General features: G+C 44.1%; 1 protein-coding gene and 1 long non-coding RNA gene across 2 annotated transcripts; one reads left to right on the forward strand and one right to left on the reverse strand.

Annotated features, from left to right (window-relative positions):
* Positions 1-4,174: 4,174 nt before the first annotated feature.
* LOC122931938 lies at positions 4,175-25,921 on the reverse strand. Its single transcript, XR_006388254.1, has 3 exons — positions 25,778-25,921; positions 7,359-7,398; positions 4,175-4,470 (listed from the first exon to the last, which is right to left on the reverse strand). It is a non-coding gene; the product is annotated as an uncharacterized LOC122931938 (long non-coding RNA).
* Positions 25,922-25,925: 4 nt separating this feature from the next.
* DHH (desert hedgehog signaling molecule) lies at positions 25,926-86,867 on the forward strand. The gene is made up of 3 exons (XM_044286028.1): positions 25,926-26,234; positions 77,573-77,834; positions 83,253-86,867. Exons 1-3 carry the CDS (start codon positions 25,935-25,937, stop codon positions 83,879-83,881), a joined length of 1,191 nt encoding a protein of 396 aa, XP_044141963.1. The 5' UTR covers positions 25,926-25,934; the 3' UTR covers positions 83,882-86,867.
* The last annotated feature ends 57,312 nt before the right edge of the window (positions 86,868-144,179 follow it).

Here is a 144,179-nt window from a genome sequence, read left to right on the forward strand (position 1 = left end):
AGGGCATCCGCCTTCACATTCTTAACCCCAGGGCGGAACGTGACAGCAAAATTAAACCTGGAAAAGAACAAAGACCATCTGGCCTGTCTCGGGTTCAGACGCTTGGCTGACTCCAAGTAGGCCAGATTCTTATGGTCAGTAAACACGGTAATAGGGTGTCTGACTCCCTCTAGCCAATGGCGCCATTCCTCAAAAGCCAATTTGATGGCCAACAACTCCCTATCTCCCACATCGTAATTTCTCTCTGCGGAGGAGAGTTTCTTCGAGAAAAAGGCACACGGTCGCCATTTGGCAGGAGAGGGACCCTGAGACAAGACCGCACCCACACCCACACCCACCTCAGAAGCATCAACCTCAACTATGAAGGGTAGAGAAATATCAGGTTGTACCAAGATGGGAGCGGAAGCAAAACTCTCCTTGATATTAGAAAAGGCCTTACGCGCCTCTACCCACCAGGAGGAAAAATCTACCCCCTTTCTAGTCATATCAGTGAGTGGTTTAACAACAATAATTCAAAATAAACTTCCTGTAATAATTGGCAAAGCCCAAAAAACGCATCAGCGCCTTCTGATTCTCAGGAAGCTCCCACTCAAGCACAGCGCGGACCTTCTCGGGGTCCATGCGAAAACCAGAAGCGGAGAGAAGAAACCCCAGAAATTGAATTTCTGGAACCGCAAACACACATTTCTCCAGTTTAGCGTACAATTTATTCTCCCGCAGGATGAGCAAGACCTGACGTAAGTGTTCCCTATGAGTTTTGAAGTCAGGAGAAAAAATCAAAATGTCATCCAGATACACTAATACAAATTTCCCCATTAAATGATAAAAAATGCTGTTCACAAAATGCTGAAAGACGGCTGGAGCATTCATCAAACCAAAAGGCATAACCAAATTCTCAAAATGGCCCTCAGGCGTATTGAAGGCCGTCTTCCATTCGTCTCCTTCTCTGACCCTGACCAGGTTGTATGCCCCTCTTAGATCCAACTTGGAAAAAACTTTAGCCCCAACAATCTGGTTAAACAGGTCCAGGATCAAAGGAAGCGGATAAGGGTCACGAATTGTGATACTGTTCAGCTCCCTGAAATCCAGACATGGTCTTAAAGAACCATCTTTTTTCTTAACAAAGAAAAAACCAGCGGCGACAGGTGACTTCGAGGGTCGTATGTGTCCCTTTCTCAGACTCTCAGAGATATAAGCACGTATAGCGACCCTTTCAGGTTGGGAGAGATTGTATAAACGAGATTTAGGCAGCTTGGCGCCTGGGATGAGATTAATAGGGCAATCGTACTCCCTGTGCGGGGGCAAGTCCTGAACACCACTCTCAGAGAAGACATCCGAAAATTCAAAGTGAAAAGATGGTACAGTCTTAGTAGAAACCTCAGAAACAGATATCGTGAGGCAATTCTCTCTGCAAAAGTCACTCCAACCATTTATTTGCCTCGCTTGCCAATCAATGGTGGGGTTATGTTTAGTGAGCCAGGGTAGCCCCAACACTAGAGGAGTAGGCAACCCGCTAAAGACGAAACATGACACATCCTCAACATGAGCATCACTCACAATCAAATGTATATTGTGAACTATGCCCTTTAATGATTTCTGAGAAAGTGGAGCGGAATCAATAGCAAAAACAGGTATATCCTTTCCCAAAGTGCATACCTGGAAACCATGAGTTATAGCAAATTGATTATCAATGAGATTGACAGCTGCTCCACTATCTACAAAAATCTCACAAAAAATGTTCTTGCTCTCTAGCGCCACCCTGGCAGGTAGGACAAAACGGGAACTACAAGCAAACGGAAAACCTTCAATTTCCGCATCAACCTTGCCAATGGTAACAGATGGAACGTTTTTAAAAGATTTTTTCCTTTTTGTTTCTTTATTACTGTCAAAAAACTGCCTGAATCTCCTAGAGGGACAAACATTTGCCAAATGATTTATACCTCCACAACAGAAACAAACCTTCCCATGAGGGCTGAATCTTCTATTGTTAGAGGCAATCAAACCCAGCTGCATGGGCTCCTGCTCAGAAGGGGTTGACAGCGACTGAGACCCCTGTGCACAGAATGAGACCGCCGCACTGTCCTGGGATTGAGTATGACAGGAAGGAGTGATCTCTCCTCTCTCTCTAAGACGCCTGTCAATACGAACGGCCCGAGACATGGCAGAGTCCAAGGAGGTAGGCCTCTCATGAAAGGCAAATGAATCTTTCAATCCCTCTGAAAGACCATTGCAAAATTGACTTCGGAGTGCAGCATCATTCCAACCAGTATCAGCTGCCCATCTCCGAAATTCTGAACAGTATATCTCTGCGGATTGTTTACCCTGACATAAAAGACGTAGTCTAGACTCAGCCAGAGCAACACGATCCGGATCATCATATAACTGACCCAGGGCTAAAAAGAATTCATCCACTGAACGGAGAGGCCGTGCCCCCACCGGCAGCTAAAAGGCCCAGGACTGAGCGTTATCCCTGAGCAGCGATATGATGATCCCCACCCTCCGTTCCTCATCACCAGAGGAATGGGGAAGTAGGCGAAAATGGAGTTTGCAAGCCTCTCTAAAACACACAAAATTCTCACTACCCCCGGAGAACGTATCCGGGAGCGAGATCTTAGGTTCAGAACAAGCTCCATGAACGCAAGCTGAACCGGTCACTTGAAACTGAGAAAGAGTCTTACGGAGATCTGCTACCTCCAATGAAAGACCCTGCATGCGTTCAGTCAAAAGTGAAACCGGATCCATGCTTGAGACGGTTTTGGCGGTTTATAATGTCACGGAAGGTGTGCAGGAAACTAGAAAACACAAAATGAATATACGACTGACTGGATCCAAAACTAAGGAACAAAAAGGGAGAGCCCTGCATCAGACCTGGCTCTCTCCCTGACTGCTCAGCCTATGCGAAAATCCCAATGGTAGATGATCGCATATCCTCGTACCTCGACTGTATAACACCTGAACACCCTATAGTAGTGAGGGGACACGACCACCGGCTCCCTACACCAGATACGGAGGGAGTCAGGGTCACCTGGGATCCAGCAAACAGAAAAACACAAATAAATGAACAAAACTTATCTTGTAGAAGACTCAGAAGTAGGAACAGCATGCACACACACTCCAGGAAGTAGTATAAACCGCAAAGTGATGCACTATGGGAAAAGGATTTAAAGGGATGCAATCAGTGGAACTACATGACAGCTGAGAGAGGCTAACGACATGAGAAAATGAAAGCAAAACAAAGGAACCTCAAGGAGGAGGTTCTAGACGTCTGTCAGAGATTCTCAGATGTCTGGTGGTGACAACGTGATGGTGTAAGTGACGATCGTGTGACACAATATGCCACAGCGATGGCTATTCGCAACACAATGTGTTATGTGATGTCTACTAACAGAATATTACACCATTTTTATACAACCTTGGAGCTGGTATACTTTTAGTCAGCCAGATGCGACTCAACATGGCTTAGATTAGGACAAGATAAAGAGCCCAAAAAGTTTCAGAAAAAAATGACTCCCAAGAAAGCAGTGTAGCATGGAGCACTTGATAACCCTATTAGGTGCAGCACATTAATATATGCCGCGCAAGGGATGTGCGCCAGAATAATTGCTGCAATGGGTGACTGATTCTAGGCACAAGCACTATCATATATCTGCCCCCTGCATGTGAAACCACCCTACAGCAGCCATACACTTAAAGGGGTTGTCCAGTATTTTATTTTGCAATTCTCCCCCTCTCTGTAGTACCTGTGAAGAGAACTATTCTTTCTTCCTGCCATTCTGTTCCAGCTCTAAGGCTCCCCTGCTGTCTTCATGTAAGCCGTGTACCGGGGTGGGTTCCCCAGGATACTGCGAAGTCACGAACGAGGAAAGCAACTCCCACACCAGCTTTTGCTAAAACAGAATTTTACTAACACGTAGTAATAAACACAACCACAAATGCTGAAAATATAAAATAAATTTACATACACCCAGTCTGAAGCCTGAGACCCCTGTGTTGCACAGCACGGCCCCCTCTAATGGATGCCGGAGGAAATTTTGAGGTAATTTACCTACTGGCGGGCACAACTAAAACTGCCTCGCCGTACCTATTATTACCCTGAAGCATAATAAAAATCACAGCAGTGAGAGGTATTCTTTGATTGCAATTTATTTTTTGCAGGTAATATGCGACATTCATGTGAACGCGTTTTCGGCTATATTAGCCTTCATCAGACACTATGGAACAGAGAATAATAGTGTCATATATATACACATACATATACAAGGCATATACATAAACTTATGTAGTACACCATTGGCGACAATAAATCAAAAGGAACATAAAAGGTGAAAAAGAAGGAAAAAAGTAAAATAAAGAAAGAAATGGCAAGCAGATAATTGATGAGAAATCATCCTGATATAGAGTTACAATTCAGTAGCTACATAATATTATGTTGGCATATAACATAGGATACGCATGGCGATGCGATGGTTCCTGAAAGATCAAATTAAGGAAAAGCCAAATCTAAACAGAATCCTCTAATTGAAGTATGATGTCCATTCTAATAGGTTACAGACTAAAATTAATAGCCACAGGTATGGTGATAAGGACAACATATCAGACAGATAAATAACCCCAAGTATAATAGTGAAAACATCATATAAATCAGATAAATAGATAGCCTAATCCCCACTCGGGAGGACCTACCATTGCCGCTGGAGATGGAAGGAGAATGTGGAGGTCACATAGTTGTAGATCAGGTGCTGTCAGCACCAGGGCCGGCCTTAGGTGTTCAGGCGCCCTGTGCGAGCTAACCTTGTGGCGCCCCCCCCCCCCCCCCCAAAAAATAAAAATAAAAATGCTTGTTGCTGGCATCATGGCATAGGCTGGCTGACTATCCAACCAAGTAGTTACCAGCCCTCACACCCCAAAGGCCGGTGTAATGTTATACTTCCCTAGTTCGTGAGATTTCCCTACCCTCGTCACTTCCGGTCGCACCGGACATGACGTGAGGAGGTGTGCAGCATCGCGCAGGCGCACAACGACAGGTATGGGAAATTTCACAGCAGCGCATGCGCCAGGAGCCTCGCCGGCGGTTAGGGTAGGGAAAAACTATGGGCCAATGCGCAGTGATCGGATGGATGTTTTCAGCTGAACACCGGCCGACACTGCGCATGCACCGGGAGCCTCACCAGCGGTTAGGGAAGGGAAAAATTTACGTACGGGCCAGTGCTTTTTCCCTACCCTAACCGCTGGTGAGGCCCCCAGCGCATGTCGGCCGGTGTCCAGCTGAGAAAATTAGTTTCCAATGTAGTATTAATAACTAAACAATTAAATAATAAACATATTGCATTGTCTACTTACCACCAGGACAATAAGATGATCTGGACTCTGGCTGCAGTCTGGCTCTGGGGACTCCATTGTCACTCTCATTATTTCCCCCCCCCCCCCCCCCCGCCATCACTCTCATTATTCTCCCCCCCCCATCACTCTCATTATTCTCCCCCCCATCACTCTCATTATTCTCCCCCCCATCACTCTCATTATTCTCCCCCCCATCACTCTCATTATTCTCCCCCCCCCATCACTCTCATTATTCTCCCCCCCATCACTCTCATTATTCTCCCCCCATCACTCTCATTATTCTCCCCCCCATCACTCTCATTATTCTCCCCCCCCATCACTCTCATTATTCTCCCCCCCCATCACTCTCATATTCTCCCCCCATCACTCTCATTATTTCCCCCCCACCATCACTCTCATTATTTCCCCCATCACTCTCATTATTCTCCCCCCCATCACTCTCATTATTCTCTCTCCCCCATCACTCTCATTATTCTCTCCCCCCCATCACTCTCATTATTCTCTCCCCCATCACTCTCATTATTCTCTCCCCCCATCACTCTCATTATTCTCTCCCCCCCATCACTCTCATTATTCTCTCCCCCCATCACTCTCATTATTCTCTCCCCCCATCACTCTCATTATTCTCTCCCCCCCATCACTCTCATTATTCTCTCCCCCCATCACTCTCATTATTCTCTCCCCCCATCACTCTCATTATTCTCCCCCCCCCTCACTCTCATTATTCTCCCCCCCCTCACTCTCATTATTCCCCCCCCCATCACTCTCATTATTTCTCCCCCCCCATCACTCTCATTATTTCTCCCCCCCCATCACTCTCATTATTTCTCCCCCCCCATCACTCTCATTATTTCTCCCCCCCCCCATCACTCTCATTATTTCTTCCCCCCCCATCACACTCATTATTTCTCCCCCCCCCATCACTCTCATTATTTCTCCCCCCCCCCATCACTCTCATTATTTCTCCCCCCCCCCCCCATCACTCTCATTATTTCTCTCCCCCCCCCCATCACTCTCATTATTTCCTCCCCCCTCCCACTCTCTTTTCCACCTCTAGTGTAGCGTGGCCGAGCTCTGTTCGATCCGCAGTACAGGAGCATTTGTCTCCTGTACCCGGCCGGACTGACAGGAAGTGCACACTAAGTGAGCACTTCCTGTCAGTCCGGCCGGGTACAGGAAACAAAAGCTCCTGTACCGCGGATCGAACAGAGCTCGGCCACGCTACACTAACAGCACACAGCAGGCGCAGGCAGGCGCTCAGCCTCAGCCACTCAGGCGGCGCAACGTGCGCCCCCTGCTGAATACAGGGGAGGGGGAGATGGAGGGGGCGGGGGCCCGTCCGCCCCGTGGGAAAACATAAGTGCCGCCTCGCCTGCCCATATTACATTGCGGGCTGTCGGCCGCCCGGCGCCCCTGTTGCTATGGCGCCCTGTGCGGCCGCACAGCCCGCACACCCCAAAGGCCGGCCCTGGTCAGCACCAGTGGTTTGAGGTGTGTGCCCATAGCAGTGTGATCCACTGCTTTAAATGAGTGCCAGGGAGCGCGCCAAGTGAGGGGGGCGGACCTGGGTGATGGAGCACGTGTGACGCCGTGCGTTCCATTGGCTGGAAGTAGATCGGCAAATGGAACGCATCGGGTCACGTGACTGCGTTCCAACGACCGGAAGTGAGTCGGTCTGTTGGATGTAGTCATCTGAAACAACACTGGGGACTTGAGAAAGAAACCAAAGGATAAAGGATTGTGTAGAATAGTATCATAGAAGGGAAAAGAAGATATGGACATGGCTTTATGTAGTTGTATGTGAAAGGATACTGTTAATGGATGAGTGTACATGGCCAAATGTGTTAGTATATACTGGTAATATGGTACAGTGTGTATACAGAACTAAAGTGATGTGATTACAGTGTAATATACAATAGGATGGTATAAATGGTATATGTGAACGGCACTGATGTGTGATATGTATCTATGTGATATAGTATTAGTGTAAACTAATAGAAAATACAGATAAAGGATACAGTAGACGGCACGTGGTCCAAGAGGTGGGGATCAGGAAGCCTGTCAGAAAAAAGGAGAAATAAGAGTTAATATGATAATTGGACATTCATACATAACTACATTATAATAAACATTGGATCTCATATTCTTTGTTCATTCCTTTTGGATGGAGCGTCTGCAGTGTGTGAATCCAATAAGCCTCTCTGAATTTGAGATTTTTGATCCTATTACCCCCTCTGCGGGGTGGAGGTACCTGCTCTATTATTTGGTATTTTAATTGGGATATAGAGTGTTTATGTTTATCGAAATGCGCCGGGACTGGTAGCAGTAGATTTTTCCTCCGAATTGTTGATTTGTGTTGACAAATCCTGTCACGTGCTTTTTGAGTAGTTTCTCCTACATAAGCCATTCCGCAAGGGCATTTTATGAGGTAGATGACAAAGTCTGTGTCGCAGGTGAAAAAGCCATTTATATTAAACGTTTTGCCAGTTTGGGGGTGTGTAAATTGGGAACCTTTCTGTACGTTAGAACACTGGGAACATGTGAGGCATGGGAATGTACCTTTCCTTTGGGTCTGTAAAAAGATCTGTCTAGGTAAACGTGTCTCGGAGCCCAGGTCCGCCCTTACCAAGTTGTCTCGTAGATTGCGGGGACGACGATTGCATGAAAGTACTGGGTTGTGAAATTCCTCTATTTTAGGATATGCCTTCTTGAGAATTGGCCAGTGGTTGCGGATGATATGCAAAACTTTGTTGGTGCTAGGATGAAAGGTGTGGACAAATGGGATTCTTTTCTTATTATTTCTTGGACTCCTATTTCTGATGTTAGTCTTGAGGGTATGTTCTGGCGGACCTGGGCTCCGAGACACGTTTACCTAGACAGATCTTTTTACAGACCCAAAGGAAAGGTACATTCCCATGCCTCACATGTTCCCAGTGTTCTAACGTACAGAAAGGTTCCCAATTTACACACCCCCAAACTGGCAAAACGTTTAATATAAATGGCTTTTTCACCTGCAACACAGACTTTGTCATCTACCTCATAAAATGCCCTTGCGGAATGGCTTATGTAGGAGAAACTACTCAAAAAGCACGTGACAGGATTTGTCAACACAAATCAACAATTCGGAGGAAAAATCTACTGCTACCAGTCCCGGCGCATTTCGATAAACATAAACACTCTATATCCCAATTAAAATACCAAATAAGGAATGGTTGGAGGGGACTAACCTACCCACACTTTCTGATCTTGATAGAGACTCGCTTAACGCGACTATATCCGTAGAGGAAGTCACCAACGCCATCAAAAACGTATCTCTGGGTAAGGCCCCTGGCCCAGATGGATACTCTGGGGAATTCTTTAGGATTCTATCATCGGATATTGCCCCGATTTTAGCCCAGATATATACGGGATACTTACAGGGAGCAGCCATACCTCTGCACACTAACACAGCTCACATAAAAGTACTACCGAAGCCAGGAAAGGATCCTCTGTCAGCGGCCTCATACCGACCGATATCACTAATCAATGTAGACTTGAAAATCGTCTCTAAAATCTTGGCTGATCGCTTGGCGCGTATTATGCCCTCGTTGGTTGCTCCAGCCCAGGTGGGGTTTGTAAAGGGGAGAGCGGCAGTGACTAATCTACGTAAGGTTTTGGTGGTGCTGGATGAAGTAAAAATGCACCCCCTAGCCCACCCCTCTGCGGCTATTGTGTCAGTAGACGCTGAAAAGGCTTTTGACAACGTGAGCTGGGGGTGGCTGGGGGCTGTATTAGATCATATGGGGTTTAGTGGTCCATTCCGTAATTATATCTCGGCATTGTATACTGACCCACAGGCTAGGATATGCACGCCGGGCTTTTTATCGGCACCGTTTAAATTGTATAAAGGGACTAGGCAGGGCTGTCCGCTCTCTCCTTTACTGTTTAATCTTGCTATTGAACCCCTTTCGCGCAGAATCAGTTCTAGTCAGGATATAGAGGGTATTAAGATTGGTGAGGCATCCATTAGACATTCGCTTTTCGCCGACGATTTATTGGTCTTCCTGGAAAACCCAGAAAGGGACTTAGTCAGGGTATTTAAGTTATTGGAAGATTTCGGTTCGGTATCTGGTTACAAAGTGAATGCCACTAAGTCTGAAATCCTCTTTTTAGGAAACAAGCGCTGCAAAAGAAGTCCCCAGCAGCTGGGTGTCCCCATTCAAATAGCCCCGACGTCTATTAAATATTTAGGAATCCATATAGGTAAACAACCAGAGTCCCTTTATCACTTAAATTATCCTCCACTCTTTAAAAGGATTCTTTCAGACATAGAGAGATGGATGAGTTTTCCCCTGTCCCTGGGAGGGAGGTGCCAACTATTGAAAATGATTACCATCCCAAAACTTCTTTACCCCATGCAGACAGTCCCAATCCTGCTTAAGCATAAGGACGTCAAACTATTGGAGCGAGCTTTTAATAGCTTTCTGTGGGCAAGGAAGAGACCCAGAATAGCATTATCAAAATTGCAGTTGCCCAAGATTAAGGGAGGTATGGCGTTCCCTAATTTACGGTTGTATAATCTGGCGAGTCTCATGCGACATTGCATTGACTGGTTGTTTGACACCAATTTTTACACTAATAGATCGCTGGAATCCCAACTTGTAAAACCTTGGTGCCTGAAGGCCCTTTTGCATACAAAATACTCAGACCAACCCCCTTTGATAAAAACAAGCCTAATAATAAAGGATACCATTGCAACTTGGAAGGAAGTTCGTAAAATCTTCAAACTGCCCTTCTCCCTATCTAAATATATGCCTCTGTGGGGTCATCCAGAATTCCCAGCGGGTGTACAACTTAAACACTTTAACGCCTGGAAAGCTGCTGGCATCAGAAAGGCATTGGATCTGTGGCATGTGCAGGAACAGCGGTTCTATACTTACTCAGACTTAAAAGAGAAGTTCCTTTTAGGGCAGCCGCAACATGTTTTTGCTTTTCTTCAAGTCAAAAGCTTTTTATACACTAGGATCCATGACCCTAGACCACTGTTCTCTGCGAGTGGTTTTGACAACTTACTAGGACAGGGAAGGAATAAGAAATCATTATCGGAACTGTATCAGGGAATCAGTGAAACCAGACATAAACCCACTGCGGAGACTCTCTTTTCATCCTGGAAGAGGGACTTCCCGGAAAGCGACATACAAAGGGTAATACTGACAGGTTGGGAGAAGATCAGAAAGACAGTTATTAATGAGGGATGGAGGGAAACGCAGTTTCGCCTAATTCATAAGGCAATATATGGCTTTCGCTTCTCCCCTCTATCGCTAAAACAGGATAGATTGACGTGCTGCCCTAAATGTCTCCTACAAGGGTCGAACATGCTACACGGGATTTGGTCGTGCCCGGCCTCGTCTACATTCTGGAGTCTAGTGAGACAGCAAATTAAGAGACATCTTGGGGTCGCCATCCCCGGTACTCCCGAATGTATTTTGTTTCATACATTCCCAGAGAATAGGCAAGTACGACCAATCGTTCACATTATCATTCTGGCGGCCAAAAGATGTCTACTAAACAGCTGGCTTAAACCGCAAGTACCTTCAATGAACGAAATACTAGAGCATGTTAAAAAATGCTTTGATATGGAAAGGGTTGAAGCGAACTCGGTTAGAGGAGCGCGCATCGGCCATTTTTTCAAAAGATGGGAGGACTTTATGTCAATAGTGTACTCAGACCTGGAATTGAAGAGCTTAATGACGCCATTCTTATCTTCAGAGTGGTATTTGAAACGAAAAGTGGCGGGGACTTTAGGGAGGCTGCTGTCCGATTAAGGTAGAAATTTGGCTGGAACCCGGTATACTGAAGGAGAAAAGTTTGGGGGGGGGGGGGAAGGTGGGGAGGGTTCGGGGGTTATCTTCGAGGGGGAGCTAGCCGACTGGTTTCAAAGGTCAGAATTTTGATTGTGAGGTCATTATATATCAGGCTATGCTAGAGGCGAACTTGATTTATATGAAGAATCTTGCGACATGAGATAACTTTATTGTATCTTTCTGCCTAACTTTGTCCATTCTTCATGATTCTGTACCTTGCTTTTGCTTGTGATATGAAAATTGATAAAAGTTAATAAAGATTATATTTAAAAAATAAAATAAAATACCAAATAATAGAGCAGGTACCTCCACCCCGCAGAGGGGGTAATAGGATCAAAAATCTCAAATTCAGAGAGGCTTATTGGATTCACACACTGCAGACGCTCCATCCAAAAGGAATGAACAAAGAATATGAGATCCAATGTTTATTATAATGTAGTTATGTATGAATGTCCAATTATCATATTAACTCTTATTTCTCATTTTTTCTGACAGGCTTCCTGATCCCCACCTCTTGGACCACGTGCCGTCTACTGTATCCTTTATCTGTATTTTCTATTAGTTTACACTAATACTATATCACATAGATACATATCACACATCAGTGCCGTTCACATATACCATTTATACCATCCTATCGTATATTACACTGTAATCACATCACTTTAGTTCTGTATACACACTGTACCATATTACCAGTATATACTAACACATTTGGCCATGTACACTCATCCATTAACAGTATCCTTTCACATACAACTACATAAAGCCATGTCCATATCTTCTTTTCCCTTCTATGATACTATTCTACACAATCCTTTATCCTTTGGTTTCTTTCTCAAGTCCCCAGTGTTGTTTCAGATGACTACATCCAACAGACCGACTCACTTCCGGTCGTTGGAACGCAGTCACGTGACCCGATGCGTTCCATTTGCCGATCTACTTCTGGCCAATGGAACGCACGGCGTCACACGTGCTCCATCACCCAGGTCTACCCCCCTCACTTGGCGCGCTCCCTGGCACTCATTTAAAGCAGTGGATCACACTGCTATGGGCACACACCTCAAACCACTGGTGCTGACAGCACCTGATCTACAACTGTGTGACCTCCACATTCTCCTTCCATCTCCAGCGGCAATGGTAGGTCCTCCCGAGTGGGGATTAGGCTATCTATTTATCTGATTTATATGATGTTTTCACTATTATACTTGGGGTTATTCATCTGTCTGATATGTTGTCCTTATCACCATACCTGTGGCTATTAATTTTAGTCTGTAACCTATTAGAATGGACATCATACTTCAATTAGAGGATTCTGTTTAGATTTGGCTTTTCCTTAATTTGATCCTTCAGGAACCATCGCATCGCCATGCGTATCCTATGTTATATGCCAACATAATATTATGTAGCTACTGAATTGTAACTCTATATCAGGATGATTTCTCATCAATTATCTGCTTGCCATTTTTTTCTTTATTTTACTTTTTTCCTTCTTTTTCACCTTTTATGTTCCTTTTGATTTATTGTCGCCAATGGTGTACTACATAAGTTTATGTATATGCCTTGTATATGTATGTGTATATATATGACACTATTATTCTCTGTTCCATAGTGTCTGATGAAGGCTAATATAGCCGAAAACGCGTTCACATGAATGTCGCATATTACCTGCAAAAAATAAATTGCAATCAAAGAATACCTCTCACTGCTGTGATTTTTATTATACTACATTCTGGGGTGGGAACCCTATACACAGCGGAGATAACCCGGTGTGAACAAATTTGTTCTACATATTACCCTGAAGCAAACACGAACAATTGTTTGGGTGCTTATTACGGGCTAGCCTGCGGTGCAACACAACAGTTTACAAATTAAGGAAGAGTAAATTCGATAGTATGGACAACAGTTTACAATCTCACTGTGCTCTATAGTATTCCTCCTCCCATAACTAGTCCGGTAGCACGTGCCTGAGTATTACTCCTGAGCAAAACACTGAACTGGATTGAGTTAGTGAGGGTGTTTATCAGCTCTTAAATGTACAATGTCCCTTTTAGTAATGGAGTCCTTGTAGTAACAGTAGCAACACTTTAGGCCTGACACAAACCAGAGACCCTAACTAGCTAACTACAGGCCTGGTCTCAGTCTCTAGGCGTCAACACTGCAGTGAAGTGTGTGCACGATCTTACCGACCCAGGTCTGCTCCTTATCCACTGATAACCCTGAACCGAACAACCAGTCTCTCCAGCAAACATGAGGTCCTGTAGGGTATGCAGCTTTGTTCCTCAGCTCTTATCAGCCTTCCTGGAAACAATCCTCCTTTCCCTGGACAGGATCTGGGTCTTTGACAATGATCAACTTCACTTAGCTGCAGCTGTGATCACTGAGGAGTCCTCTCACTCCTGAATCCATCAGTTTCTCTGCTCACACACAGCTCCTCAGTCTCAGCTAGTTTCTAAGATGGCTGCTGCTTCTTATAGACAGTTTTCAAACCCTACCTCCTTTGAATATTCAAATATCTGCAGTCTATTAGCTGTGTTTAAGAAGCAGCGGCATCTTGTGGCCAAGCAGCAGGATATCAGTCCTGAACATTTTACTTAATCCACACACAAACAGTGTTCAAACAATGAGAGCTGTTTCTCAATCTCACATTCACATGGACTGGGTCAAGTGTTGCAGTGCACTAATGACTGGCCTCAGCGTTGACATGAGCCCTAGCAGCACATCACTGCTCAGACCAGCCATGTGATTGGAGCATATGATCTGACGTCACCACAGGTCCTTTAGCCGACAGCTCATCATTAAAGAAGTAAAGAAGAGACCGGGAACTACGCGATCAAGAGGAGAAGGTGAGTTAATTTTTATTTATTTTTTTAACCCTCAATTAGCCACCTACTAAGCATTCTGTATTCAGAATGCTATTATTTTCCCTTATAACCATGTTATAAGGGAAAATAATAACATCTACACAACACCTAACCCAAACCTGTGTCGGTTTTTTATCACGCTCGTGCAAAACACATTGCACCCGCGCAATAAAAACTGAACATCGGAACGCAATCGCAGTCAAAACTGACTGCAATTGCGTACCTAATCGTGCGGGTTTGCCGCAATACACCGGGACGCATCCGGACCTAATCCGGACATGCCCGTGTGAACCTAGCCTTAAGGGAGCCTTCACACAAGGCAGATTTTGTGGCAGAAAATTCTGCAACTGAAAATCAGTTCCATTCATCTGAATTGGGCAGAAAGCACATGGATTTCTGCAAGCTCCATTAAGGTAAATGGAACTAATTTTCAGTCGCAGAATTTTCTGCCATGTGCGGTCCGCAATCCACGGGCACCGGCTGTGGGGCAGCCGCATGTGGATCGAAGACCCATTCACTTGAATGGGGTCCACGATCCGCATCCGACGGACCACACCACAAAAAAGTAGTGCATGCACTACTGTTTTGCGGTGCGTAGGCACAGACAGAAGACCCACCGAAGCACATCGTAGTGCTTCCGTGGGCTTCCGATCCGTGCCTCCGTTCTGCACCGCATTTCCCGGATTGCGGAACCATTCAAGTGAATGGGTCCGCATCCGTTGTGTGGGGTGCACACGATGTGGGGTGCCCGTGTATGTGGGCCGCAATACGGCCACGGCCGGGCAATGCCATGTGCATGAGCCCTCAAGCTGTCCCTTCCATTCCATGCTAAGATGGCATGAGTGCTAAGATGACAGACTGTCAGACATCCTTGGAAACAATAGGATTAGGCCTCTTTCACACTTGCGTTGTCCGGATCCGGCGTGTACTCCATTTGCCGGAATTACACGCCGGATCCGGAAAAACGCAAGTGTACTGAAAGCATTTGAAGACGGATCCGTCTTCAAAATGCTTTCAGTGTTACTATGGCATCCAGGACGCTATAAAAGTCCTGGTTGCCATAGTAGGACCGGGGAGCGGTATACTTACAGTCCGCGCGGCTCCCGGGGCGCTCCAGAGTGACGTCAGAGCGCCCCATGCGCATGGATGACGTGCCATGCGATCACGTCATCCATGCGCGTGGGGCGCCCTGACCTCACTCTGTAGCACCCCGGGAGCCGCACGGACGGTAAGTATGCTGCTCCCCGCTCCCCACTACACTTTACCATGGCAGCCAGGACTTTAGCGTCTCGGCAGCCATGGTAACCATTCAGAAAAAGCTAAACGTCGGATCCGGCAATGTGCCGAAACGACGTTTAGCTTAAGGCCGGATCCGGATCAATGCCTTTCAATGGGCATTAATTCCGGATCCGGCCTTGCGGCAAGTCTTCAGGATTTTTGGCCGGAGCAAAGAGCGCAGCATGCTGCGGTATTTTCTCCGGCCAAAAAACGTTCCGTTCCGGAACTGAAGACATCCTGATGCATCCTGAACGGATTTCACTCCATTCAGAATGCATTAGGATAATCCTGATCAGGATTCTTCCGGCATAGAGCCCCGACGACGGAACTCTACGCCGGAAGAAAAGAACGCAAGTGTGAAAGAGCCCTTAGACTTATTAATCATGTGTAACGCCAAAAATCTTCCCCTCATGTCCAGCTCACAGGTCCAAGAAGAAAAGTTACCTGGAGTGTTTGGTGACATCTTCTAAGGTTCTTTTAGGTATTTTTTTTAGCCCGAAATGAATGCCGATTGACGATAAAACAAACCGATCGGCACTTGATAAAAGTGTAACTGCTGTTTCATTTATTTTTTTGCTAATGTTTAGGGACAGTGACAGGGAACATTTTTGTTATATACTTTATTTAGGGAAATCGTTTATTTGTGGAAGAAAACTGGGGCTGAAGCCTAGGGCTACACGACAACATGTGTCGCGCGACATTTTGTCGCACCCATGTTGCGCAACAATTTTTATAATGATAGGCTATGGTGTCGCACTGCAACATGCGACATGCTGCGACTGCGACACGAAATTAGCAAAAAATCCATCCAAAATTAATTTTTCTGCGACTGTCGCAGTCGCATGTTGCAGTGCGACGCCATAGACTATTATTATAAAATTGTCGTGCGACATTGGTGCGACATCAATGTCACACAACACATGTTGCAGTGTAGTTATGCCCTATGTGTCGCGTGACACATGTCGTCGTGTAGCCTTAGCCTAAATGTCCCTTAGCTGCTCTCTCTCCAATGAGGGACATCCGTCTGCTATCAGCATAGGAGAGACGGTCTGTGCTGGGAGCTGCTCCCTCACAGCCTGGTGGGCACAGGAGCCTTATGTGTTTAAAGTAACCATACATTCCCTCTTTTTTTTATAAATTATGATGAAAAGCAGCTCACTGACAGCGCTGGCCATGCTGGTCAGTGAGCATATACATAGTGTACAAGTTCATATTTTATTAAAAGAGGGAATGTATATTTACTTTAAACACATAATGCTCCTGTGCCCACAAGGCTGTGAGGGAGCAGGACAGGCAGAGGCCCGCAGCTCCCAGCACAGCCCGTCTCTCCTATGCTAATGGAAGACAGATGTCCCTTAGCAGCGTTGAGGTGGGGACTGGGAACTTATAGTGGCCCTGGAAAAAATACCAAAAGTGGCCCCGTTTTGTAGTGTCTAAACTGATAGAAGACAGGGCCAGCAATACTATATTGTGGGACATAATACCACCCCAACAGAGCCAAATACAATAGTCCAATACAAAATACTGCCAGCAGCACAAAATACATCCCCAAAAACATCCACTGGCCGGCCGTCACGGGGGCCCAGGTGGCCCCCTGGGAAATTTCCCTGTAAGGTCTATGGCCAATCCGCCCCTGGCAACGCTTATTTGAGAGAGTGCCGCTAAGGGACATTTCAGCCCACGTTTTCTACCCAAAATATACAATTTCCCTAAATAAAGTATATTACAAAAAATGTTTTCTGTCACTGTCCCTATACATCAGCCCAAAAAATTAAAATTAAAGGGGTTTTCCGACATTCCTCCATTTTCACCCCGGCAACCCCCCTGATTTTAGCATCGGAGCAGTTCATGCTCTGATGCACTCCTTTGCCCTGCGCTAAATCGCGCAGGGCAAAGGCATTTTTTGGAGATCCGGTGATGTACTGAGCTCTCCATGGGGCTGCCAGGAAGCCCGGTGACGTCACTGGCACTGATGGGCGGGATTTAGCGCTGCCCTAGCCAGTAAAACGGTGACGTCCCCGAACACACAGCATGAGATGCTCCGATGCTAGCCTCAGGGGGGCTGCCTGGGTAAAAAAAAGGGTTGTCCGGGTTCGGCTGTGAACCCGGACAACCCTTTTAAATGGCAGTTACACTTTAACTCTTTAAGGGCCCATGACGTACATGTACGTAATTTCTTTGCGGGACTTAAAGACCCGTGACGTACATGTACTTTATGGGGATCGGGCGGGTGCAGGAGCTGCGCCCGCCCGATCCGCGGCAGAGGTCCGGCAGTCACTGATAGCCAGATCCCTGCTGCATGCGCCGGCATCGGTGAAATCACTGATGCCGGTGCATTAACCCTTCATGTGCCGTGCTACTGTGACGGGGACCCGATGGCATGGAAGGCAGCCCGATACAGAAGTATTGGAATGCATTGTAAAGGGGATCAGACCCCCAAAAGTGGGACAAAAAATAAAGAGAAAAAAAATTGAAAAAATAAAGTTTCCCCCCAAAAATAAAAAGTTTCAAGTAAAAAAAAACTAAAACGTCATTTTGCCCAAATAAAGTTAAAAAAATGTTGTAAAAAATAAGGAAAAAAAGAAAAGTAGACATATTAGGTATCGCCGCATCTGTATCGACCGGCTCTATAAACATATCACATGACCTAACCTCTCAGATGAACACCTTAAAAATAATTGCCCAAAAAATAAAAAACTATGGCTCAGAATATGGAGACACTAAAACATCATTTTTTTTGGTTTTAAAAATGCTGTTACTGTGTAAAACTTAAGTAAAGAAAAAAAGTATACATATTAGGTATCCCTGCGTCCGTAAGAACCTGCTCTATAAAAATATCACATGACCTAACCCCTCAGATGAACACCGTAATTTTTTTTTAATAAAAACGGTGTAAAGCCATTTTTTGTCACCTTACATCACAAAAAGTATAATAGCAAGCAATCAAAAAGTCATACGCACCCCAAAATAGTGCTAATAAAACCGTCATCTCATCTCGCAAAAATGGTACCCTGCCTAAGATAATCGCCCAAAAACTGAAAAAACTATGGCTCTCAGAATATGGAGACACAAAAACATGATTTTTTTCTTGTTTCAAAAATGAAATCATTATGTAAAACTTAAATAAATAAAAAAAGTATATATATTAGGTATTGCCACGTCCGTAAGGACTGGCTCTATAAAAATACCACAGGTGAACACCGTAAATTTTTTAAAATAAAAACGGTGTAAAAAAAAGCTAATTTTTATCATCTTATATCACAAAAAGTGTAATATCAAGCGATCAAAAAGTGATATGCACCCCAAAATAGTGCCAATGAAACCGTCATCTCATCCCGCAAAAATCATACCCTACCTAAGATAATCGTCCAAAAACTGAAAAAATTATGGCTCTCAGACTATGGAGACACTAAAACATGATTTATTTTGCTTCAAAAATTATATTATTGTGTAAAACTTACATAAATCAAAAAAGTAGACATATTAGGTATCGCCACATCCGTAACGACCGGCTCTATAAAAATATCACATGACCTAACAACTTAAAAAAATTAAAATAAAAATGGTGTAAAAAAAAGCCCATTTTTATCATCTTACATCACAAAAAGTGTAATAGCAAGCGATCAAAAAGTGATATGCACCCCAAAATAGTGCCAATAAAACCGTCATCTCATCCCGCAAAAATCATACCCTACCTAAGATAATCGTCCAAAAACGGAAAAAATTATGGCTCTCAGACTATGGAGACACTAAAACATGATTTATTTTGTTTCAAAAATGATATTATTGTGTAAAACTTAAATAAATAAAAAAAGTATACATATCAGGTATTGCCACATCCGTAAGGACTGGCTCTATAAAAATACCACATGACCTAACCCCTCAGATGAACACCGTACAAATTTTTAAATAAAAACTGTGTAAAAAAGCGCAATTTTTTGTCACCTTACATCACAAAAAGTGTAATATCAAGTGATCAAAAAGTCATACGCACGCCAAAATAGTGCCAATCAAACCGTCATCTCACCCAGCAAAAATCATACCCTACCGAAGATAGTCGCCCAAAAACTGAAAAAAAACTATGGCTCTCAGACTATGGAGACACTAAGGCTACTTTCACACTTGCGTTCGGGGCTCCGCTTGTGAGTTCCGTTTGAAGGCTCTCACAAGCGGCCCCGAACGGATCCGTCCAGCCCTAATGCATTCTGAGTGGATGCGGATCCGCTCAGAATGCATCAGTCTGGCACCGTTTGTCCTCCGCTCCGCTCAGCAGGCGGACACCTGAACGCTGCTTGCAGTGTTCGGGTGTCCGCCTGGCCGTGCGGAGGCAAACGGATCCGTCCAGACTTACAATGTAAGTCAATGGGGACGGATCCGTTTGAAGTTGACACAGTATGGCTCAATTTTGAAACGGATCCGTCCCCCATTGACTTTCAATGTAAAGTCAAAACGGATCCGTTTGCACTATCATGAACAAAAAAAAAAAATAATATATATATTTTTTTTGTTCATGGTAATGCAAACGGATCCGTTCTAAACGGATCTAAGCGTTTGCATTATAGGTGCGGATCCGTCTGTGCAGACACCAGGCGGATCCGCTCTGAACGCAAGTGTGAAAGTAGCCTTAAACATGATTTTTTTTTGGTTTCAAAAATGAAATCATTGTGTAAAACTTAATAAATAAAAGAAAAGTAGACACATTAGGTATTGCCACGTCCGTAAGGACTGGTTCTATAAAAATATCACAATACCTAACCCCTCAGGTGAATACCGTAAAAAAATAAAAATAAAAACGGTGTAAAAAAAGCCATTTTTTGTCACCTTACATCACAAAAGTCAGATGCACCCTATAATAGTACCAATCAAACTGTCATTTCATCCTCCCAAAAATGAGCCCCTACACAAGACAGTTGCCCAAAATAATATAAAACTACGGCTTTCAGAATGTGGAGACACTAAAAAATCTTTTTTTTTTTTTTTAAATGCTTGTTATGTAATACTGAAACAACCAACCAAAAGAAGTAGTCATATTTGGTATTGTCGCGTCCGTGACAACCTGCTCTATAAAAATACCACTTGATCTAACCTGTCAGATGAATGTTGTAAATAACAAAAACTAAAAACGGTGCCAAAACAGCTATTTCTTGTTACCTTGCCTCACAAAAAGTGTAATGTAGAGCAACCAAAAATCATATGTACCCTAAAATAGTAGCAACATAACTGCCATCTTATCCCGTAGTTTCCAAAATGGGGTCACTTTTGGAGTTTCTATTATAGGGGTGCATCAGGGGGTCTTCAAATGGGACATGGCAGCTTAAAATTATCCCAGTAAAATCTGCTTTCCAAAAAACCATATGGCGTTCCTTTCCTTCTGCGCAATGCCGTGTGCCCATACAGCAGTTTACGACCACATATGGGGTGTTTCTGTAAACTACAGAATCAGGGCCATAAATATTGAGTTTTGTTTGGCTGTTTTTTTTTTCTTTATTTAAATGTATACGAAAAACAAAAAGTGCACCGGGAAAGTAGCCCAAGTACTTAGCATATTTCAAAAACATAACATTACAATGAGAGGTCAAGATCATACAATGAGCTTACAAAATAGAGGGGTAATTGCAGTATGCAGTGATATACGACCTTGAAATACAAAATATTTGTCTACACATTTAGGCCTCATGCACACGACCGTTGTGTGCATCCGTGGCCGTTGTGCCGTTTTCCGTTTTTTTTCGCTGACCCATTGACTTTCAATGGGTCCGTGGAAAAATCGGAAAATGCTCCGTTTTGCAGCCGAGACCGTGATCCGTGTATCCTGTCCGTCAAAAAAATATGACCTGTCCTATTTTTTTGACGGACAACGGTTCACGGACCCATTCAAGTCAATGGGTCCGTGAAAGAAAACGGATGCACACAAGATTGGCATCCGTGTCCGTGATCGTAGGTTACCTTCATACAGACGGATCCGAAGATCCGTCTGCATAAAAGCTTTTTCATAGCTGAGTTTTCACTTCGTGAAAACTCAGATCCGACAGTATATTCTAACACAGAGGCGTTCCCATGGTGATGGGGACGCTTCTAGTTAGAATATACAACGAACTGTGTACATGACTGCCCCCTGCTGCCTGGCAGCACCCGATCTCTTACAGGGGGTCGTGATCCGTACAATTAATCCCTCAGGTGCTGCACCTGAAGGGGTTAATTGTGCTATCATAGCCCCCTGTAAGAGATCCGGGGCTGCCAGGCAGCAGGGGGCAGACCCCCTCCCTCCCTCCCCAGTTTACATTTCATTGGTGGCCAGTGCGCCCCCCCTCCCTCCCTCTATTGTAATGATAACATTGGTGGCACAGTGTGCGCCCCCCCCCCGCCCCCTCCTCCCTCCCTCTATTGTAATAATAGCATTGGTGGCACAGTGTGCGGCCCCCCCTCCCTCCCTCTATTGCATTAACATTGGTAGCAGTGTGCGCCCCCCCCCTCCTCCCTCTATTGTTTTAATACATTGGTGGCAGTGTGCGCCCCCCCCCTCCCTCTATTGTTTTAATACATTGGTGGCAGTGTGCGCCCCCCCCCCCCTCCTCCCTCTATTGTTTTAATACATTGGTGGCAGTGTGCGCCCCCCCCCTCCCTTCCTCCCTCTATTCTTTTAATACATTGGTGGCAGTGTGCGGCCTCCCCCCCCCCCAGATCATTGGTGGCAGCGGAGTTCCGATCGGAGTCCCAGTTTAATCGCTGGGGCTCCGATCGGTAACCATGGCAACGAGGACGCTACTGCCGTCCTGGTTGCCATGGTTACTTAGCCTTAGCAATAGTAGAAGCATCATACTTACCTGCTGGCTGCTACGATGTCTGCGTCCGGCTGGGAGCTCCTCCTACTGGTAAGTGACAGCAATGCGCCGCACAGACCTGTCACTTACCAGTAGGAGGAGCTCCCGGCCGGACACAGAGATCGCAGCAGCCAGCAGCCAGGTAAGTATGATGCTTCTACTCCGCTGCCACCAATGATCGGGGGGGGAGAGGGGAGGCCTCACACTGCCACCAATGCTATTATTACAATAGAGGGAGGGAGGGGGGGGGGGGCGCACACTGCCACCAATGCTATTATTACAATAGAGGGAGGGAGGGGGGGGGCGCACATTGGAGAAAACTCCAATCCGATGGTATAAAAGAACTCCAGACTTTACATTGAAAGTCAATGGGGACGGATCCGTTTGAAATGGCACCATATTGTGTCAACATCAAACGGATCCGTCCCTATTGACTTGCATTGTAATTCAGGACGGATCCGTTTGGCTCCGCACGGCCAGGCGGACACCAAAACGACTTTTTTTTTCATGTCCGTGGATCCTCCAAAAATCAAGGAAGACCCACGGACGAAAAAACAGTCACGGATCACGGACCTACGGACCCCGTTTTTGCGGACCGTGAAAAAATACTGTCGTGTGCATGAGGCCTTATACTGCAAGAAAACCCTGAAACAAGGCATTCCTGGTGCCATTATCGAAAATGACCAAGAAGGACATATCTTCAATATATTGCTTATGACAATTGAAAACAAACAAACACATAAAACAGATCTCAACTTTTACACTAAGACACAGACAAAACATTGACTAACAAGTACCACAGGTGGGAGGGGAAGCATAAAAGAGTGCAGAGTGAGTCGTCTAATTTCTCACGTCAATAGACTCTAAAAATTCTGAGAGTCCTGGAAAGCAAACCAAGGGGCCCAAGCATCCAGAAAAGCTTTGTGTTTAGATCGCAGCTGCGAAGTAAGTTCCTCCATTCTCCGGATCTCCTCCACCTTTTAAATCCAGCAGCCAATTGTCGGAGACGAAGAGGATTTCCACCTTGCAGGGATGCACGACCTAGCCGCAATCACCAAAGAGCACTGACAAGACTTGAGAAGCTCGCTCATTGGCAGATCCGATATAAATAATAGGAAAAAACAGGTGTGTTCGGGATTGAAAACTGAAAAATTGAGGACAGTGCTTTATGGATCGACTGCCAGAAGAGTCTGGGGCAATCCCCAAAAATATGTAACATCGAACCCAGAGCTGAGTCACAGCGCCAGCAAGCTGGGGACGCGGATGGAAACATTTTCGGTTATCTGATCTGGACATATTGTTTGGCTGTTAACCCTTGCTTTGTAACTGGAAAAAATGGATTAAAATGGAAAATCTGCCCAAAAAGTGAAATTCAGAAATTTCATCTCTATTTTCCATTGATTCTTATGGAACACCTAAAGGGTTAACAAAGTTTGTAAAATCTGTTTTGTATACCTTGAGGGGTGAGTTTCTAAAATGGGGTAACTTTTTTGGAGTTTCTACTCTAGGGGTGCATCAGGGGGTCTTCAAATGGGACATGGTGTCAAAAACCCAGTCCAGCAAAATCTGCCTTCCAAAAACCATATGGGGTTCCTTCTGTGAAATGTCGTGTGCCCATACAGCAGTTTACGACCACATATGGGGTGTTTCTGTAAACTACAGAATCAGGGCCATAAATATTGAGTTTTGATTGGCTGTTAACCCTTGCTTTGTAACTGGAAAAAATGGATTCAAATGGAAAATCTGCCAAAAAGTGAAATTCGGAAATTTCATCTCAATTTTCTATTAATTCTTGTGGAACACCTAAAGGGTTAACAAAGTTTGTAAAATCAGTTTTGTATACCTTGAGGGGTGTAATTTGTAAAATGTGGTCATGTTTGGGTGGTTTCTTTTATGTAAGCCTCACAAAGTGACTTCAGACCTGAACTGGTCCTTAAAAAAGTGGGTTTTAGAATTTTTTTTAAAAAATTCAAGATTTGCTTCTAAACTTCTAAGCCTTCTAACGTCCCAAAAAAATAAAATGGCATTCACAAAATGATCCAAACATGAAGTAGACATATGGGGAATGTAAAGTAATAACTATTTTTTTGGGGTATTACTATCTATTATAAAAGTAGAGAAATTGAAATTTGTTAATTTTCCCAAATTTTGGGTAAATTTGGAATTTTTTATTATTTTTTTTACTCAATTTTACCACTGTCATGAAGTACAATATGTGATGAGAAAACAATCTCAGAATGGCCTGGATAAGTAAAAGCGTTTTAAAGTTATCACACATGTCAGATTTGCAAAAAATGGCCTGGTCCTTAAGGTGAAAAATGAAGGGGTTAAAGGATCTTTTAGACAGGCCAAATTCCGTCAGCATATTGCTGACCAGCGAGCACTTTTTCTGCTCTGATCGCCCGACAGACGAGCATTTGCTCTTTTGTCAGCTGAACGCTGCGGCCTACAAGAGCCAATGACCGCCCACAAGTGTTCAGTCCAGTGGCCGATCTTCGGCCCTTCTTTTAAAAAGTGGCAAGAAAAGTGGGCGTGGCTTAGAGGGAAACTGGCGTAGATAATAGCTCAGACCTATGTCGGCTCATGTTTGAAAATCGGGCACGCGGCCGCCTGAATATGCCGCACAATAGCAGGCCTGTGCCTCTTATTAATTTGGTGCGTTCTGCGCCCACGGACACTAAAGCAACCCCAGTCTTAGTATATCTCCCTGGGGGTTATTTTACGCCAGTGTTTGGCATTAAAAAAAAGTTGCAAGACCCCCTTGTGCGACGTTTTTAAATGTGTGCGACAATATTTTTTCACACAGGTGTTTTTTTACGCCATTCTTGCCATTTGGAAGTGGCGGGATTGGGATGGGGGCCGGGACATCTGCCCTGACAAATATACTAACAGGTGTAAATGTTGGCAAAAAAAAACGACCCCAGCCTTACGCCAGGGGCACGGACTTCCGGAGGTGCGCCTAATTTATGATGGAACGCGTCCTTCAGCAGCCAGTCTTTGTAAATGACCCCCATGGGGGTCACCTGTGTAAACAGCTGGCGATGAACATAGTGATAAGGGGTTCCCAATGCTGGTTCCAGGGAAACCATTGATAGGACGTGTTGGATTTCAGTATGCCCTATCCCATGGTGATTCTAGGGAAAACCCTTTAATGACCCCCATATTAGTTGTCACCTGCCATTCAGGTCTAGGAGAGCTGTATTACTGTGGTCACCCCTTCCCTGGACATAGCCTGTTAACCCCTTGATAACAGAGAAGACTGAAGGTGTGCAGTGATTTCAGCAGGCCTAGTGGGGCCCCAGTGACTGGCTCTGAGGAGCGCTGCAGTCTGCCACATGAGGAGGCGGGGGCGTGCCCAGGGGTGGGGGCAGCCAGGACTGCGCTGTCCTTCTCCCTATATCAGGCTGACGATGGCCGGGGAGAGGCATAGAGGTGGCTGCGGACTGTGCTGTGCTGAGGACTGGCCTGGCTGTGACAGGTGCCCCTGGACAGGGCAGGATTTGGTGACCTCACTGACACTGGCATTATATTCTTTGCAGGACATTACCTGGTTAGCCAAGCCATGGGACTGGAATGAGGGACCCTGCCATGAGGAAGCCAGGGGCTGCACACCTGCCCTAACCTCACTTACCTGGCACTGCCAGGCTCCCATGGTGAGGTCACTGCCTGATGTGGACACTTTACAGTCACCTTCACCTGGCACATGACAGACTAGTTTTCTGGAGGTCCCCGGTCCCGGAGAGCTGTGCCCTATCTGAGATGCCCGCCATGCAGTGGTAGAAGAGGACATGCCATCAGCCCGGGTTTTGGTCCTGGTTGCCTGCTTCTGGCTCCTCCTGGTCCCGGTGAGGTGCTGTGGTCCTGGCCGGGGTCCAGTGGGCCGGCGCCCGTACCGGCGGAAGCTCGTGCCCCTCCGCTACAAACAGTTCGTGCCCAACGTGCCGGAGAAGATGCTGGGGGCCAGCGGCAAGACGGAGGGCAAAATCCGGCGCGATTCGGAGCGGTTCCGGGAGCTGGTTCTGAACTACAACCCGGACATCATCTTCAAGGATGAGGAGAACACCAGTGCGGACCGAGTCATGACTGAGGTGTGTACCCAGCCCTGCCCTCACCTGCCAGTGTGCCCACCTCTGCCCTGCTCTCTTCTGTAGCTATTATTAGTGGTAATGCAATGTGTGGGTCTATGGGCAGCACCTCCTACCTAAACTAAACCTTCAAGGACAGGGAGCTACCATTGGTATCATATACTAATTAAAAACTATAACTCCCAGCATGCTCCATTCTATGGAGTTCTTAGAGCATAGTGTTCATCTTGGAAGTGGTAGTTTTGAGGTGGGTTAGCCATCACAGGGGTAGGTGATAATATTGTGTGGCAGCAGATATGTAGAGGTGAGGGACCTGCATGGCTTTGATGTTCAGACACTAGGACTTCCGTCTTCATGTCTATACTTCACTCATCGGCCCAGATTTACTAATGCGTCTGCACTAAAAATGTGTCTAAAAAGTGGTGCAAATTGGCGATCTAAGCTTTCTACACTTTCTTCCAACGTGCCGGGCTTTGAGGGAAATGGTATGAGGCTTAAAGGGGTTGTCTCATCATGGACAATGGGGGCATATTACTAGGATATGCCCCCCATTCTCTTATAGTTGTGGGTCCCACCTCTGGGACCCACACCTACAAGGAGAACGGAGCCGGGGAGAGTTGTGGCTGGAGGACCCGGGAAACCGGGGTCCATCCACCACCAGGCGCAGCTCCCCGCCTCTCCCATTGAAGTGAATGGGGGCCACCGCTCCTATTCATGTCTATAGGGCTGACAGAAATAGCTCGGCTATTTTCGGCGGCTCCGTAGAAATGAATGGAGGGCGGATGCGCAAGCACAGTGCACCTTCCTCAAATTTCTTCGCTCCGTTCTCCTTGTAGGAGTGGGTCCCAGAGGTGGGACCCGCACCCATAAGACAATGGGGGCATATCCTAGCGATTTACCCCATTGTCTGTGATGAGACAACCCCTTTAAGATTGGCCATTTTCCACCACAATTCTGGTCTCAAAGTAAGCCAACCAATAGTAGGTACAGAGTCAGAGGAAAGTGCCTGTCCCTGCACCGCATTTACCATCCAGCCTGAGCCCCTGTGATAAACCTGGTGCCGGTAGACACCTTGTCTAAGGCTTCTTTTATATGTGCGGCACCAATTCCGGCAGAGATCAGCCTGCTCGAGTCCTCTGGAGCCACCACTGCCGGATACAACCAGAATAGCCTCCTGCCCCATTAGTTGTAATTGGGTCCGGCGGAGATCTGGTTGTAATCCAGCAAAAATGCCAAAAATTGGCCAGACAGTAGCCACTGCACGCTGCAGTTTGTGTCCCGCCGATTCCCGGCCGTCTCTGGCGGAACAGGCAGCCGGATCACCCTGCCGCAAATGTGAAAGTAGTCAGAGGTTACACCATTTTTAGGATCCGTTAATCTGGACCAATATTTTGACAATCGGAAGCCAAAAGAGTCGGTGGCCACCACATTCCTCCTGTAAGGACTCCCATGGAAATAGATATTTGGACAACTGTCTTTTTCAGCCCTTGAAGCTCGTCAGTCTCATTTTCTGATGAAGGCCGTAGAAGGAGTCTCGTAGCCCTCCTTGAAAACAAATAGGTGCCACCAGCTCATTTTCTAGAACAGCCTGGTTGTTCCTTAGCAGGTAATCGCATAGAAATACCCAAACACTGGTAAGAAATGGTAGGATTTAGGACTAGTCGGTGTGCGTCCATTACAGTCTTCAAACACGTTGACGCTTCTTACCCCAGCGTAGGGAGATGAAGACTGGCGTATAGGAACACCCGCCTCGATAAATCTCCACCATTATGTTTTCATAGGGCTCTGTTTTGTGGAAATACTGTGGATTTATCATTCTCCAGGTGGACATTGGGTGTGACCCCGTCCACCGATGATTTCTTATATTACAGATATTTGAATGTGACACAAAGCCTGTCGAGCAGTGAGCTCTAGAAGTGCCAGTCACTGATTATAAAATGTCATCAAACATCATTTTCTGGTTCTCAGAAATGGGCATGTGCCACCGTTCTCCCCTAACGTCACACGGGAGGTCTCCGGATATGTGATAACAGCGCCATTTTATACTGGTTTTTAAGGAGACAAAGATGCCAAGGCTCACCTTTACACATCATTTCACATCTACATTCAAAGTAACTTTGTGCATCCAATCCTTTATTTATCATGTACTGAGTTACAGCCGGTCTGGTGGTCCAGGGTCCCAGTCACAATTCTGCTACTGCAACCAGCCAAGAGCTTGTCAACAGACTGCGTGCTGCACTACTATGCTCTGTGCTGCACTACTATGCTCTGTGCTGCACTACTGCAATGCTATGCTCTGTGCTGCACTACTATGCTCTGTGCTGCACTACTATGCTCTGTGCTGCACTACTATGCTCTGTGCTGTACTACTGGAATGCTATGCTCTGTGCTGCACTACTATGCTCTGTGCTGCACTACTATGATCTGTGCTGCACTACTGGAATGCTATGCTCTGTGCTGCACTACCGGAATGCTATGCTCTGTGCTGCACTACTGGAATGCTATGCCCTGTGCTGCACTCCTATGCTCTGTGCTGCATTCCTATGCTCTGTGCTGCACTCCTATGCTCTGTGCTGCACTACTGCAATGCTATGCTCTGTGCTGCACTACCGGAATGCTATGCTCTGTGCTGCACTACTGGAATGCTATGCTCTGTGCTGCACTACTGGAATGCTATGCTCTGTGCTGCACTACTATGCTCTGTGCTGCACTACCGGAATGCTATGCTCTGTGCTGCACTACTGCAATGCTATGCTCTGTGCTGCACTACCGGAATGCTATGCTCTGTGCTGCACTACTGGAATGCTATGCTCTGTGCTGCACTACTGGAATGCTATGCTCTGTGCTGCACTACTATGCTCTGTGCTGCACTCCTATGCTCTGTGCTGCACTACTGCAATGCTATGCTCTGTGCTGCACTACTATGCTTTGTGCTGCACTACCGGAATGCTATGCTCTGTGCTGCACTACTGGAATGCTATGCTCTGTGCTGCACTACTATGCTCTGTGCTGCACTACCGGAATGCTATGCTCTGTGCTGCACTACTGGAATGCTATGCTCTGTGCTGCACTACCGGAATGCTATGCTCTGTGCTGCACTACTGGAATGCTATGCTCTGTGCTGCACTACTGCACTACTATGCTCTGTGCTACACTACCGGAATGCTATGCTCTGTGCTGCACTACTGGAATGCTATGCTCTGTGCTGCACTCCTATGCTCTGTGCTGCACTACTATGCTCTGTGCTGCACTACTGGAATGCTATGCTCTGTGCTGCACTACTGGAATGCTCTGCTCTGTGCTGCACTACTATGCTCTGTGCTGCACTACTGCAATGCTATGCTCTGTGCTGCACTACTATGCTCTGTGCTGCACTACTATGCTATGTGCTGCACTACTGTGCTCTGTGCTGCACTACTGGAATGCTCTGCTCTGTGCTGCACTACTATGCTCTGTGCTGCACTACTGCAATGCTATGCTCTGTGCTGCACTACTATGCTCTGTGCTGCACTACTATGCTATGTGCTGCACTACTGTGCTCTGTGCTGCACTACTGGAATGCTCTGCTCTGTGCTGCACTACTATGCTCCGTGCTGCACTACTGCAATGCTATGCTCTGTGCTGCACTTCTATGCTATGTGCTGCACTACTGTGCTCTGTGCTGCACTACTGTGCTCTGTGCTGCACTACTGAAATGCTATGCTCTGTGCTGCACTACTATGCTCTGTGCTGCACTACTGCAATGCTATGCTCTGTACTACTATGCTCTGTGCTGCACTACTATGCTCTGTGCTGCACTACTGTGCTCTGTGCTGTACTACTGTGCTCTGTGCTGCACTACTGGAATGCTATGCTCTGTGCTGCACTACTGTAATGCTATTCTGTGTGCTGCACTACTGTAATGCTATGCTCCGTTCTGCTATACTCTGCACTACTGTAATGCTATGATTTGTGCTGCACTACTGTAATACTATGCTCTGTTCTGCACTACTGTAATGCTATGCTGTGTTCTGCACTACTGTAATGCTCTGCTCTGTTCTGCACTACTGGAATGCTATTCTCTGTGCTGCACTACTGTAATGATATGCTCTGTGCTGCACTACTGTAGTGCTATGCTGTGTTCTGCACTACTGTAATGCTCTGCTCTGTTCTGCACTACTGGAATGCTATGCTGTGTTCTGCACTACTGTAATGCTCTGCTCTGTTCTGCACTACTGGAATGCTATTCTCTGTGCTGCACTACTGTAATGATATGCTCTGTGCTGCACTACTGTAGTGCTATGCTGTGTTCTGCACTACTGTAATGCTCTGCTCAGTGCTGCACTGCGGATTGGATGCGGACCCATTCCCTTTAATGTGCTGTCTGCAGAGTTATAGAACATGTATTATTCTTGTCCGCATTAGGACATGTTCTATCTTTTTTGTGAGGCCACAGAGTGGACATACGGATGCGGACGGCGCACTGTGTGCTGTCTGCATCTTTTGTGGCCCCACTGAAATGAATGGGTCTGCATGCGTTCAAAATTGCAGAACGGATGCAGAATGAAATATACGGTCGTGTGAATGGGCCCTTGCCATGTGTTTGGAATTGGCTATTTACACCCGTGTCTGACCCAGGATTTTCCTCTTTGCACCATTTTGTGGACTGGATCAATGGACAGTGTGGTGAGCGGATCTCGAGTTTATCCTGTGCGGTGCTGCAATCTGGGAGAGTTTAAAGGGTTATTCCCATTGTAGACATGTATGGGATATACAGAGGATATCCAATAAATGTCTGATAGATGTATATCCCTCCACTGTCTCCAGAACTTGGATTTCCTGAACCCCGTCCCACCTGTCGCTATGCTGTAAATGTCTAAGGCTATGCTCACATTGCATTTTTGGTCTTTGTTTCAGGACTCATTCAGGCGACTGTATCCGTTTTTGGAATCCGCAAAACACGAATACCGGCCATACACCCTGCCCTATGATAGAATTGCCTATTCTTATCTGCAATTTCGGACCAAGAATAGGACATGCTCTATCTTTATTGCAGAGCCAATGAATGGGTCCGCATCTGTTCCGCAAAATTGTGTAACGAATGCGGACACAAACATACGGCTGTCTGAATGAGCCCCAACACACACACAGGGAAAGTTCCTGCTGCATATGTTTAAAGGATGCCTGAGACGGATGCGACCATGTTAAAAAAGCATACGTCTATTGTCAACTTTTTTTTTTTACTCCTACGCTATTCCATCCGCGTTTTTTTTTTGCAGTTCACTGACATATACTGGTCGCAGGGGCAGACACTCTTTGGACCTCAGATTACTGGACCCTTATGGAAAGTTTCCTGTAAAGGAGAAATGCAATGTGAACTAATGTCAGATTACTGTGACTTGTGCCTTTATATCCCTAGAGCCAGCAACGCTGGGAGGTGGGAGGTGTACGGGCTACAGCCACAGGCCACAGGAAAGGTTAGAAATCAGGTTCCGGAGACGTGGTTTCAATCTATTTACATAGTTACTCAACTATTTTATGTACAGTAGATGCTATCTGTGGGTAAAGTGTAAAATGTGTGCAAAGGTGAACATGTGCTTTAAGGTGCCCAAGCACAGTAGATGATAGCTTGATAATAATATCAAATGTACCACACAGACAACCCATGCAGGTGCTGTGGGACCCCTCGAGAGAGGGGAATGTGGGTGCAATGGGGCCCCTGGGGAGAGGGGAATGTGGGTGCAATGGGGCCCCTGGGGAGAGGGGAATGTGGGTGCAATGGGGCCCCTGGGGAGAGGGGATGTGAGTGAAATGGGACCCCTGAAGAGAGGGGAATGTTGGTGCAGTGGGACCCATGGAAAGAGGAGAATGTGGGTGCAATGGGGCCCCTGGAGAGAGGGGAATGTGGGGGCACTGAGACCTATGGAAAGAGGGGAATTTGGGGGCAATGAGACCCCGAGAGAGAGGGGAATGTGGGGGCAATGAGACCCCGGGAGAGAGGAGAATGTGGGTGCAATGAGACCCCGGGAGAGAGGGGAATGTGGGGGCAATGAGACCCCGGGAGAGAGGGGAATGTGGGTGCAATGAGACCCTAGAGAGAAGGGAATGTGGGTGCAGTGGGACCCATGTAAAGAGAAGAATGTGGGTGCAATGGGGCCCCTGGAGAGAGGGGAATGTGAGTGCAATGAGACCCTGGGAGAGAGGGGAATGTGGGGGCAATGAGACCCCGGGAGAGAGGGGAATGTGGGTGCAATGAGAGCCTGGAGAGAGGGGAATGTGGATGCAGTGGGACCCATGTAAAGAGAAGAATGTGGGTGCAATGGGGCCCCTGGAGAGAGGGGAATGTGAGTGCAATGGGACCCCTGGAAAGAGGGGAATGTGGGGACAATGAGACCCTGGAGAGAGGGGAATGTGGGCGCCATGGGACCCCTGGAGTGAGTGGGATGTGGGTGCAGTGGTACCCCTGGAGAGGGGACCTGTTCCAGGTTAGGCTGGGTTCACATCAGCCTTCAGCCTTTCCGTTATAGGAGCGGGAGAACGGAAAGGACGGATTCGGCACATAACTGAGCCGCTCAGAAGATGATTTTGGAGCGGAGACAAAAGTTGTACGCGCAGGACTTTTGTCTCCGCTCCAAAATCATCTTCTGAGCGGAAACCTAACGGGCCCCATTATAGTCTATGGCTCCGTTTGGCTCAGTTATGTGCCAAATCCGTCCTTTCCGTTCTCCTGCTCCTATAACGGAAAGGCTGAACGCTGATGTGAACCCAGCCTTAGTCTTGTCTCCATTGTAATGTGTGGTAAAATCTACATAGATATGACACGTCTTCAGGTGCTACAATGTTAGCAATTATAAAAATAGTAGTATGAGTTATAAAAACAGCAATGGGGGCTCTAGGACCTCCTGCCCCGAGTGACTAAAGGGAGACTGTAACCTCCAAAATAGTTTTCAAAATAGACATGTAGGGAAGGTGCCCCAAAATGTAACCATATGCTTCTTGTGAAAATGTGGTCCTATGATTCTGAGAAGTGATTACATACATTTTATGCGAATAAGGTTTTTGGTGCACAGTGGGCGGGACCACTCCATTTGGTGCATCTTTCCTCTGCCATAGTCACGCCCAACACCTCCCCATTTACTTGATTGACTGTCCCTGAGATTTCAGAGCAGGAGCGATGATACAGGGGAAGCCATGAGTATTGAATGGAGCCACCCTGCCCAAAAGGACTTATTTACAGGACCGGATTTTCACAAGAAAGGCATGGTTGTGTTTTGAGGCCTCTACCCTACATGGCAGTAGGCTTAGAGTCAAGCAGTAGATACACATGGGGCTTATTTTTTAAATTTACTATGAAATACCTCCTTCTCTATGGATATTCAGGATAATTCAGACTAAAATATACATTACTTGGGTAATATTGTCACCATGAGCAGTGGGAAACAAGATCCCACATGTTTGACCATTTAGCAGGTGTGACTGTTTATGGGGTTGTTAACCTTGTGAGAAATGCACATATTCCAGGTAAATAAAGTAGAGAATGGTGAAATAAAAGGGGCTTTGTGTAGAAAGGTGTGGATGGGCACCTACAGTGGATATATATATTGTCCACAGTGCTGATGTTGAGGTCAACTGTTCTGCCAGGTTTATGAATGAATGGTTGTACAATAGCGGTTAGATCTTACTAGCCTAATTATAAAAATGAGCATTGATAGGGGACTACTTGAATACGAATGAGCCGTTCCATAGAAGTGAATGGGACGGCTTGTAATTACACCTGCTTGCTGCTGCTATGTTGGAGGCGTAAGCAGCGCTTGCGCGGAGCCTGAGGATAGGTCATCAATATTAAAATCCCGGAAAACACCTTTAACTATTAATACATTTCTCCCATCTTACTCCAGAGAACATTTTGGACTACATTTTTAAGTGTAAAAGTGCCTATAAAAATTAGTTTGTTTTTGACGAAATGAGCTATCCTGAAGATATCCGTATCCTGAACAACCCCTTTAATGTGCATCTAGAATCATACTTTATTTGCACCAGAATTTGTGGAGCACGCTCGATGCACCAAATATACTAAATGCGTGCTTCAGAATTTGTACCCATTTGTGACATGATAGATACGTACCACGCCTGGAAGTACGTTTTTTCTCCAAAACACATGATTTGCATCATTCGCAATTTACAACACATTTAACAGACAAAGAACACACTAGTCATAAAGATGGCACATTATAAAATTGGTGGAGGCAAAATATTCTGGCGCAAAAGACAGCACTATTAATAAATCTCCCCCAATATGTTTGACCTAGCACTCAGTGCATCTGTGATGTATGTGTTATAATAAATTACACCTTTTAGACCACCCAAATCTGTTGGTAGGAATGTTGAAGTCAATGAAAATGGTTAATACCTGCAAGGAATCTGTGTAAGGGTCCATTCACACGTCCGTTGTTTCTTTCCTGATCTGTTCCGTTTTTTGCGGAACAGATCTGGACCAGATCTGTACCTATTCATTTTCAATTGGTCCTGAAAAAAATCGGACAGCACAGATCTGGACCAGATCTGTACCCATTCATTTTCAATGGGTCCTGAAAAAAATCGGACAGCACAATGTCAGATTTTTTTTCAGGACCCATAGAAAATGAATGGGTCCAGATCTGGTCCAGATCTGTTCCGCAAAAAATGGAACAGATCAGGAAAGAAACAATGGACGTGTGAATGGACCCTTAAATACACTATCCGAAAACGTAAAGAGAACACCTGGAAAATATAATGTAATTGAGCTCAGACTGACAAAGTATAAACTGCTAGTGGTGCTTGGTCAATGATCACACAACCATAGTGGTGCACCCTTTATTTTGGGTTCTGTAGCAGGGTAAATGTTGAGGCAGGGTCACATTAATACTGAGGGGCATCTCCCCTTGCTGTGATACCGGCTGTCACTTATGGTATTAGTCATACAAACACTGGATATCCTCCCGTGGTATGTCATTCCAAGCTTTTTCAACTTGCACTTGTAGTTCAGCCAAGGTGGTTGTTGTTGGCTACTGTGTATGGAAAATCCGGCGCCCCATCTAGTCCCAGACGATGATCAAGCTGAACAGGGAAGCTTGCTAGATATTCTAAAGAGCACATTGTGTAGTGCGGGCAGGCATTATTTTGTTGGAACATCATATCTCCTGACTGAGGAATGAGGGCAGTAGGACTTGTTCCAAGATGTCCTGAACATATCAAAGTTTGGTCAATGTTCCCTCCATGAATATCAGAAGAAAATTGGCAAAATAGCTAATGGGGTCTACACCATGACACCTGCTGTTGGTCCTTTGTGTCTCCACACTATTCATGATGGCAGTAGGCACCGTCTAGCCCTCCTGCAAACTCTGATGTAGCCATCATTAGGGCGGGTTCACATCAGCGTTATGGATTCCGTTTTTGTTTTCCGTTATACGGAAAATAACGGAATCCATAAGACGGAAGTCAAAACGGAAGCCTTTAAAAGGGATTCCGTTTTGCTTTCCGTCATAATAGAAGTCTTTGGGAATCATAACGGATCCGTCTGGTTTCCGTTATGCAGAACGGGAAAAAAAGTCCTGTCGACAGGATTTTGTTTTCCGTCTTGCATAACGGGAACCAGACTGATCAGTTATGATTCCCAAAGACTTCTATTATGACCGAAAGCAAAACGGAATCCCTTTTAAAGGCTTCCTTTTTAACTTCCATCTTATGGATTCCGTTATAACCATGTTATAACGGAAAACAAAAACGGAATCCATAACGCTGATGTGAACCCGCCCTTAGTACCGAGGTAGAACCTGCTTTCATCACTGAACACTATAATTGCTGTTCATGCCTTCAGTGGGCTCTCTCAGAATATCAGTACAGGTATCATTGAGTGCCCTCCGATGCACTACAGAAGCTTCTTGCCCATCTCTTTCCAAGACTTGATGGATGGACCATCCAACTTCTCGAAGTTCCACTATTTGGTCCTGTTCAAAGTCTGATAATTGCACAAATGGTGCACACCTTTGTGTAGAAGGCATAGTGAACACTTCCGAAACACCCGATCAAGAGAGAAGATGAAAAACAGCTCTGTAAGACAAAAAACAACAGTGACGCCAGACAAAAAAGGCGGTGAAGCATCTGTATGTAAAGTAAGGATACATGTAACACCCTTCAGCATTACAATATTGTAACAGGCTTTTTATCTTCACTCCTTCTAGGTGTTCTTTGTATTATCGTCCAATATCACAACATTTCCTTGATGTTGGAGTGTGTGGTGTGAGTTACATGGACACTCCTGTGCTGGGCAGTCATTATTTGCCACTGACCTTTATCATTTTTTAGACAGGTTTTCAAATATTGTAAGCCAGGTTGGAGGATTGTTGTATGTGTATTCGTCATTTATTGCAGAATTGTTTGTTTGGCTGCTGTGTTTACCCTGCCAGAACCCTCTGCAGATCTGAAAGAGGGAACAAGAAGTCTTGATATATTTTCCCACACGACACTGGAGATAGTCACCTGCTAGGTGGTTAAAATTTGCATACTTTAATACGTTATGTGTTCATGAGCCAACTATTACCACAACACTGCAGGATGCAGAGGAAGCCAAAAAAAGGGAGAATTGCCTGGCACGTTGCCCTTGGACGATGCTGCTTTTTCTCACCTTAAAGAGGATGTCCAAGATTAGAAAAAATTGGGTCACTGGCAGAATAAGTAGTACTTGTCTGTTGAATCTCCCACTGCTCCAGAGCTGACATTCCTGTACTCCCCGACTTTGTTTACAGGGCTTCAGTACTAACATCATGTCAACAACGCATGACCACTGCAGCCAATCACTGGCCTTATCTGTCAGCAAGATGAACCTAAGTAAACCAGACATACTGCCTGATAGGACTTCATGATGTTGATTGCAACGACCTCTGTCTTGTAGAAACCAATCTTTGGTTTTGGAGAAAATATTGCTTTTATTTGCATGCTAATAAGGGGCTCAGCGCATCAGGGGGTGGGCCTAGCCCCTCAGAACACTGCTTCAACCCTGCTTTTAGTCTTAGCCTTAGTCACTTTCTCTCTCCCACTGATGGACAGGACCAGGCATAATTATTGTCCCATTGCCTGGCCCTGAAATCTCGCTTCATTCGATGCATGCACAGTAGATCTGCTATCCCTGCTGCTGAGATCCGAAGTGACCTTGTGTATGTGTGAGATTTGAGAGCAAAGCATCAGAACACTGATGATGCCTGGCTCCGAAAACTTTCTCAAGTGCCTGCGGGAGTTCAGTCGGCACAATTCGGATCTCAGTGGGGACAGTTGAATGACATCTACTGCGAAAGTGCAAGATTTATTGGACAGGTATTGAAACAGCGATGATGCCTGGTCCTGCCAATCAGTGCAGGAGAGTGGCTCAGGCTGAAAGGCAGAAATGAGGCAGTGCTCCAAGGAGCTAGGCCTGCCCCTCAGTGCTCTGAGCACCTCATTAGCTTTAGTAGTACTCAGAACGGTCAACCCTAACAATACACTGTTGAAACTTGACGTCAACCCTGCCATCCTGTAATGAAAGACTGGCAGGGAGGACCTGAATAGTATGGTCCTGGTCTAAATCAATACGATCTGTGCCACATGGCCCTCGCATGCACAGTTAGTCTCAATTCACATCAGCTGCTTTAGTGCCCAATATTGCAATTGCTGGTCAACGTTCACTGTTGTATACTGTATATCAAATCCCTTGTCAGTGAGTGACTTAGTGTGATAGCAAAGTACATAGGTGTATATAGATGTAATCCAGCTGATATGTCCAACTCTTATGCATGCAGTGTAAGATTTAAGATTTAACTGAGGCTGTCTGGCGCACAGCGGCTCTCACCACCTCCGCTGCGTGACTTGTTCGCAGGTTCCCCACCAGATCTGAGGTGTTAGCGGTGCTTGCTGGTGGCTTTTTCTCAGCATCCTGGATATTCAATTTCACCTGTGTGACATGAATAAAACATATAACCGATGCAGTTCAGCCTGAATATCGCTTTGCACGGACTTGGCATTCTGTCGCTAATATCGTGATATTTCTGACTACAAAGCAAATATGATAACTAATAAATGATGATGACCTGTTGAACTTGATCATTTTTGACCAAAGATGATTGCAATCAACCTACGTTTACATTTTTCTTCTTCCTAACCCAATTTATACCTGGAAAGAATTAGCTTAAGGCATCATGCACACAAACGTATTTTGTTTCCATGTCTGTGCTAACCGCATCGATATGTCCGTTCCGTAGCTCCGCAAAAAAAATAGAACATGTCCTATTCTTGTCCGTCTTAGGCATTGTTACAATGGATCTGCAAAAAAAAATGGATGGCATACGGATGTCATCATTTTTTTTTTTTTGCAGATCCACATTTTGCGGACTGCAAAACACATACGGTCGTGTGCATGTAGCCTTACCCGAGTGATCTAGTACAGGGTAATTCTGATGCATGTTCCTCGAGCACAGGCACAAGATAACATTTCAAAAATGAAAGGACTGAAAAGACAGTTCCTTTAGAAAGGGGTCATTTTTTAAAATCTCAATAGTCATAGAAAACAATTATTTTAGAATTTTTGGCTATTTTGAACTTGAGAGTGTGTGCGCTGGACTTCTAGCTGCACCTCAGCTTTGGATTGGTGTGACATTTCAATTCTCCTACATTATGATGCTCTAGGTGAGTCATTCATCCTCCTCCCTTTCCCTGGCCGCAGTGATGGGCTGACTGAGAGAGCTAAAAGGGTATTCCTACCTGGACATTTAGAAGACCAGAAGACCATTCACCCATTTTTATATAAAAATTATTTGGAATATTCACATACAGACTGTTAATATGTAATACATTTTTTTGATGGAAGTGTCCCTTTAAACTCCTTTGTACCAGTTGGCAGGTATAGTTATTTGATATGGGTAGATTTCCAGCCTATAATGAGCACTGATCGCTGATACAGCATGCGGATTGCTCCGTTCAGCTCCATAGAACAAGCACTGTAATTGACTTCTTTCTGGAAGCACCATAGAGTTGAATAGAGTGGCAGAGCTCCATTCATTCTGGACACTCTGGCACCTCATTCTTGTCATAGATGAGGGTCTCATTGGTCTTAACCCCACCAATTAGATACTTACTCCCTATTCTGTAGATAGGGGATACGTTCTTATGGTGGGACAACCCTGTTAAGTAGCCAACTTCTTAGGTTATTTTCCACTGACATCTACAGAGTAATGTAATTGGCTTCTACTGCGTTTCATTCTTCCTGCTTCTATATCCACAGTGTACTTATATCTCCAGTTCTGAGAACTTCTAAATACAATTACATATTTTTGTGTGAATTATAGTAGTGCCTGTTTTTTATCATCTTTATGACTAGAAATTCATCCTCTTATGTTTAGTACTTCAAAACCAGTAGCATATTATGGAGAAATGAGCATGCTACTGCTCCATAGTGTGGAGTCACTTGTGTTATTACGGGCAAAATAATAAAAACAGCATTAAGCACGTCTAAGATCTTATTCCAGCTTCTGTTTAAGCCCAGTTACAGGCTTCTGTCTACAAGCCTTTATCTATATACCTCCACCTTATATATCATTAGGGCACCCTCCCCATCTTTATCAAAACACTTAACCCCCATACCCCTTCCCCACCACCTCCCCTCAAATGTACTTCCAAGCTTCTGGTTTAAATAGGATCAACGATGTCCATGATCCTTTCGGGAATGTGTGAGTCACGTCACTAGAGAGCGGTGCTGGGTGCCGTATGTAATCCTCAGCCCCTCCGTGACCAGGAAATCCGCTCAGGGTATGAGCCATCAGGATTTTATTCTCCCGGTATAAGGCAGTAACCTGCACCTATGTAAAACCTCTCTTGTGTTTAGAAGGAGAAGAAGAAGAAGGTGTCTTAGCCCAGCCTTCTGGAAAAATCTACTGCCCAACACAATGTATTTTTCCACTTCAATTTAGACAGTCACAGATAGATAATTTATGCACATATCAAATGTATAGCCATTTAGAACTTTTTGCCCATAAATCAGACTTCACCAGGAGCGAACAGGTCGTAGATCTTACAGGGAAATTTCCTGGTGGATCGATGCCCAGGAGGCTGCCCATGCCCTCGTCACTGCCGCTGGCCAGGTACATAATGGTCTGATGTTCTCATCATTAATTAATGCTAGGAGCATCAGGTACCCCACGGCCACAAGACAGGTGCCCACCTAAATTCAATTGTATTGCCATCCTCAGGACATTAATACGATTGAATACAGCTGCACAGCACGGAAGCCCATGGCTTTCTGCCCAGCTGTTCATCCTCATGGTGTCTCAAGCCACAGGCTACAAGAGCCCTAAGGCCTCCACCTCAGACGGTGGCTTGGAACAAGTGATTTTTTTTTTTCTTTGGTCACTTGGGGAGCTAACTACTGTAGATACCATAGAGGTTAATACAGGCAGTATGCTGGAGGAAGGTCTGGCTTGGTGCTGTGGCCCTCATCTCAACTCTTAAGTCCCATGCTCCATATATTAATTAGAGATAACTGGTGGAGGAGGACAGAACGTGGCAGTTATTGATGGCCACCACAGAAGAGAAGTATTTTGTGCTGCACTGTGATATTTGGTTCTGCTGAGGCAGTATTCTTTGCCGAACTGTGATATTTGGTTCTGCTGAGGCAGTATTTTTCACCGCACTGTGATATTTGGTTCTGCTGAGGCGGTATTTTGTGCTGCACTATGATATTTGGTTCTGCTGAGGCGGTATTTTGTGCTGCACTATGATATTTGGTTCTGCTGAGGCAGTATTTTTTTGCCGTACTGTCATATTTGGTTCTGCTGAGGCGGTATTTTGTGCTGCACTATGGTATTGCTGGCCCTGTCTACTTGTGTTGGCTGCATCTACTTGTGTTGCCTTGCTTTCTGTCTCTTTGGACCCATCTACAACATAGGGGCCACTTTTAGTTTTTTTTGTAGGGCCACTTTAAGTTCCCAGTGCGCCCCTGCACTATACTCTTAGAATTTTGGGATGATTGGCTACAGAAATAAAGAAATGTTACTTCCTATTCTTCCTAAATAAGTTAGAACCAAAGACTGGACTAGATAACAACAGCGGCATCTATTGTTGTGCGGTTCAATGCATTTGCCAGAACCTACAATTTAAAGCAAATTTAGGGTTACTTACATCACTCATCCTATGACAAAAGTGAATAAGGACTAGGACGGTTTCGATTCAGTTCAGTTGGAGATCACTTACAGGGGTTGCCCCATCTAGGACACGTATGGTATAGCAATAGGGTCCCATCTCATGTGCTGCGTCCTCACCATTCACTGCTATTGGACTTCCAAAATTAGCTAAGCCAGTGCTCTAGGCTATTTTCAGAAATCCCATGGCAATGGATGGAAAAGATGCCGCTTAGGAACGTTCACTTTTCCATTCACTGCAATGGGACTTCCAAAAATAAGCGAACCTATTTTTGGAAGTCTCAAAGCACTGAATGGAACAAAACATGCATGCGTAGCTTGCTCTCTATTCACGGTGGGGCTCTGTTTTTGAAACGTCCCAGATGTGGGATCTGCACCAATCAGACATATATGGCATATGCCATAAATGTCCACATGGAACAACCCCTTTAAAGAGGACCTGTCATCTCTTGTGACATGCCTGTTACAGTAAATAATTGTATTCCACATGAAATAACAATTCTGGAGCATTTATTCTTACTTTGTGCTGTCCAATTCCTCTATTATTCCTGCTAGAAGTTTATAAATAAAGATACAACTCAATGTTAGAAGTTGGGGGGGGGGGGGGGGGGGGGTGTCCCTGCACACTTTTTCTCTATCCAATCAGTGCTGCCCCCCAACTAGTAACATGTGTAAGATGTGCCTTTATTCATAAACGTCAAGAACAAATAATAGAGGAACAGTACAATATACAGTTTTAAGGAAAAATGCTCTAGTGTAGCTGGTAAACTTTGCTCGTGCTGTGGGTCAAGATCACAGTTTAGCCCCAGGCTAAATGCTGCTCAGAATAGCTTAGAATATAAAAATCTACAATAAAAAAAAATAAGATTAGAAAAAAAGAATATGCGTCGCTGTCTGGTTTTAATTGACAGAATAAAACGATAGGAGACACACTCCCTTTAAAGGGAACCTGTCATCAACTTTGTGCTGCCCATACTAACGGCAGTATAAAGTAGAGACGGGTGAGTTGATTTCAGCGGTCGGTCATTTATAAGTTAAAAGTAAGTGGCTGCCGAGAACCAACATCACAATCATTGCAGACTGGGCCTGGAAAAGAGTCCCGGCCACCTGAGAAGAGTCCTGGTTATTCATGGTTCCTGCTCTCCTGCCCACCTAGTGATGGCTGACAGTCTAATACCTAGTTTTCTCCCTTTCTCTGTAGGAGAGAACTGCCAATCATCAGCAGATGGACGGGGAGAGCAGGAGATTATGTATAACCAGGACTCTTCTCAGGTAGATCTGACTCTTCTCAAGGCCCAGGCTGCAATGATTATGATGCTGGTTCTCAGCAACCACTTACTATTAGCTCGTGAGTTACACACCGCTGACATCAGCATTTCTGTCACTATTTTATGCTGCCTTCAGTGAGGTCAGCGTAAAGGTGATGACAGGTTCCCTTTAAGATGCTCTAGAATTATTTCACGAAGACTACAAGTATTTACTAAAGCACACATCAGCAGAGCTGGCAGGTCCTATTTAACCTGAAGTGTAGGCACACGCTGGCCCATGTTTACCAATGCTGTATAATATTTAGACTGAAGTCATCACAGTGGTGCACGCTGTGTGATACATTTGGTGACTCTTTTCTGTAACTTATTTCGGCTCCTTATGGGCCCAGATTTAATAATGTGCCTGTAGCTTAAAAGTGGTGCAAATTGGTGCAATTCTGGCCCAGTTTTATGTAACTAGGGTTTGTAGACTTTTTTTTATGACTTGCTTGAAAGGGGTGGGAATGATCAGAAGGGTGGGGCTTTGTGGGAAATGGGTGTGGCCTTCAATGCACCAATTTGCTTCGAAATTGAGCCACAATTCTCATGTTAAATTCTGTGTTAAAGTAAGCCAACCAATAGTTGGAACAGAGTTAGACAAAAATGTCTGTCCCTGCACCACATGTATCATCCAGCCTGAGCCCTTGTGATAATTCTGACGCAGGTCTAGACTGCCATTCTAAATTTACACCATTTATAGGATTACTAAATCTGGGCGATAGTTGGCTTATTCAAGTCTTCTTTCACACTCGTGGCACAGTTCACAGCCTGCCGGATCTCTCTAGATCCAGCAATGATGGATGTTACCGCAATGCCCCACAATGGGGATGGCAGGCATTGCGGTAACATTCGATGCGGTAACATTCGGCAGTGCCGGATCCAAAGAGCTGTGCCACGAGTGTGAAACTAGCTTTAGACCATAATTTTGTGCCAAAAAACCCTGTGCACTCCAGTAATAAATTGACTTGCCGATCACACGTCCTTTTCTAGACACTCTTGAAATCTGTCTACCAAGCAGCAAACATCTGTTCTTATTAATTCGTCCAAAAGGAAGTCACCAGTGTTCTGGTGCAACAGCAATAGTAAATGCGCACCGTTATGTATATGTATGGAATAAGTAGTTTTCTAATAATTAAAGTGTCACTGAACGTTTAAAAAACTTTTGATATGTCATAGAGACATATCACAGATTTTGATCAGCGGCGTAAGATTCCTACCAATTGTCGGAAGGATGAGCAAGAAGAGCACGCATATCACACTCTCTCTCCTCACTGCAGGAGACAGTCTCATTAGAAAGTATATAGACCCATCTCGATTCAGTCTCCTGCACAGAGGAAAGAGAGTGCGATATGTGAAGGCTTCGCTTTCCTCGTTCTAGTGATCGTGGGGGTCTCCGCACACAGATCTCCACTGATAAAAACCTTTGATATGTCAATATAAGATATCAAAGTTTTTTTTTTAAGTTTAGTGACCCTTTAAGTAAAGTATATACACTACTCACAAAAAGTTGGGGATATTTGGCTTGGTGAAATTTCAGGATGAACCTCAAATGCACTCTAACCTTTACAGGTGAAATTAATGTGACCTTCTCTAAACTTTTGAATGCACATGTCCAACTGTCTTCTTTTTGCACAACTTGCTGTTCTCTAACAAGGAGCTTAACGGAAAAATTCACAATAGATGTTTGATCCATGAATCTCCCAATAAATTTACTGGTTCAGTTAGAATTGGTATTTAATCAGTCCTCCTCATCATGCTGTTCACATTTTGACATAATGAGACCACTAACAATTGATCAACAGTACTTCGCCATTGCGAGTCTTCAAGTGGGATGTTCTCAGACGGAAGTGGCCACTGAGGTTAGAGTATCACAGAGTGTCATCAGCAGGTTGCCACAGATATACTGAGAGACTGGAATAAGTCATAGAAAGGCATAGAAGTGGACATCCTTGGCCACATCCCACTCTGATGACCGCTTCATTGTGAACAATGCCCTGCAGGACCGGATGATGAATGCCACACAACTCCAGGCACATGTAAGTTAGGTGAGAGGCACCCACGTGTCACGTCAGACCATTTTAAACCGATTACATCAGCCTAATCTGCGTGCTAGACAACCTGCAAGGGTACTTGACCACACCACCAGGAACAGGCGGCATCGTCTTGCATTGGCCAGGGAGCATCTACGCTGGACGAGGAACCAGTGGGCCTCAGTGCTGTTCACTGATGAAAGTCGATTCACGCTGAGCAGAAATGATGGTCACCAACAATGTTGGAGATGTCAAGGAGAGCGCTATGCATCAGCCACTGTTTTCCTTTGGTGGTGGTGGTGTTACAATGTGAGCAGGTGTGTCTAGTCAATACAGAACTGCCCTAAACTTCGTGAATGGTACAGTGACAAACCCATGCTACTTCATATATATATAACATCATTAATCCAGTCATTGTGCCTCTGCATGAACAACACAGGCCTAATTTAATCTTCATGGACGACAATGCACCAGCTCTTCAAGGTCATATCATTAGAGAACGGCTGCTGGAGACTGGGGAACCGCAAATGGAGTCCTGCACTGGGACCTGAATCCCATAGAAATCCTATGGTATCAGCTGATTCACTGTGTAGAGGCTTGTAACTCTATACCCCAGAACCTCAATCACCTGAGGGCCACCCTTCAAGAAGAGTGGAATGCCATGCCTCAGCAGATGATAAGTCGCCTTGCGGACAGCATGAGACCTCGTTGTCAAGCTGTAATTGATGCTCAAGATGCTTCTACTTAAATGCCCTACATTCATGATATAATATCACCATTGCGTGAACGTTTTACGTTTTCCATAAATTTCACCCGAAAGCTAAACTTTTGTGGGTAGTGTATGAATGGAGCATAAGTTTACAACACATTTTATGTATGTAATTTATAGTGTCTATGTCTCCAAGAAAGGATCAACAGTGTCCTATCCCCAAAATGTGTCCCTCTCTCTGTCTGACACTCTTCCCAGCCCGCTGGAATGGCAGTAATTTCAAGGATTGTGAAGTGTTATTTATTTTTTTCTTTTTATGGGTGATAAACTTTTGCTGACCCTGCAGCACTCCTTGAACTCACAAAACACCACCCCCTTCAGACAACAGAGCACCCCCCCCCCCTTCTGATTTCTTTCTGCTACACACCTTGATCTCTCTCCACCTTACATTACCTGGAGCTGCTGAGGTGTAGCTGGGGGCAGGGACACTCTCTGTGTCTTAAGTTCATATGCATTTTAAGGGTATGTTCACTCGTCTGGGTACAGTGCCATATTTCTAAGGCAGAAATCTGAGACTTACGGTATCTCTACAACAAATTTTTTGCTATGCCCAAAACTGCATGGAAATGATCAGTTGCATGTGAACTGGGTTAGTCTAGTTGCACGCTAGCAGCGGCAATCCGGCAAGCTGTTCCACCACTCTGCGCACTCCGGCATTGCCAGAAGTTTGTAAAGCTTTACAAACTTTCGCCAATAACGGAATGCAAACTCCCAGCAATGCCAGAGAGCAGAGCAGCCTGCCGGATTGCTGCCACTAGTGTGCACCTAGCCTTACAGATTTGGCACTCTCCAAATTTGACTCATGTGAATGTTCCTTAATGGATGTTCAAGAGACTTTGTGGACTGCATTTTCTTCTCTATGTTAGGGTACGGCCATACAGGTATCTGCGTGCAGTTTTGGAAGCCAAAATCAGGAGTGAATTAAGAAAAAAAAGAGAAGTCCTATCTGACCTTTATTCTTTCCTTTTATGATCTACTCTTGATTTTGGCTTCCAAAACTGCATGCAGACAGCTGACCGTGTGGCCGTACCCTTACCCTCTCATAACTGCATCCTCATGCTTATAGATGAGCTCATTATGTGCATTATAGAGCGGGATAGTGGCTCCTCTGCCTCATGCTGGCCATAGACTGTTTCACTCCACCAATTGTGATGAGCTCCTCTGGAGTGCCAAGAGTGTTTTGTGACTATAGAAACACTTATTATTAGTGTGAATGCTTATTATTGGCTGTGAAGTTAAATTATCATAGCCTGCTCGGTGTGAGAAGAGAGAAGAATTTGTATTTTAATATAACCAGAATTATTTTCCTGCTGTAATGCACTGCAATGAGAAGCAATGAAAATGCATATCATTACAATTTGCATAGTAACCAAAAGTAGTTAATTCTACAATGGCACTTCCTGTAAAACTCACCTTCCCGGCATCTGAATTTTAAGTTTTGGAAATGAATCACAGCAAAGTTTTACTTTAATATCCTATAGCTAGAAAGGTGTGTATGATAAAGGATACACAAATACAGTGTCCCCCTGGTCCTCCGGAGTAGCAGAGGATCATCCAGTGGGGGAAAACACAGTTGGAGCTACCCTTGGAGCCAATTACTTGCCACTAAGGTCTGTCTTTTTTATTAAAGGGAATCTGTCACCTAGATAATTGTTATTAAACCAAAAGTATGTCCTTACAGAACTTCATACCTTCTTTCCATATGTTTTTCCATATGATACCTTCTTATCCATATGCTAATGAGGCATATGAAACTGCACAAATATGAATGTCAACCAAATCTGATGATTTTGTAGCTATCTAATGTTCATGGGGGTATACTGACTTTCCCCTACCTGCAAATGTTGAAGAAAAGGTAGGTTGGTCGTGCTGGATTTCAGCATGCCTGTTCCTAAGGTTTATGGCAGTAGCTTACTCCCCTCTACTTAATGAGAACACATGCATGAACTTCCAAGCTAATCGAGCATGTGATATGGGGTTTGGGGCAGAAGGGGGCAAATTCTGTAAACTCTAAGAGGACCTTGTCCTGTTGGTCTGTACAGGAGCTGTAGACAAAAAATGTTGGTTATTTTTAATCAATACTATTTACAAAGCTGCTCCATTTTTATTATATATTCTTCGGCACTAGGTCAGCCCCTGTTACAGGGGAAATCAGCAATACAAAAATTTAATGTTGAATGTCGCCCAAAAGGGAAAAAAAAAAAGGAATAAAAACGCCACCGTTTTTAGCACCGCCTCGGCTACCATAAACTCATAATCCATACGTCCCATATATCAAAATGACTTTACAGAAAGGGGACATAATTTAAATAAGTATATGAGTTGCACATTGTGCTAAAAAAAATTGAAGACTATTTTCCTTTTTTTTTTTACATTTTTACAGATATAAAAAATTAAAATGACATAACAATAAAGCACAATGTATCACGAAAAAAGACAGAATTTTTTTTCACATAGCCAAACAGAGAAAAAAACTTTATGGCTTTCAAAGATGTATGTCCTAAAAAAAAATTTAAAATGCGTTTGTTCAGAAAGGGGAGTAAATGGCCCGATCTTGAATTGGTTAATACTAACTGATCCAAATGACCATGATGCCACTTTGAGATCACGTGACCACCATAACATAAGACAACTTTATCTTGTGTCAAAAACTGTAAAATACATTTTAGGAAGCCTTGGAATGTTCGACATAATGTATCAGTGTCCATTTTAATAATCGATTGCATCTGAAATATTTTCATGGTTTTTTTTTACATGTCATCCACACTTGTTACTTTTGAAGTGTCATCAGGAAGCAGAGCCTTAGAGTGAATTTTCTGGAATAGAGGGTTATATATGTAAGTTATGTACTTCTATTCAAGCCTGTCCGGCTGCTGTAGGAAAACCTGAACTTGTCGTGCCACTCAGAGTACTGTGAAACTGTTGAGTGCCACTTTATAGCACTTTGTGTGACTACAGTGGAATTCGTACTATGGCAGGTGAATACCAGAGCGGCATTGGTTTTTCTTCTTTTTGCTTTACACTTCATGTTATTACATAAATTAGTATGACTGATTGGGATGTGCAGCAGTGGCTCTTAGTTGTCAAATGTGTAGACATACTGTAATAGGGAAAAAGCTCAGCTGTTTCTTTACAGGTGTAGTCAATGGTTCAACTACTATACCTGCTCAGTGCCCATGAGTCAATGATATATTGCATCCTTTTATGTAACCTGATGGAGGTGTTTATAAACCTTTTTTATCCCAGAAGCAGTAACCTAAATAATCCGTCCTGGCACACAATGTAAGTCAATGGGGACGGATCCGTTTTCTCTGACACAATAGAAAACTGATCCGTCCCCCATTGACTTTCAATAGTGTTCATGACGGATCCGTCATGGCTATAGAAGACATAATACAACCGGATCCATTCATGACGGATGCATGCGGTTGTATTATTGTAACGGAAGCGTTTTTGCAGATCCATGGTGGATCCGCAAAAAACGCTAGTGTGAAAGTAGCCTAACCCATACAAGCATTCACATGGATTCTGTACATGCTGTCTTCAAGAAGTCTTGGTATTTTCTATGTTTAGTTTGGCCTTCTGCAAGACAAACACAGAAGAACCTTGCCTGTGACACTTACACTTTGGAAATATAATAATCTACACCCATTTGAACTGTGAGCGGATAAAAATACAATAATAAAAACTAGATATGGTATATACCACAGTGAGGTATGAGCATTATCCAAGTGTCTATTATATAGGCAATATAGTAGACATGATGATTCTGCAGTTCACACTGTGAAGAAGTTCAGGTTGACATGAGGTGTCTACAAGGAGTCATTTGTGCCTGCTAGAGGGGAAGGACGCACACAGGGCACAGTGATCTCTCTTTAGTCCCACGTTGCCCTTTTCCCCGTTTGCCCCGCTTCCTGACAGCAGTGACGTCTCTGAAAAGCTCTTTTGTGGGCAGGCTGGGGAGCTAGCTGGTATGTTGCTTCTGAACTCTGCGCTGGCAAATTCTCACCCTGTTAAGTCATTTGGAGAATGGAAAATGGCTATTGTTTGGGCTTGGCAAGGAGTCCAAGTACCATTCCACATGCAGACCTTTCTTCCTAGGTCACGATGCTTAAAGGTGCCGACACACTTATTAATGTATGGATTCTTTAATTAACTCTTCATTGGCTAGAATACTGAAATCTGGATCACATCTTTCAGAATTTGCTTCTTCTTTTTTTTTACTTGAAGCCTTATTATTTCTAAGAATCTGTTCTATTTTTCTGTCTGTACAATGGGAAGCAGAAGGTCAGTGTCCTCATCTCTGCACCTCCTGTCTGTGGGAGGATAACAAGAGGATGTGTGAAAGGCAGTTTGGAACCCGAGGGACAAAAAAACCTGTGCCCAGCTCAGAAAGTCACACAGAACAAAGGCCATTGTTCCACCACAGAATAACTCTGAACTATCAAAAAATCAACATCCATCAACATTCCGCCTGTGCTGGCCGAGCGCGCTGGAAGGGACTGTGGAGAAAGATATTTGGTAGACGGACAGTGAACGGGCACAGTGTAGGAGGAGGTGATGCCAGTTTACAATAGGATAAGAAGACAACATAAGGCTTATTCAGTGGACTGCAGCTGCATCGTGTACAGTAACCCACTGAATCTCTACACCACCAAATATGTAGGCATATGCTATGTATACCCACATGAACAAATGACAGTGGCTTGCTTATTCTTCACGGTTTACAAACGGTTATGACAGTGCATCAGGGTATATCAAACTCTTTTCATTGCATCTCAAGGTGGTATACAGTATTTTTGGAATGGGGCTCCTACATTGTCAACTAGTTTAAAGGGGGTGTCTGGATTCAGGAGGAAACTGGACAGCTTGCAATCAGTGATGGTCAGTTCGCAGTGTTCGCCATCTTTAGTAAGGTAGACTCCCCCGTCCGGCGATGCACAGGTAAGCCCTTGCCTGTGTCGGGAGCCGGTCTGAAATCAAATGCAGTCACCGGGAGCAGACAGTTCTGAGAACAGCCCGATGAAGGCCCCCGGCAGCTGTTCTCGGAACTGCCTGCTCCCGGTGACTGCATTTGATTTCAGACCGGCTCCCGGCACAGGTAAGGGCTCGCTGGATGAGTCTACCTTACTAAAGATGGCAGCCCGCATGTGTTCGCTGGCGAACACTGCGAATTGACCATCACTGCCTGCAATAAACAAGTTATTATTACTTACCTGGAGGATCCTGCACAGCCAGGGGAGGACTGGCCATAGACCTGACAGGAAATTTTCCGGGTGGGCCGATGCCCATAGGGCCACCTGAGCCCTCCTAACTGCTGCTGGCTGGGTACATACTACACAGGAGGGCACTATAGGGGTCGTTATTAGAGGAAGTCCATGCAGAAAGCTGAAGGAGGGGCTGGCTTGGTGTTGTGGCCTACATTTCACCTCCTAAGCCCCTGATGCATAACCATATTAGAGACAATTGGAGAAAGAGGACTGTGGCAGTTATTGATGGCCACCACAGAGGGACAGTTTCTGGGGAGGTATTTTGTGCTGCACTGTGGTATTTGGTTCTGTGGGATGGTCCTGCCCTATGGTATTACTGACCCTGCCTACTTGTATTGGTCCCATCTAATTGCACTGCCTCACCTTTTCAGCTAACCCACCTACAATATTGGGGCCACTTTTAGGTTTTCTGTCTAGGGCCACTTTATATTTCCAGTCCGCCAATGCTTGTGGCCGCAACCATTCTCCCTGCCAGTCTCTATTTACCTGGCTGCAATGGTGGCGACATGTCACCGCTGCAGCCAATCACTGGCCTCAGCAGTACATCGAAGACATGACATCACTGCTGCAGCCAGGTAAACAGATCCCAGTCGGGAGAACCATAGTGGTGGCAAAGAATATGACAGGTAAGGATACTTTCACACTAGCGTTATTATTTTCCGGCATTGAGTTCCGTCCTAGGAACTATTGAATGTGTATTGACGGCTTTAATAATTGCTGATTAATGATACAGGTTTAAGAGTTTATTAGCTCGTCAGGTGATCAGCTATATGCTTACACGGGGCATTGATTAAGCATGAGCGTTGTTCATTCCCAGTGTCGACTGGGTTTACTTGGCTCTATAGAGGAAATTATTCTTGGTGCCCAAACTCCATATCATCATTAAAGTCTGATTACTGAATGCAGATGTGGATATATCCCACGGTTGAGTTATAGGAATTGTCCCAGGACAACGTATTCCCCTTTCCACAGGATAAGTGTCTTATTGTCAGTGACACCACAGATCCCATTTCTAGTGATTGACGGGGGTCCCAGAAGTTGCCAATCAGGCACTTATCCCCTATCCTGTGTATAGGGAATAAGTTATCATGGGACAACCCCCCCTTAAAAGCAGAATCGTAAGGGCAATTAACACAAACTAGACATCATTCAGCTACCTGATGTTTTCAAAAGCGGTTTTATATACAGTGAAACCTATCTGAGATGACCTCCTAAAATTGTAGTGAAATGGTCTGTTAGAGGGGTAATCCAATCAATGAGGATGATCAATATGCATAGAATCAGGGGTAGACATATGTGCACCCTGTGCAGATGTAGAGAAGCCCAGCAGTAAGGAGAACCTTCTGCCACCTTGAGAGCAATACACAACGTTCCACTGTCTATTAAACTGAATGTAAGGGACTGAGGTAATGGATTTCCTACTTTACAATTACTGGTAAATTGTTGGAGAGACATGGGGGGGGGGGGTCTATAATAAGAAGGATGCTCTTTGATTGGAGAGCAAAGGGGGCACGTACGCAGACCCTCAGCTGTCTATGTCTGCCCTTGCCCAGAATAAAAGGGAATTGACAATTCAAATCAGATAGGAGTAGTCTTCTAAAAGAGGTTGACTTCTGGAGAGATTGTGTGGAATTTACTTATATACATTTATACATATGCACATTGACTTTGTATAAGCTAACGTTTGCTAAAGATGATGAGAGGAAGGAAGACATAGTGAAGTAAAAGGAAACTCCTGTCATCCTTATGTTGTAGTTTGGAGAGAGTAGGAAGAAAGTTCTAGTCACCACCGCTTGAGTCCGTTCTGCCCCTCTTAAATAGATGGCAAGAGCGCCCAGAGCCTCTGCTTCCTTTGTTGTAGAGTGGTTATGAAAGCAGAAGACACAACAGCCAATCATACTGGAAAAACACTGGCACATGGGGCTTTGAAATGTATCAACAAAGGGGTTTTATGGAGACGGAAATGGAACGTTGGTGGTTCTCGCAGGATACACGATTGTGTGATCTCATTCTACTGAAGACCACAGCAGAACAGAAACTAATGTACAAAGAGCTATATTTAGTAATGACCATGTATGTGTCTAATGGCCTGATGTCAGACATGTTATACCAATCACTGGAAATCCAGGATGGTCCTAGTAGATACTGTATATGGTCTAGGCTAATAACTAACTATGGCTGACTACCTGCACGTTGTCTGCTTAGTAGCAACAGCGCAGGATATTGCAGCTTCATCCCATCGATCTGACCTATCCTGAGGATAGGTCATGAATATGCTGATCCCACACACATTTTTAAACCATGACAGATAACTCAGATTGCTTGCTCCGACCGCTGTTATTAAAGAACTGGTAGTTCAAAGAACAGGCAGCAGGAACTGTCACTTACCTCCCATACCCACGCTGCAGAATGATAGACTTCAGTAGAATAATAGACTAAACTTAAAGAGTACCTTTCAGCGGTCCCAGAGCTCACAGCCTGGGGGGGGAAACTTCCAGGCTGTGAGCTCTGCGCTGCAATTGGACAGCGCTATAGCCTGGGAGAAGGAACGCCCAGGGTGAAACAGGGCAGACTCCGCCTAGTAGAACCAATTAAGTGAAAGTACCGGAGGACATAGCGGGAGAACGGAGCGGCGCCCAGGGATAATAGTAAGTGCAGTGAGATCCCGGGGCGCTGCTCTATGTAGCCTGATAATTATCTTACAATGTTTGGACCGATGAAAGGTCCTCTGGGGTTGGCCACCTTCTGGCTACTTGTAGTGTAGGTAAGGGGCCGGGACAAGTTATTTTGGTGCCCTAGGCAGGAGGGGCTACAAAGATCAGGCCGCACTCTAGCCACCTGCGGCCCCATTTATTTCATTGCAGTGCGATGACTGTCTATACACATACCTCCCAACTTTTCAAAAACACAAAGACGGACAATGTGTCCACCGCCCGTAATTTTAGGATACATCTCTAACTCCACCCAAAACATAACTATACACACCAAGTCCGCTTAATGCCCCATATAGTAATTATTTCCCTTTTTTTCCAGCACACAGTAGTTATGCCCACATGTGCTACCTCATAGTAGTTATGCCCAGATATGCCTCCTTCACAGTAGCTATGCCCAGATGTGCCCCCTTCACAGTTGCTATGCCCAGATATGTGTCCCCTTACAGTAGTTATGGCCAGATATGTGCCCCTTCACAGAGGTTATGGCCAGATATGTGCCATCTTCACAGTAGTTATGCCCAGATATGTGTCCCATCACAGTAGTTATGGACAGATATGAGCCCACTTCACAGGAAGTAAAAAAAAAAAAAAGGAAATACTCACCTAGTTCCTCCAATGATCACAGCTCACCCCTGCGCTCCCCAGCAGCAGGGAGGATACACATTGTGCTTGCAGGGCTGTGTAGGAGGAGTCCACAGGCTGATTCCCGGCTCCTCATACTCAGCCCAGCAGAGGGATATGTGACAGATATTGTGCTGCTGCTGGTGAGCGCTGGCAGCTGAGCTGAATAGTGATGCGGGGAGTGGACAGCACCCTGCTTCGCCATTACAATCAGTTGTCTCTATGGATCCAGAGACAGCTGCCTGAGAGCCGGACATACCTCAGCTGTTCCGGGACCATGGGAAAACCACTGAAATCCAGGACTGTCTCGCTGGATCTGGGACAGTTGGGAGGAATTTGTACAGTCATACTGATGGAAGCGCTCATGTTCTGTTCAGTGATGCTTTAACTGACAGACCAATGAGAGCTTACATCAGTATGAGAGGAAAGCGTTCATTACCTGCAGGCAGCACGCAATGAACTTTGCTGGTTAGCTTTTCCCCTGTGCGGTGATCCCTCCCACAGCTCCCGATCTCATTTAGGCCGAGTGCCTTACACTAGTACGCCGCCCGCCTGGCCCTAGGACCTGACAGTGAGCTGAGTTTTTTGTCCCTTGCCAGCACAGCAGCCAGCCACCACTTCTTCCTGCGCTGCGCTTGCCCGCCGCCTCTACCGAAGTTAAGTCAAGAGACTGCACGCAAGGGAAGAAGGCAGGCCAGCAGGCAGCCAGAAGACGCTGTACGCCCTACCAATTCTACAATCAAGCCAGAGAATATTGTAGCACTGGTAGGACGCACAGGGACAGGGGGAGGCTGGTCTGGCAGTGTGGAACATTATAACAAGCAGGGGACAAGGAAATGCTGTTTGTCATAGAGAAGTTGAGGGTGAAGAGAGGTGCTGGGCGTGCACTCGCATGCACTACATTAAGAGTATTTTTGCACCCCTCCACCCCACCCCCCAGCTTGTATGAGCTGGCGCCTACCCTAGTTGGGTGCTTACCCCCCGCCTACCCCTTCATACCAGTGCTGTGTAGGTAAGATGACTGTATGGCATTTACTAATATAGGCTATGTTGATATTCTGTGACAGTTTGCTATATTTCATAAGCCATGTCCCCTTATTATGCAAATCTGTGCTGTCAACATAGAGGCCTCTTATGGAGGGTCATGTAACCAGGCAAATCACCTCCATGTGAGGTCTCCTCCATTCACACAGACTGTACCTGCACTAAACTCCCAACTGTGCAAGTGCAGATGGCAGAGGAAGTGTATTAGAATGGAGGAGACTTCACATGGAGGTGACTTGCCTGGTCACATGACCCTCCATCAGCAGCCATTTTATGGACAACACCTCTGTGCGGACATCACTAAAGAATTAACCAACAAGGGGGCATACCTTCAGAAATATAGAAAACGGTGCAGAATTTCAACAAAGATTATATTAGTAAGAGCCATGTAGTCATCATACAAACACACTAAACAGAAAGTGGGTAACCCCGTTAATGGTCGTGTATTTTATCAATCATGTCAAATAATACTACTTTGTTAAAGGGATTGTCTTCCTTCGGCAAATGGCATTTATCATGTAGAGAATACAAGTTAATACAAGTCACGGTGGTCATAACCCCTGGGAAGAAGAAGTAAATAATGTGATGGAAAAATTAATCCAGCCAGCAAAGGAGGCAATATGGACAATTCCAGTACTTTAATTAGCTTAAGTGCTTTTGTCTACATGATAAATGCCATTTTCTGAAGTGAGATAAGCCCTTAAATAATATCAGAATGGTGGTTTTAATAAGACCAATTTACAAAACATATGGCCAGATTTATTTTTAAAAGTTTCATTTATTTCAGGTTGACATAATAAAGGTGTACATACAGTGCGGTATGATAAGTAGTACTTTGAAGAATTTCTTTAAGTGACATAGCCTCAGTAAAAGTCCCAAGAAAGACAATCAAGATGATATATTGGAGCTGCTACGTCACCCTTCTGACACTAGTCGGTTTTTTAATACAAGTAAAGAAAGGGAGTAAGGGGGAAAGGTTATGGGGGGTTGTTAACACAGCTTAATTTAGAAACCATAACTTAACACCCCACAAACTGCAGGGTGGGTAGAACACAACAATAGCCCAACATGATCACCTCTCCCCCACAGTTGGTAGAGTCAGAATCTGAGCAGGCACACGGCATGCGGGCACCCCCAGTGAGCCATCAGACAGATTCATGTCCCTGAGATTGGCAGATCGCCTAATAAAACACGCGTCTGATACCAGGAGGTGAGCTGAAAACATTCCTCATTAGACCTTTTGATCTGGAGGGGCAGTATATTTATAAAGCTTTGTCAGCAAGTAAATAACTGCTTCACATGGGTCTCCTTCCTAGAAGATGCCTCCACCCAGTCCATCTTCATTAAGAAGGAGACTTTCTCGAGAAATAGCTTAAACGGTGGGGGTGTGGGGTCAATCCAGGTATGGAGGATGGTTTTGATTCCTGCCGCTGCTATCAGACATAATAATTTCCGACTACTAGGGGTGCACCATGTGATAGTTGGGTCAGTGTATCCAAATATAACCCATATAGGATCTAGGGGTGCTGCAGACAGCAGATGGGTAGTAGTGTGTGAACTTTATGCCACAAAGATTGTATCATTGGGCATAGCCACAAGCAGTGGAAAATGTCTGCTCCTGCCTCATTACACCAGAAGCAGTTATCAGATTCAAAGACGCCTGTATGGTGACCCCAAACTGGAGAGATGTATGCCTGGTGGAAAATCTGTAGGGTCATTTCCATAAAACGTATAATTTGGGTCACCCAATCCCAATTTAATAAGAGAAATAGATAAAGAAAGATAGGCACTACTCCTTCTGTAATGTATTTAGGACAAGAAAATTTATTATGATAACCCAAACCAACTAAATATTCCCTGTATCATGTATTCATTTCCCTGTAATGACTAGATGAAAAATAGTGGAGGTTACGTTCCAGAGCCTGATATAGAGTGGACATCGTTAACTGCGGAATGTCTTTGAGCCATTTAGCTATTGCCCATTCGCCATGCATATGCCCAGATTTATATGGCAGTAGCTAGCTGATTCATGGGGTTTTCCTTACATATAGTTTAGTATATTTGTTTTAATATCAATACATGATTTATTTGCCTCATAGTACAAAGGGCACACACCTTCTCAGGCATTCTTTTTTAGCCATTTTCTTTAGAATAGCTTGAACAGTTTGTGAACGGAGCAAAGTATATTAAATACCATATTCTAGATGAATGAGTTATAAATAACCCTTATTCACGTAATGAACTTTCAAAACACTTTGTAGGGCTGGAATTCCTTAGAACTGCCCTTTGTTCTCCTACAAGGCTAGATAAACCTGATGTCAATAAACAGTTAACCAACACCCATTCCACCTCCCTCTTTAGCGCCCCCCCCCCCCCCTCATTCCAAAATAAGAAATCGTTAATTTTCTAAGAGAGTGAGACAAATGTTAATTGTGTGTTAGTATTTGCCGAAGGAATGTAATGCCATTGTTCCTAAATGTTTGCATTTACAAAGCCACATTATTATTAACATTGTATATGCTGAAGGCACATTTCTCAGAATTAATTTATTTAAGGATTCACATAATCAGCCAATATCCAGTCCCCAGAAATGTAGTGTTTGCAGAATGATATTTGTTTTCTAAGAAAATCTGCAATATTAATTTATCTGAGCTTTGATTTTGGGGTCTCTGGGATCAAGAAATGTTAAAGGGGAGAGTTTAAAAAACCGTCCTGAACATGTTAAAAAATACAAAGAAGCCTTACCTCCTAATCGCCTGCCACTGACATTCTAATACTGCTACGTGCTCTGCACTTCCTATCCTGGCTTTCAGGAAGTGCTCAGTGCTAGGAAATCCCTGATGAGCCAGTCACTGGCTGGGGCAGGTCACTGCTAAGACTAATGATTGGCTGAGCAGATAGGAAGTGCAGAGCAGCAGGGACCAGAGCATCTTTGGATCGGAAGCAGTGGGGATTGATGGAGGTAAAGTTTCATTGCAATTTTTAACATTTTCTGGCACATTTCAGTTTTGGTTGGAACTTGTCCCTGTCCAGACAATTTTACTTTCTTGGGGTAGTAAAATTGTTCAGCCCATTATGGTCCGGTAATTGAAAAATTGGTGCAGTGATATGTTGTAATTGCTGATGAAGAAGAATGTGGAAATAATAACTATAAAATGGTAAGTGTTATGCTGTAAAAATGCTTGTGAAATGTTTGTGAAGGTTCTTATCGCTATCTATTTGCTCTAAGTAATAATGTAGTTAATAATAAAACATTAATTTATGGAAAACTACAGTATGTGGAATGAAAGTGGAGTTAGGGTCAATACATGCAAAGTTGTATCTACCACTAATATAGATAAGTTCATGGTCATTGCTCACAAGATATATCACTAACAACAAAGGTCAAATCTGTCCAATTTAATTTAAAGAGCCACTCATAAGGTAATATTGGCCATATACACTCACCTAAAGAATTATTAGGAACACCATACTAATATGGTGATGGACCCCCTTTTGTCTTCAGAACTGCCTTAATTCTATGTGGCATTGATTCAACAAGGTGCTGATAGCATTCTTTAGAAATGGTGGCCCATATTGATAGGATAGCATCTTGCAGTTGATGGAGATTTGAGGGATGCACATCCAGCTTTGTGACATGGTGCATTATCCTGCTGGAAGTAGCCATCAGAGGATGGGTACATGGTGGTCATGAAGGGATGGACATGGTCAGAAACAATGCTCAGGTAGCCTGTGGCATTTAAACGATGGCCAATTGTCACTAAGGGGCCTAAAGTGTGCCCAGAAAACATCCCCCACACCATTACACCACCACCACCAGCCTGCACAGTGGTAACAAGGCATGATGGATACATGTTCTCATTCTGTTTACACCAAATTCGGACTCTACCATTTGAATGTCTCAACAGAAATCGAGACTCATCAGACCAAGGAACATTTTTCCAGTCTTCAACAGTCCAATTTTGATGAGCTTGTGCAAATTGTAGCCTCTTTTTCCTATTTGTAGTGGAGATGAGTGGTACCCGGTGGGGTCTTCTGCTGTTGTAGCCCACCTTTCTTTCCCATTCTGACATTCAGTTTGGAGTTCAGGAGATTGTCTTGACCAGGACCACAACCCTACATGCATTGAAGCAACTGCCATGTGATTGGTTGACTAGATAATCGCATTAATGAGAAATAGAACAGGTGTTCCTAATAATTCTTTAGATGAGTGTATAAATAAGTCAGAATTTAAAGAAATATTATGAGCAACAGGAGTCTATGTTGCTTCATGTTCACCTAGTCACTAACTTTGTTTGGTCAGTTTTTATTACCTCAATAACTGGCACCAGCTTACTATACCTAACTTCTATATTAGGCGTATTCCTGGCGCAGATTGCAGTGCCACGGTTATTTGGGCTGCAATCTGCGACTTTTTCCCGCTCACGCCAAGTCAAAAAAAAATTGGGCGCAGCGTGGAAGGGAATGGGCTGGCACGCCCGTCTCACTCATCATTTTCTATGCCTGTTTTAGGCGTACAAAATTATCTAAATGTAAGCTAGCAAGGAAGCTGGCTTACATTTAGACTGGCGCTGGATACACCGAAATTATGTAAAGGCTGGCGCCTCTACATAACTTCGATGGATCTGCCACCAGTGCAGAGGCTTAATCAATGACCCCATAATGTTTTGAAACTACTTCATATTTTACATCACTTTCTTTTTAAACAATCCTAATAAACGTAAAATTTTTGTGATTCCTCCATTTTTTGTACTGAGAGGGAGGTAGCACAGGTGTGTACTTAGAATATAAAAGTCACTGCGAGAGTAATATACAACTACCTGGTTGATTAGGGTGAAATTGCCTGGTTGATTAGGGTGAATTGGTTGAGCCTTTGTATATCCAGACTTCACGTCATTAAGGTTGTTGGATATAATGTTTGCTAAGTGCATTCCCTTCCAGATATTTTGGACTTTGTTCAGTATTCTGGGATCTTGTTCAAGTCAAGTGTTTTCTCTGCATTCAGGCATCTGTAGATTGTCTTCCTTGTGTGTTTGGAATTTGTTTGTTGCTGTGTGGTGTATTATCCTTGCTGAATTGCTGGATTCAATTCAGATAGAGTTGGTTCAGTATTACTCTGTTTCTGGTCACTGTCATTATTCACTATCTACTTGAACCCCAATCTCAATTAAGCACATAAAAGGCCTGGAGTTGATTTGAGGCGTGGTGCTTGCATTTTGAAGATTTTGCTGAGAAGTAAACATGCTGTTAAAAGAGCTCTCCATGCAGGTGAAACAAGCCATCCTTCATCTGCAAAACCAGAAAAAAACCATCCAAGAAATTGCTACACTATTAGGAGTGGCAAAATCTACAGTTTGGTACATCCTGAAAAAGAAAGAAAGCAACAATGCAAAAAGACCTGGACGCCCACGGAAGACAACAGTGATTGATGATCGCAGAATAATAACTATGGTGAATTTTGTCCATGAACCAAAAAAATCCCTGTCTAGTCTAAGGTTACTCCACCAATAAGTTGGCGTACTTTCACTCCAAAAAATGCACATTTTCCTTTTATTAAGTGATGGGCTATCCTCAGGGTCTAACAACCGGCATCTGGCCGATCAGCTGTTCAACGGTAGGTCAGTTGCCAAGTGCAGACAGCTCCATCTACTTTGTAGTGGACTGAGATTGTCACGGCAGCGCTGCTCCCATTGAAGTTCCCCGCCGATCAGCTAACAATAGCCTATTCTGAGGAGAGAATAACCCTTTTTACTTCTCAAAATTGATGATCAACTGTCATTTTGTCAGCCTGTTCAAGCTATAATAAAATGACAATTTACAGAGTAGCTAACTCAAAGCAGACAGCTACTGCAAAATAAAATAAATATTCCAATATCTCTGTAAGTAAAATAAACATTATTAACAAACTGGTTCTCTCTTTAGTGGCTTATACTTATTTATATATGAAAGATCTAGAAAAGAGTTCTCAAAGTCTAATAGACTTTCCTGATATCCCAGGATGGGATCTAAATCCATGCTTGGCACTAAATGAGCAGCTGAAGGACAAGGACTTAGTATGTGCATTAAAAATTCAACTTTTGAGCTACTAGAATATGGTCATTTTTACATCCTCCATCAATCAACTCCTATCACTAGAGGAAGAAGAATGTTGCTGCATGGGTTGGATAGCGTTACTTATCAGCCATTCAAATGTATGGTTAGCCATGCAATGAAATGAGAATAGGGTTGACCTCCTTCTGTGACATCCAGATGTCTTAATGGGTCATATGGAAACAATCCTTATATGGAAATGTCTTTCTTTTTTAGATTTCTTACGTATATTTAAATAACTTCATATAGCTTTGTAATAAGATTTAACATTCACAGATCACTTTATCTGTAGTATAGTTCACTGCTTTCATACTGGCAATTAAAAAGGGCAAACACGTACAATTTTCTTTGGCACTTGTCTGTAATACTTGCCACGCCCGGAACGTATTTTATTACATGTTTCTTGCTTTTCTGAAGAATTTTTTCAAACCTATAAAACATTTATTGATAGCAGGGAATACACGTCCCATTTTCACCGACCTTTGAGCTGTACTTTCTACTTAACATGTGAATTGTTTTTGGTAGCCAGGCCACGAAAGTCAACATGTGAGTCACTGCTGAATATGCAGGAAGCTTATTGTGCAGCTGGTGAATGTGTTTTAGGCCTCTTTCACTTACCGTTTTTTTTTTTCCGTTTTGCGAGCCGTTTTTATCGTTCCGTATACAGTCCTTATACAGAACCGCAAAAAAACGGAATGTACTCCGTATGCATTCCGTTTCCGTGTTTCTGTATCTCCATTCCGTGCAAAGGTAGAACATGTCCTATATTTGGCTGCAAATCACGTTCTGTGGCTCCATTAAAGTCAATGGGTCCGCAAAAAAAAAACGGAATGCATATGGAAATGCATCTGTATGTCTTCCGTATCCGTTCCGTTTTTTGCAGAACTATCTATTGAAAATGTTATGCCCAACCCAATTTGTTCTATGTAATTACTGTATACTGTATGTGCCATACGGAAAAACGGAACCAAAACGGAAACAAAAAAAACAGAACAACGGATCCGTGAAAAACGGACCGCAAAACACTGAAATAGCCATACTGTAGTGTGAAAGAGGCCTTAAGTGAAGACCAGACTGAATTAAGGCCACTTTACATGACCCAATGGAGCAGACAATGGTTGGGAAGGAAGCGTTCTTTCCCGACAATTGCTTGCTCATCGGTGGAGGTGACCGCTGTATCTACACGCATCGATCCTCTCCACAGTATGGGGAGGAGTGATCGCTAATACCATGGCTTGTCTGCATACAGAATCATTGTTTGTCAGCACCAGAGTGCTGTTTAGATGGCACGATCTACTGCCGACCAAACAATGATTTAGGTGTCCACACCAATGTGGGCAATGATCGTGCGAAATCGGCGGCACCGTTACTATGGCAGATTATCAATAACGAGCGTTCATACACGCACTTGTTAGTGATAATCTGCCCAAACATCTGGCAGTGTAAAGGGACCTTAACACATGTAACATACAGTAAATGAGAAGTTAAAGGTTAAGGTGCAGCTCATCCTTATAGCTTTATGGAAAAAAAGGAGGACAGCCTCTTTATGAACCTGGGGAAGCCTCTTCTTTACTTTCACCTGAATTGAATAGCTGTCTGCGTAATGCAGGAACAATCAAGGTCCCACAGAGCGGCAGGTTCTCTTACAGAGTGTCACGGTGCGGTTCACTGTGACAGTTTTGGCCATGTAGGCTGGCTGCTTGCTCTCTTGCGTACTGGCTGCATGCCGAAACCTGTGTATGCTGGTTGCTTGGGGCTGCGTGCTGGCTGCGGTGTCTTGTGTGAACTATGACCATGTTTGTGTGTACTCCCTGTGTCTGCATCTCTGTGCAGTTCTTATCATTGTTGCTGTGCAGGCTGGCTGCAGGCTCCCTTGCAGACTGGCTGCAGGCCAACACCCGTGTATGCTGGTTGCTTGGGACTGCGTGCTGGCTGCGGTGTAGTGTGTGAACTATGGCATGTGTTTGTGATTTCCGCATCTCTGTGGTGCCAGTCACCGGTGCCATTCAGGCTGGCTGCTTGTGCTTTGTGTACTGGCTGTGGGCGTTACCATGCATGCTGATTCTGTTATGCGTGCTGGCTGCGGCCTTGTGTGTGAACAGGGTCTCAGAATAGATGCATTTCTGTTTGCGACACGGGTTGTTTGTGCTCTGGCGTACTGGCTGCAGTGGACTCCGTGTATGCTGGTTGCCAGGGGCAACATCCTGTACTGCTGCCTGTTTGTATTTTGGTTCTGGTACTCCCGTTCTGATGGGGTTAACTTCCCCTGGTCTGTTCCTGGGTTGTGGCTTATCTGGTGCCCTTGTTATGCAGCTATATCTACCTGTGAGCTGTGGGGCTTGTTGTCAGTCTATCTTATGTCTTGCTGGGTGTAGCACCTTGCTGCTCACCCAGGAGGTTCTGGCTGTCCTGTGCCTTACTGGATGTAGCCCCTTGCTGCTGACCCAGTTTTTTTTTATACCATCTTCCCTTCTGTGTGGTTTTGCCTGGTAATGAGTTGTTATTGTTGCTTTGTCTGTATCTGTCCTGTGAGGATGTTGATGTTATCCTTGTCCATGCCTTGCCTGTTCTTCTGTTCCTGCCTGTACCTTGTCCAACTTGGCAGTGCCTACTGCTTTTGATCTAGTCTGTTCCTTGTCTGTCCTGCAGTGCCTTACTGCTTCTGTTCCTTTCCTGTGTTTGTCCTGCCTTCGTGAGAGGGTCCCTGGGTTCTCCGGAGGGAGGCCCTCTTGTCTGTGTGCAGCTCTGCCTGAAACCGCCATGCTTCCATTCTGCATGGGGTCCAGGCATCTGCTTATGTGCTGGTTCCCGTTTGTCCCGTTGTCTGTTTCATGTCCTGTGTTTGCTTGGGTTCCAGTTCTGTTGTCTGTTCTGCTGGTGCTTGCATCAGCGTGGTTCTTTGCAGGTACAGGCCAAGTGTACCTTCCTGGAGGTGCGACCAGTGAACCCTCGGCCCAGTTCATCCCCACCACCAGGGACTCTGTGAAGAATGGGGCGCACTGGCTCTTCGCCCTCTGGGTTTTGCCTCTGGTCTGCCAGTGCACTTGGTTCTGTGGTAGTGCGACCACTATTGCCTAACCTGCAAATCTTACTTGATAAAACAAATGGCTGCACAACAGTTCATATGCAAACAATAGAATTGAGAAATGGGCATCATTCTAGATTAAAGTGATATTATACCTACTATAAATGAAAAAAATAGAAGTTCTTTGCGCACATTTTTGATCAAACGTGTGTCGGGCCCATCTACCAGGCGTCAAGGTGGCTTCCGCAGATGGGTACCTAACACTAATATACCGCCTCTCTTGGACTTACCTAACTCTACAAATTTCAGGGCAGTGCAGGAACCAATTATTATTATCATTTATAGTAGGTGTAATATCACTTTAATCTAGAATGATCCCCATTTCTCAATTCTATTGTTTGTATATGAAATGTTGTGCAGCCATATTTTTATCAACCATGTTTGCTTGATGGATATGCACCTGTGATTATGATTATTAATGTGCTAATCTAAATTTTCTTGTACTGCATATCTTACTGTCATGTTTCTTTTATTACATGTGTAATAAAGTATTATGTTGTTCCCTGGTCTGAATCTTGCTGGTGTCCTGGATGTCCCGGAGGTCTGCCTTTGGGCCTTCGGCACATGACACAGAGCAACTGTCTTGTGAGGAGTAGGGGTATGAGCAGGGGAATCCTGTGTTATGTCTATATGCTATATAATGGGTTATATACAGGGGTTGTCCTCATAGGACAACACCTCGAATGGTCTCTATGACTATGTGTTGCTCCGTAAAAATAATTTACAAAATATATACAGCTATAAATACTATACTATGAAGTTTAACAATCTAGGCAATTACATAGCTTGGAAAATGACATAGCTTGAGCCAGCATTGAGACTTTGTATGTGCCCCTCTCGAAAAGATCAACTACCATAATCTATATTTATTTCCATGAGTATAGACTACGGTCATGAATACCACTCTGCGCCACTGCCACTCTTTCAGCTTGCTTCAAAAACAACTACCATTATTATCAAACACAGTCGTCCACATGGGACAGGGGTCCATTGCGGATGTTTTGGGGCAGAAAATCCACAGTCTATGGCCTCATGCACCTGGACGTTGTTTTGGTCCGCATCCGAGCCGCCGTTTTGGAGCAACGGATGCAGACAGCCCACAGAGTGCTATCCGCATCTTTTGCGGGTCCATTGAAGTGAATAGGTCCGCACCCGAGTCGCAAAAACTTTGGCTTGGATGCGGACCCAAAAAACGGTTGTGTGCATGAGGCCTAAATCTGTAATGTATCTGCCATGTGTGGCTGTATCATAAAGGAGATTACATTTTCAGAAAAAAAAGTTGTTTTTTGTGTAATGCAATGTTAGACATTTTTCCCAATATATATCTACATGTATCTACACAAGATCTGGTTGTAGTTATTCAAGAGGGACCGTGATAGTTTACTTCCAGTGAATAAGAATCTGTCTTGGTTATACAATGGACACAGAGGTGAATGTCTCACTACGGTACAGTTTTCAGAGATGTGTCTTGTAGCAAGCCCTGTATAGCCATAAAGTGAAAAGGTAATTTTGTTATCATTATTAATAAGGCGCCATTCATTTCATGGCACTGTACATATGAAAAGGGGTGCACATACATAATACAGACAATTGCAATAAGCATGAACACAATGGCCCAGATTTATCATTAGCTTAAATCAAAATAATAGAGTGAAAAAGTCGGACAATCGCTAAAACTGCGCAACAATTTGCGACTTTTATTGGCTCTGCGCTATGCTCGCCAGTTTTCTGAAAGACAGAATCTCTAGACAGATTTACTATTGCAACAATTTTTAAAAAGACGCAAAAAATTGCGCAATTTCACTCCAGTGAGGACCATGCTTATCTTTTGCGACTTTTTAACAGAACATGCGACTTTTTCGTAAAGTCGTGCGACTTTTGTAAAGCCGCTTACTGAAGGATAAACTGCTACCGTCAAACTACATTTATCACAGTATTAAAGGACCATTAATAAATCTGACTTAGCCAAAAGTGACTTTAGACATACAGTACAGACCAAAAGTTTGGACACACCTTCTCATTCAGTTTTCTTTATTTTTATGACTATGAAAATTGTAGATTCACACTGAATGCATCAAAACTATGAATTAACACATGTGGAATTATATACATAACAAAAACGTGTGAAACAACTGAAAATATGTCATATTCTAGGTTCTTCAAAGTAGCCACCTTTTGCTTTGATTACTGCTTTGCACACTCTTGGCATTCGCTTGATGAGCTTCAAGAGGTAGTCACCTGAAATGGTTTTCACTTCACAGGTGTGCCCTGTCAGGTTTAATAAGTGGGATTTCTTGCCTTATAAATGGGGTTGGGACCATCGGTTGCGTTGAGGAGAAGTCAGGTGGATACACAGCTGATAGTCCTACTGAATAGACTGTTAGAATTTGTATTATGGCAAGAAAAAAGCAGCTAAGTAAGGAAAAACGAGTGGTTATCATTACTTTAAGAAATGAAGGTCAGTCAGTCCGAAACATTGGGAAAACTTTGAAAGTAAGGGCTATTTGACCATGAAGGAGAGTGGTGGGGTGCTGCGCCAGATGACCTGGCCTCCACAGTCACCGGACCTGAACCCAATCGAGATGGTTTGGGGTGAGCTGGACCGCAGAGTGAAGGCAAAAGGGCCAACAAGTGCTAAGCATCTCTGGGAACTCCTTCAAGACTGTTGGAAGACCATTTCAGGTGACTACCTCTTGAAGCTCATCAAGAGAATGCCAAGAGTGTGCAAAGCAGTAATCAAAGCAAAAGGTGGCTACTTTGAAGAACCTAGAATATGACATATTTTCAGTTGTTTCACGCTTTTTTGTTATGTATATAATTCCACATGTGTTAATTCATAGTTTTGATGCCTTCATAGTCATGAAAATAAAGAAAACTCTTTGAATGAGAAGGTGTGTCCAAACTTTTGGTCTGTACTGTATGTAAAAGTGGAGTAAGATGTAAGTGTAATGATAAATCTGGCCCAAGAGTTACAAACTGGTACAGAAGGAGAGAGGACCCTGCCTGCGAGGGCTTACAATCTACAGGATATGGGGGAAGGACACAGTAGGTGAGGGTGAAGCTGGTCATAGTGGTATAGCAGTAGCAGGATTACTGTAGGTTGCAGGCTTGTCTGAAGGGGTGGGTTTTCAGGTTTCTTTTGAAGGTTTCCGATAATTTCAATATTACAATCTTCAAACTGTTGAGGAGTTATGTAGCCTCTTCTAACTTGTCTGTTTAAGCAACTACTTGCATCCTCTCAGAAGCATAGCTAGGGGTTCAGCATGGGGGAAGGGGATTTTCTATAGAAACACATCTGAGTGGGCCCCCAACCCAGTGAGCTCCCCAATGTGTGTTTACAGCTGCAGAGGCGCATCCTAAGGCTGGGTTTTCACACTCAGGCTTTGTTCGTTTTTTTTTTATTTTAAGCCAAAACTAGGTGTGGATCATAAAGCAGGAGAAAGTCCTGTATATAAGACAGTTGCTACTCCTCCTCTTTTGTTCAATGAACTTCTAGTTTTGGCTACAAAAACGTTTACAAAAAAACTAAACTTGACTGTGAATAACCAGCCTAAGGGTACTTTCACACTAGCGTTTTTCTTTTCTGGCGCTGAGTTCCGTCCTAGGGGCTCAATACCGGAACAGAACTGATCAGTTTTATCCCCATGCATTCTGAATGGAGAGTAATCCGTTCAGGATGCATCAGGATGTCTTCAGTTCAGTGTTTTTGACTGATCAGGACGGAGATAATACCGCAGCATGCTACGGTTTTATCTCCGGCCCAAAAACTGAACACTTGTCTGCATGCCATTTTTTTCCATAGGAATGTATTAGTATACTGGAATGCTGGATCCGTCATGCGCAGACCGAAAAAATGGTGAAAGAAATAAACACCGGATCCGTTTTTTCGGATGACACTGGAAAGACGGATCCGGTATTGCAATGCATTTTTCAGACTGATCAGGCATTATTCAGATCAGTCTTACAAATGCCATCAGTTGGCATACTGCTTGCCGGATCACTCTGTCGAAAGTGTGAAAGTAGTCTAAGTTGTTATATTCCATCCCGAATGAACAAGAGTGCTGTGTATGCTGATATATTATCCATTATACATTACAAAATAAAGTCACCTCTACATTAAGTAGGGCAGGGACAAAGTATTTTGGTGCCTTAGGAAGAGTAGGCTAATTTTGTCCACCCTGAATTAATTTAAAGTGACCTTACTTTCTAATAAAGAAATGTAAACATATTATAAAAGAAGCAGTGACAAGTATAACAAATGTAAATCTAGTAACTTACGCGTGATGTCTCCACTTTGTTCTCCCCTTTGGAACAGCCCATCGTGACAGTTTCTCCTGAAGAGTGCTGAGTTTACTGTGTAGGCATTTTTAGCCAGGGTATGCAGCCCCCTCTCCTATATAAGAGGACATCAGTATAAATAAATGGCACTTGGCACTTGATTACATATTTTGCATTAGGGCCCAGGAGGTTCAGTTACTGAAACCATACTGACCCTCCATCGTTTGCTTCCCAGTCACTGGCCGTGGTGGTCACTTGTCCAAGCTGAGAAGGACTTGGAAGTACAGAGACCAGCTAGGACATTGGAAGCAGCGGAAAAAGAACAATATCACTACTTTTATTATTTTATGACATTATACTTAGTTTTCAAAAATAAATTATTCATGGCTGGACAACCTCTGCTTAATACAGATCCCAGATGAGACTTGAAAATTAATAGACTTTCAGACCCTCAAAATTAATACAGTCACCCAGACAAACCTCAAAATTAATAAAGACACCTAGGCCCCCAAATTAATACAGTGCTCTAGACAAACCCCAAAAAATTAATAGACTCCCAGACTAGACTCAAAAATGAATACACTCCCAGACAAAGCCCAAAATAAATATGGACCTCCAAACCCAAAGTTATACAAACCTCCAGACAGACCTCCAAATGAATACAAACTCTTGGGCCCCACAAATAACAGACCCCCCAGACTTCAAACTTAATAGACTTCAAGACCAGACTCCAATTCATACAGACCTCCAGACAGAGCCCAAAATTGATGCAGAACCCAAAATTAACAGACTCTCAGCCCCTAAAACTAATAGACTTTCAGACCGGACAGACCTCCAGACAGACTCCAAAATTAATAAAGACCTCCAGATCAAATGCTAAAATTAATGCAGACCGCAGATCATTCCACACATTCATACAGAGCACACGTTAGACCCCAAATCAAATTCATTCAGGCCCCAATAAACCCTCAGATCAGATTCCAAATTCATACAGACCCCAGATCACACCCCAAATCAGCCCCCAATTTCATACAGGCACCAGATTGCACCCCAGTGAGGGTCCAAAAAGGTGTTACCAGTTGGAGGTGTGTCCCTGAGCAGTCTGACATTATCCAATCAGTGCTGCCAGTGTCAGACTGGTGACACCCATTTGGATCCTCATTGCAACCTCCTAGTAATTCATTCTTAACTTCTAGCAGGAATAATAAAGAAATGGCACTACAAAGAGTAATAAGAATAGCTGCTCCAGAATCTTTATTACAATGGGAATGCATGTAGTTACTAAAGCAGACATGCCAGGAGAGGTTACTTTAAAGTGTGTTTATGATTTGGGCAACACAAGCAAATATAATATGGGATTTTATTCCTTTCCTAATATTCTGTGCTTTCCCCAAAGGCATGATTTCTAGCAGAATTGATCCAAAACTAGAGAATGGGGGGGATTTGATTTTGCCGTAATTTCCATAATGTAGTTTCAATCCACTCCTGCTTGTAGTAGTCTCTAGGTGACTGCATATGTGTTATCCTCTGTACAACCAAAGAGGAATGGAACCTGTCACCTGCTTTTACCATTTTAAGCTTGCACCATCGCTATGTTGACTAAAGTACCTTATTTCCAGCAGTTTTCTTTTTACTTTATTTCGTTTTGTAGTTTTGATATAAAAGCACTAATTAGGGTCCAAGGTGCCCACAGGGGCGTTTTTTTCACTCTCCGGTGCCCAGTGACACCCCCCTGCAGTGCCCAACAATGCCTCCTGATAATCAAATAACCTCCCACAGCCTGGCAAATGGTTCCACCCCCTCCCCACGTCATAGTCTAACTTATAGAAATGCCCCGTCCTTCTTCTTGTTTGCGGCCAGAAAACTTGCGCAGGCGCAGTACCGCCTGCGGCCTGCGCGATCATCAAGCTCCTGAGGGCAACAGCCTCAAAAGTCTCACTGGGCATGCGCCGAGCCCAGTGATGTGACCTGAGCGCTGTTGCCCTCAGGACGTTGATGATCGCACAGGCCGCAGGCGGTACTGCGCCTGCGCAAGTTTTCTGGCCGCAGACAGGAAGAAGGACGGGGCATTTCTATAAGGTAGACTATGACGTGGGGAGGGGGCGGAACCATTTGCCAGGCTGTGGGAGGTTATTTGATGATCAGGAGGCGTTCTTGGGCACTGCAGGGGGGCGTCACTGGGCACCGGAGAGGGAAAAAAAAAAAACCTCTGGGCACCTTGGACCCTAATTAGCATAACATAAAAAGCGCTTTTATATCAAAACTACAAAACGAAATAAAGTAAAAAGAAGACTGCTGGAAATAAGGTACTTTAGTGAACATAGCGATGGTGCCAGCTTAAAATGGTAAAAGGAGGTGACAGACTCCCTTTAATCACTTTCAAGATAGAAGATATCCATCCCAAACATATCTGAATAATAAGTGGACATATAATATATCAATATACTGTTGCTTTGGTAAATGTGTAGGATGCTTTATACTAGTTGCCAGGAAAGAAAACAAGAGGGAATCAATGTCTCCCACTCACTTGGTGACTAATTGGCAACTGTCCCTGAGAGTGATGTTAGTTAGACAAAGAGATTTTTTTAGTATCTGATCCATTTTGTGATAGATGCAAAAGAAGTTGAAGTAGTTTGCAAACAATCTGGACTTAGTTAACATGATGAATACTAATGTTTAGCAACAGTCATATCTACTAAATTATCTGTGCAACTAAAGGTGGATTTCCACAGCACAATTGTTGGGCCAATTATTGGGAATGAATATTAGTCCGAACTCCGGTTCCCGATAATCTGCCCATGTAAAGGTGCCGCAGATCACCAGATGAATGCTGAGTGCTTGTTCATTGGGAGAAATGATCTTTCATGTGGGCACCTCAATTATCATTTCTGGGCAGCAGATCGTGTTGTGTGCCCAGAAACAATGAAACTGTATGAGGACAAGTCATTGCAGTAGCCATCACTCATCCCCATACAGTGGAGGCGATCGCTGCATGTAAGTGCTGCTCTTACCTCCACTGACAAGCCGGCAGTTATATGATAATTGCCTGCTCTGTCGGGCAGTCTAAATCCACCATAAGACCAAACCTAGTGAGTGGTGGTAGGTGGCTGGCATGTATGCTATCTTGTGACTTACAAGTAAAAAACATGAAAAAATTGACTGATTCAATCCAATTTACTGGAGTTTGTATAATGGTTAGTTTAAGGTAAGTCTGTCACCAGGTTCCAGCATCCTCATATTCCCTGGCCCTGCCAATCAAGGAGAGGGAGGGTCTGGCATAGGAAGCGGAAGGAGCAAGGGTGCACAGAGTGGCTTCGGGTCACGCTTGGTGCACTTAACAGCTTGTTTGCATGTTGATTAAAAGTACTTTTCTCCATAATGAAGCAACGGATCGACGCGTGAAATGTATCATTACATTTAGCTGAGCTGACCCTTTTTAGTCTGAGCCGACTATACACTAAGACCTCTTTCACACGGGCATTGCGTGTGAGGGCCGGATAGGATGCGGGTGTGTCACGGGAAAATGCGCGATTTTTCTGCGCGAGTGCAAAGCGTTTTAATGCATTTTGCACTCATGTGAGAAAAATCGTCGTGTTTGGTACCCAGACCCGAACTCGGACTTCTTCACAGAAGTTCGGGTTTGGGTTAGGTGTTGTGTATATTTTATTATTTTCCCTTATAACATGGTTATAATGGAAAATAATAGCATTCTAATACAGAATGCTAAGTAAATTAGGGATGGAGGGATTAAAATTTTTTTTTAACTCACCTCATCCACTTGTTCGCGCAGCCCAGCTTCTCTTCTTTCTTCTTCTTTGATGACCTGGGAGGAAAAGGACCTTTGGTGATGTCACTGCGCACATCACATGGTCCATCACCAAGAAGAAGAAAGAAGAGAAGCCACGCAGCACGAACAAGTCGATGAGGTGAGTTAAATTTTTTATTTTTATTTTTTAACCCCTCCATCCCTAATTTACTTAGCATTCTGTATTAAGAATGCTATTATTTTCCCTTATAACCATGTTATAAGGGAAAATAATAAAGATCGGGTCCCCATCCCGATCGTCTCCTAGAAACCATGCATGAAAATCGCACCGCATGCGTACTTGTTTGCGGATGCTTGCGATTTTTACGCCTTGCAGATGCTTGCGATTTTCACGCAGCCCCATTCACTTCTATGGAATATAGAGCTTGCTGCGATTTTCATGCAACGCACAAGTGATGCGTGAAAAACACAGCTTCATAGAAATGAATAGGTCCGGATTCAGAACGGGTGCAATGCGTTCACCTGACGCATTGCACCCGCACGGAAAACTTGCCCGTGTGTAAGAGGCCTAATGTGTATGGAGGCTTCAGACAACTGCATTTCCAAAAAGTCCCAGGATTGATTCTAATAAAAGGAAAAAACAGGCGTGAGGAAATCAAGCCCTGTCAATAGAATATAGGAACCAATTACTTCTTCTGTGTGGGGAGATAAAGGGGTAAAGCACTAATGACCATCACAACCACCCTCCAAATCTTCATTGACAGAACACAGGTCTAGAAAACGGCCTCTGTATTCTCTTAATGAGTGTGCAGTTAAGGAAGGGTTTAGCCAGAGCACTTTGAGGTGGCACTTTGCACTCAAAATCAAGGGTCCACACCTGGAAGTTTTGAATTCACCATGGAGTCTTCACTGTAATATATTCATCCCACTTCTGCAGTATACTTACATATGGCCTTCCCTCCCCAAAATCTAGCAAAAGAGGCAAAAATCTGAATATTTGTCTTTATGGCAAATGATATATATTACCACAGCTATGACCTGGAGACGTTTTGCAGTGAATTTTCGGTGGAACATGAGGAATACTGTATATTTTGTGTAAGGTGTCTCATGAAGAATGTCATTAGTGGGAGTGTTGCAGGAAGCAAAATCTTAAAGTTTTTAGATTTTCAACATTCCAGATTAGAAATTTGCATGGAAGTAAGTTAATTAATGACCAGCTATTAAAGTGAAGTCATTGAGCCGTATGTTACGAGCTGGGAGTGACGGGACAGGGAGCTTGGCTTCATTCAGGCATTCATGGCCACATTATTTTATTATTGAATAAAGGCTTCAGTGGCTCATAACATGAATGTCCCTTTGTATTACAGAAAGTGATCAAAAGTCAAATTAGCAGCCATACCTGAATAGACATGCACACACAAATATAGTCTAGTCCAAATATATATATACAGTCCTGATCAAAAGTTTAAGACCACTTGAAAAATGGCAAAAAATCATATTTTACATTGTTGGATCTTAACAAGGTTCCAAGTAGAGCTTCAACATGCAATCAGAAGAAATGGGAGTGAGACAAAACATGTTTTGAGCATTGAATTAATTGAAAATAACGATTAAACTGAAACAGGCTGTTTTTCAGCTGATCCAAATTTTAGGACCACAGCCAAATCTGTGCAAAGATGTGGATTCATTGTCATCTTCTGTCAGGTAGTCACACGTTGTGATGGCAAAGGCAAAAAAACTCTCCCTTTTTGAACGTGGTGGGTTGTTGAATTGCATAAGCAGGGTCTCTCACATCGTGCCATTGCTGCTGAGGTGGGACGGAGTAAGACAGTCATTTGGAATTTCTTAAATGATCCTGAGGGTTATGGAACAAAAAAGTCAAGTTGAAGACCCAAATTTTTTTTATCAGCACTGAGCCGGAGGATCCAATTGGCTGTCCGTCAAGACACTGGACGATCCTCGACCCAAATTAAGGCCCTTAGTGATGCTGACTGCAGCCCCATAACCATCAGACGGCATCTGAGACTTAAGGGCTTCAAAAACAAAAAACATCTTCAAAGACCTCGTCTCCTTGAACGCCACAGAACTGCTCGTTTGGACTTTGCAAGAGAGCACCAAACATGGGACATTCAAAGGTGGAAGAAAGTTTTATTCTCTGATGAGAAAAAATTTAACCTTGATGATCCTGATGGTTTTCAGCATTACTGGCATGACAAGCAGATCCCACCTGAGATGTTTCCTACGCGCCACAGTGGAGGGGGCGCCATAATGGTCTGGGGTCAAACGGTCGCTGGCTATGTCCAGATGTTGCAGAGAGCATTCCTCATGACTGAGGGCCCTCATCTGTGTGGCTGTCTTCACCACTTGGAGAAATGTTCCCACTCACCTCATGCATCAAGCATGCCAAAACTAATTTTGGAAGTGATAAACAATAACGGCGGAGCTACTCATTACTGAGTTCATGTTTGGAAGTTGGATTTCTGTTATGGGGGGGGGGGGGGGTTAGTTTTTTTTTTTTGGAGGTGTGGTCCTAAACTTTTGATCAGCTGAAAAACAGCTTGTTTCAGTTTATTTGTTGTTTTCATTAAATTGAATGCTCAAAAAATGTTTTGTCTCACTCCATTTCTTCTTGTTGCATGTTAAAGCTCTACTTGGAACCTTGTTAAGATCCAGCCATGCTAAATATGATTTTTTGCCATTTTTCAAGTGGTCTTAAACTTTTGATCAGGACTGTATGAGGCACATCTTTGTAGGCCATATTAGGATGCACTTTGCACTGAATTATTTATGGCATAGATTCAATCAGGTCTTCGAAACATTTGTGAGAGATTCTGCTCTATACTCACAAAAATGATTTTGCTGTGGCTACACTTTCCAGCTGGGAATCTCCCTTTTCTCTTAATATGCCAAAGGTGCTATATTCTATTGGGAACTGGTGACCATCTAAAGACAGCATTGGTCTGGCCCACCAGAGGATCCTCCAGTGGGCCCAGGCTCTGGTACCACAGTTGGCCTCAAAGGTCCAGGAGAAAATTAAAAACATTTGGAGATGCCTTTGGAGTCAATCGTTTGCCACTAGGGTCTATTTCTTTTAATCAAAACCTTTTAGACTTTAATGATGTTATGTGAATAATTTGAATAATTTCCTCTAGTGGGCCCAGTCTAAAGATGCCCATACACCTTCAATAGCTGCTGGCCATTAGCTGTCTCTCTGCACTTTTTAATATACAAAACCTGTCATCAACAGTCATTCACATTATATTTCTTCACAACTCTAGTGATGAGTCTGAACTACGACTGAACCTTAGGACCACATTGGCTTCCTCTCATGATGCCACTTGATGAGTAGATATTTGCATTAATCGTGAGGTTTACCTAATAAAGAGCTCTGCTCTGTGCGTCTAATGTATCCTAATAAGATACCAGTAGGAAACACTAAAATATGCCCACTGATGGTATACGGGGCATACAAGATACATTTTATGTATCTACAGATCTAGTAGAGCTGACGTGACAAAATCTCTGTGCCAATGCATCGTCTCAGAGAAACACAAGATTGTCCCTCGGTACTGACTACAGAGCAAGCATACCAGAGATAACTGGCTGTGCCCGTGGGTGACTGGTGGAGGATGGGCACCAGACAAATTGCTTGGGCACAGCATTTTGTTACAGAATTCCTAAAGGAAACCATTTATCAGTCTGTAGTTTTAATTGTACATGGCTGGCAAATAAAAAACTGATGACAGTAAAACAAATAGACTGAGGGTTTACTAGGCAAAATATGAATAAAAACCTTAAAGTATAACTGCCATTTATTTATTTTTTCATCTAATGTGTAGGGACAGTGATAGGGAACATTTTTATATTACACTTTATTTAGATGACTTTTACATTTATATGAGAAACATTGCCCTGAAATGTGAAAACGGCTGGGGTTAATTCTTTTTACCTCCCTGCTGGCTCTTATATATTTCTAGAAACGGCTATCTGTACTGTGCATATGAAATTTGCCTTGCCCTCCTGCTATATTGACACTGATCACCGTGGCCAGCTCTGTTCTGTATCCCCGATGCGCTGAGTAACTGACCAGCATGTTCCCTACACATTAGAAAAAATAAATAAATGGCAGCTACACTTTAAATCAGTTTATGAGAAGAAGGAAGACAGCAAGAGATTAGGATATAGAGATGAGACGATGACAGGTATATTCTTTACTACAGAGAAAGCTAGTCCCATACTAAATCCCCAAAACTGCTGCAACATAAACCTTCTTTTTAATAGAAATTCCTAAAACCATTTATATAGGACTCTACGGTAATATTTACAGATGAGCAAAGTTTTGGAAAATTCAATTTGGCTGCTTCGCCGAATTCAAAAAAAAATTCGCTTTGTGACGAATTACTTAATTACAGAGTGCATTTTTTTGTAAGTAGCTGGTAGCTTAGTGGCCAATGCGATAGCGCCGCTGCCCATCATTGTACCCCTCAGATGCCACGCTCATACATGATTGGTGATTGAAAAGGACAGACACCAGCGGCTCAGCCTCTCACCTTGAATGGATATCTGTATAGGACTCTATATAGGTCATGCCCCATAGGAAACGCATGTGGTACCGCCGTCAATGAATTCCAACCCAGCGCACACATCTTATAGGATATAGGGGGTGATTTATCCCATAATTATCTCATATAGTTCCCTCGATTTATAACAATCGTATATCCTCGTTCCTCAAGAAGATGGACTATTCTAAGTAACTCGAAGATATCGAGGAAATATCGAAGGATTATTGAAGGAGTAAAGCGAGGAATTATATCAAAGGAGTGAATCAAGGAATTGTATGTACTAAGGGAGCAATCTGGTAGGAAGGGGAGATCGGAATGTCGATTGGTGATTGGTGAAATAAACAAAAGAAAATTAAAATCATACTTACCGCCTCCATTTGCTTGCAACGGGCCAGAAGATCTGGCACGAAATCTCCCGCGGCCCGAGTAAGCGTCAAAAATCATAGTCATCACTTTATCACTTCAGAGTATTTCATCATATTTACAACTGAATATTTGTACCTAAGAGTTTTATTAAATACATGTTTATTAAATTTCCACTAGAAGTTGGAAAATGGAATTTGCATGTGGAAGTATTACCTAAATATACTTCTCTTAACTGGTCTTTTTTTTCCCCTTTATTTCAGCGCTGCAAGGACAGAGTGAATGCATTGGCTATCTCTGTGATGAACATGTGGCCAGGTGTGAGGTTGCGGGTTACTGAAGGATGGGATGAGGATGGCCACCATTCCCATGATTCCCTGCATTATGAAGGACGTGCGCTTGACATCACAACCTCAGACAGAGACAAAAGCAAATATGGCATGTTGGCCCGCCTTGCAGTTGAAGCTGGCTTTGACTGGGTGTATTATGAGTCAAAAGCACACATTCATGTGTCTGTGAAAGCAGGTATTATTTCAAAAGATATCAGACCTGGGAACTACCACTACTGCATATATGAGATTACATTTCAATATAAAATGGATCAATATAAAATATAATAGATAAGTTCAGTTGAGTAGCCCCCTTCGTTCTGCAGATTAGTGGATGTCCCCAGTGGTCGGACCTTCACATTAAAGAAAACTACTTTAGGGTATGGCTATATGGACAGGTTTTTGCATACAGTTTTGGAAGCCAAAATCAGGAGCGGACCAGGAGAGAAAGTAGAAAGTACAGATACGACTTCACTTTTTTTAAATTCACTCCTGGTTTTGGCTTCCAAAACTGCATCAGGAAACCTGACTGTGTGGTCGTACCCTTAAAGTTCCGGTTTGTCTGGAGTTGTGCCAAATCTCCATCCAGTGATACAGAGAAGCTGATATATGGGTTACTGTTTGGCAGAGAGCTAATACTTGGTCAACAATGAATTATAATCCCTGTGAATAAAGACTATGCAGAGTCAAGGACTTAGTTTACACAGTTTTGTTAGTCCATGGTACTTCTCTAAAGGGAATAGGTCTCCGAAAATGTTATCTTCCAGTAAAAACCAGGTGGCGAGACATATCCTTTTTTTTATCTGTTTTTATTTTCTGATTGCAGATTTTTTTATTGTATTTCCTCAACATAATTATGGGGGCTGCCATCTTGCCTGAGCTGTTCTTAACAGTATTTAGAGTATTTACAGCAGCCACCATGGGCCATAGACACAATAGTGTAGAGGGACCTCATTGACTTCTATGGGAGAGTTTTCTAGGCATGCTCTGTGCAGAGGTCAGGAGGAAGTAGATGAGCTTTGACAATCATCTATTGTGAATCGTGGATCTTGTGCTATCTATACACAGGTGATGTCTGTCATTCTAATCCTGTCTGTAATGATAAAGAGATAACTGCGGTCAAGTAATCTGTACAGAACAAGAATTGACCCATTGTTAGGCTTAGTCGCCAGTGCAAAAACTGCAGGAATTTTTTTTATATTGATATTGACATGGAAAATTAAAAATAACATCACCAAAAATGATTTAACCCTTTTGACAGGGAGTTCCAGATTTCTTAGTGATCGAGGAGACACAGAAGCTGGCAGGGGCCCAGCTGTTACCAACCTGTTCTATCCACCAGCATCGCTGAAAATGCAAATGCTGACAGATTAACCCCTTAGATTTCATGGTCAATGCTGACATTGGTATCTAAGGGGTTTACAGAAGGAGGGAGTTTCCTTTCTCACCCTATCAGCTTCCAGTGATGTGATCGTGGTGTGCCGATAGCTGCTATAGCAGCCCAAGGCCTTCCAAGGCCTTGGGGCTTGCCAGCTATGGAGGCCTATTGGGCCCAGACCTCAGGCTAGGTCTCATAGGCAAACTGTCAGTGTAACACTGACAGGTACAATGCAATACAATACAGCATGTATTGTACTGCATTGTAAAAGGGGGTTATACCCTCAAAAACTCCCCTATTGAGACTAAAATAAATAGTAAAAAAGGTGTTTTGTAAAAATCTAAATTTCAAATAAAAAAGTTCCCTTTCCCCTCATCAAGCCATTTACTAATGGAAAAAAAAATATATATATAAAAAAAATAGACATATTATGGGTAGCAACTGGCTCACTTTCTGATGACACATTCCCTTTAAGCCTGTTTACAAATAAAACAGGTCACTGATTTAGGAACCACACCAGATAGTAATCCAGTTATCAGTTTTTTTTGGCCCAAGTATTACTATGGAGATTAGGAGATTTGGGTTTACGGCAGTTAAACTACAAAAAGTGGCACCTGAGCTCTTTATAAATGTTCAATAAGTGGGGGAACAGTGGCCTTTATTAAGCAGATTTGTACCTGACTGACCTGTTACTTGTGCGCTTGGCAGCTGAAGGCATCTGTGTTGGTCCCATTTTAATATGTGGCCACATTGCTGAGCAAAATGATGTTTTAATATATGCAAATGAGCCTCTAGGAGCAACAGGGGCGTTGTCGTTACTCCTAGAGGCTCTGCTCTATCTACAACTGCCGCTCTTTCTCCACTTTGATTGACAGGGCCAGGTGTGATGATGTTTTCACTGCTTGGTCCTTTCAATAAGAGTGCAGAGGATGCTGTAGTTGCAGAGAGAGCAGAGCCTCTCGGTGTAACGGCAACACTCCCATTGCTCCAAGAGGCTCATTTGCATATATTAAAACCTCATTTTTCTCAGCAATGCTGGCGCATATGAACATGGGACCAACACAGATGTCTTCAGCTGCCAAGTGCACATGTAACAGGTCAGCCGGTTTTATAGGCACAAATCTGCTGACAGATGCCCTTTAAAGTAAAAACATGTCACAGTAGGTATACAGTTATTACTTGTTTCCAGTCTAGTGGAGAGTGGGAGGTTTTACCTTGAGGAGATGTAACACTGTATCTCTTCATTATACAGTAATGAGCCCACATTAATACTAGACAATGTGTACTGTACTGAGTGTAATGACACTATAACCCCCATCCTGCCTTCACACATCTTTAGCCATTGTGTTAGCACCAGCATTTCACACTTTACTCTCTTGTTGTCTTCTCAGTCCCTCTTCTTTTCACATTGTCTCTTCTCTTATTTTAGTTCTCACTATTGTGTTCTCTTAGGGCGGGTTCACACTAGCGTTAGGGATTCAGCTATGGCTTTCCGTTATATAAAATAACGGAAAATAACGGAATACCCAGACTGAATGCAAAACTGAAGCCTTTAATCTTTCCGTCCTAATAGAAGTCCATGGGAAAGCATAAGGGATCCGTCTGGATCCACAGGACTTTGTTTTCCGTCTTGCATAACGGGACCCACAGGGATCTGTTTTGATTCCCATAGACTTCTATTAGCACGGAGAGCAAACGGAATAAATATGGGCAGAAGAACGGATCTGTCCTTCTGTCTTATAGGTTCCGTTATTTTCCGTAACCGTGTTAAATCGGAATCCCTAACGCTAGTGTGAACCCACCCTTAATCACTTAATCTCTCGATATTTTTTTCTCTTTTTACACTTACCTGTTGAAATTACTAAAAAGTAAACAGTCACACATCACTTACCTAGTAGTGGATTTTATGGTAATATTGTGGTTTTTACACCTCTATATATTACCACTCATATTGTCCAGATACGATTATGTCTAAAAACTAGTGCAAACATGAACAGATCTAAGTTGACATTTTGCAAGGGAAGGTTTACTTTTCACATCTTTTTTCATTGTTTTGGATGAGAATGGTGGTGTACAATGCAAGGTATCATTCAAGGGATTCTGTCACCAGGATTATAGATATAGTGATATTTAGATGTGCCTATTAGTCTCCATGCAGTGTTTACAATGATCCCTCTGTTTATGCTCTTTGTTTGTTAGATTCTTATAAAAAGCGATCTTATTGATATGTAAATCACCTCTGTCAGGAGCCTAAGCGGTTGTCCCATGATATGTTGGAGCCCAGCCGCGTCCATCGATCCGGAGCCCAGCACCGCCTACTACTTAATTTATTCACTGCACTCTCCTGACGTCAGTTCATCTCAGCTCCGTAGTCTCGCGCAGGCGCAGTGGACACTGTAGTCTGCGCCCGTGCGGACTACTGGCACCGGCTTCAACGAGTCAACTGCGCATGCGCCGGCTCCCTCTTTGCGAGATTACGGCACTGAGAAGAACTGACGTCAGGGATAGTGAAGTAAATAAGTTAAGTTGTAGGCGGTGCTGGGCTCCGGATCGATGGGCGCGGCTGGGCTCCAACATATAAAATGTTGCGCGACAAATGTCGTCGTGTGGACCTAGCCTTATAGCGTTTTCCACGCGCATTAAAAAAACTGAAGACTAGCAATTAATGGTTTAGGATTCAGTCCAGATGCAGCATTTTCTTTACGCATCGCACACGGATGGAAAACTCGCTGGTAAGGATGCTGCCACACAGAGGCAGTTGTGACGCATTTAGTGCATTAGCAAGGATGCATTCACAAAGCAGTCAAACAAAGCATTGAGCCAGCAACAATGAATTAAATAATTTATATGATTTCTCCCATGCAGAACACTAGTATTTCATTAGGCTTCCAAACTGGCCGATAACTGCATTGTGAATGCATTTTTGTTTATGCAGTACCTGCATGTAGTCAACTGCATCAAGACTGCGCTGTGTGCCAGCACCCTTAGGTCTCATGCATACGACCGTTGTTATGGTCCGCATCCGAGCCACAATTTTTGCGGCTCGGGTACGGACCCATTCACTTCAATGGGGCCGCAAAAGATGCGGACAGCACTCCGTGTGCTGTCCGTATCCGTTGCTCTGTTCCATGGCCCCGCTAAAAAAAAATATAAAATGTCCTATTCTTGTCCGTTTTGCGGACAACAATAGGCATTTCTACAATGGGCCGCCTGTTCCGTTCCGCAAATTGCGGAAGGCACACGGGCGGCTTTAGTGTTTTGTATACCACAAAAAACTGAACCGTCGTGTGCATGAGGCCTAAGGGTGCTGCCACACGTTCAGTTTTTTTGTATGCAGTTTTTAAAGCCAAAATCGGGTGATGATCATAAAGCCAGAGAAAACATTGAGCACAGATATGACTTATCCTCTTTCACTCCTGGTTTTGCATGAAGAAATCTGAACATGTGGCAGCAGTCTAAGGCCATCTCACACGTTTGCGGTTTTTCAGCGCAGATTCCTGTGCATAAAAACCGCAGCATTTTACAGTACCAGCAAAGTGTATGAGATTACACTCATCTGATGTACACTTTGGAGATTTTTTCTGTGCAGAAGTTGATCTGCCACAAAGATTTCAAATAATGAAATGTCAATTATGTTTGTGGTTTTAGCTACGGATTTCACACTTTTCAATGGAAGGGTGAGATCTGCGTCAAAACCGCATCAAATCCGCAACAAAAACCACAATTGTGGATTTTGTTGTGGTCATGCTCCAGTAATGCACATAAATCCGCATAGAAATTCTTGCTGATCTTATGTGCGTTCACCCGCACCCGTTGATAGCCTAAGGGTGCTGCCACACGTTTAGGTTTTTTTATGCAGTTTTTGAAATCAAAACCACGAGTGGATTCAAAAAAAGAGTCCTTAATACTTTTTCTACTTTTAGGATCTCCTCCTGATTTTGGCTTCAAAAACTGCATAAAAAAAACCTGAACATGTGGCAGTTTCCTACAACTTGCACATGAAAGTACGTGACAATAATGGGCAAACAACCTAAATGAGAAGAGAAATTTGTAGAAGACAAGACATAGCAAGATGTAGAGAAGAGCCTCCTTATTGGGGTGGACAAGATTACCTTTAGTTTTGGCATTAGTTTTTTACTATTTTGTTTGTTCACCACTTTTTTTTTACTTTGTGTCTCTTAAATGTATACCTTTTAAATGTGTTCTGATATAAACCTGTATTATATTCACTTTCAGACAATTCCTTAGCAGTCCGTTCTGGGGGCTGTTTTCCTGGCACTGCCATGGTTGACCTAGCTGGTGGTGAAAGAAAACCTCTTTCCAAGCTTCAGCTTGGTGATAGGATCCTCACTACTGATGAGACTGGACAAGTGACAACCACAGAAGTCTTGTTATTTTTGCACAGAGACCTGGATAAACTGGCCACCTTTGTTGTTATTGAAGCTGAAGGACATCCTTATAGGCTACAGCTGACACCAAACCATCTACTTTTTGTAAGCAAAACCCCACTGGCAGCTTTCCTGCCTGTTTATGCCCATCATGTGCAAGTGGGAGACTTTGTTCAAATTTACATCAATGGCACTCAGATTCTACCGTCTAAAGTGGTAAGTGTGTCTATACAAGAAGAAACTGGGGTTTTTGCTCCACTGACAGTCCATGGTACACTACTGGTAGATGGCATTCTAGCATCCTGCTATGCAACTATTGAATGGCATGACCTAGCACACATATCATTTGCTCCTTTGAGATTCCTTTACAACATGTTCTCCATATTGCCACAATTTGTAGACAGTGATGGAATTCATTGGTACTGCCACTTCCTCTATGTGCTGGCCAAGAAAGTTCTCAGATGGGAAATGCCATGAAGTGCCATATGTTAGGTCAGTAATTTGGAAATGCTGCTGAAATAGGGTCTTGTAGACCTACAGTGACTTCTATCCGGTGCTTCCTGTATGCTGCAGAAGCTCAACAATCACAGCACATACCCCATGGCTCCAAAGGACCTCAAATTCCAAAGTGCCTATACCATGAAAGCTGGTGAATAATGATCATGTTGTTCAGATGGACCAGCAGCATGTCAAAGGCTCCATGAAAATAGCTTAAGAAGCTGACAATTCTTTGTGGATAACTGGTAACGGTCATGTGAGAAGAATGAGAAAACTCAGAGGATGGTCAAAAAGTAGATGTTTGATCAGTAGTGGAGGAGACCAGGTCTCATTTTGCAATTACACTTAAAGCTAATCCATCCAGACATGTACAACTTGTTGCAGATCACATGGATATTCCATGGTAGAATCCATGTAACTAGTGTTGATTAGTATACAGATTTCATATGAGTCTCAAACTTTATCTAGCCAAGTTTTAGGTTTTTGCAGCATCAGCTTAACAGTAAGTACCATGTAACTGGCCATAGATGGGCACTACTAAAGAGATAACCATCTACGTAGAATGTCTTCCATTTTTGACTGGATTGGCATAATTTCATGTAGTTAGCATTTATTCCATCAGATATACATGCATACATCTCCAAGTGTGCTCAGCTACAAACCGAAATCTGTTGAGCCAGAAACATAGGAGACAACAAAGGCCATTGTGCACTGATTATTTATTACATTGATTTCAGTTAAAGCTATGATCTTCCAGTATTTGTCCTGAGTAATGGAAGGTTCTCATAGAACTTGTTTGAATGCAGGAATCCGGCTACACTGGGTGCTACAGGGCAATAAAACACTATGCTTTTTACTGAAAGGGTTCTCTGGGAATGATTGGCCACCAGCAACCCGTCCTAAAACGTGAGCAGGACTGGTTGCCTCCACTTGCAGAGCTTCCTAGGGGGTGAGGGGACAGAGCCTCACTAAACACTACAATGCTCCACAACAGCATGTAATGATGTGATCCTGCCTATGATATGCCATCATGGCTGAGCAGCCTGACAGGAACACTCACTAATATGTGTTATAAGAAAGTGCTAGAGTGTAGTTTGTAGTGAGGCCCCATCCCCTAACTCCTCTAGGCAGCTCTGCAAGTGAAAGGAACCAGTCATGCTCACATTCTCGGACAGGTTGCTGGTGGTCATTTTAAATCATTCCCGGAAAACATTTTTAAGAGCAGTCTACAGAATAACAATATTATTTATGTTTGTACTCAGTGGCAGAGGTGAATATATGATTTAATCAAAATTGTTATAAGGGAACTACACCCATGAACATACATTTTTAACTTTGGCGTTTGTGGCATCCTCTTTCACTGGTACACATTCCTAAATTAAAGGGGTTTTCCAGGAGTAGAAAATTGATGACCTGTCCTTAGGATAGGACATCAATAACTGATCGGTGTGTTCCAATATCTGGCACCGCCGCCACCTCTAATCTCCAGTTTGAAATGAATCTTCGAGTATGTGCTGCAACCTCTCCACAACAAACCAAGCACGGTGCCATACATTGTACAGTGACCATGCTTGGTACTGCAGCTCAGGCCCATTCACTTGAATGGGACTGAGCAGCACATGGCCCATGTGACCTATGAACGTTAAGTCATCGGCCTAGGAAAAGGCTGCAGCACTAACCTGAGTGGATTCTTCAAATAGCTGATTTGTGCCAGGAGTTGGACCACCACCAATCAGATTGGTATTGATGACCTAACTGAGCCAATATTCACCAATATTCACCAATATTCTACTCCAGGAAAGCCCCTTTTAATAAGTGGTAGAGGATTATTTAAAAAAAATGCATATTTTGCAAAATATATTTTTTTATTTCACTTTCCATCATATCTTTAAAAATCTTTCATATATGAGTAGCTGTTGGATACTGTTGTACCTCTCTATATATTAATAATGTACGTTATATAACCTGCCAATAGGAATTGTGTAACGGAAATGGCAACTTCTCTGAGCATATTTATGGCTCATAAAACTAGTTGTCAGTTTGTTTCAGCCCTATTACCATTGACTGTCAAAGTTAGGCAATGTTCACATCATGTCTGGGCACTACATTCAACGTGCATAAGAACACCACCCAATATATGCAACTATATTCTTATATAGCTGCATATATTTATCATTGAGTCATTTTAAAATTGTGTATGTGTGGTGTATCTCTTTTTTGTAGAAGCCATTTGCATTGAAAAGAATACCGTAATTGAAAAGGTCAATCAAGTATGCTGACATATACCAACCAAATGAATGCCAAGAGGACAGTCTTTTGGCATCATATATTTTTGACTAATGATGGTCTATGGCAGGGATGGCCAACCTGCGGCCTTAAAGCTGTTGTAAAACTACAATTCCCACCATGCCCTGCTGTAGGCAGTCTTTGAGAGCCGCAGGTTGGCCATCCCTGATCTATGGGCATGTCAAAAGTGCTCTATGGTATACACTGGACCAAGACATGCATCACAAACATGATGTGAACAGAGCCTGGAATTCTTTTGGAATACTTTTTTAAGACTAGAATTGTTCTAAATGGACATGGCTATGGATTTGAATAGATGTGAGCATTTCATGTCTAACTGGCATTACCTATGAAGTTGACCATGAAATATTAGATTTAAAGAGGTAGTATAGTTTCAACAAATTTTGAAAAACTGAGAGGAATTAATGCAGAAAAAAAAAAATATATATATATTACATTATAATATATGAAGTTATTTCAACCTACCATTTTCATACTATCCCTGCATCAGCACTCTGCTTGGCCCCCTGAGACAGCTCTACATTACACTTGCTATTACCTATGCCATCACATTGGCATACACACATGGATCCAGGCCATCCAGTGATGCTAGAGCAGTATCAGAACACAGAAGTGAATATATTAAAAATGTTATTATTTAAATCGTTTAAAGAGGACCTTTCACTACTCTACAAACTAAAAACTAACTATACCTGTGGGCAGAGCGGCGCCCAGGGGTCCCCCTGCACTTACTAGTAAGTCTGGGCGCCGCTCCGTTCGCCCGGTATAGGCTCCGGTGTCTGCGCTCCCTCTGACTGATTTCTTGTAGGAGGCGTGTCCCTTGCTGCACTGCTGGCCAATCGCAGCGCACAGCTCATAGCCTGGCTATGAGCTGTGCGCTGCGATTGGCCAGCAGTGCAGCAAGGGACACGCCTCCTACAAGAAATCAGTCAGAGGGAGCGCAGACACCGGAGCCTATACCGGGCGAACGGAGCGGCGCCCAGACTTACTAGTAAGTGCAGGGGGACCCCTGGGCGCCGCTCTGCCCACAGGTATAGTTAGTTTTTAGTTTGTAGAGTAGTGAAAGGTCCTCTTTAAGCTGTCTCGTTTTCCGATATTGATGACCTATCTATAGGATAGGTCATCAATATCAGATCGTCCGGGGCCCAACTCTTAAGGAAACTGCAGCGCTCATATGAGCGATGCGTTCTCTTCACTGTTTACCTACTCAGCATCGACACTGCAGTGTAATTACAGCTTCTCCCTCCCATTCACTTGACTGATGCTAAGCAGTTGTAGCAAAGTAAGTGAATGGGACGGAGGAGCTGTATTTACACTGATCACCGCTGCAATGCTGACGGCGTGCAGGTTAACAGTGAATAGAACGCAGCGCTCATACAATCGCTGCAGTCTCTTTAAACAGCTGACCTAAGGATAGGTCATCAATATCAGAAACTAGACAAACGCTTTAAAGTTTTTTCCCCCAGAATTCCTTTTAAACATGGGCATGGCAAGGACTGTTGTATGGGAGCTCAATTACAGCTGAAGTATAAGGCTAGGGCTACACGACGACATGTGTCGCGCAACAATAAGTCGCACAACACATAGGGCACAACTACACTGCAACATGTATCGCGCAACATTGATGTCACGCAACAATTTTTATAATGATAGTCTATGGTGTCGCACTGCAACATGCGACATACTGCAACGCGACAGTCGCAGAAAAATCCATCTTGGTGCGACATCAATGTCACGTGATACATGTCGTCGTGTAGCCCTCGCCTAAAAGTGAACTTATTCACATGCTGCATATTTATTGCATATATTTCTGCAACTGCTCCATATAACTGAGTGGGGTTGGTATACATTCATGCATATACCACAGAAAAAAAAAACACATTCCGATGATGCACTGAAGGAATTTAGAATTGTAGCCATTTTTGCAACAAATCTACCAGATATTAACATATCTGTGTTCATTCCCGGGCAAGCGGGTACCCTGCTGTTTTCTAATGTTCACAATATATACAATATACCGTTCTATTTACCTATATATGGGTGGAGTTCCCTCTTAACATAGTTTGAGCTCATCATCAAGATAATCCACTGGGCTGATGAATTCAGAGAATACAGCAGACTTCTCACTCCAGCCACACTCTACTACTAAAAATACATAAGGTGGGATGTGCGGTTTTCCAGGGAGTTGCCAAGTTCCCTGAATAAAAGTATATATTTTTTTTAGATCATGTCTTATTGTAACATTCCAAAGAAAATCTGCTTTAACACAGCTGCTGCACAATCATTCTTAGAGTATATTTTTCTACTTATAAATTGTAATTTAATTTGGTCATTGTAAAGTTACAGCTTCCTGTAGATGTGAGACAATGAATGTTCAAACAGAATTTAATATCTTTTTAACAATCTTATTTAATGTGTTTTCTGTTAATAAACCAAGTTATAATTTATCACTATTAATACTGACTAAGTGAATGTGTTGTCTATGAATGCTTACATCTTGTCAAAGAATTGAACATATCTATCAAAAGAAGACAAATTCTGAAGCCCAAAGAGTTTACAATTTGGGTCCATTGTCCTGGTATATCCAGGTTCTATACATTGTCCACTTGTAAGCTCAGAAATGACATGTAAGGGCCTATTAGACCGCCCGATTTTCAGGCCAACTATCGGGAATAAGTGTTCATAGGATAGCTCATTCTCAATAATTTGAGGAACCGATTAGCCAATAAATGAGAAAACGCTCTATTGTCGGCTGATGAGTATCTTTCATCAGGGGGAAAAATGCCCAATTATCGGCAGCAGATCTTCCTGTGTAATTAGGGATGTGCTGCTGTTAATCAACAGAACTGAATGAGGGAGGAACAACTACAGCAGAAATAGTTCCTCCCACATTCAGTTTGCATTGGAAGACAAGTGATGATTGCGTGTTGCTTATTCTCCTCAGCTTGGCTGCTTTTTAGCTGCATCTCCATTAGGGCACACCTGTGATCAATGACTACAGTTTAGCTGCAGTGCCTACAGGGAGTTGAAGGTAGTCTGAGCCACACCTCCAGTCTCATCATTGGTTCAGGCTTCTGCTCTGTCCTTCCCTCTACAACTCTTCCTCTTCAGATTGGCTGCTGGGTATAAACAGACGCTCATCAGTAAACCTGATTTTCAATACAGCAAGGATATATGACTACAAACTTAAAGGGGTTGTCCGGGTTCAGAGCTGAACCCGGACAAACCTCTATTTTCACCAAGGCAGCCCCACTGACCTGAGTATCGGAGCAGTTCATGCTCCGATGCTCGACTTTGCCCTGCGCTTAATCGCGCAGGGCAAAGGCTCTTTTGTTTACAATAACACACTGCCGGGCGGAGGCTTCTGCCCGGCAGTGTGTTTGGCGACGTGACCGGCTCTGATGGGCACAATAAAATGTTGAATATAGGAGAGTAAAAAAAAAACTTAAAAGGTTTATGAAAAGCAGACCAAAAGTGAATATGACTTGTAAGCACATCACTCACACTACCTTGTAAACTGCAGCTTCTTATTGACCCCTGCTATAAATTATTTTACAGAACTATTGGCTAAGGTTTCATCAAGCTGCCCATGTGTCTACTGTGTGTAATTTATCAATGTAGAAGCAAAGAGAAATACATAAATGTATTCATAAGACATATTGGTGGATAAGGAGAAAAATAATACCCCCCTTATGACCCTACTGAACTAAACTTATGTCACTATCGGGTGCCATATTAATATGTTTGCGTCAATATAACCATGGGGATCCAGGTATTACATCAGGAATATGAACAGTATACATGTTGTGCAATATGCCCGCCCATCTGTAGAAGACTTATATTTCACAAATCTTCTTTGTTTAAAGAGGACCTGTCACCACGAAATGTAGTGTGATCTGCAGGCAGCATGTTATAGAGCAGGAGGAGCTGAGCAGATTGATATATGGTTTTGGGGGAAAAGATTCAGTAAAACTTGTAATTTATACATTTATATCTCTGCTCTGTCTTATCAATGATTGGTAGCATTCTCTGTGTAAGTGTGTATACATAGATAGCTGTCAGTCATTAATAAGACAGCCTCTGTGTACAACTAAGCTCAGAAAGAGCAGATATTTAAATATATAACTTACAAGTTTTACTAAATCTTTTCCCATAAAATCATATATCAATCTGCTCAGCTCCTCCTGCTCTATAACATGCTGCCTGCAGATTAATTAGCATTTCATAGGGAGAAGTTCTCCACTTACGTGAGTCTCCACTTTTCTCTTTTGTTGACACGTTAAGACAATTTTTGTAAGTGGAATATTGACAACTGCTCTGATCCTCCTGGTGAATATGTATATTAAGCACATGGGAAAGATAGGAAAAACAAGGATCCTATGGGGCTTACAGAACATTTTGGAACCATTATAACTTGCCATCTGCCCTAAGAAGTACACATACTGCAGAATTTTTCCATCATGGATTTGCAATGAAAGCTGCAATGAATCCATCATGAAATATGCATGTGTTACCTGTGGATTTTGACAGTCTTTGGTGCCTATCATCTAATGTATTGACAAGTTTAAATCGGGGGTGGAAATCATTGATAAGTAAGCATCTGAACTGACATGATGCAGATTATAAAATCCAAAGCATGCTAAATTATGCCCAGAATTTTCTGCGGCGTGTGGATGGGGTCCACGTGTGTGGATTAGGCAGTTTTATTGTAAATGCCCGATCCTTTTGTTCTAGGAGAGATAAGCTGCTGGCAGCATTTTCCCATTTCCTTGTTTAGAAGACATGCATGCTCGGCTACAAGTGTATAGAGGGGATGGGAGAGATAGCTGTAAGCTGAAATATGGCTAGATGAAATGCCTTACTATGAACTAGGTAGTCTTAAAACAGGTATAGTTACTTGGCTGATGTATAGAGTACAAGAAGCTATATGGATTGGAGTTTGGAGGGGGGGGGGGTTGTTCAATCGATAGATAATCTGATAGAAAAATTGTTTTTCATCAGATAACGACAAATGGTAACAATTCACGCAGAGAAGATGGGAGACCTCTTGGACTCACATGGGAAATGGTAAAACCTGTATTGGTTCTGTGGAGAAGAAATAAAGATTGAACCTGATAAATCTGAAGTGAAAGGGAGTCGGAAAAAGATCATGATAAATTATAACTTGTGACAGAGTTAAACCAACATTACATGACTCCTCATCTCTCAATACATTTCCTACCTCCCCACTGAGCACTCGGAGGCAGATGGAAAAGAACATGTAAAACAAGACTTGCATTGAGGACTCTGCGGTCACCCCCAGTAAATATTGTGTAAGCCCTGAAAGAATGTGTTTATCTGGGGGGAGCGGAGGGGATTACCACGGTAAGCGGGGAAGCTAACGGCGGGTTTAATGAGTCTAATCCCAGCGTGATTAGCAGGCTCAATGCAAGGGCAGCAGCACTGGGTGCAGGGAGGGGCTTTCCTCTGCGGAACCCCTACAGCTGCTCCCCCCCATTTCAACCCACCCGAATTCTGTATAACTACTTGGATGGATGGGCCTGGAACAAGTATGTTGTGATGAGAGGAGACAAGTCATACATATGCAGTAAATCACATATATAAAAATCACATCGAACAGTGATTTGGGCCGACAATCTAATGTGTATGGGGAGCTCCCCCCACCAGCTGATGTCAGGAGAGAGAAGAACGGGACGAAGTGAATTTTTTTCACCCAATCCTTTTTTTCTCCTGGGATATAGGCAACTACCAGAAGTGTCTGGCACTGGCTTTCTCCTCTCAACCCCAATGAACATGCATACACACTCGTCTAAACCGAATGTGGATATGTATGGGGGAGTCAGAACCGTACCTCCCAACTACTGAAAAGCAAGCACAAAGATGGACAATATGTGCAGTGTGCGTAGCACCCCACGGCAAATAATTTCACAATAGGCCACTCCTCGAACTCCACCCAAAACATTCCCCTTAACGCCCCCACATAGTAATTATTCTCTCTTTATGCCACCACACAGCTATCCCTTGGCTGAACTTGATGGACTTATGTCTTTTACAACCGTATTAAACTATATGTGCTCCCTTCACAGTAATTATGCCCAGATATGTGGCCCCATTACAGTAGTTATACCCAGATGTGCACCTTCACTGTAGTTATGCCCAGATATATGCCTTCTTCACAGTAGTTTTGCCCAGATATATGCCCCCTTCACAGTAGTTTTGCCGAGATATGTGCCCCCTTCACAGTTGTTATGTCCAGATATTTGCCTGCTTCACAGTACGTATGCCCAGACATGTGCCCCCTTTACAGTAGTTATGTCCAAATAGTTGCCCCCTTCACAGTAACTGTTCCCAGATATGTGCCACCTTCACAGTAGTGATGCCCACATATGTGCCAGATATTATTTCTTAAAGGGTACCAGTCATCATGAAAATGCTAAATAGTCTGTATGCCGCATATTATAGAGCAGAAGAAGCTGAGCAGATTGATAGATAGTTTTATAGTAAAAAAGATTCAGTATAACTTGCCTTTCATGCATTAAAATCCCTGCTCATTCTGGGCTCTGAAGTCCAGGAGATGGTCCTATCAGTGACTGAGATAGCTGTCACTCACTGATAGGACCCCCTACTTTTCAAAGCGCAGAATGAGCAGGAATCTAAATGACTAAAGTACAAGTTTTACTGAATCTATTCCCATAAAACGATATATCAGTCTGCTCAGCTCCTCCTGCTCTATAACATGCTGCCTTTAACTCAAACACCATATTCAAAGTGACAAGTTCCCTTTAAAGTACACACCTCAGCTTCCACAAAACCTTTTGCTGATTTAAATCAATTGCTGCCTTCTGCAAAGTTTTACCCTTGTAAGAGTGCCAACCTCCTAAGGCCTCTTTCACACTTGCGTTGTCCGGATCCGGCGTGTACTCCACTTGCCGGAATTACACGCCGGATTCGGAAAAACGCAAGTGAACTGAAAGCATTTGAAGACGGATCCGTCTTCAAAATGCGTTCAGTGTTACTATGGCAGCCAGGACCAGGGCCGTCTTTAATATTGATTGGACCCTGGGCAAAAATGTACTTGGGCCCCCTGGATCCCGCCTTCCCACACCTTAGCAGGCAATCACACCCTCCACCACAACACACACAAAAAATATCCACACATCTGGTAGAGTCCAGTGAATGACTGTAAATACTTCCAGTACTGAAGACTCCATTAGCTCAGGATCAGTGCTCTGAGCAGCTGGGCTCAGGCTGGAAGTGGGCACCGCTCTGCAGGAAGGAGACCAGGGCTCGGCTCACCCTAGTGTTACAGTGCACCCCAGCCCCCCACAGTATGCAGTATAGCACCCTATAGTATACAGCACCACACAGTATGCAGTATAGCACCCCACACTATACAGTACCCCACAGTATATAGTAGAGCAGTATAGCAGCCCACAGTATACAACACCTCACAGTATATAGCACCCCAAACAATGCACGATACAGCCCCCTACACTATACAGTACAGCAGTATAGCCCCCCCCCCCCACTATACAGGCCCTCCCACACTATACAGCCCCCCACAGTATACAGGCCCCCACACTATACAGCCCCCCCACAGTATACAGCCCCCCACACAGTATACAGCCCCCACACAGTATACAGACCACCACACAGTATACAGCCCACCACAGTATACAGTCCCCCACAGTATACAGTCCACCACACAGTATACAGCTCACCACACAGTATACAGCCACCACACAGTATACAGCCCCCACACAGTATACAGCCCCACACAGTATACAGCCCCACACAGTATACAGACCCCCACAGTATACAGCCCCACACAGTATACAGCCCACCACACAGTATACAGTCCCACACAGTATACAGACCCCCACAGTATACAGACCCCCACACAGTATACAGCCCCCCACAGTATACAGCCCCACACAGTATACATCCCCACACAGTATACAGCCCCACACAGTATACAGACCCCACACAGTATACAGCCCCCCACACAGTATACAGCCCCCCACAGTATACAGTCCCACACAGTATACAGCCCCCCACAGTAAACAGTACCCCACTATACAGTAGTTTACAGTATATTAACATAACAGCCCCTGAGTGTCACCTTAGTAGTGGGGAGCGGGGGAGCGGTATACTTACAGTCCGTGCGGCTCCCGGGGCGCTCCAGAATAACGTCAGAGCGCCCCATGCGCATGGATGACGTGTCATGCGATCACGTGATCCATGCGCTTGGGGCGCCCTGACGTCACTCTGGAGCGCCCCGGGAGCCGCACGGATGGTAAGTATGCTGCTCCCCACTACACTTTACCATGGCTGCCAGGACTTTAGCGTCCCGGCAGCCATGGTAACCATTGAGAAAAAGCTAAACGTCGGATCCGGCAATGCGCCGAAACGACATTTAGCTTAAGGCCGGATCCGGATCAATGCCTTTCAATGGGCATTAATTCCGGATCCGGCCTTGCGGCAAGTCTTCAGGATTTTTGGCCGGAGCAAAAAGCGCAGCATGCTGCGGTATTTTCTCCGGCCCAAAAACGTTCCGGTCCGGAACTGAAGACATCCTGATGCATCCTGAACGGATTTCTATCCATTCAGAATGCCGCATACGGCAGGTCCGCAATACACGGGGCACCGGCCCTGTGCAGCTGCATCACGGACCCATTCACTTCAATGGTTCCGCAATCCGGGAGATGCGGTGTGGAAGCACGGATCGGAAGCCCACGGAAGCACTACGATGTGCTTCCATGGTGTTTCTGGCCGTGCCTCCGCACCGCAAAAAAGTAGTGTATGCAGTACTTTTTTGAGGTGCAGACCCTCGGATGCGGACCCCATTCAAGTGAATAGGTCCGCGATCCGCTGCGGATGCCCCATGGCCGGTGCCTGTGCATTGCGCACCGCAATTTGAGGTCTGTAGCATGGGCACTGAGCCCTTACGTTTGTGGGCATGAGCCCTAAGTCATAATGGCCCCAAGGCATGAAACAATGCCAGCCAAATTGCCCACAAACATAACCAGATCTAAATTATTACATGCCCTGTCTGTCATAATGTGTTAAGCGACTGGCACCACTTCTCAGGAGAAACTATTAATTTTAATTAATGAATGTCAAGTGAGGTTCTGGCTGCCCTATATACATTTAGATTCCTCCTAAATGGGCAGGACATTTAATACACTGTATGTTCCAGTCTGCACGTATTTAGGTGTCTGAGGGAGTGCTGTGGACATACAGACTGAGCACATATTTCATCCTCTGTGTGCAGAAGCCTATGCTGGCAGCTGGGTATGTATTTGCATTGGAGGTTGTGAGTGCAGATACAATTGTAGGATTTCTGTTTGTCTAGATATCCGTATGTGTGTCAGGGCGTGTGTACTATAGTTGTATCTGAGATTGTGTGTATATTGAGGGCAGTGGGGTTTGCTCTCAGCCTTCCTTGTGAACTATTTGTCAAGAGTGAATAGTTCACGATTGTTAACCAGTTAATGATCTTCTTCCTCCGCTGATACCTGCCTTTTGTTTGGCATCTTTATTAACCATTGAATCTGAGAAGTCTTTGTATTCAAAGCCGTTTTATTATCTGAGTTCCCAGTCTGTCCTAGAAGAAACTGAGAAGAAAAAAGAGCAGCAGAGACATCTGAAAGCTGCTTACAGACACATCAGTTTTGTTCGTTTGCAAATCAGTGATTGAAGTTCTTTCAACGACCATCAGAGATAATTCGATCACAAGTAACAACAATCAAAACTAGGACAAAGTAGAAATGGAGAAGGTGTCATGGCCACCAAGACGGTTGCTGTTTTTATTTTCCAGATGGCTTGAGAAAATGAGAAACCTACATAACTATTTCATGGACATTTCAGTTTTATCTGGTGGAAAGTTTCAAGTGGTCCCGCCAAATGTAATGCCCAAACATGATGTGAACTCAAACCTGTCAGGAATTTCTGGACTCCATACCACCAAAGAGTCTGGTGGGAGAGTGGTTGTCATGGAAGAGACACAGGTTTATATGGGCTCTTTAGAGGATGGTGCTGGAGATGACACAGGGTAGCAACACTATATGGGGGGCAGTGGTGTAGGAAAAAGGGGGTATTAGCAAGAGACAACCCTTGTGCTGTTCCTGCTCACTGCTGTCCTTGTAGATTCCAGGTGAAGAATGACTGGCTCAAATTCCTGCCTCCCTACATGCAACCACATCATTGCAGAAGAGTAGAGAGGTCAAACCAAGCACCATGTACATTCCATGGGGCAGATATACGAAGAGTGGCCTAACATACCTGTCTTAGTATAAAGTCTGTCAGCACAGAATGCGCCAAATTTACAAAGAGGCAAATGCTCATCTTCTGGCAGTCCTGGTGCAGCATCGGACACCCACCAGAGTAGTAATCCTCCAGTAGGCCCAAGATCTGATACCATAGTGGGCCCCAAAGGTCCAGGAGAAAAACAAAAAACATTGAGAACTGCTTTTGGAGCCAATCACTTGCCACTAGGGTCTATTTATTTGAATCAAATCCTATGAGACTCTCTTGATGATGGAAGGGGCTTGGGCCCTGAGCATAATTTCGTCTAGTGGGCCCAAGGAATCCTAGTCTGGCACTGTCCGTGTGTCAGAAATTCAAATCTATGCCAGCTATGAGTTGGTATAGATATGAACAATCATTTATGCCAGTTTCTGGTGTAAATAATAGTAAATCTACCGGGCTGCAGGAAGCCACACCCCTTCCCAGTAAGCTCCAGCCATTTTCATGGTCATTTTTGGAAGAGGAAAGAGAAGTGAAAAGTTGAAAATTATGGCACGGCGTGTGTCATAATTTGCAACTTTTTTTTACCCCTTCAAAGTGACATAAGGAGGTTGATTAGTCTGCCCCATGTTCCCTTGGGACCATCATGGTGGAAAGATTGGGCTCTGCAATGTTTTAGTGGTTGCTTAATTGCAGCAAAGTAAAAAATATCCTGGTTCCTATTGCAATGGTCAGCGTCAGAAGTGAAAGCAGGCAGGCCCCTTTCTTTTTTTTTTTAACATTTCTTTATCACCAGTACTACCTTGATGTTAGCACAAAGCAATCCACATGTTAATAACGGCATTTTCACTAGTAAATGACTTATACAATCAACAATGAACAATGGAAATAGTGTTCATGTTTTACTAAATGAATTGTTCAGAAGTGAAAATTAGAACAATCTACCATTCATGCATGGAGATTTATCGTTCTGCTCCTTACAAGCGGAGTGATAAAGCTACAAGCAATGCTTTACGTAAACCGGCCTTTACACATATACAATATTGCTATCATATTCATTTGGACTGGAAGTGATAATCACAATGAAGGAAATTAAATCCAGATTACAGATGTGTGTCATACAGATTAATAATACAGCACCAATACAAATATATGGTTTGTAATTCATGAGCATAAAATATTCTGCCATATTTTATCCCAGGGAAGAATACGGTGCCTCACAGAGGCATCATATGGGGACACACAGAGTGCCATTGGTTCCATGATAAGGAGAATAAGGACCAACCATAAACAACAATTAGATCATTAGCAATAAATAATTCCGGCTATATGAAGTTATCTCCTATGCACAGGATAGAGGATCCTATAGCATCGTTCTTGTCAGGGGGGCTGCCTAGGTGAAAATGGGGATATTCCCTGAACCCGGACAACCCCTTTAATCACTGCTGCTAGGTCAGATTGTGCAGGGACACACCCACAACTGCAGGGGCATAGCTAACCTCAAATCAGAACCCCGTAGCAGATCCTCAGATCAGACCCCCATATCACACCTCAGAGCAAACCCCCATATCAGACCACAAATTAGAACCCCATATCACACCTCAAATCAGACCCCCTCATCAGAACCTCATATCACACCTCAGACTTTGATATCAGACTTCAGATCAGACTCCCATCAGACCTCAAACCAGACCCCCATATTAGATTCTCAGATCAGACTCCCATATCAGACCACAAATCAGAACCCCTTATCAGACCTCAAATCAGACTCTCAGATCAGACCCCCATATAAAACCTCAGATCTGAGCCCCTAAACAAACCTCTGATGAGACTCCCATCAGACTTCCATGTCAGACCCCCCCCCCCCCATACCAGACCTCAGATCAGACCTAAAATAAATAAATGTACTTACCTCTCCTGCTCCTCCGCTACTCTGCAGGTGAGGCATTCTCTCCGGCAGTCATGCTCTCTGGTTTTCTCTGGGCTCACACAGCATTGTGCCCTGACGGCGTACAATGTCAGGTAATAGTGCGCGCTCTACGTCCTGATGCTGTACGCAGTCAGGACAGTGCAGCGTGGGCCCAGAGGAAGACTAGGGAGGAGGGGTGAGTACAGTGCTTCACTCACTGCTCCCAGCACCTCTGGCATACTAGTGAGCGCTTCCATAATGGAAGGGCTTACTAGAATTCACTTTATAAGACGCACTGCATCTTATAAATCAAAAAATATGGTAACTGGCGGTGCGGGGGCCCTACATGTGAACTTTCAATGTAGACTGCTGGCAATTCATTCATAACCTCCAGAAGGAATAATAAAGGAAGGGTTCATCAAAGAGTCATTCGAATACAGTAGATGCTCCAGAATGTTATTACATAGGAGATGCAAGTAGATACTAAAACAGACATGTAAGGAGAGGTGACAGGTCCTCTTTAAACTCTTCTCCACCCTGGGATTTTCAGATTTTTTATTTTTGGTTTTTACTGCCTGCCTTCCCATAGCCATAACTTTTTTTATTTTTATGCTCACATAGCCATATGAGAGCTTGTTCTTTTGCAGGACAAGTTGTACTTTCTAATAACACCATTTAATACTGGTCAACGTGAAGACAGGACAGCACCACTTGTTAATCGATTTCAGTCCAAAAACTGGCGGCGGTGCTTGCAGTGTCAGGCCCCGACCTGAGGGCCCCCTTGGTAACCAGAGAAGATATGAAAAACCGCAGCACTCCCAGTCTTGAATCCAATCTTGTGTTTATTAACACCGAAAAAAATAGCAACGTTTCGACACCAAGGTTTTTTTCAAGCTATAGATAATGTGACAAGGGAACACTAATACATATACAAACCGGATTCCCAAAAAGTTGGGACACTAAACAAATTGTGAATAAAAACTGAATGCAATGATGTGGAGATGGCAAATGTCAATATTCTATTTGTAATAGAACGTAGATGACAGATCAAACGTTTAATCCGAGTAAATGTATCATATTAAAGGAAAAATACGTTGATTCAAATTTTCACGGTGTCAACAAATCCCCAAAAAGTTGGGACAAGTAGCAATAAGAGGCTGGAAAAAGTAAATTTGAGCATAACGAAGAGCTGGAAGACCAATTAACACTAATTAGGTCAATTGGCAACATGATTGGGTATAAAAAGAACTTTTCAGAGTGGCAGTGTCTCTCAGAAGCCAAGATGGGTAGAGGATCACCAATTCCCACAATGTTGCGCAGAAAGATAGTGGAGCAATATCAGAAAGGTGTTACCCAGCGAAAAATTGCAAAGACTTTGCATCTATCATCATCAACTGTGCATAACATCATCCGAAGATTCAGAGAATCTGGAACAATCTCTGTGCGTAAGGGTCAAGGCCGTAAAACCATACTGGATGCCCGTGATCTCCGGGCCCTTAAACGACACTGCACCACAAACAGGAATGCTACTGTAAAGGAAATCACAGAATGGGTTCAGGAATACTTCCAGAAACCATTGTCAGTGAACACAATCCACCGTGCCATCCGCCGTTGCCAGCTGAAACTCTACAGTGCAAAGAAGAAGCCATTTCTAAGCAAGATCCACAAGCTCAGGCGTTTTCACTGGGCCAGGGATCATTTAAAATGGAGTGTGGCAAAATGGAAGACTTTTCTGTGGTCAGACGAGTCACGATTCGAAGTTCTTTTTGGAAATCTGGGACGCCATGTCATCCGGACCAAAGAGGACAAGGACAACCCAAGTTGTTATCAACGCTCAGTTCAGAAGCCTGCATCTCTGATGGTATGGGATTGCATGAGTGCGTGTGGCATGGGCAGCTTGCATGTCTGGAAAGGCACCATCAATGCAGAAAAATATATTCAGGTTCTAGAACAACATATGCTCCCATCCAGACGTCATCTCTTTCAGGGAAGACCCTGCATTTTTCAACAAGATAATGCCAGACCACATTCTGCATCAATCACAACATCATGGCTGCGTAGGAGAAGGATCCGGGTACTGAAATGGCCAGTCTGCAGTCCAGATCTTTCACCTATAGAGAACATTTGGCACATCATAAAGAGGAAGGTGCAACAAAGAAAGCCCAAGACGATTGAACAGTTAGAGGCCTGTATTAGACAAGAATGGGAGAGCATTCCTATTTCTAAACTTGAGAAACTGGTCTCCTCGGTCCCCAGACGTCTGTTGAGTGGTGTAAGAAGAAGGGGAGATGCCACACAGTGGTGAAAATGGCCTTGTCCCAACTTTTGGGGGATTTGTTGACACCATGAAATTCTGATTTAACATATTTCTTCCCTTAAAATAGTACATTTTCTCAGTTTAAACTTTTGTTCCGTGATTTATGTTCCTTTTTGAATAAAATATTAGAAGTTGGCACCTCCACATCATTGCATTCAGTTTTTATTCACGATTTGTATAGTGTCCCAACTTCTTTGGAATCCGGTTTGTATATACACCCTATTCAAACAGGATTGGTTGGACAGCCCCCCAACCAATCCTGTTTGAATAAGTGTATATATATGTATTAGTGTTCACTTGTCCACATTATCTATAGCTTGAAGAAGACCTTGGTGTCGAAACATGTTAATAAACACAAGTTTGGATTCAAGACTGGGAGTGCTGCGATTTTCCATATCTTCTCTGGTTACCATTTAATACTGCATATAGTAACATAGTTTATAAGGCTGAAGAAAGACATCTGTCCATCCAGTTCGGCCTGTTATCCTGCAAGTTGATCCAGAGGAAGGCAAAAAAAAAAAGAAACTGTGAGGTAAAAGCCAATTTTCCTCACTTTAGGGGAAAACATTCCTTCCCGACTCCAATCAGGCATCAGAATAACTCCCTGGATCACGACCCCTCTCTAGTAGCTATATCCTGTAATATTATCACACTCCAGAAATAGGCCCCTCTTGAATTCCTTTATTGTACTCACCATCACCACCTCCTCAGGCAGAGAGTTCCATAGTCTCACTGCTCTTACCGTAAAGAATCCTCTTCTATGTTTGTGTACAAACCTTCTTTCCTCCAGACGCAGAGGATGCTGTATATATTTTTATTTAAATTTAAAATTTGTAACTTTTTTTTTAGTTTCCCCAGGGAACTATAGCAAGCAATCATTAGATTGCTTTTCTCATTAGCATTGGAGTTTTTGAGAAGTACACTATGTTCTTATGAAGCCCTGCCACAGGCAGGGGCTCCATAGGAACAAATGTGCAGCAGCCTTCAGTCACACAGGAGGACAGGGTTTACTGCACACACATTCCGGCTCCCATGATCTCCACCGGCCGTATACATAAGACAGTCGGGAACAGGTTCATTTTCATATTTAAAAAAATGTATTTTTACACTTATCTTAAGTCCCCTGAGGGGATTTGAACATGCGATCATTAGATCGCTTGTCCTATAGGTTGCACTGAATTACCATTGCTGTCTATGGGAGATTCAATATGTTTCTATGAAGCCCTGCCACAGGAACGGTGCATTAGTTATATGGGCATAACTATAGCCATAGCAGTCATAGGTAGCACTTGCTATGGGGCCTAGAGGTTGGGGGGAGTGCAATAAGGTGCAAGAACATTGTACCTTTTTGTTGGGAATACCAAAATAATGGATTTTTGCTATAATGTGGGTTTTCTGATATATACCTATACCTGCCATTTTCACAACTTATGCTGCTATTTTATTTTTCTTACACTACGTGGTGGAGGCCCCTTTGCTATGGGACCCTATGAATTATAGTTACGTCCCTGATTGGTTATAACTGACATTTGTGTGTTGCATTTCCCCTTGTTAATAGAATGCATCACTGCTCAGTTTCACACAAAAAATTTCTTTAAACAACATGTCATTTTCTGATGACATGTTCCTTTTAAGTGCCTGGCGTAATGTATGTATTATTTGTTTGGTGCTGGAGCTGGTTCTCACAGAGGTGACAGGATAGAAATGGTTACTTTGTCATTGTTATGATACATAAAACAGCCCTGCCCTAGTTAATGGTTAATAGAAAGCTGTCATCCATATGTTTGTTTTATAGGTGAAACAGGCATTTCTCGTTGCAGACATATGGATCACTGCGGCTGGGTTGCCCCCTAATAAATCACTATGCCAGGGTATACTATTAAACTGTTTAGAGGTTTTACTACATGGAGATTAGCGGTACAATATACAGTCAGGTAATATACCAAGTATGCCTGGTGTGACTGAACAACCCTTTAAAAGTAGGTGGGTTGGAACTTGACTATAGACTAAATAAGTATGGAGTCTATATACCGTATTCAGGTCCTCAGACTACAGTGATGTCTTTTGGCGTTGCTGCACTCCTGCAGTAAGGACCAGCTGTCAGTAACAGCCTAGGTTCTTAGTGCAGATTCCTGCTTCACAGCTGGGGTCGGAGGAAGCTCTGATCCCAGCTATTAAAGGGAACCTGTCACGTTAAGGGCTCATGCACACGACCGTGCCATTTTTTTGCGGTCCGCAAATTGCAGATCCGCAAAAAACGTATGCCGCCAGTGTGCCTTCCGCAATTTGCGGAACGGAACAGGAGGCCCATTATAGAGTTGCCTATTCTTGTCTGCAAAACGGACAAGAATAGGACATGCCTCATAATTTTTGCGGGGGCCACGGAACGGAGCAACGGATGTGGACAGCACACAGACTGCTGTCCGCATCTTTTGTGGACCCATTGAAATGAATGGTTCCGTATACGGAATCAAAATACGGCCCGTATACGGAACGCAAAAACGTTTGTGTGCATGAGCCCTAAGAAAGGTGTTTGAGCTGCAGGCAGAATATTATAGAGCCGGAGGAGCTGAGCAGATTGATATATAGTCTTATGTGAAAAGATTCAGCATTCATTTATACTCCTTGACTTAGAAGTCAAGGAAGCGGTCCTATCAGTGATTGACAGCCTCCCCTATGCAGGGGCAGATTGGCCATAGACCTTAAAGGGCTTCTGTCACCCCACTAAACTGTTTTTTTTTTTTTTTTTGTGTACTTATAATCCCTATACTGCGATTTATCCATACATAATGTGATTACTCATTTTGGTTCAGTAGATTTTGTAAATGACCTGTCTACCAGCAAGTAGGGCGGCTACTTGCTGGTAGCAGCCGCATCCTCCTGTCATAATTACACCCCCTCCGCATGTTGATTGACAGGGCCAGGGAACGGGATCGTTCTCTGCTGGCCCTGTTTGCATTCAAAATCTGGCGCCTGCGCCGTACCTGTCTTCAATCGGCGCAGGCGCACTGAGAGGCGGATGCTAGCTCTGCCGCTCCATCCTCAATGCTGGCCCTGTTTGCATTCAAAATCTGGCGCCTGCGCCGTACCTGTCTTCAATCGGCGCAGGCGCACTGAGAGGCGGGCGCTCGCTCCATCCTCAATGCGCCTGCGCTGGGTGTAGATGTGACGTCATCGGCGCAGGCGCATTGAGGATGGAGCGAGCGCCCGCCTCTCAGTGCGCCTGCGCCGATTGAAGACAGGTACGGCGCAGGCGCCAGATTTTGAATGCAAACAGGGCCAGCAGAGAACGATCCCGTTCCCTGGCCCTGTCAATCAACATGCGGAGGGGGCGTCATTATGATAGGAGGATGCGGCTGCCACCAGCAAGTAGCTGCCCTACTTGCTGGTAGACAGGTAATTTACATATTATAAAAGTACGTTTTTAGCTAAATCTACTTAACCAGAATGATTAATCACATTATGTATGGATAAATCGCAGTGTAGGGATTATAACTACACAAAAAAAACAGTTTAGTGGGGTGACAGAAGCCCTTTAAGGGGAAATTTCCCATGTGGCCGCCTGAGCCCTCCTCACGGCCAGCCAGTGAAAGTTTTTGGAGATGTATTTTGTGCCACAATATGGTATTGCTGGCCCGGCCTTCCATCAGTTTGGACCCGACCAGGGCCGGTGCAAGGATTTTTGCCAACACATATTTTGGCGCCCCCCCCCCCCCACGCTTCTCCTCTGTGTGGTCCTGGTATCTTCTCTCTGCTTCAGACAATGGCTGGTTTAAGGACCATATTTTTCGCCCTCTAAGACGCACCTAGGTTTTAGAGGAGGATAATAAGAAAAAAATATTTTCCATTACACCTCAGGTCAGACCAGCAATCAGACCCCCAATGTTAATCAGACCTCAGCTCACAGCCCTAATCAGACCCCCAATGTTAATCAGACCTCAGATCAGAACCCCATGTCAGACATCATCCCCCAGCCATCAGCCCCCAATGTCAGCCATCAGACCCCCATGTCACATTTCTCCCCCTCCATGTCACATTTTTCCGCCCTCCCCCAGGGTGCTCCCTAAGGCGGCCGCTTGGTCTGCCTTATGGTAGCACCGGCCCTGGACCCGACTACAAAACAGAGCCAATCTTAGTATTTTTTCCAGGGCCACTATAAGTTCCCAGTCCGCCCCTGCCTCTATGACTGTGTTTACAGAGATAGCTGTCAATCACTGATAGGATCGCCTACTTGACCTCAAAGCCCAGAATGAGCAGGAATATAAATGTATAAATTACACATTTTACTGCTCTCTAACGCTGCCTATAGTTTACATCGCATTTACATGACAGGTTCCCTTTAGTGCTTTTTATCATGTTTGCAGAACGGAAGCAGGGAACGGAACACCACGGAAGCACCGCATCTCCAGATTTGCGGACCCGTTCAAGTGAATGTACATGGCATGTAACCTGTGTATTGTGGAACCGCCGTATGCGGCCCGCAATACGGCCACGGAACGAATGCGTTCATGGGAAAGAGGCCTTAGGCCTCTTGTACACAACCGTATGGCTTTTTCAGTATTTTGCAGTCCGTTTTTCAGGGATCCGTTGTTCAGTTTTTTGTTTCCGTTGTGTTTCTGTTTCCGTTCCGTAGTTCCGGAAAAAATCTCTGTATAGTTTCTGTATGCGATCCGTTGTTTGCGGTTCGCAAACAGAAACATAACATTTTTAATCATTAATGTAATGTACAGTAATGTGTTTTAACAGTATACACATGGGCAAAGTGGGCATGGATCCTCAAAAAACGGATGACATACGGATGTGTTCCGTATGCATTCCGTATTTTTTGCAGACCCATTGACTTGAATGGAGCGACGGATCGTTATTTGCAGGCAATAATAGGACAAGTTCTATCTTTCAGCGGTCCGGAAATATGGAAACGGAATGCATACGGAGTACATTCAGTTTTTTTGTGGAACCATTGAAATGAATGGTTCCACATACGGACTTCAAACGGAATCTGCAAAAACGGAACAGAAACAAGAGGCCTTAGGCCTCATGCACACGACCGTTGTTGTGTCCCGTGTCCGTTGTTCCGTTTTCCGTGATTTTCTGCGGACTCATTGACTTTCAATGGGTCCATGGAAAACTCGGCTAATGCACCGTTTATCATCCGCGTCCGTGATCCGTGTTTCCAGTCCGTGAAAAAAATAGGACCTGTCCTATTTTTTTCACAGACAACGGTTCGCGGACCCATTCAAGTCTATGGGTCCGTGAAAAAACACGGATGCACACAAGATTGTCATCCGTGTCCGCGCGTCCGCTTTTTTCCTATCATTTGCATGGCAAACTAAACTTAGATTTTTTTTTACTTTCCTTCATGTCTGGAGATCCTCTAAAAATAAAGGTAGACACACGGAAACAAAAACAGACACGGAACCCCTTTTTGCGGACCGTCGTGTGCATGAGGCCTAAGGCTGAGGAAGTTCCACACGTGGCCCACTTTCACCCGTCCACGCCCATCCTCTTTTTGTAAAAATTAGCGAGGGTGTCTGAGAAAGCAAAAAAGTAGCAAATTTAGTTGCAAACTGGCAATTGGGAAAACATTTGTGACTTTGCCAGAGAACTAGTATAGAGCTATAATAAATGACCCCCATTGTACATACATGTAATATAAAACACCTTTTCATTGCTATACATATTACCAAGGATTAAGAAAAATGTGTGTTTCACAAGGTGCCATGTCCTTTTTCTTTGGTTATGAATAAAGATGCAGATAGGTCATATATAGTATATGTTTTATATTAAAAAAAGTTGGTATTTTAATTATTTTTGTTTCTATTATGTATAGGAATGTGAAAATATAAGCATTTTATTTTGTACTAGACATTAAGCCCGTTACACTAACGGGCACTAGAACAGTAGTGCATAAACATTAGTAGAAACAGTCTATATTAAATGGCAAGGGAACTTGACCACACTGACTGGTGGCTGGTGGCCGAAACTGGCGGCTATGGCTTAGACTGCTGGCACTGACTGGTGGCTGTGGCTGAGACTGCTGGCACTGACTGGTGGCTGTGGCGGAGACTGCTGGCTGCGGCTTGTGGCTGAGACTGCTGGCCTTGAGTGCTGGCTGTAGCTGAGAATGCTGGTACTGACTGGTGGCTGAGACTGCTGGCACTGACTGGTGGCTGTGGCTGGTGGCCGAGACTGGTGGCTGTGGCTGAGATTGCTGGCTGTGGCTTGTGGCTGAGACTGCTGGCACTGAGTGCTGGCTGTGGCTGAGACTGCTGACTTCGGCTGGTGGCTAAGACTGCTGGCACTGACTGGTGGCTGTGGCTAAGACTGCTGGCACTGACTGGTGGCTATGGCTGAGACTGCTGGCACTGAGTGCTGGCTGTGGCTGAGACTGCTGGCTGTAGCTGAGACTGGTGGCTGTGGCTGGTAGCACTGACTGATGGTTGCTGGAGCGCAGGTGTGGGCGGTGCAGGCGGCATGTGGAGCGCCGTGTCCTGATTGGCCAGCGCGCTGGTGTGAGAGGGGCAGGGGGCGTGCTATTATTAGGGTTATTCCTGCAGTATAGAAATCTTTTGCTAGAGGTAGTTGTGCATTGTATGTGTGTATACAGTTGCAAGAAAAAGTATGTGAACCCTTTGGAATTATATGGATTTCTGCACAAATTGGTCATAAAATGTGATCTGATCTTCATCTAAGTCACAACAATAGACAATCACAGTCTGCTTAAACTAATAACACACACAGAATTATATGTTACCATGTTTTTATTGAACACACCATGTAAACATTCACAGCGCAGGTGGAAAAAGTATGTGAACCCTTGGATTTAATAACTGGTTGAACCTCCTTTGGCAGCAATAACTTCAACCAAACGTTTCCTGTAGTTGCAGATCAGACGTGCACAACGGTCAGGAGTAATTCTTGACCATTCCTCTTTACAGAACTGTTTCAGTTCAGCAATATTCTTGGGATGTCTGGTGTGAATCGCTTTCTTGAGGTCATGCCACAGCATCTCAATCGGGTTGAGGTCAGGACTCTGACTGGGCCACTCCAGAAGGCGTATTTTCTTCTGTTTAAGCCATTCTGTTGTTGATTTACTTCTATGCTTTGGGTCGTTGTCCTGTTACAATACCATCTTCTGTTGAGCTTCAGCTGGTGGACAGATGGCCGTAAGTTCTCCTGCAAAATGTCTTGATAAACTTGGGAATTCATTTTTCCTTCAATGACAGCAATCCGTCCAGGCCCTGACGCAGCAAAGCAGCCCCAAACCATGATGCCCCCACCACCATACTTCACAGTTGGGATGAGGTTTTCATGTTGGTGTGCTGTGCCTCTTTTTCTCCACACATAGGGCCAGATTTATCATGACTCTGACAGCTCACTCCACTTTAACATATGGCTAAAGTCAGTTTTAGCCAAGTCAGATTTATGATCGGCCCTTTAAGACTGTAATAAATGTGGTTTGACGGTAGCAGTTTATCCGTCAGTAAGCAGCTTTACAAAAGTCGCACATCTTTACGAAAAAGTTGCACGTTTTTATGAAAAAGTCGCATGTTCTATTAAAAAGTCTCATAAGATAAGCATGGTCCTCACTGGAGTGATATTGCGACTTTTTAAATAGTCCCAATAGTAAATCTGTCTAGCGATTCATTTACATAAGAAAACACGCCCACTTTCAGAATTTGTGCGCAGTTTTAGCGTTTGGGACTTTTTGGGGACTTTTTCACTCCATTATTCTGACCTGAGCTAATGATAAATCTGGCCCATAGTGTTGTGTGTTTCTTCCAAACAACTCAACTTTGATTTAATCTGTCCACAGAATATTTTGCCAGTACTGCTGTGGAACATCCAGGTGCTCTTGTGCAAACTGTAAAAGTGCAGCAATGTTTTTTTTGGACAGCAGTGGCTTCCTCTGTGGTATCCTCCCATGAAATCCATTCTTGTTTAGTGTTTTACGTATCGTAGATTCGCTAACAGGGATGTTATCATATGCCAGAGACTTTTGTAAGTCTTTAGCTGACACTCTAGGATTCTTCTTCACCTCATTGAGCAGTCTGCACTGTGCTCTTGCAGTCATCTTTACAGGACGGCCACTCCTTGGGAGAGTAGCAGCAGTGGTGAACTTTCTCCATTTATAGACACTTTGTCTTACCGTGGACTGATGAACAAGGCTTTTGGAGATACTTGTATAACCCTTTCCAGCTTTATGCAAGTCAACAATTCTTAATTGTAGGTCTTCTGAGAGCTCTTTTGTGTGAGGCATCATTCACATCAGGCAATACTTCTTTTGAAAAGCAAACCCAGAACTGGTGTGTGTTTTTTATAGGGCAGGGCAGCTGTAACCAACACCTCCAATCTCATCTCATTGATTGGACTCCATTTGGCTGACACCTCACTTTAATTAGCTCTTGGAGATGTCATTAGTCTAGGGGTTCACATACTTTTTCCACCTGCACTGTGAATGTTTACATGGTGTGTTCAGTAAAAACATGGTAACATTTAATTATTTGTGTGTTATTAGTTTAAGCAGACTGTGATTGTCTATTGTTGTGACTTAAATGAAGATCAGATCATATTTTATGACCAATTTGTGCAGAAATCCGTATAATTCCAAAGGGTTCACATACTTTTTCTTGCAACTGTATATATATTACTCTTTTTATGAGGCAAGGTAAGGTATGGGGCAAAAAATGGCTGTTCTGGCACAGTTTTTTTTTTATTTTTATTTTTTTACAATGTTCACATAGTAGATAATGTGATATTTTTATAGAGCAGGTCGTAACGATGTGGCGATACCTAATGAGTCTATTTTTTTTATTTTTTGGGATTTACACAATAATTTTTTCCATTTTCTGAAAGCCATATTTTAAAAAAAATGTTGGTGATTGTCTTAGGTAGGATATCATTTTTTGCGGGAAGAGATGATGGTTTGATTGGTACCATTTTGGGGCACATATGAATTTTTGATCGCTTGGTATTACACTTTTTGTGATGTAAAATGATTAAAAAAATGGCTTTTTTGGCACTTTTTTTATTTTATTTTTTTACGGCGTTCACCAGACGGGTTGGATCACATGTTTTTTTATAGAGAACATCATTACGTACATGACGATACCTAATATGTGCATTTTTTTAACTTTATTTTATTTAATAAAAGCATGTTTGAAAAAAAATCATGTTTTTGTGTCTCCATTTTCTGAAAGCCGTATTTTTTTATTTTTTTTGACAATTGGCTTATGTAGCAGGTCAATTTTTGTGGGATGAGTTCACGGTTTTAGAAGCTAATTTTAGATACACATGACTTTTTGGATCACTTTTTATACAATTTTTTGTGAAGTGTGGTGGGCAAAATTGCAATTTCATCATAGTTTTTCTTTATTTTTTTATAGTGTTCACCATGCGGTAGAAGTAACATGATCCTTTTAAAGATCAGGTCCTTACAGACGCGGCAATACCAAACATGTTTAGTGTTTTTAATTTTTTACATTTTTAACCAATTATGTGGCCATGGTAACCATTGGGGCGCTGCCACAGCACAGCAGCCCAATGGGGGAGGGAGCTCCCTCAGTTCACCCTTTAAGCAGCGGCCGCTGCCACAGCAGAGCAGCGGCCCGATGGTTATCCCCTCCATACAGCAGTCCCTAAGGACCGATGTCGACCATTTCAAGCAGAGTGTTAGCTGGACATTACAGCTAACACTCTACTCTGCTGCCGCTCTGACATTCTGAAAAGGGGGGGGGGGGTGCTGCGCGCTGTGCCGTCTTGAAATGGGGGGTAAGGGTGCTGTGCGCTCTGCATCTTGAAAGGGGGGGTGGGGGTGTTGTGTGCGGGGGGGTATTAACCCTTCAAGCTTCAGGCCGGTGCCAGGGCAGAGCAGCGGCCCGATGGTTAGCCCCTTCCAGACAGTGGTCCCTAAGGACCGCGGCATGGAGGGGGTTAAACAGTTATTTGAAGCAAAGTGTCAGCGCCGTGTCCTGATTGGTCGACGTGATGCTGTGGGCGGTGCGGCCGCGTGTGGAGCGGTGTGTCCTGATTGGTTGCCCTGCCGCGCATTCCCAGTGCAAAACTGGTGACACACGGACACAGCGCACTCACACTGCGCTTTTTTATTATATAGGATGTGTACATCATGGAGGAAATGTATTAATCCCTTCCTGAAATGCACCGTACATGTACGACACAGCGAGAAGTGACTTCCTGCAATCCGCCGTACACACTGTGCTCGCTTGATCTGTCAGGGGCCTGGTTGTTACTGACACCCGAGACCCACAACTCAAGTTCCATAGTATGACTAAATAGAAAATGTAAAAAAAATTTATTAAAGTTTTATTGAAGTTTCAAGTCTAAAAAATAGTGCCCCTTTCTCCATATGAAGCCATTTACAAATGTACAAAAATTGAAAAAATTGTGCCAGGTCACCTTGCCTCCCAAAAATAATAATATCAAGTGATCAAAAACTCATATGTTCCATCCCTCAAAAAATCAACCCTCACACGAGACCATCACCAGGAAAACAAAAAAAAAAAAGGATTTCCGAAAATGGCAGTGCGAAAAAGTGTAAATGTAGTATATTGTGAAAAAAAAACACATACTGTACTGCCACTGCCCACCCCACACTTCTTTCTTCTAGGTGGCCAGCTCATTTATTAAAGCTTATGCAATGTGCTGGCCACCATGATTTTTTAACATTCGCTTTATAAGACGCACTTTTGGGGGGAAAAGTCAGTGGGTCTTATAAAGCGAATGTGACAAAATTATGGTGGCTAGCACATTGCAGACGCTTCAATGAATGAGCTGGCAACCTAGAAGGAAGAAGTGTGGGGTGGGCAGCGGCAGTCAAATGTTCTGTAGTGTTGGGTGGGCGGCGGCAGAGAAGCGTTTAGTGAAGCTCAATGCCACCAGCCAGCACGTTCTTGCTCTGCAGCTGGGGTCCAGAGGAGGAGAGAGGAGAGCTATTCTCCTTCACCTGTGAAATATTGATTGGTGGTGAGCGCCGGCGCCTCCACCAATCAGCTTACTACCTCCAAGCCACAAGCACCGCTGCTAAAAGGAAGAAGGATGGAGATTTACTGTCCACTGGCCTTTCTCCACCTCAATGAGACAGGCCATCCTTAATCCTTAGGAATGCACCCATGTACTGCAGTACATAAGTGCATTCCTATGGATGAGGGGGGTTATAGTCACATTTAATCTAAACACTGTGCAGGGACTGTAACATTATTAGTCTAAGTGTTTAGATTAAATGTGACTATAACCCCCCTCATCCATAGGAATGCACTCATGTACTGCAAGGCCTGGGTGCAATCTTAAGAATGAGGGGAGTTATAGTCACATAACAGTGCGTCATCCATAGATCCACCCCATAACAGTGTGTCATCCGCACATCCCTCATAACAGTATGAAATTTTATTAAATAATTTAGCACACCTTTAGGTTCAAAATATTTTATTTTTATTTTCCTCCTCTAAAACCTAGGTGTATTTTATCATCAGGTGCGTCTTATAAAGCGAAAAATACAGTATATATCGTAATTAGTATCACTGTACTCGTACTGACCAGCAAAATAAAACTAATAATGTCATTTTTTATGCACAGTGTACACCACAAAACCAAAAATAAAAAAAACAATGGTGAAATTGCTGCATTTCTTTATCCTGCTTCGCAAAAACTGAAATAAAAAGGGCTGAGCACAACATTGGGCAGTGAAATGCCATATTTGTTACACAAATCACCACACTGGACCTCAAAATGGGGATGTTGGCAGGGCCGTCTTTACCAAGGGGCAAAAGAGGCAGCAGCCTTGGGCCCAGTTGCTCCTGGGGGGCCCAAGGCAGCTGCCTCTTGAGCCCTGCTAGCTACTGCCCCGGGTGTCAGGCTGTCGGCTACACAGGCATCATGATCGTACTGTGTTAATGATCTTAATTCTAGGACCTTAATGAGTTTTGATCTAGGACCTTAATGACATCATTACCATGTGACCAGTAACCTAGCAACTACTGGTCACATGGCTATGAGGTCATCACAGGTCCTGTGGAGTGTTGCAGAAGTTAACTGTGGAGCTTTTTTGTGTAAAGATTACATCAGAAAAAGGTGACAGGGGCTGTTATGTTAATATACTGTAAACTACTGTATAGTGGGGTGCTGTATACTGTGTGATGGGCTGTATACTGTGTGGTGGGCTGTATATTGTATGGTGGGCTGTATATTGTGTGGTGGGCTGTATATTGTGTGGTGGGCTGTATATTGTTTAATGGGCTGTATATTGTGTGGTGGGCTGTATACTTGGGGGGGGGGGGGGGTGGCCTGTATACTGTGTGGGGGCCTGTATACTGTGTGGTGGGCTGTATACTGTGGGGGGCCTGTATAGTGTGGGGGGGCCTGTATAGTGGGGGGGGGGGGGAGTGCTATACTGCTGTACTGTATAGTGTGGGGGGCTGTATCGTGTATAGTTTGGGGTGCTGTATACAGTGAGGTGTTGTATACTGTGAGGTGCTGTATACTGTGGGCTGCTATACTGCTCTACTATATACTGTGGGGTACTGTATAGTGTGGGGTGCTAAACTGCATACTGTGTGGTGCTGTATACTATAGGGTGCTATACTGCATACTGTGGGTTGCTGTATACTATAGGGTGCTATACTGCATACTGTGTGGTGCTGTATACTATAGGGGGCTATACTGCATACTGTGGGGTGCTGGGGTGCACTGTAACGCTAGGGTGAGCCGAGCCCTGGTCTCCTTCCTGCAGAGCGGTGCCTACTTCCAGCCCAGAGCACTGATTCTGAGCCGCTGAAGTCTTCAGAACTGGAAGTATTTACAGTCATTCACTGGACTCTACCAGATGTGTGGATTTTTTGTGTGTGTGTTGTGGTGGAGGGTGTGATTGCATGCTAAGGTGTGGGAAGGCGGGATCCAGGGGGCCCAAGTAAATTTTGCCCAGGGTCCAATCAATATTGAAGACGGCCCTGGATGTTGGGCCTTGTTAGGCTACTTTCACGCTCGCATTTTGTGCGGATCCATCATGGACGGATCCGTTCAGATAATACAACCGTCTGCATCCGTTCAGAACGGATCTGTTTGTATTATCTTTAACGTAGCCAAGACAGATCTGTCTTGAACACCATTGAAAGTCAATGGAGGACGGATCCGTTTTCTATTGTGCCAGATTGTGAAAGTGAAAACGGATCCGTCCCCGTTGACTTTACATTGTGTGCCAGGACGGATCCGTTTGGCTCAGTTTCATCAGACGGACACCAAAACGCTGCAAGAAGCATTTTTTTTGTGTCCGTCTCCAAAGCGGAATAGAGACTGAACGGATGCAAACTGATGCGTTCTGAGCGGATCCTTTTCCATTCAGAATGCATTAGAATGCAAACTGATTTGTTTTGGACCGTTTGTGAGAGCGCCGAACGGATCTCACAAACGAAAAGCCAAAATGCGAGTGTGAAAGCGATGTCCAGGCAAGAGATTAGGGCCACATGTAGGGTACGGATAAAACCAGTATAATAATAAAATGGCTTACTTTTCACACTGGGCATAACATATTGGGCACTGAAATGGCATATCTGTGTAAAAATTGCAATTTTGTACCACCTGCTGTGAATTAATTCTTGCAAAACCTGTATGGTCAAAATGGTCAAAACCCCCCTTGGTAAATTCTATGAGGGGTGTGGTTTCTATAATGGGGTCACTTTTGGGGAGTTAGTTTTTTTTATTTAAAGGGGTTTTCTGGTTCCCGGTATTGATGAAATATCCTCAATGGAGGTCCGGTGAACAGGTGTGATTACAGCTCTGTCGCTTTCACTTTAATGGGAAGGAGCAGTTGTAGTTAGACTCCATACCGTCAAATGAAAGGGACGAAGGAGCTGTAATTACACCTGTTTGTCACTGCAATTCTCCCCAAACAGCTGATCGCTGGGGGTCCCGGGAGTTGGACTCGTGGAAATTTGATATTGATAACTTATCCTTTGAATAGTAACAATAGAGAAGGACCGGCATTCACATTTAGCGTCTTGTGAAGTATTTCTTTATTGCCACATTTTCATTCTGTGATTTTAACACAATCCTTTTTTTTGTCAAATTGTGTCGAAACGCGTCACAGAATGAATATGAAGAAATACTTCACAAGACGCTATATGTGAGTGCCGATCCTTCTCTATCGTTATTGTTGTGTGAGACGCCGACCTTAGGACACGTGCACTGTGAATTTTGCCTGCAGTGCTGACTGATTCGAATATACAATTCCTTATCCTGAGAATAGGTCATCGATAATGGAAATCAGACAATGCCTTTAAACTTTCTGCAGTTGTCATTCAGCACTGTATAAACCAGCAAACTAGGCCCCAAGTGCATATGGTGCTCTTTCTCTACTGAATCCTGCAGTGTGCCCAAACAGCAGGTTAAAACCCCATATGGGGTATTGCCTTGTTCAAGAGAAAATGGATAACAAATTGTGGGGTGCTTTATCTCCTGTTACCTCTTTTTAAAATGGAAAATTTGGGGCTTATGAAAAAATGTTATTGGAAAAAAATTACATTTTTCATTTTCACAGCCAAATATTTCTAAATTATATGACACACCTGTAGGGTCAAAACACAGTACACTCCTTAAAAAATTAATTTAGGGGTGCAGTTTCCAAAATGGGGTAACTTTTTGGAGGTTTCCACTGTAGGGGTACTTTAAGGTCTCTTCAAATGTGACATGGCACCCAAAAACCATTCCAGCAAAATCTGCCCTCCAAAAACCATATGGTGCTCCTTCCCTTCTGAACCCTGCGATGTGCCCATACAACACTTTACAACTACATATAGGGTGTTTATGTAAACTGCAAAATCAGGGTAATAAATATTGAGGTTTTGGTTTGCTGTTTACCCTTGCTGTGTTATAGGAATGGATTAAAATGCTAAATCAGCAAAAAAAAAGGTGAAATTTGAAACTTTCACAGACATGTTCCCTTAACTCTTGTGGAACACCTATAGTTTAATAAAGTTTGCAAAATTTTGAATTGCACAGTGTGGCAGAATTATTAAGACATAATATTTGGTGACCTCACATACAGGACTAGTGAGGCACCATTAACGCTTGTACAGGGGCTGCGGCCGAACTTTGCGAATGAATGCACCGCCAACCCCATGAATAATTTGGGGCCCCCTTGGCTGTATCCGGCACGTGCAAGTAGTATCTTGTTACTTGTTTTGCATCTTAGTGTCCATCACACATGCGATTGCATGAATGATATTTGTCTTAGAGGGTCATTGATTCTATTGCTAAGTTGGTAATCACTTATATCTGCATGTATCTATATACCCCTGCAGGAGCCTGCACTTCATGCTATACAATTATTCCTATGAGTTATGCACTGACCTAGTGCTTCTCAGTGGTCTATGTATAGGATTGTGACATCTGACCTTTAGATATCATTATCTTTATAAGCTATTTAATGAATGAACTAATATTGACCAGTTAACAATCTGGTCAAATATTGTCATCACTATTGAGGGGCTGGCTGATTAGCCTTGCTACCTCTTATCAATGCCAAATAATAGCACTGTACTATAACATGTCCCCTGAGGAACCCGGCAATCTATTAGGGTGAAACGCGTTGGGACTCTGACACCCGACCACACGCCACCAACCTAGGAGGCAGTATTTCTGGTGTTCAGCATATACAGACGTGGACAAAATTGTTGGTACCCTTTGGTCAATGAAAGAAAAAGTCACAATGGTCACAGAAATAACTTTAATCTGACAAAAGTAATAATAAATTAAAATTCTATAAATGTTAACCAATGAAAGTCAGACATTGTTTTTCAACCATGCTTCAACAGAATTATGTAAAAAAATAAACTCATGAAACAGGCATGGACAAAAATGATGGTACCCCTAGAAAACACAGAACATAATGTGACCAAAGGGACATGTTAATTCAAGGTGTGTCCACTAATTAGCATCACAGGTGTCTACAACCTTGTAATCAGCCATTGGGCCTATATATATGGCTCCAGGTAATCACTGTGTTGTTTGGTGATATGGTGTGTACCACACTCGACATGGACCAGAGGAAGCAAAGGAAAGAGCTGTCTCAAGAGATCAGAAAGAAAATTATAGACAAGCATGTTAAAGGTAAAGGCTATAAGACCATCTCCAAGCAACTAGATGTTCCTGTGAGTACAGTTGCACATATTATTCATAAGTTTAAGATCCATGGGACTGTAGCCAACCTCCCTGGACGTGGCCGCAGGAGGAAAATTGATGACAAATCTAAGAGACGGATAATCCGAATGGTAACAAAAGAGCCTAGAAAGACTTCTAAAGAGATTCAAGGTGAACTTCATGCTCAAGGAACATCAGTGTCAGATCGCACCATCCGTCGTTGTTTGAGCCAAAGTGGACTACATGGGAGACGACCAAGGAGGACACCATTGTTGAAAACGAATCATAAAAAAGCAAGACTGGAATATGCCAAACTACATGTTGACAAGCCACAAAGCTTCTGGGAGAATGTCCTGTGGACAGATGAGACAAAAATCGAAGTTTTTGCCAAGGCACATCAGCTGTATGTTCACAGACGAAAAAATGAAGCATATCAAGAAAAGAACACTGTCCCTACTGTGAAACATGGAGGAGGCTCTGTTATGTTCTGGGGCTGCTTTGCTGCGTCTGGCACAGGGTGTCTTGAATCTGTGCAGGGTACAATGAAATCTCAAGACTATCAAGGAATTCTAGAGAGAAATGTACTAGCCAGTGTCAGAAAGCTTGGTCTCAGTCGCAGGTCATGGGTCTTGCAACAGGACAATGACCCAAAACACACCGCTAAAAACACCCAAGAATGGCTAAGAGGAAAAAATTGGACTATTCTAAAGTGGCCTTCTATGAGCCCTGACCTCAATCCTATTGAGCATCTTTGGAAGGAGCTGAAACATGCAGTCTGGAAAAGGTGTTCCGGTTCTGACAAAGCTGTCAGTTTGATTTGATGTACTGCTCCAAATTAATTAAGATACGTGCACGGAGAGATCAGACAGACAACTCACTACATGGAGTTAAAAAGGATCTCTGGTTTATTTCTAAGAAAACAGACAATACATAGTTTTCACGAAAGGAGGGAGTGAGGGGGGGGGTGAAAGATAAAGTATATATTTTCTATTGGCTATGAACTCTCTACTTTTCTGTAACCTTGACGGCCAGAGGAAATTCCTCCTCACTCCCCCACCTTGTTCCTGGGTGAAACTGTTACTTCTTTCTTTGTAACTGCTTGCTTGAGCTGAACGGAAACCACAAAGAAACACATGATAAAAACACAAAGTAAGATTCTAGTTTATAGGTGTTGGCAGAATGCCTGGCCGCCATCTTAGCTCAACAAGCAAGTATCCATTTTGTATCAATAGTCCATAACAGTCCCCCCTTGGAGACTTGATTGTAGACTTTCCCTTCTCCTAGCGAATCCCCTGGGCATACCATTCGTATCCTCTTCACCCGCAGTGGCGACAACCTACCCCTTATAGGTAGGCTCCCGGTTGCTCGGACTTGTGGTAATACCCTGGGATTCATCTCACCCTATCTCAGCCAGGCATCATTGTGAGGAGGGGGAGCTGTGTTGAACGATGTTTCCTTCTGTCCTTCCTCATCGTAGAGGAGCATAATAGGTCGTTCATCAGTTTTCTTCATTCTTTTTGAAAAGCGGGTCACACAAATAAGAACGAGCTTAATCACTACATATATCACCAATATTATTAGGGCTACCTGCAATATTACTTGGACAATTCCCATGAGCCAACCCCCAATACCTTTGAACCAGTTATTGGGGTTAAGGGAAGAGAAGGTATCAGACCACCATGTATCTTTATCAGCTTTATGTGCATCCAGCCATTTATCTCTTAAATCCGCCATCTTCTCTATATCCACCTTAACTTGCAAATTACCCTGCGGGTCTATGTAATGGCAACAAGAGGGTCCCACGATCTGGCACATACCTCCGTCTTTAGCTGTAACATAATCTAGAACTAATGTGTGTTGGTTGGTGACAATAATTAACTGGTTTTGCACAATGTTTGAGGTATTCATAAGTCTCATCACTTCCCATATTTGGTCATCCAGGTAGTCTGTTGCTACTACCAGATGATCCCACATCTGCGCTATCATGGGATATATGAAGATGGAACTAACAATTTTGTTGGTAATGCTCATCTCTACTACATGTGGCTTGCCATTTGGTCTGGGTGTGTTATCTTTGGCCCTACGATACAAGGTGTGTTTAGGTACTGCATTTATGTCAATTTCAGAGTGTGGTACTATAAAGGTGGCAGGAGTAAGCCTGGCGATGGTGCACAGTCCTGTGACATTCTCGGATAACCATTTGTATGCTTTGTGTCCACAAACTAAGTATATGTCGTCTGGAACTGCTACTGCTGTGCCATTGAATAATCGGGTAATTAGTTTGGCTAATTGTGTCCCTTTCGCCAACTCATATCCTTTTGACTGACTTTCGGTGTCGTTAGCTAATATACCTGTCAGGAGATCCTGTACAGTACGGTTGTTACAGGGCAGATCCTTTCCATTCACAGCATCTACACCAATACACTGCACGTGGCTGTCTGTTGTTGAATCATTGCAACCTGAGTGTATGTGTGGACTAAATGTCATACCTTTGGTTTGTACTTGGAGACAATAACAGTGTGTCCAGCTAGGAAAACATGTGACATTAGCCCAGTGTCCCTCTTGCCAAGGAGTAGAGCTATAATCTACCGAGGGGCCTGATCTGTTTATCATGAGCCATGGGGCATCTGCCCACCCTGCAACAGGTAAGGCTACTTCCCTGTCCTTGTTTGTATTGGATTTAACTTGGTGTATACTAGTGAGAAAGATGGTAGAATTAGACAGGTCAATCAGTTCAGAAAGGTCCAGGGGTATTGCAAAATAAGGCATACTGGTTGAACTCACGGGACTGTGGGTACAGATCCAACAATCTCTCAGAGTTTCAGTCTCCTTCAACCCCTGGACTAAAATTTGATGGTGCCGTATCAGTGAATTGTCCCATTCATCACCCAGTGGCGTGAATACTGCAGATATGCCCACTGTCAAAGTCATGATCAGTATGTGAATCCTCATGGCTTATGGTTCCTGGGACGGTGGGACAGCCTTCACTCTTTTACAATGAGAAGCGTGGATCCAGGTGGGTCTCCCTTCGAGTTTCACAGAGGTTGGAGTAGTCAGCAACACCTGGTAAGGTCCCTCGTATCGTGGTTCGAGGGTGCTTCTGACGTGTTTCTTGACCACCACCCACTCTCCAGGTTTGAGAGTGTGGCTTCCCTCTAGGGAGTTAGGATCTGGAATGGAAGAGAAAACTTGTGCATGTATATTAGACAATTGCTTGCTCAAGGCTATCACATATTTTGCAACAGATTCATAATGCATTTGTAACTGTTGTGGGAAATACTGTCCCATTCTTGGCCCTGTCCCAAATAAGATCTCATATGGGGTTAGTTTGTGTGGGGGCCTTGGTGTATGCCTAACGGAAAAGAGGGTTATAGGCAAACACTGAACCCAATTAAGCCCAGTCTCCCTGGTCATCTTCAGCATTTTAGATTTTAACACCCCGTTCAATCTTTCGACTTTGCCGCTGCTTTGGGGCCTGTATGGGGTATGATACGCCAGGTGTGACCCTACCATCTTCCAGACCTCTTGGGTTAGACTAGCAGTGAATGCTGGGCCCTGATCACTCTCAATGACCTCAGGTACTCCGAACCTACAGACAAGCTCCTGCATCAGTTTTTTTGCAGTAGTGGTTGCTGTCTGGTTTCGGACGGGGTAGGCTTCTGGCCACCCAGAGAACAAGTCTATCACTACTAGCACATATTGAAACCCTTGGCACATTGGCATCTGGATATGATCGATTTGTATCCTCTGAAAGGGATATAAGGCTTTCGGGAGACATTTTCTGGGAGTGGGCTCGGTTCTGCCGGGGTTACACTCTGCACAGATGAGACACGCTTGAGTATGTCTCACCAGGACAGGGGTTATCCCTGGGGCCACCCATATTTTGTCAATTAGTTCTTTCATGATGGTTTTGGATTGGTGGGTGGGCCCATGGGCCACTGAGGCTATTAGGGGATAAAGAGCTCTGGGTAGGCAGACTCTCTTTCCTTGTGTCCAGAGTCCAGATTCTTCTTCGAGGGCTGATTCTTTCAGCCAGATTTCCTTTTCCCTGAGAGTGGCCTGTTTCTGCATTTGTTTCAGGAGGTCCCATGTGATTTCTTCTTGTGTTATCATAATCTGGTCTGACTGGACTCTTTCCTCTTTCACTGCTGCTTCCTTGGCCGCTTGGTCAGCTAGGGCGTTCCCTCTGGCCTCAGGGGTGTCAGCTCGAGTATGGGCCTTTACTTTGATCACTGCCACTTGGTTGGGCAGGAGTACTGCTGCCATCAGGGCTGCTACTGCTGCAGCATTCTTAATCGGGGTTCCTGCAGCTGTGATGTAATCCCGGGCCCTCCATATTAGTCCAAAGTCATGAACCACTCCAAAGGCATATCTAGAATCTGTGTAGATATTGGCGGTAGAGTCTTTTGCCATGAGGCAGGCTTCAGTGAGGGCAATGAGTTCAGCTTCTTGTGCTGACTGGTCTGGGCGCAATTGTCTTGCACACAGCACTTCATGCTCACTTGTGACTGCCATGCCTGTATGGAACTTCCCCTTGTCATCGGCATACCTTGAGCCGTCCACAAAGAGAATCCAATGAGGGTTTGTCAGAGGAGTGTCTTGGACTGATGGTGGTGTCCCTACTTCAGCTTCCATCATTGTGATGCAATCATGTTCTTGTTCCTTGTAAAGAGAGTCGGTTGAGGCCCATAGTTCTTCTTCCTGAAGATCCTCTTCAGCATGTAGATCAATAAAATCTTCAGAATCTCCATTATACTCCCCCCTTGGAAGAGGAAGGAGTGCAGCAGGATTGAGGATGTGGCACCTCTGAATGGTGACATTATCTGGCAGAAGCAAACTACACTGAAGCCGGAGGTGGCGCTGTGCAGTGAGGTGTTTAGGTTGAGTCTGCTGGAGGATGGCAGAAATGTCATGGGGAGCCAGAATAGTGAGGGGATGACCCAGCACAACGTCAGATGTGACGTTTAGAAGAGAGCTGGCAGCATGGATAGCTCTGACACAGGACGGGGCGGCTCTGGCTACCGGGTCAAGACGCTTAGAATAGTAACCCAAGGGTCGATTGCGGCCACCATGAGTTTGAGTGAGGACTCCAGTAGCGTGACCTTGGCGTTCCATGACATACAGCCGGAAAGGAAGGTTGTAGTTGGGGATGCCAAGCGCAGGGGCAGATGCAATGGCGGCCTTTAATGACTGAAAAGCCTCTCCGGCCTCCATTGTCATCTGGAAAGGAGTAGCAGCATTACGTGGTATACAGTCATATAAGGGCTGCATGAGGACAGAAGCATCAGATATCCAAGGCCTGCAGTAGGAGATGAGTCCCAGGAAGGTTTGCAGCTGATGAGGAGTGTCCGGGAGTTGGATGTCAGAGATAGCCTTCTTCCTCGCCTCAGTGAGGTGCTTGTGACCTTGAGAGATGCAATGACCTAGGAAGACAACTTTGGGGAGACACAGTTGTAGTTTGGCTTGTGAGACCCGACATCCAGCAGAGGCTAAAAACTGGAGAAGTGAGACAGATTTTGTCATGCAGATTTGGGGAGAGACCGCACAGAGGAGAAGGTCATCCACATACTGGAGGAGTTCCACATCCGGGTGATCTGCTTGCCAGGGTTGCAGAACAGAGGACATAGCCTTGCTGAAGCAGGAAGGGCTGTTTTGAGCCCCTTGAGGCATAACAGTCCAGGTGTACTGTTTGCCTGCATGTGTGAAAGCAAAAAGAAACTGACATTTCTCATGTAAGGGAACAGAAAAGAATGCATTGGCCAGATCAATGACAGTGAAAGTAGTGGCCGTGGGTGGAATGCCAGCAAGGAGTGTGTGCGGATTGGGGACAATAGGTGTCTCAAGAACAGTAGCCTCATTGACAACTCGGAGGTCCTGCACCATGCGGTACGTTGGAGGCTGCCCTTTCTCCCTTTTCTTCCGTACTGGGTAAAGGGGTGAGTTACAGGGAGAAGTAGTGATCTTGATTGCCCCATTCTGCAGGAGGGCCTGCACCTGGAGAGTAATAGCATCCTGTTGTGAGATAGAAAGCGGATATTGCGCTTTGTATGGCAGAACCTTGGGATCCTTCAGGGTCACAGTGACCGGTGGGACATTGAGGCGTCCGATATCCTGGGGTCCTTTGGTCCAGAGAGTATCGGGGATGAGGTGCAAAATGGTTTGCAGCGAATCCCCTAGTTCATATGAGTCAGCGTCCTGAAGTGTGGTTAATGCCATAAGGAGGCAAGTATCCTCCGGGTGTAGGGCTGTACCGAGGGTGACTGTTCCATCCTCTTTGAACTGTATGTTAGCCTGGATTTTCTGAAGAAAATCAGAGCCTAACAGATTGAAGGGGCACGTTTGGCTGACAACAAACTGCGACATGACTCCTGCAGGGAGGTGGAGTTGGGGGGTTTTAGTCCGGGAGAATCTAGGGGGAGTGACTGTGAGTGGCTTGGTCACGGAGTTATGTTGCACAACCCCCTCCAGTCCAGAACAAGGTAATTGAATGTCAGTGAGCCAAGAATGAGGTACGGCAGTCTCACATAATACACTGCGGGCTGCACCAGTGTCCACAAGAAATGAAAGTTCCTTCCCTGCAACCTCGAGAGTCACTCGAGGGGCGGGACCGGTAGGAGGGGTAGAGACTGTCATATATGGAATGTCCCCTCCCTGCACTGGTTTGCCAGCATCCTATTGCGATGAAGGGGGCTGAGTGCCCCCCTGTCGCCGTTGATTGGTTGGCCACAGATGTTTGCTACGGCAGTGCCGTTTCACGTGTCCGGGCTTGCCGCACCCATAACAGACATAAGGGGGTGGGTGCTCTCCACCATCTTCTCCTGACATCACGGCTATCACAGCAGCACGGGTTTTCTTTGTGTTACTCTCTAGACCCTTTGCAATCTGCTCCAGCATATCTAGTGTCAAGGATTTCCACTCAGGGCGACAGGTCACAAGGGCTTTGTTTATCTCTGGTCGTAGACCATCGACAAATGAGCGGGCCAAGAGTCTGAGATGAACAGGCTCATTCTGACTAAAACCCATGTCTTTGTAATTCTGTTTAATCCTCTGAGCAAATTTCTCGACAGTTTCAACTTTTTCCTGTGTCATATCTTGTAATGTCGTGGATTGGTCTGCTAATCTTGCTTTCGCCCATTTCTGTAGTTGTTCTATAAAGAATTCTCCAGACTCATGATCCCGGGGGTCAAAGTTAGCACCTTTAAGCTCAGGGATGTGGATTTGATCCATTATCAGTGAGGAGTATTCACCTGTCTTGTTTTCCACTATACTTTGCAGGTCCGACCATGTGCACCCATAGGTTTGATGCACTTGGGACAGTTTCCTGAAAAAGGGCATGGGATGGGTCTCAGGGTCAGGCAGTAAATTCACTATGGTGAATAACTGTTGTGGGGTGAAAGACACATATTTTGGTGGTCCCTGTGGCCGGTTAAGTGCTAGGGCTTCTTTCAGTGTCTCAAGGTTTCCCTGCTCAATTTTCTGTAAGTTCTTTTGTAACTCTGTAATCTGACCCTGCAGTATTTGATCTTGTGAACGTCGTGATGGGCGCACGGTCATGGGTACAGTCCACTGTGGTGCCAGGGATAAAGTTGGCGGATCCCCGTAGTCTGTCGGGGTACCCCGCGAAGGAGTCTGCATATTACCCGGTGCATTTTGTATGCCCATTGTGGATTCTGCAGCACCGTCTGCATCCCCCTGTTCTGCTTCATCAGGTTGCCCCCCTACCATTATAGGAGTAAGGGTGGCAGGTGAGTGGGGTAGCATGAATGTACCGTCCGGGTTAACCATGGGGTACAAGGTAGTAGGAAGGGGCAAGGGTGACATAGGAGTGACGGGGGGGTCCGGACCGAATGATATTAAAGGTCCGTTCATGGGCGTTGGCTGGGGACAAGATGGCGCTGTAGCTAACACGGGAAGTAATGGGACGTGCCGGGGAGTAGTTACCAAGGTGTGGTTTTGTGGGTGGGGAACCCCACAGGGAAGGCACGTATCACGGGAGGAGGGATTCTGTTGACCGCATGTTTTGCAGGTCCACCCACCTGCTTTCTTCCCGGCGCCATTATAGGGTGGTGGCAAGTCATGTATCAATGCAACACCAGGCTTACAGAAATATCTCTGTCTTTTCTCATCAAAATTTAGTTCCCCCCCGGTCTGTTCAAATTCTTTACTACAGTCCAACCACACACGGACCATGTCTGTCAATTTATCATCTTCTAACTTCCCTCTCTTCTCGTTTAACAACACTTGCCAGGTGGCACTACATAGGATGCCTCCTTTACAGACACTATAACTCTTCTCCAACTTACTTAATCCTTTTATGAAGCGTTTGCCTCTCCTGTCCGCCACGTACTGTTCAGGCGAACAGTAACCCTTCGGGACACTTTCCTCATTTCCCATTATCTCTCGTACCTACTGAAGCCGCCTAAAGACCTCTGCATAGAGTAATCACTGGACGTGAAGACCTTTGAGTTCCGGTCAGCACACTCTGGGCTACCGCGAACCGCTCTCCACCCATCTGTGATCGTCCCCTTTATGGAGATTTGAGTCAGACACCGGGCTGAACTCCGATACAGGAAAACAGGAGAACTCCGTGTCTCAGTCAATGATACTTGTCAACAGGGTCTTCACAACTTATAGGCACAACACAGTACATCAAGACTTTAAGAAAACATATGGGGTTCTTACTTTCATGCCCTCGAGGACGTCCCAGACTGCTTCCGCACCCCTCCCTCAGACGAACACCAAGAGGCTACACCAGGGGACACTTTATGGGCAAGATGACTCAATTTTCTTACCTCATATCACGGGTTACGATCCCGGTGTCCGTTAGTGCGCCTCTTCTCGTCTGGTCTCTGGGGGTACGGGAACAGAGGGTCCAATCCTCGAGCCCCACGATTGGGCGCCAAAATTGTTCCGGTTCTGACAAAGCTGTCAGTTTGATTTGATGTACTGCTCCAAATTAATTAAGATACGTGCACGGAGAGATCAGACAGACAACTCACTACATGGAGTTAAAAAGGATCTCTGGTTTATTTCTAAGAAAACAGACAATACATAGTTTTCACGAAAGGAGGGAGTGAGGGGGGGGGTGAAAGATAAAGTATATATTTTCTATTGGCTATGAACTCTCTACTTTTCTGTAACCTTGACGGCCAGAGGAAATTCCTCCTCACTCCCCCACCTTGTTCCTGGGTGAAACTGTTACTTCTTTCTTTGTAACTGCTTGCTTGAGCTGAACGGAAACCACAAAGAAACACATGATAAAAACACAAAGTAAGATTCTAGTTTATAGGTGTTGGCAGAATGCCTGGCCGCCATCTTAGCTCAACAAGCAAGTATCCATTTTGTATCAATAGTCCATAACAAAGGCACCCTTCAAACCGGACACAACTGGAGCAGTTTGCTCATGAGGAGTGGGCCAAAATACCTGCTGAGAGGTGCAGATGTCTCATTGACAGTTACAGGAAGCGTTTGATTGCAGTGATTGCCTCAAAAGGTTGCGCAACAAAATATTAAGTTAGGGGTACCATCATTTTTGTCCATGCCTGTTTCATGAGTTTATTTTTTTACATAATTCTGTTGAAGCATGGTTGAAAAACAATGTCTGACTTTCATTGGTTAACATTTATAGAATTTTAATTTATTATTACTTTTGTCAGATTAAAGTTATTTCTGTGACCATTGTGACTTTTTCTTTCATTGACCAAAGGGTACCAACAATTTTGTCCACGTCTGTATATCTATATTGATGATACATCGGCAGGTACAAATTGTGTACGGCAATTTTGAGATCATTTTTTGATGACATATAGATCCATAGGCAATAACACCTGTGGTATCTTGCGAATTTGGCATGATATTATCTTTGGGAGTAGTTGCTCACCCACAGTACGTAGTTCTTATGATTGTGGGAGATCAATTGCTCAATACACTGTAATTCCTTTTTTTTTTTGTTCTATATACCTAGAGTAGGCCCTGACCGAGGTTGCAACCTACACTGTAGGGTATACGCAGGACTCAGCAGGAGGTTCCAGAACACGGGATCGTCCTTATCAGGGCGGCCATTCCGTTCCTAGGCAGGGGTCTGAGCCTAGGGTTAGGCATAGGGACAGATTAGAATTTACAACTGTCCACCCTGTCCATCACCGAGCCTGCCATCTGGACATTACAGTATTATCCCATGCCATCAAGGCTATATCTTTTCTTTCTTTTTTGTTTCTTTGTTTTATGTATGTTCGTGGGAGTCCGTTATTTTATGTAAATTAGATTAAAGGCTACGTTTTAGAACAGGTTGTTCCCTGTGATTACTTTAAATATACATATACTTCCTGTGGTATTACTCCTTCTGACGGGATATCGTCTTAGCTGTGATTTAAGACATAATATTTGCCAGAAAATTGGTGTACAAGAATGATATTCCCCTCCCAATAAGTATTTTAACTGGTTTGTATAAAAGAACCTGGTGATTGTCAGGGTACTTGCCCCTGAAGTCAGCGAAACTCAAGTTGGGTGCGACTTATCTGGTAGATGCCTTTACACCTTTTCTACTGTGTGAAATGCTTGTACTAGCTAATTTTACCACAAGTGTTTAGTGGCTCTGCTTCACTATGTTGAGTAGATTGTAACAGCAAAGGGTGTCTGGCATCGGGAGGTAGGGGGGCTTTACTAACCAAGTGGGACTTTTATTTATTCCTGGACTGAATCACTGAGATGAACGTCTTTTCTATTACTTCCTGGCAGGATGGGACTCGACCTTCTTCCTCGCACTGTGACATCACTTCAATTCTTCACATGACATTTTGCAGTTCAGTCCCATTCAAAACCTGCAATACCAAGCACATCTGCTATACAATGTACACCACTGTACTCGGTATACTATAAAGAAGCTGTTTGAAGACGACCTTCAAACAGCTGAATACTTGCCTGATCATCCTAGAAACCACAGTCATCAGCCCATGTTCCCATGTTGAAGGGTTTTACCATGTTTTCTAAAAGTTGTTTGTATTGAGGGTTGGTTCACATCAATCAATATTTCTTGAGAAGAACAGATTTGTCAGTAACCAGGCTTTGTGTGCCATGGGCAAAACACTGTCACGGAAGGTGTACAGAAAACTAGAAGACACAAAATGAAGATCCGACTGACTGGATCCAAAACTAAGGAACCAAAGGGATAGCCCTGCATCAGACCTGGCTCTCTCCCTAACTGCTCAGCCTATGCAAAAATCTCAATGGTAGATGATCGCATATCCTTGTTCCTCAACTGTATAACACCTGAACACCCTATAATAGTGAGGGGACACGACCACCGGCTCCCTACACTTGATACGGAGGGAGTCAGGGTCACCTGGGATCCAGCAAACAGGAAAATACAAATGAATGAACAAAACTTATCTGTAGAAGACTCAGTAGTAGCATCCAACATGCACACACTCCAGGAAGTTGTATAAACCGCAAAGTGATGCAGTATGGGAAGGGATTTAAAGGGATGCAATCAGTGCAACTACATGACAGCTGAGAGAGGCTAACAAGATGAGAAAATGAAAGCAAAACAAAAGGAACCTCAAGAAGGAGGTTCTGAAGGACATCTGTCAGAGCTTCTCAGATGTCTGGTGGTGACAAACACCAGTAAAACCAAAACTTCCAACCTCCTTCTCCTTAAGGCTACATTTACATGACCGTGCCGTTTTTTGCGGTCCGCAAACCGCGGATCCGCAAAAAACATAAGCCGCCCGCGTGCTGTCTGCCTCTTTTGCGGCCCCATTGAAGTGAATGGGTCCGCACCCGAGCTGCAAAAACTGTTGCTTGGATGCGGACCCGAAAAACGGTCATGTGCATGAGGCCTAATTTAACCCCTTAAGGACACAGGGCGTACAGGTACGCCCTTGTGCCCTGGTACTTAAGGACACAGGGCGTACATGTACGCCCTGTGCATTTTCAATCACCGCCGCGCGGCCGGCGGCGATCGGAACCCCGTGCCTGCTCAAATCATTGAGCAGGCACTTGGGGCAAATGCGTCGGGGGGTCCGGTGACCCCCCCATGTATGCGATCGCAGAAATTGACCTGCGGTTTTCTGCGTTTCCGGGTTATTCGGGTCTCTGAAGACCCGATAACCCGGAACAGGATGGTGATGGTGGTGTGATTTCACTCCACCAATCACCATCCAGCGATCCTGAGTGGTGATGGTGACATCACCACTCAGGATCGCTTTCTGATTGGTCTGTGGGCGGTCCGGCGGCAGATTCAAAAGAGGCAGGCGCCCCTCTCCTCCTCCTTTTGTGTTCCGGCGCCGGAGGAGAGAGGAGCTGCCTGCACGTGTCTGCCACCGCTGCCTGCACCCCGATCTGTGCCCCCCAGGACCCGATCTCTGCCCCCAGCACCCCATCAGGTACATAGGGACAGCTAGGGAAAGTTTGGGATAGGCAGGGAAAAAAAAGGGAAAGGTAGTTTTTTTTAACTTTTATTGCATCACCCCAGTTAGGGTGTCTGGGGTCCACAGCACAGCTGTGTGACCCTAGACCCCCCAGGGGTGCTGCCACTTGCCCCCCTCCCCCTGCCACTTGCCCCCCCACACACACCTTTTTTGGGGTGCTTTTTTTTTTTTTTTTTTTTTTGAGTTCGCTGACTGTGACCGGCACTTAGCGTCCGGCCACTGTTAACCCATCGCACAACCCACCGCTGATCAACTTCGGACGGTTGATCAGCAGTTTTGAATTTTTTTTCCTCACTTTTTTGCCCTTTTTTTAGTTAGTTTATTTATTTTTTCTGTTAGTTTTAGGGTGAGTTCGTGAACACCCGTGCCCCCTCACACACGCACACCAAATAAAGAGTTACACACACGCACATATACACGCAGACACACACTCCCCTATGGCCCGCCGGACGTTCTCGGCTGAGGAGGCATACGCCCAGCTTGCCTCCGAGTCCGAGAGTCCCAGTGAGGATGAGGATGACCCCACATTCCTGTTGTCATCCGCATCCTCCTCATCATCTAGCGATGATGATGAGCCCCCAAGGCGGCGGAGACGCCGCCAGGCGGAGCAAGGGGACCGCCATGTTAGGGACCCTGTGGCCCACACTAGTACGAGCAGCTCTGGGGCTCGTACTGGTTTCCCGGCCCACCAGTTAAATCCACCGGAGCACCCTGCCGGTGAACTTGTCTGGTGTAGCCCAGAGCGATACGAGCCCGTGATTTCTGATTTCGTAGGCCAATCAGGAATCCAGATTTCCACAGTGGGCTACACTGAATATGACTTTTTTTGTCATTTTTTCAGTGACCCACTGGTAAATCTGATGGTGGAGCAGACGAATCTGTACGCCCAACAGTTCGTCGCTCAACACCCGGGCTCCTTTTTGGCCAGGCCCGGTGGCTGGACCCCGGTCAGTGCAGCCGAAATGAGGACATTTTGGGGCCTCGTGCTGCATATGGGCCTGGTCAAGAAACCCAGTGCCAGGCTGTACTGGAGTGGGGACGTCCTATATCAGACCCCACTTTACAGTACGGTTATGACACGCTCCCGGTTTGAGGCCATCCGGAAATGTCTGCATTATTCCGATAATGCAGCATGTCCACCCCGAGGTGATCCTGCCCATGACCGTCTGTACAAGATACGGCCGGTCATCGATCACTTTGGGGCCAAATTCATGGAGGCCTATGTACCTGGAAGGGAGGTCGTGGTTGATGAGTCTCTCATTGCGTTCAAGGGGAGACTCATTTTCCGCCAGTATGTGCCTTCCAAGCGGGCGAGGTATGGCGTGAAGCTATACAAAATTTGTGAGAGTACCTCAGGGTACACTTACAAATTTTGTGTATACGAGGGGCGAGATTCCCGGATTCAACCCCCAGAATGTCCCCCCACTCTGGGTGTTACCGGGAAACTTGTGTGGGACCTTATGCACCCACTGCTGGATAAGAGTTACCACTTGTACGTGGATAACTTTTATACCAGTATCCCCTTGTTCCAGTCCCTTGCCGCCAGATCCACGTCCGCTTGTGGGACCGTGCGGAAAAATCAACGCGGCCTCCCTGCCCACCCCCTCCAGGTACCTATCCCCAGGGGTGAGACCCGTGCCCTTACCACTGGAAACTTGTTGCTGGTCAGGTATAAGGACAAGAGGGATGTCCTTATGCTGTCCACAATTCATGGTAACGGCATCACCCCTGTCCCTGTGCGAGGTACCGCGGCAACGGTCCTCAAGCCCGATTGTATCGTCGCCTAAAATCGGTATATGGGAGGAGTTGATCTCTCGGATCAAGTCCTCAAGCCATATAACGCCATGCGCAAAACCCGGGCATGGTACAAAAAAGTTGCGGTCTACTTGGTGCAGGTTGCCATGTACAACTCTTTTGTACTATCCCGAAGCGCTGGCAGCACAGGGACATTCCTCCAGTTCTATGAGGCAGTCCTCAAGGCCCTGATCTTTTCGGACCGGGAAAGAGCAGGCCGGAGTACCTCGGGAACTGTAGGTGCCCGGATCGTTCCTGGCCAACACTTTCCAGGTGTGGTCCCCCATACTGGAAAGAAGGGACGAACCCAAAAAAAGTGCAGAGTGTGTCGCCGGAGGGGGATACGGAAGGACACGACTACTCAGTGCGACACATGCCCCGATCATCCGGGCCTCTGCATTGACGGTTGCTTCAGGGAGTATCACACTTCCATGGAGTACTAAATTTATATCCCAATTTAGCACTGACATCGGATAAAAAAAAATGGTTCTCAGACTTGAGACACCCAAAAAAACTAAAATAATTTATTAAAAGTAGACATAGGTATTGCCGCATCGGTAATAATCTCCTCTATAAAAATGCCCCATGACCTAACCCCCCAGATTAACACGGTCCAGAAAAAAAAAAAAAGGTGCAAAAAAAGTTTTTTTTGTCACCTTACATAATAAAAAGTTTAATAGCAAGCGATCAAAAAGTCATATAGCCCCCAAATTAGTGCCAATAAAACCGTCATCTCATCCCGCAAAAAATGAGCCCCCACATAAGATAATCAGATAAAAAAAAAAATAGAAAATGACTCTTAGACTTTAGAGATACAAAATTTTTTTTAGGGTATCAAAAAGGATAATATAGTCTAAAACCTAAATAATTGTAAAAAAAAAGTTGACTTATTAGGTATCGCCACGTCCGTAAGAATCTCCTCTAAAAAAATACCCCATGACCCAACCCCCCAGATTAACACAGTAAAAAAAAAAAAAAAAATAGGTGCAAAAAAATATTTTTTTTGTCACCTTACATAACAAAAAGTTTAATAGCAAGCGATCAAAAAGTCATATAGCCCCCAAAATAGTGCCAATAAAACCGTCCGCTCATCCCGCAAAAAATGAGCCCCCACATAAGATAATTCAAAAAAATGACACTTAGACTTTAGAGATACCCAAAAAAAAATGTTGTATCAAAAAAGATAATATAGTCAAAAACCTAAATAATTGTAAAAAAAAAAGTAGACTTATTAGATATTGCTGCGTCCGTAAGAATCTCCTCTATAACAATATCCCATGACCTAACTACCCAGATTAACACGGTTAAAAAAAAAAAAAAAAAACTGTGCCAAAACCGCTATTTTTGGCACTTTTCCATTTCAGTCAGTTTTTTCCGGTAACAAAACAAGGGTTAACAACCAAACAAAAGTTAAAATTTATTACCCTGATACTGCAGTTTACAGAAACGCCACATTTGTGGTCGTAAACTGCTGTATCCGTAAAAGGGAGGCTGCAAAAGGAAAGGACCGACATGGTTTCTGGAAGGCCGATTTTGATGGCCTTTTTTATTGACACCATATCCCTTTTGAAGCCCCCCTGATGCCCCCCTAGAGTAAAAACTCCCTAAAATTGACCCCATCTAAGAAACTACACCCCTCAAGGTATTCAAAAATGATTATACAAACTTTATTAACCCTTTAGGTGTTCCTCAACAGTTAATGGCAAATGGAGATGAAATATCAGAATTTCAATTTTTGGTAACCTTGCCTCACAAAAATGTAATATAGAGCAACCAAAAATTATATTTACCCTAAAAATACTCCCCCAAAAAATGCCACCTTATCCCGTAGTTTCCAAAATGGGGTCACTTTTAGGGAGTTTCCACTCCAGGGGTGCATCAGGGGGGTTGAAACAGGACACGGTGTAAATAAACCGGTCCATAAAAATCAGCCCTCCAAAAACCAAACGGCGCACCTTTCAATCTACGCCCCGCTGTGTGGCCGTACAGTAGTGTACGGCCACATATTGGGTGTTTCTGTAAACGGCAGAGTCAGGGTAATAAAGATACAGTCTTGTTTGGCTGTTAACCCTTGCTTTGTTAGTAGAAAACATGGGTTAAAATGGAAAATAAGGCAAAAAAATGAAATTTTCCAATTTCATCCCCATTTGCCAATAACTCTTGTGCAACACCTAAAGGGTTAACGACGTATGTAAAATCAGTTTTGAATACCTTGAGGGGTGTAGTTTCTTAGATGGGGTCACTTTTAGGGAGTTTTGACTCCAGGGGTGCATCAGGGGGGTTGAAACAGGACACGGTGTAAATAAACCGGTCCATAAAAATCAGCCCTCCAAAAACCAAACGGCGCACCTTTCACTCTACGCCCCGCTGTGTGGCCGTACAGTAGTGTACGGCCACATATTGGGTGTTTCTGTAAACGGCAGAGTCAGGGTAATAAAGATACAGTCTTGTTTGGCTGTTAACCCTTGCTTTGTTAGTAGAAAACATGGGTTAAAATGGAAAATAAGGCAAAAAAATGAAATTTTCCAATTTCATCCCCATTTGCCAATAACTGTTGTGCAACACCTAAAGGGTTAACGACGTATGTAAAATCAGTTTTGAATACCTTGAGGGGTGTAGTTTCTTAGATGGGGTCACTTTTAGGGAGTTTCTACTCCAGGGGTGCATCAGGGGGCTTCAAATGGGACATGGTGTAAATAAACCAGTCCATAAAAATCAGCCCTCCAAAAACCAAACGGCGCACCTTTCCCTCTACGCCCCGCTGTGTGGCCGTACAGTATTTTACGGCCAAATATTGGGTGTTTCTGTAAACGGCAGAGTCAGGGCAATAAAGATACAGTCTTGTTTGGCTGTTAACCCTTGATTTGTTAGTGGAAAAAATGTGTTAAAATGGAAAATTAGACAAAAAAATGAAATTTGCTAATTTCATCCCCATTTGCCAATAACTCTTGTGCAACACCTAAAGGGTTAACGACATATGTAAAATCAGTTTTGAATACCTTGAGGGGTGTAGTTTCTTAGATGGGGTCACTTTTAGGGAGTTTCTACTCTAGGGGTGCATCAGGGGTCTTCAAATGGGACATGGTGTAAATAAACCAGTCCATAAAAATCAGCCCTCCAAAAACCAAACGGCGCACCTTTCACTCTATGCCCCGCTGTGTGGCCGTACAGTAGTTTACGGCCACATATTGGGTGTTTCTGTAAACGGCAGAGTCAGGGTAATAAAGATACAGTCTTGTTTGGCTGTTAACCCTTGCTTTGTTAGTGGGAAAAAATGGGTTAAAATAAAAAATTTGACAAAAAAAAGAAATTCTCAAATCTCATCCCCATTTGCCAATAACTCTTGTGCAACACCTAAAGGGTTAACAACGTATGTAAAATCAGTTTTGAATACCTTGAGGGGTGTAGTTTCTTAGATGGGGACATTTTTGGGTGGTTTCTATTATGTAAGCCTCGCAAAGTGACTTCAGACCTGAACTGGTCCCTAAAAATGTAGTTTTTGTAAATTGCTGAAAAATTTCAAGATTTGCTTCTAAACTTCTAAGCCTTATAACATCCCCAAAAAATAAAATATCATTCCCAAAACAATTCAAACATAAAGTAGACATATGGGGAATGTAAAGTCATCACAATTTTTGGGGGTATTACTATGTATTACAGAAGTAGAGAAACTGAAACTTTGAAATTTGCTAATTTTTCCAAAAATTTGTTAAATTAGGTATTTTTTGGTGCAAAAAAAAATATTTTTTTGACTTCATTTCACCAGTGTCATGAAGTACAATATGTGACGAAAAAACAATCTCAGAACGGCCTGGATAAGTCAAAGCGTTTTAAAGTTATCAGCACTTAAAGTGACACTGGTCAGATTTGCAAAAAATGGCCTGGTCCTAAGGTGTAAAAAGGCTGTGTCCTTAAGGGGTTAAACACTTTTTGCCAATTAGCTCTTAACCTCTTCAGGACACATGACGTACCGGTACGGCATGTTGTCCCGATACTTAAGGACACATGACGTCCCAGTACGTCATGTGTATTGCCGATCACCGCCGCCCGGTGGGCGGTGATTGGAACAAGGTGCCTGCCCAAATCATTGAGCAGGCACCTTGGATCAATGCTCAGGGGGGTTCTGTGACCCCCCCGTGTGGGCGATCGCCGCAAACCGCAGGTCAATTCAGACCTGCGGTTTGCAGCTTTTTATGTTAGCCGCGGCGGTGGGCGGCGATGCCATCGGGTCCTCGTGGGGCCTGCTCACTGTTTACTGCTGGCCCACTGACGTCACGACTAGTATCAACTAGCGTGGGCGGGGCTAAGCTCCATTCAAGTGAACAGAGCTTAGCCGCGCCCACGCTAGTTGATACTAGTCGTGACGTCAGTGGGCCGGCGGTAAACAGTGAGAAGGCCGCAGCGCTGCTCGAGCGCTGCTGCCTTTTCAAACAGCTGATCGGCGAGGGTCCCGGGTGTCGGACCCCTGCCGATCAGAAGCTGATGATCTATCCAGAGGATAGATCATCAGTTAAATGAAAGTGCAGAACCCCTTTAAAGTGAAAATGAACCCGGTCCTTAAGGGGCTAAAGAAGTCACACATGTTCACTTACCCTTTCTAAATTCGCTGTGGATGTTTACTCGATAGGCTCAATAACAGACATGAATGGTACAACCGTTTGTGTATTATTAAGTTACTTAGGGCACGACCACAAGGCACAGAATTGACATGGTTGCAATGCGACTGTGCTGTGGTCGAGCACTGCACAGCCGTACGAGCCACAGCGGGTTCTAATTAACCATTAGGGCTGCATTATTTTAGTTTCTTACTTGTCTATTTTATCAGTAACTAGTGTATAAATTCCAGAAGTTTCCAAGGGTTCACATACTTTTTCTTGCAATTGTTTAAATTTGGAGGTATATTAATTTTATACACTATGAAGTCATACTCATCAAGCTCCCTTGCCACTTGTAGATGACAAGGACATGGTTTTGAAGTCGCACTGTCCTTCTGATGTACAAAACCTTTCTGCTATGTGGCTAAGCCAATTATAACCCGGAGTAAACCTGAAGCATATTTTGCACCACTTTTCCTCCAAATTACCACCCATCCAACTTAATTTAAGACCTTTGTATAAGATCTCCAGTATATTTTGTGTTTGCTAATACTATGGCTATACAGCGTCATATTCCTAAGTAATGTCTTTTCGCCATCTACTGGTCACAAAGAAAAATGTCACTCACATATAGCATAGATTTAGTGATGGCTAACCTGCTCTGGGACTTGAGCTGTAGTGAAACTACGACTCCCAGCATGTTCCTCTTAATTTCTATAGAGTTCTGAGAACAGCCAAGCAAGTGTACATCTTGGGAGTTGTAGTTTAGCCACAGCTGGAGTGGCAGCGCCAACATATTCTGTAGCTTTTTACAGCCTGGGGATTCAAGTACAGAGTCATAAATAGCATAGCATCAAACAAGTCAGCAATTAGAACAAGAGGAATGAGGGCCCTGCTGGGAAAAGCTTACAATCTATGAGGAGATAGGGGTGAGACAAAAGGTAACAAGTGCTGGATTTGTGCAGTGCTCCGGCCATCTTAAAACACAACAGGGGAGTAGATCTAAGGCTGCATGAGCCAGTCCTTAGCTGATACCTGTAGTGCCTCTGAGTGCCTGGGGTGCCGTAGATAGCTGACGATGATTCATTATGAATGTTAAGGTGATCATACGCCTTCATTAGATGCTGGCTAAACTTTCATCTTCCTACACATACACACTTTTTAAATGGCCAGGTTCTAAGTATATTGTTTGCACTGGAGTCCAGGACAACTGAGCAACACATCCAAACCACCCTATCCTACATAATAAAAGCTCTGTGTCCGTGTGTGTGTCTCCAGTTTTGCACTGGGCATGCGCGGCGGGGCAACCAATCAGAACACAGCGCTCCACACGCGGCTACACCGCCCACAGCATCGCACTGACCAATCAGGACACTCTGCTTCAAATAACTGTTTAACCGCTTCCATGCCGTGGTCCTTAGGGACCGCTGTCTGGAAGGGGCTAACCATCGGGCCGCTGCTCTGCCCTGGCAGTGGGCCGATGCTTCAAGGGTTAATGCCCCCCTTTCAAGATGCAGAGCGTGCAGCCCCCCCGCCCCCCTTTTCAAGATGGCAGAGCGCGCAGCACCCCCCCCCCCCTCCTTTCAGGAGGGCAGAGCGGCAGCGGGGTAAAGTGTTAGCTGTAATTTCCAGCTAACACACTGCTTGAAACGCCAACACCGATGGCGGTCATTTAACCCCTTCCATGCCTTGGTCCTTAGTGATCGCTGTATGGAGGGCCTAACCATCGGGCCGCTGCTCTGCTGTGGCAGTGGCCGATGCTTGAAGGGTGAACTGAGGGTGCTCCCTCCCTCATCGGGCCGATGCGCTGTGGCAGCACCCCAATGGTTACCATGGCCACACAATTGGTTAAAAATGTAAAAAATTTAAAACACTAAACATGTTTGGTATCACCGCGTCCGTAAGGACCTGATCTATAAAAGTATCATGTTACTTTACCGCATGGTGAACATCATAAAAAAAGAAAAACTATGATGGAATTGCAATTTTGCCCACCGCACTTCCCAAAACATGGTGTAAAAAGCTATCAAAAAGTCATATGTATCCAAAATTAGCACCAATTAAACCAATCATCCCACAAAAAATGAGCTCCTACATAAGCCAATCATCCAAAAAATGAAAATAAATATGGCTTTCAGAAAATGGAGACACAAAAAACATGATTTCTTTTTCAAAAATGCTTTTATTGTGTAAAATAAAATTAAAAAAATGCACAGATAAGCGATCACTGTTGGTAACAACCTGCTCTATAAAAATAGTATGTGATCCAAGCCATCTGGTGAACGCCGTAAAAAAATAAAATAAAAAATGTGCCAAAAAAGCAATTTTTTATCACCTTACATCACAAAAAGTATACCAAGGGATCAAAAATTTATATGTGCCCCAAAATGGTACCAATCAAACCATCATTTCTTTCTGCAAAAATTAAGACTCTATCTAAGACAATCACCCCAAAAAATAAAAAAACATATGGCTTTCAGAAAAATAGAAACACAAAAACATGATTTATTTATTTATTGTGTAAATCTAAAATAAAAAAATAAAAATAGACTTATTAGGTATCGATGCATCGTTACAACCTGCTCTATAAAAATATCACATTATCTACTCTGTCAGGTGAACATTGTAAAAAAACTAATAAAAACTGTGCCAGAACAGCAATTTTTTTGCTACCTTGCCTCATAAAAAGAGTAATATATATATACACACACAGACACAATGCACAACTACCTCTATCAAAAGATTTCTATACTGCAGTAATAACCCTAATAACATGCCCCCGCCCCTCTCACACCAGCGCGCCGACCAATCAGGACACGGCGCTCCACATGTCGCCTGCACCGCCCACACCTGCGCGCCGGCAAGCAGGTCGGAGCGCCACCATTTCTGTTAGTCAGTCCCAGGACTATCAGCCATATAGAGAGGAGCCCCTGTCAGCAGTCTGACCTACCAGTCGCTACCAGCAGTCTCAGCACCAGCAGTCAGTGCCAGTTGTAGTCACAGCCACCAGTCACAGTGCCAGCAGTGTCAGCCACCAGTCAGTGCCAGCCATCTCAACCATCAGTCAGTGCCACCAGCCACAGCAACCAGTCTCAGCTACAGCCAGCACTCAGTGCCAGCAGTCTCAGCCACAGCCAGCACTCAGTGCCAGAAGTCTGAGCCACAAGACGCAGCCAGCAGTCTCAGCCACAGCCACCAGTCAGTGCCAGCAGTCTCAGCCGCAGCCACAGCCAGCAGGTCTCAGCCACCAGTCTTAGCCACAGCCGCCAGTCTCAGCCACCAGTCAATGCCAGCATTCTGAGCTACAGCCAGCACTCAGTGCCAGCAGTCTCAGCCACCAGCCGCAGTCAGCAGTCTCAGCCACCAGCCGCACTCAGTGCCAGCAGTCTCAGCCACAATCCACAGCCAGCAATCTCAGTCACAGCCACCAGTCAGTGTCAGCAGTCTCAGCCACAGTCATCAGTCAGTGCCAGCAGTCTCAGCCACAGCCACCAGTCTCGGCCACCAGCCAGTGTGGTCAAGTTCCCTTGCCATTTAATATAGACTGTTCCTACTAATGTATATGCACTAATGTTCTAGAGCCCGTTATTGTAACGGGCTTAATGTCTAGTATTATATAAAACATCTGGCCATCAACAGTCCAATAAGTGTGAGGAGCTTCAGACTCTACTCCAAGAGATGATGTTGATCATCTGCCCGATCCTTTTGTTCTCAGGGGATAAGCCACCACTAGAAGTGTCTGGTGGCAGCTTTCTTCCATCTCCATATTGAAAATAAATACATGATCAACCGAACCAAGCGTGTATGTATATGGGGGAGTTGGGAGAGATAGCTGTTGGCCAAAAGCTATTGCCGGTGTGTGGGCACTTTAAGATTTTTATGGAAGCCTGAGTACATTTATCTGAGGGAATTAGGAGTACCCTCAGATAAATGCACTCAGGCTTCCATAAAAATTTCTTAACGGGGTATACTTATCTGATAGATGCAGGTCCCACCGCTAGGATCTGCTCCTGTCCCTAGAATGGGGCCCCAAAGTGAATATAGAGCAAGCCATGCTTGCACAATTGCCCTCCATGCACAGCTATGGGACTTCCGAAAAATATCCGAGTACTGTCTTTTGGAACTCCCATAGCAGTGAACGGAGGTATGGCTGCACTTGGGAAGCTTTCTCTTCATCTGCTACTTTTGGTCATCCAAAAATAAGAGCATGACCAATTGACATTTTTCCAACAGCAGCGAATAGTGCGGATGCCGCACATGCACAGTGTGCTCCATGTTCGCTTTGGGGCCCCGTTCTGGAGATGGTAACAAATCCCAGAAGTGGAACCCGCAACTATCTGGCATATCCTATCAATATGCCATAAAAGTCCACATGGGAATACCCCTTTAAAGTGAAAAATGAATCATTGCCTGACATGTTCTGCACTTGCATCTGCTCACTTACACGTAAACTCAGTACATGAGCTGTTCCATAAATCTATTCCATAACTAGAATGAGCCTATAAAACAAGAGACGGGAGGATATCGGTGAAAGGTGATGTCCTACTTTACTGTGAATTTCCACTTCTGCGCGGTTAAATCACCAGCAAATGCAATGCAATACTTTAGTATATCTAAGCCTTTGTTTTACCGAGCTCAATAAAATATCTGAAATAACTAAAGAGATTATACTTAACTAAATCTCCAGCTTGCTATGTGCTGCTACGTTTTGCAGAGCCTAGATGGACAAGCGAGTCCTGTGTTATACGCAGTCGTTCTGATGAATGTGAACAGTTCCAAAGGTTGCAAGATCTTACATCAGAATTTTGTAGATATGAATTCTATAAGCTGGTACAGGGGAGTTGCTATGGTTCCAAAAGATCCAGGGCCCAAGCCCCAATGAATATGGCCCAGTTCTCTAAGTCGCCCCCCCACACACCGCATTTTGCTGTACTTGCTATACAGCAGCACATACCTGTCACATCCAGGGCCTCCCAGGTGACGTATCCTCCGATGTAGATCTTCTCTGTCATCATCTTCTCCATTCGGTCCGTACAACTTCTCTCAGCCGCCTCGTCTCTGCAGAGTGTGACACACAGGCATCTTAGCTTCCTCACATTTCTATCATCATCCCCCAACCTGGAGTCCCCACAGTGTTACCCTGCTGCTCGCTGTGCCCCCCAATACCCCCAGATACTATCCTAAAGAAAAATTTGTGTCCCCATAGTAATACTGCCCCCTACAGTGCCCCCAACTGTGATAATGCTCCGCAAGAGTGCCCCCATTAGTAGAAGAGCCCTCCAGTGTTAATACCCTCACAGAGCCCCCAGTACAAATAAGGCCCCCTATTGTTCCCCCAGTGGTAATAAAGCTCTCTACAGAACCCTCAGTAGTAATAAGGCCCATAGAAATCGGTAATAAGTGATCTGGATTGTTTATTACTTAACTTTTACTTTTTAATATAATTATATATACAGTATAGATTAAAAAGTAAAAGTTAAGTATTAAACAATCCAGATCACTTATTACCGATTTCTATGATTCATGCAGAGTGATTATACATGAATATAAATTTTCTTTGATTTATAGTAATAAGGCCCACCATAGTACTCTTAGTAGAAATAAGGCAGATCTATAAGTCCCTTCTATAGAACCCTCAGAAGTAATAAGAACTCCTATAATGTCCCCTGGATTTGCAGTGGCCCCTGTTATATTCCCTGTAAATAACATCACACCATCTCTCCTGCCCCCTCCAAAATACAGTCCTATGTAAATAACATCACTCCCCTCCCTTCACCCCCTCCAACATACAGTCACATGTAAATAACACTATTTCCCTCCCTCCGCCATACAGACCCATATAAATAACATCACACCATCTCTCCAGCCCCTCCAAAATACAGTCCCATGTAAATAACATCACCTCCTCCCCTGACACCTCCAACATGCATTCCCATGTAAACATCACCCCCTCAACATTCAGTCCCATGTAAATATCATTCCTCCCAATAGCCACCTTCAACATACAGTCCCACGTAAATAACATCGCCCCTTGAACATTCAGTCCCATGTAAATAACATCACTCCCTCAGACCCCTGTAACATTCAGTCCCATGTGAATAACATAACTCCCTCCCACAGCCGCCTCCAACATACAGTCCCATGTAAATAACATCACTCCCTTCCACAGCCGCATCCAACATACAGTCCCATGTAAATAACATCCCCCTGCCCCAGCCCCCTCCAACATACAGTCCCATGTAAATAACATCACCCTGTCCCAGCCTCTCCAACATACAGTCCTATGTAAATAACATCACTCCTTCCTACAGCCACTATCAACATACAGTCCCATGTAAATAACATAGTCCCAGTTAAATAACCACAACTCCTAGCATTGCTCTGTCTCTCCCTTCACTTACCTCTCCTTTTTTTTTTTTTTTTTTTTTTTTTTTATATATTTTATTTTCCAAAAAAGATTAATGTACAACAGTCTTCCATTTCAATATAAAAGAGATAAAGTGAGAATGCAGAAATGGTTTCATCTCAACCTGTACTAAATTTCCATTTTAATTATTTATAAACCCCCCCTGTCCCTCCCTCCACCCCCCCCTTTTTTTTTTTTTTCCTTTCCGCGGGGCTGCCATATCTGCATCTTTAACATTGTTATTGTTTCCAATTGTTTCCAATTGCCAGTGGCCCCCCCTTGTCCTCCACAAAACCGCTGTACCCACATAGACTGTCATTGTTTCCAGTTACCCCAGATCCGCAGCCAGGCTGCCTTTTTCCGTGCTGTTTGGGCTAGGGTGTGTTCATACTGCCTAACTCTGTTCATCCACTCCAACCACTCCTGAAAACTGGGGTATTTCATGGTACCCCAATGTTTCACAATTATTATTTTGGCTAGTGCAATGCCCCGAAACCACAGTATCTGCTCTGTTTTATTTTCGTCTGTCTCTGGGAATGTACCCAGAATGGCATAATCAATGCATGCCTGGTATTTCATTGGGGAAAGGTCCTGCAGTTTCCGAAATATTTTTATCTAATATTCATTTATCCCTGGGCATTCCCACAGCAGATGTTTATAATCTCCTCTGTCTTTGTTACATTTATAGCAGTTCTGTTTCCTATCTTTATAAATGGTATGCAATAATGCTGGTGTATAATAGAGACGGTGTATAATTTTCAGAAGAATCCATGCATGAGCGGGTGAGACGGTCGATCTTTTAATGTTTCTGTACACAGTATTCCAGATAATAGGTTCCCCTTTATGTAAATCTCTTTCCCATTTAGCTTCACCCCTAAATGTGATCGTTTTTGTGTATTCATATTTAAACTTAGCGTATATATGTGATATAGAGCTGTTAAATGTCATGTCAAAACAAAAATCTAAAAAAGTATTCCTTACTATCTTCAAATAGTTCTTATTCTCCGTGTATTGTATAGCGTGACGTAATTGTTCATATCGAAATTTATCAATAAATCCTAATATAATGTCTGGTAATATTTCATTTAAGGGCTTAATCAGTCCCTGATGAAAAAATTGTGCAATGAAATATATCCCATTTTTCTCCCAATATTCAGCGTGACCTAATTGCATAACTTGTGATAAATGTGCGTTCCCCCACAGTGGGGTGTACTGAACTGCCTCAGATATGCCCGTCATATCTCTAATTTGTTGCCAGATATACCCGAGCATTCTACAAAACGGATTTGTTATTGTTTTCTTCTTAAGAATACCGGTTTCGAGAATATGAAAAAGATCCGACCATGGTCTACAATGCTCCCCAAAAAGAAGACAGATGCATTTATTCCTCCGATTCTTAGCGCACCATCTCAGTTGGGCAGCTAAATAATATCCTTTTAAGAAAGGGATGGACATTCCACCCTCTTCTTTATACAGATACTGAATCTTAATTCTAACTCGTTTGCGGCCCCAAATAAGTTCATTAAAAAGGGTCTCTAGCTTGTTGAAAAACTTGTCTTCTATCGTGATTGGACTGGCGTTGAAAACGTATAATAACATTGGTAATAATGTCATTTTAATAAGCGCTATTCGGTTAATTTGTGATATAGGGAGTTTTAGCCATGTTCTAATTTTTTCCCTAACTTTATCTATTATTGGGATTATATTCAGTTTTAAATAGTGTTCCAGTTTGGTCCCTATCTGGATACCCAGGTACAGTAGGAGTCTGCTGGGGTCAATATACTGACCCGAAAATTGTGGCCCCGTGGAACTGGGCGTCTCAGTGGGAGAAATTTAGATTTTTCCCAGTTTATGTCGTATCCAGATAGGGATCCAAACTCATCCAGACTATCCATAACCCTGGGCAGGTTAATATACCCCTTTCCCAGATAGAGCAGCATATCGTCCGCATATAAACTGATTTTGTCAGCTTCCCCCTCGCACCCGAAGCCAGATATTCCCTCATCTGTTCTAATTTTGCAAGCAATTGGCTCCAGGAATAGCGAGAAGAGCAAAGGGGAAAGGGGACAGCCCTGGCGTGTTCCTCGGGTCAGGGGAAAGGGGGCAGAGTACTCTCCATTAATT

The sequence above is a fragment of the Bufo gargarizans genome, chromosome 3 (genome assembly GCF_014858855.1).
Source record: "Bufo gargarizans isolate SCDJY-AF-19 chromosome 3, ASM1485885v1, whole genome shotgun sequence".
In the NCBI taxonomy this organism is placed as follows: Eukaryota; Metazoa; Chordata; class Amphibia; order Anura; family Bufonidae; genus Bufo; species Bufo gargarizans.

Bases quoted from the DNA above. Each gene is read 5' to 3' on its own strand.
- DHH (XM_044286028.1), top strand. From the start codon at position 25,935: ATGCCATCAGCCCGGGTTTTGGTCCTGGTTGCCTGCTTCTGGCTCCTC. The intron at 26,235-77,572 runs GTGTGTACCCAG...CCTTTATTTCAG, and splicing joins CGGACCGAGTCATGACTGAG to CGCTGCAAGGACAGAGTGAA. The intron at 77,835-83,252 runs GTATTATTTCAA...ATTCACTTTCAG, and splicing joins TCATGTGTCTGTGAAAGCAG to ACAATTCCTTAGCAGTCCGT.